This window comes from Ranitomeya imitator, chromosome 2 (assembly GCF_032444005.1).
Source record: "Ranitomeya imitator isolate aRanImi1 chromosome 2, aRanImi1.pri, whole genome shotgun sequence".
In the NCBI taxonomy this organism is placed as follows: domain Eukaryota; kingdom Metazoa; phylum Chordata; class Amphibia; order Anura; family Dendrobatidae; genus Ranitomeya; species Ranitomeya imitator.
In genome coordinates this window covers 345089204-345233382 of record NC_091283.1, presented here as the reverse complement: position 1 = coordinate 345233382, position 144179 = coordinate 345089204, and the positions used below count along the sequence as shown (strand labels likewise).

Below are 144179 nucleotides of genomic sequence, written 5' to 3'. Positions count from 1 at the left end.
TCCGGCCAGACACAGAGGCCAGACACAGACGCAGACAGATACCGGCCAGACATGGACGCCGGCCAGACACAGACACCGGCCAGACACAGACACCGGCCAGACATGGACACCGGCCAGACACGGACACCGGCCAGACACGGACAGGGGCCAGACACAGACAAGGATGCCAGCCAGACACGGACAGGTGCCAGACACGGACACCGGCCAGACACGGACAGGGGCCAGACACAGACAAGGATGCCAGCCAGACATGGAGGCTAAGCCAGACACAGGCCAGACACAGACACCGGCCAGACACAAACACTGGCCAGACACGGACAGGGGCCAGATACGGACAGCGTATGTAATTGTCTGAATGCATTCGGTAAACAGTATTTTAATCTGGAGTCCAAATCGCCATTTGTATATTCGCCATTTGTACATTTGATGCAACCCAAGTTATGGCTCTCAAGGGGAGGAACTAATATAGTGGACAAACAAATATTTTGGATAAACTACTGAGCCAAACTAACAGCATTGCTTTATCAAATTTATATGAAGTGTATTGTGTCCAATGTGAGCAACCAGGCAAAGTAAAAAGGAGCTTTTCAAGTGAGCTCTTTAAGGTACACAAATGTTATGAAGTCTTTGCCACCAATGGGAGGTACCTTTTTTAAAAATGTAGTATTGACATCACAGCCCCCCTTGCCCAAAATTCTGTGGCCTATAACAGTACAGAATATGTTCACCCAGGTCATGTAGTCGGAGATAAGGATGAGACATTGCAGGAAACAGAGTTAAGAAGTAGCCCAATGTAGGGGTGTGGGTCTCTGTGACTTGTAATGGAGTGCATGAGCTGACAAACAATTGGCCAATGGGCGGTCCTTTTTTAATAAATAAAATAGTGCCATCACAGCCCCCTTGCCCAAAATTCACTGGCCTATAACAGTACAGAACACGTTCACCCTGGTCATCTAGTGGCAGGTAAAGAAGAGACACTTCAGGAGACAGATGTAGGTCCAATGTAGGGGTGTGGGTCTCTGAGACTTGTAATGGAGTGCCTCACCTGACAAGCATTTGCTCATGGGGGGTAAATTTTTAAAAAATATTTCATGTGTATCATAGACACCCTTTCCAAAAAATTGACTGTAGCAGCGCGGAACAGATGAACTCTGGTGATCTAGTGGTGGAAAATGATGAGAGGTGGAGGAAGGCCTCATTAAAATATAATCCCAATTTAAAGTTGTGTTTCTCCTACAATTGTAATGCCCATACAATAAGTGCCTATGGGCTGACAAACATTTCCCCAAAGGGGACACATTTATTAAAAACATACTATGGGCATCCTATACACCCTTGCCAAAAAATTGATTGTCTGTAGCAGCACGGAACACATGAACCCTAGTGACCCAGTGGTGGAAAATGATGAGAGGTGGAGGAAAGCCTCATTAAACCTAGGTCCAATGTAAAGGATTGTGTCTCCTACACTTGTAATGCCCATACACAAAGTGTATAGGCTGAGAAACATTTCCCCAAGGGGGATACAACATGTATTAAAAACATACTATTGGCATTATAGACACCCTTGCCAAAAAATTGACTGTCTGTAGCAGCGCGGAACACATGAACCCTAGTAATCTAGTGGTGAAAAATGATGAGAGGTGGAGGAAGGCCTCATTAAAACCTAGGCCCAATGTAAAGGATTGTGTCTCCTACACTTGTAATGCCCATGCACTAAGTGTATAGACTGACAAACATTTCCTCAAGGGGGACAAACATTTCCCCAAGGGGGATACAGTTACTAAAAACATACTATTGGCATCATAGACACCCTTGCCAAAAATTTGACTGTCTGTAGCAGCGCGGAACACATGAACCCTGGTGATCTAGTGGTGGAAAATGATGAGAGATGGAGGAAGGCCTCATTAAAAAGTAGGCCCAATGTAAAGGAGCAGGTCTCCTAGACTTGTAATGCCCATACACTAAGTGCATGGGCTGTCAAACATTTCCCCATGGGGGGGTTATTATTTTTTTTTTTAAATTATTTATGGGCATCATAAGCACCTTGCAAAACTGCAAAGTGGTTTCCTACACAGTTGCTGCTGGGAAGGCACTTTAAAAAAAAAATAAATAAATGACGGACGAATCGTTGGATGAAGTGATCAGGAAAAGGGGCATGGTGATGACAGGAATGGGAACATACATGATTAATAACAGCGGTGGTTATGGGAAGTATGAGATCCAGGATACAGCCTACAATGATTAGTCGTTTAGCCACCAGCAATTACCAGAATGTGTTTCATGCCCATCAGAAGATCGGTATAACAGATGCGCGTGTTATACTCGGCCTAAAAAAATGCCTGTCAAAAATATGTTGCCAACGACGCACATGCCTGTCTAAAGGGCAAAGTGCAACATGTTCGTGAGATGCTGAATTAGAGAAAGCAGATCAGTGTTGGAGGAAAACCAAACAAATTGATGGATGCTTGTGAAAAAATAAGTTTAAAGAAGAGTGCACCGTCCGAGTCTATAAACACACCCGTGGCACAAGCTTGTTCATCTTCTCCCATACATATTTACCAATAATATCCAAATGTCACATTCGAAAATTACTACAAAGTTGGAGGACCATAGGGCCCTTCTTGCTGAATTATTGAAAAAATTCCCATCTGAAAACGCTGGCAGAATAGGTCACAGTTCATTGGCAAAGCAAGGAGTACAGGTGAGAGAGACAACTCCAATCCAACAGAGGCAGTGGAACACTGACAAAGTAAGCGGATTTTTCTCACAACCTCCTGTCGCCCTGGCCCTGAGGCGTGGGGGACTCTCACAAGGAGGGCCTTGTTTGGGAAAATGCTGAGCGAGTACCATGCTGACCGTACCAACGTCCTCTGTCATTCCTGTGCCCTGTAATTATTGTTTTGCAAAGCTGAACACGGAGCATGAACTGTCTCTCTCTACTGAGTACAGCGCACGTTCGCACGTTCATGGAGCGCACAGTGCCAGGCTCTCTGGCGCTAACTGTGAACATGGCTCCTTGCTATCTGGCATTACCGCTTTTATTGGCGGGAGCAAACGCCTTTGTAATACAGAGACAGAGTACAACACCGCCCACGCGTTCACACTGTGATCTTCAGACTTTCTATGTGTGCAGTGACTGCCTCCAGGCAGAAGATGATGATGGTGGTGTAGTAGTTGGAGCATTTAACACAGTCATGAAGCAGCCATAACAACTTGAAAGAGAAGTGTTTTTAACGAGATACCACACTGTTCGATATGTGGCCTGTATTTTGTAATTTTTTGAACTAAAATAGTGTAACGAACTAGGGTAACAGACATCAAATAAAGCTGAATGTAGGCCTGAATTTCCACAATTTGTAGGCCACAAATACATCAGATGTCTAACAGCGATAACACACTGCCAGATATGTGGCCTGTATTTTTTTTATGCAAAACAGTGCTGTGTATAAGTAGAGTAACAGACAGGAAAAAAAGTGGTAAACCGGCCTACAATGCCCAAACTTTGAGCACGCAGATATATGAGGCCTGTCACGGAAATATCACACTGCCAAATATGTGGCCTGTATTTTTTTAAACGCAAAATAGTGCTGTGTATAAGTAGAGTAACAGGCAGGAAAAAAGTGGTAAACCGGCCTACAATGCCCAAACTTTGAGCACACAAATATATGAGGCCTGTCAAGGAAATACCACACTGCCAAATATGTGGCCAGTATTTTTTGTCATGCAAAATAGTGCTGTATATAAGTAGATAAACCTGAGGCAAATACTGCAAATAGTGACAAAAAATTTAGTTTTATTTAGACAAATCATACAGAGTCGACGTTTCGGCCATATGGCCTTTGTCAAGGTATTTATCTATAAACAAAAGTAACATGGGAAAATCAATAACAGAAAAAATACAATTCCATCAAAAAAGTTCACATAGACAGTAATTGTATAGCTGGGATTGAAAACTCATAGGTGGTTTTATCAACATGAGTCTTTACCTTAGTGAATTCTTCTTGCGAGAGGGTGCTATGAAGTGGTTGTTCAATGCTGTCAAACTCAGCTTCAATGGTGGGAATTTCTTTATGTAAAAATTCAACTGTCAATAGGATAAGATCCATTGAACATTTGTTAAGAATAGCTTCAAATTTGTTACAGAAGTCACTTCTATCAGAAAACAATGTGGGTCTAAGGGAGTCCCGTAATCCATGGGGTATTCGCTGGGCCCGATGATATTCGGCCAAAGTTACATAGTGAAGTTGTAGTGCGATCTTCTTCTTCACATGCTTTTTTCATAATCGCGAGTCTTGAGCTGTTCAGTTGGGGTATGTAAGAATTGGCCCGGTATGTTAACTTGGGCTATAATAGACTCAGCTTCAGCTTAATTATAAGAAAAGGTACTCAGGGACATAATGTCAGACTGGCAACAGCCCCCAAAAAGTAATATACTATAGATCAAGGGGGTAGCCGTCAAGTAAAAAGTACCTCCAGGAAAAAAGTATATAATACGTAGATAAACCTGAGGCAAATACTGCAAATAGAGACAAAAAATTCAGTTTTATTTAGACCAATCATACAGAGTCGACGTTTTGGCCGTATGGCCTTTTTCTAGGTATTTATCTATAAACAAAAGTAACATGGGAAAATCAATAACATAAAAAATACAATTCCATCAAAAAAGTTCACATTTAATTGGTCATATAGAAGACAGGGCATAGTGACACTAGCAAAATGTATAACAAACCATATTCATATAATATGCCAAGATTACATAATCAAAACAGAGTCTTCATTATCTGCCAAAATGAAGTCATGAGTAAACCATAAAAGGAATGAAAGATCTGTGGGCTGAAAAGGAGGAATAAGAATCATAACGATAATAATAATAACAATAATAATAATAGTACTATATGATCCATGAACAGAGATTGCACAAACTAATAAAGCATACATGATAAAATATAGGATCTAGGCTGGGGGGTCCTAAAGTACAAAAAAGAGACCAGATACATAGAATAACCACCGCCAAAAATGCACTCTAAGACGGAGAGACCGAAAAGATCTATTAAGTTCTTGATCCAATAAAAACTCATTAAATGGTGGGGTAGGCAAAAAGAAAGGCCCTTTTGTAACACCTGAAACTCAGTAGGAGCTAAATTATGAGATGAGATATTATATACCAGTTGATTATTCAATACCTGGGAACGTGTCTGCATCCGTGTGGTAACTGAAGCGCCGTTTTAAGTTGGCGGACCGGAAATGTACGAATGCATAGGGACATGTAAGATAAAACTGCGCTTGCGTCTAGGCTAAAAGCGGAGCATGCGCACATCGTCCGAACGGCGCTTCCGTTACCACGTTACACCACTTTCCGTCAGCGGTATTATCCCTGCCTCGTGATACTACTTTGCCAGGTACGATTTTTGCGCTCTCTATATCCTTTGGGGCAGCTTCTTTTCTCATCTTGATGGCTATGTTGTTTCTTGTTCAGTTAGTGAATACAGCTCATCATACAGGTATCAATCTTAGCCTTTCCACATTTCGGTCATCCATGTCACTTCTTTGGTTGGGCGGTGGTTATTCTATGTATCTGGTCTCTTTTTTGTACTTTAGGACCCCCCAGCCTAGATCCAATATTTTATCGTGTATGCTTTATTAGTTTGTGTGCAATCTATCTGTCCATGGATCATATAGTACTACTACTATTATTATTATTATTATCGTTATGATTCTTATTTTTCCTTTTCAGCCCACAGATCTTTCTTTCCTTTTATGGTTTACTCATGACTTCATTTTGGCTGATAATGAAGACTCTGCTTTGATTATGTAATCTTGGCATATTATATGGATATGGTTTGTTATACATTTTGCTAGTGTCACTATGCCCTGTCTTCTATATGACCAATTACTGTCTATGTGAACTTATTTGCCTATGCAGCATCAATAGTAAAAAGATGTAATGTTAAAAATAATAAAAAAAACATAAAACCTGCTATACTCACACTCCGTACTCCGCCGAGCCGCTCGCGCCATCTTCCGTTCCCAGAGATGCATTGCGAACTTACCCAGAAGACTTAGCGGTCTTGCGAGACCGCTAAGTCATCTGGGTAATTTCGCAATGCATCTTGATGGAATATAGGCTGAACTGGATGGACAAATGTCTTTTTTCGGCCTAACTATGTTACTATGTTACTATGTTATCTTGGGAACGGAAGATGGCGGCTGCATCACACAGCTTCGCTGGATCCCAGGAGTGAGTATATAACTATTTTTTATTTTAATTACTTTTTTTTTAACATGGATATGGTGCACACACTGCTAAATACTGCGTGGGCATTGTTATATACCTATGTGACTGGGCAATATACTACGTGACTGGGCAATATACTACGTGACTGGGCAATATACTACGTGGCTGGGCAATATACTACGTGACTGGGCAATATACTACGTGACTGGGCAATATACTACGTGGTTCTGTGCTGAATACTATGTCGCTGGGCAATATACTACATCACTGGGCAATATACTACGTGACTGAGCAATATACTACGTGGCTCTGTGCTGAATACTACGTCGCTGGGCAATATACTACGTCGCTGGGCAATATACTACGTGACTGGGCAATATACTACGTGACTGGCCAATATACTACGTGACTGGCCAATATACTACGTGACTGGCCAATATACTACGTGACTGAGCAATATACTACGTGGCTCTGTGCTGAATACTACGTCGCTGGGCAATATACTACGTCGCTGGGCAATATACTACGTTACTGGGCAATATACTATGTGACTGGGCAATATACTATGTGACTGGGCAATATACTATGTAGCTGGGCAATATACTACGCGACTGGGCAATATACTACATGGCTGGACAATATACTACGTGACTGGGCAATATACTATGTGACTGGGCAATATACTACGTGGCTGGGCAATATACTACGTAGCTGGGCAATATACTACGTGGGCTGGGCAATATACTACGTGGCTGCGCAATATACTACGTGGCTGGGCAATATACTACGTGGCTCTGTGCTGAATACTACGTTGCTAGGCAATATACTATGTCACTGGGCAATATTCTACGTGACTGGGCAATATACTACGTGACTGGCCAATATACTACGTGACTGGGCAATATACTACGTGACTGGTCAATATACTACGTGACTGAGCAATATACTACGTGGCTCTGTGCTGAATACTACGCCACTGGGCAATATACTCCAATATACTACATGACTGGGCAATATACTATGTGACTGGGCAATATACTACGTAGCTGGGCAATATACTACTTGACTGGGCAATATACTACGTGGCTGGACAATATACTACGTGACTGGGCAATATACTATGTGACTGGGCAATATACTACGTGGCTGGGCAATATACTACGTGGCTGGGCAATATACTACGTGACTGGGCAATATACTACGTGGCTGGGCAATATACTACGTGGCTGCGCAATATACTATGTGGCTGGGCAATAAACTACGTAGCTGGGCAATATACTACGTGGGCTGTGCAATATACTACGTGGCTGGGCAATATACTACGTGGCTGCGCAATATACTACGTGGCTGGGCAATATACTACGTGGCTCTGTGCTGAATACTACGTTGCTAGGCAATATACTACGTCACTGGGCAATATTCTACGTGACTGGGCAATATACTACGTGACTGGGCAATATACTACGTGGCTCTGTGCTGAATACTACGTCGCTGGGCAATATACTATGTCGCTGGGCAATATACTACGTGACTGGGCAATATACTACGTGGCTGGGCAATATACTACGTAGCTGGGCAATATACTACGTGGGCTGTGCAATATACTAAGTGGCTGGGCAATATACTATGTGACTGGGCAATATACTACGTGGCTGAGCAATATACTACGTGACTGGGCAATATACTACATGGCTCTGTGCTCAATACTATGTCGCTGGGCAATATACTACGTCTCTGGGCAATATACTATGTGACTGGGCAATATACTACGTGACTGGGCAATATACTAAATGGCTCTGTGCTGAATACTACGTCGCTGGGCAATATACTACGTCGCTGGCCAATATACTACGTGACTGGGCAATATACTACGTGGCTCTGTGCTGAATACTATGTCACTGGGCAATATACTACGTCGCTGGGCAATAATACTACGTGGCTGGGCAATATACTACGTGACTGGGCAATATACTACATGGCTCTGTGCTGAATACTACGTCGCTGGGCAATATACTACGTCGCTGGCCAATATACTATGTGACTGGGCAATATACTACGTGGCTCTGTGCTGAATACTATGTCACTGGGCAATATACTACGTCGCTGGGCAATATGCTACGTGACTGGGTAATATACTACGTGACTGGGCAATATACTACGTGACTGGCCAATATACTATGTGACTGGGCAATATACTACGTGACTGGGCAATATACTATGTGGCTCTGTGCTGAATACTACATCGCTGGGCAATATACTACATCGCTGGGCAATATGCTACGTGACTGGGCAATATACTACGTGACTGGGCAATATACTATGTGACTGGGCAATATACTATGTGACTGGGCAATATACTAGGTAGCTGGGCAATATACTACGTGACTGGGCAATATACTAGGTAGCTGGGCAATATACTACGTGACTGGGCAATATACTACGTGGCTGGGCAATATACTACGTGACTGGGTAATATACTACTTGACTGGGCAATATACTACGTGGCTGGGCAATATACTACGTGGCTGGGCAATATACTACGTGACTGGGCAATATACTACGTGACTGGGCAATATACTACGTGACTGGGCAATATACTACGTGGCTGGGCAATATACTACGTGACTGGGCAATATACTACGTGACTGGGCAATATACTAGATGACTGGGCAATATACTACTTGGCTGGGCAATATACTATGTGACTGGGCAATATACTACGTGGCTGGGCAATATACTACGTGGCTGCGCAATATACTACGTGGCTGCGCAATATACTACGTGGCTGGGCAATATACTACGTAGCTGGGCAATATACTACGTGGGCTGTGCAATATACTACGTGGCTGGGCAATATACTATGTGACTGGGCAATATACTACGTGGCTGCGCAATATACTACGTGGCTGGGCATTATACTACGTGGCTGGGCAATATACTACGTGGGCTGTGCAATATACTACGTGGACATGCATATTCTAGAATACCCGATGCGTTAGAATCGGGCCACCATCTAGTATGTATATAAGTAGAGTAACAGACAGTAAAAAAAGTGGGAAATCGGCCTACAATGCCCAATGTTGGAGCACGCAGATATATGAGGCCTGTCACGGAAATACTACACTGCCAAATATGTGGCCTGTATTTTTTAAGGTGGTATGCAAAATAGAGCTGTATATAAGTAGCGTCACAGACAACAAAACAAGTGTAAAACCAGCCTAAAATGCCCAAACTTGGAGCACGACGACATATGAGGCCTTTTTTGTTTTTGGGTGAATTTAAAATCAAAATAAAATAAAAAAAAGAGTGGCACAAGGCTACCACACAGAACTATGCTACTGCGGAAATACGACTTAAAAAACCCCCCAAAAAATACAACAGGACTCAGCCTGACATAACAGACTGTATTAATTATTTTTTGGGGGGCATTTGGGTGAATTTATAAAAAAATATATATATAGTAGAACAAGGCTAGCACACACAACTATGCTGCGTATGCCTGACAAACTATGATTTTTCTACAGATGCACCAGGACTCAGTCTAAAATAACAGACTGTATTTTTTTTTTTTTTTGGGGGGGGGTGAATTTTTGGAAAAAGGAAAAAAAAATGAAAACTGCAACTAGGTATATAGTGAATAAGCTGCAGCAGCAGTTATGGAGCTTTGGGAGGGATGCAGTGGGAGCAATGTACGCACATACAGTGCCTGCAGGCCTTGCACTGATGTGGATATGCTGTGCCCTGCCTACCTAGCGCTGCAATCTCGGGACCCACGAATTAGCCCTATAAAGGACTGTTGGTTTCTCAGGAGTTGTGGATTTAACAGTTGCAGACCTACACTAACTATTAAAAGCACGATTCTGACCCTGTCTCAGCAGCAGCTCTCACTACTCTCGCTGAATCCGGAGCTGAATGCGGCGAGCAGAGCGGCGTCAGGTCTCTTATACTCGTGATGATGCTGTACGGCCAGCCAATCACTGCACGACCACAACAAAGATGGCTGCGGCATTTCATGGCATGGCAGACAATCCCTTCAGCGTGATTGGGTCTCTAAAGTCTGCCAAAAATGCTGGGTGGAGACACCAGTTACCGCCGAATAATCCCGGAAATGCTCGGTGCTCGACGAGTACACCAAGTACACTGATACTCGGGCGAGTAACAAGTAGTAGTGAGCACGTTCGCTCATCACTAGGAGCAAGGTGCCCCTCTTAGTCATGGTTAAGTCCCGATCGACATACCGGCTTCATTGGTCCGGGTACACTTGACAGGGTCCACATCTTTACAAAAATTATAGAGGAACAATGAGCAAGTGTCACTGTTCTGCAGATTGTGTGGAAGATGAGTGAGAGCCTATGCGGCTACGTCCGCCCTGTTGCGGCAGTGGTTGCTGGGAAGGTCTGCGATGGTTGTTGTAAGGCGCCACAGGTCTTGGCATGTTTGTTGGCCAATTATCTGAACCTGTGGCAGGTCCAGCCTTTCCAGAAATCCCTGCAAGCCCTGAGGATCCCTCAGAAATGCCACTACCCTCTGGTCTCATACCTGCAATTGGAAAGGGAATCCTCATGAATAGGGCATGTTCCGATCTCTCAATGCCTCCAAGACAGGATGTAAAGCCCTGTGTTTGGCCAGGGTTCTCCAAGAAAAGTCTGCCAAGAACTGCAGATGGACTCCGTCGAACTCAAAGGGGCCCTTGATCCTGGCTTCCGCCATTATGTCCTCTTTGACCACGTAAAAATGAACCCAGCAGATAATGTCCATTGGCCTGCTGGTGTCATTACTCCGAGGCCTGATGGCCCGATGCACTCTATCCAGGATGATTTCCTCCATTGGACTCCTTTTCAAAAGCGTGTTAAATATTCCTTTCAAGGTCTGCATCAGGTCCTGGTATGTTGTGGTCTCAGGCAGAGCCCAGACGCGGATATTATTGCGTTGATTTTAGTTCTCAGAGTTCTCCATCATGTCAAACAGGGCGTTTATCTGCTGAGTATGTTGGTCAAGGAGAGTCTTTTGGGTAGCTTGTTCAGATGTCAGCACAGTGGAGGCTGATTCCAGCTGTGACACTCTATCAGTGACTTGGGACACAGTGGCATTAATAGAGTGAATCTCCACTTTATATAGGTTCTCCAACTGTATATATCCTTCCATATCAGTTTTTGTGGGTAACTCTGACATTTATCCCCGCAGGTCTTTTATTTAATCCATCATGTTCAAGGGGCTGGAGGCTGTGCAGTCAACCCTTCTCTGCTGAGTTCTATACTGCCCTCTGTCTGGTTCATTCTGGGAGGGGGAGGGGACACATACTGAGAAGACTAAAAAGAAGAATCCCCTGCAGCCATTTTGAGTCTTCTTGGTTTAGCAGAGCCTCTTGGGTCAGTGAAGAATTTTTGGATATTTCCTGTCTTTGCTGCCCCTGAAGCCATGGGTGTCTCTGCAGTGGAGGGGGAAGAGGACGGTGAGGGCTTTCAGCCATTTTGAGTCCTCTTGGTTTAGCAGAGCCTGTTGGGTCAGTGAAGAATTTTTGGATATTTCCTGTCTTTGCTTCCCCTGAAGCCATGGGTGTCTCTGCAGTGGAGGGGGAAGAGGACGGTGAGGGCTTTCTGCTCTTCCTGTCCATAATGCTGCGTTCCCCTGATAAGTATTGCTCATTTAGTAATACATGTGGCTGTAGACACACACTCCCTAGAGTCCCAGGTCCACAGGAGCTAATCTCCGCAGCCTCCTAGTATCTCTCAAGGTTATCTCTTGTCATGTATCTTCAGCGACTCACTGGACCAAGGGATTAGCTGCACCCGTCCTCCACTTCACCCAGCTTTCTAGATGTGGTGCCCATGCTCCAGAGCTCTCCCCAGGTGCTGTTAGTTCATCAGATGCAGGTTTTCTCCATGTGAGCAGCAGGACCTCTCACACCATGCTTCTGTCCCATGCCATTGCTAGGCCATGCTCCCCCAGAATTATTAAACTCTGATGTAAGTTAATAATGGAGACATCTGTAGGTACGAGCTCTTAAGTCATTCTGGACTCATGGATGTACGGCCATATGTATTGCAGATTAGTCTTATTACCCTTCTTACATTTTATCATAGGAATTGCAAAAGGTTCTTAGGTGTTTATGGGCAAATAAAATCAAAGTAGCAATGATTTCTGTGACCCCGCTATACAATGGGGGATATAGTGGGGCTACCTCTTGCTCCACAGTGTGATCTCAATGTGATGTCAGCCCCGTCCTCCATGTACAAGGGAGAAACTGGTGAAACTATAAATTCTTCATTTCCGTAATGTCTGCCTTATTCTGTATTTTCAGGTCACCTGACGAATACGACGAGATACATTATTATACTAACATTATACAAAAGACGTCCATTCCATTATACAGCATTGTTTTTGCTCTCGGGATTATCGGTAATGGATTAGTCATCTGGATTGCCGGATTCAGGATGAAGAACACAATCAGTGCCGTGTGGTTCCTCCACCTGGCCATCGCGGACTTCCTGTGCTGCTCATCTCTCCCCCTGAGAATTGCTGAGTTAGCAGATTCCTCATACATCCCACATATTGCAAATTGCATAGTGAACATTTTTCTGTTTAATGTGAACATGAGCGCCAGTGTTCTCCTACTGACGGCCATGAGTACTGACCGTTGGGTGTCCGTCATGTGGCCATTCTGGGCCAAAGTCCATAGATCTTGTAACCTGGTGAGAATCATTGCAGCGATCATCTGGGGACTGAGCTTCACTGTGGCCGGCGCACTGTATTACATATATAGATACCATGTACGTTCTCTAGATGAATGGTGTGTATATGGTTATTACATTTATGATTATAACCGAGAGTTACACCTGGCCATTCAGTGGATCAGATTGGTTATAATGTGTGTGATCCCGTTTCTCATCATCGTCACCTCTTATGCCACCATTTTCTACAAACTATTAAAAAGTAAGAGATCCCAGAGATCTCAGAGATCCTCCAGGATCATCACCGCTGTTATATCATGTTTCTTCATCTGCTGGTTTCCATATTACATCTTGCCATTAATACCCTTGTATGGATATTACATAACATACCATATATTACGCACTATCAGTATCAGCCTGGCTTGTGTGAACAGTTGCCTGAATCCAATCATTTATGTGTTTATGGGCCCGAATTTCCAACAAGGTTTCCTCAGATCCATCCTCTCCAGGTTAGAAAGAGCCTTAGGTGACCATCCTAATGACCTGAGCAGAGAGCGAGGAGATGCAGGAAACGCTCGCACTACTGCTGTGTAATGTATATTCTTGGGTTCTTCTGAATATGACACCTCTTAATCCCCTCCTTGGAGACTGGGATATTTTTCATTTTTCCATTTGGATTCCTTTTTTTCTCTCATTCCAAGAATCATAAAATGTTACTTTCCCATCAGCAGAACGAGGTGTTGAATTTTGCATGATGAAATTTAATTATGAAAGCCTCCCTTCATGTTACCAAATAGGTGAAAAAATAATCCCAAGTGAAGTTAAATGGTGAAAAAAAATGCAATTTCACCAAACTAAAGTGACAGTGAAATTTCTGTAGTTTAAACGCATGAATAATATGTATAAATTAGGAGATCGGTCCACTCATCTCTGAGGATTTCGAGTTCAATTTCCTCAAATTCATGAAAGTATTTTTTATTCAATAAGCAGTTCACAAAAAAATTAAACTTGTCCAACACCATTTCCCGCACTGCTGAAGCAAAAGAGAGAGGGATAATGTATTTCAGTTTGTCCATGTGGACCTTCTGAAAATGACCCACAGCTATGACATCTGGCAATTATCATACTTGGTATAGTGGTGTCAGTAACTCGGCCATCACAGATCACCAGAGCACAGTTTATAAAGGAGAGTCCTTTTCCACATCCAGAGTCAATGGGTATCTCTCAGCTCTTATTGTTAGTGGAGTCCTCTCTCTCTAAGCTCTCATGGTTAGCTGAGTCCTCTCTCTCTCTCCAAGCTCTTATGGTTAGCAGAGTCCTCTCTCTCTAAGCTCTTATGGTTAGCTGAGTCCTCCCTCTCTCTCTTCAAGCTCTTATGGTTAGCAGAGTCCTCTCTCACTAAGCTCTTATGGTTAGCTGTGTCCTCCCTCTCTCTCTCTTCAAGCTCTTATGGTTAGCAGAGTCCTCTCTCTCTAAGCTCTTATGGTTAGTTGAGTCCTCTCTCTCTCCAAGCTCTTATGGTTAGCAGAGTCCTCTCTCTCTAAGCTCTTATGGTTAGCTGAGTCCTCCCTCTCTCTCTCCAAGCTCTTACGGTTAGCAGAGTCCTCTCTCTCTAAGCTCTTATGGTTAGCAGAGTCCTCTCTAAGCTCTTATGGTAAGCGTAGTCCTCCCACTCTCTCCAAGCTCTTATGGTTAGCAGAGTCCTCTCTCTCTAAGCTCTTATGGTTAGCTGAGTCCTCCCTCTCTCTCTCTCTCCAAGCTCTTATGGCTAGCAGAGTCCTCTCTCTCTAAGCTCTTATGGTTAGTTGAGTCCTCTCTCTCTCCAAGCTCTTATGGTTAGCAGAGTCCTCTCTCTAAGCTCTTATGGTTAGTTGAGTCCTCTCTCTCTCCAAGCTCTTATGGTTAGCAGAGTCCTCTCTCTCTAAGCTCTTTTGGTTAGCGTAGTCCTCCCACTCTCTCCAAGCTCTTTTGTTTAGCGGAGTCCTTTCTCTCTCTCTCCAAGCTCTTATGGTTAGCAGTTCCTCTTACTATTTTCCCAGGAGATGGCAGTAGTGGTCGTGTTACTCTCTCCAATGCAATTGCACTTTTTCTAAATAAAAGATGTTTCAGCACAGTTCCTGAGCGCCGGAATTTCCACTTTTTCTCTATCTTTAATATGTTTAGTTATTTTAATGTTTTAGTAGCTTAAAACTATTCCGAATTTGGTGTAAGTAAATTTTGGATTGTGTTCTGATTTCTCAAAACCCAGAACTTGTTTGTTTTTTTCCCCGCGGTAAGAGGAATTTATTTTTCTATTTTGGGGTAGATATGATGTTTTGATCACATTATTTGTGGGTGACCAAAAAATAATATTGCCATTTTGCATTTTTGTTCATTTTGATATTTATAATTCGGACTTTAACCCCTTTTCCAACATTGGACATACAGTGGTGTGCAGATAGATTGTTATGACAGCCATGTGCCACTTGAAGGCACCCATTGCCTAATATGATGGTTCTCTATGAAGCCACAGGCGACGTTGTCATATAAAGAACAATAGATCAGACGATCACAGGTTCAAGGCACCAAAGGAGCTAAAAGAGGAATGATTCAAAAAATTGTGGAAGGAGAACTAGAGGTTCAATTGAAGGCTCACATCAGACAATTATGCTGCCGGTAAAACACCAAAAAGTCATGATTCCATATTTAGCAGCTTCTGGTGCCAAATCTCAGAACAGGAGCCCTTTCCAGGGGACAGCAATGGGAAGAAAGGAGGAGCAGTTCCAGGAGGAACTGTACAGACCCTCAAAGTTAACATCTGGGGGCAGGGCCGCCATCAGTGCATCACTGCCCTGACTGGCGTAAGGGGCCCGATGATCAGAGGGGGGCTGCATCGGGCCCCATCTCTTCTGGTCATCGTGCCCCAGCGGCAGAATTCTGCCAGTGCAGAAACTGAACCTGCGTCTGAGACGCAGGTCCTGTTAAACTCTATTGCCGTGCAGGCTCGGGCCCGCATGGCAATAGTTAAAAGCTGCCAGGCAATCGGAGGTTGACAGCTGACATCAGCGTGCACGTCGCTTGTTATGAAAGGTAAATCAGTACCACAATGGACATAGAGGTCAGCGCACATACAGTGACCTGGCAATAACCCAAAAAACAAGAACGAGCTCTGAGACGTGGGAACTCTGTTGACCGCAATCCCTAATCCTCTCCAACCACACTAAAGGCAGCCGTGGATTGCGCCTAACGCACCCTATGCAACTCGGCACGGCCTGAGAAACTAGCTAGCCTGAAGATAGAAAATAAGCCTACCTTGCCTCAGACAAATACCCCAAAGGAAAAGGCAGCCCCCACATATAATGACTGTGAGTTAAGATGAAAAGACAAACGTAGAGATGAAATAGATTTAGCAAAGTGAGGCCCAACTTTCTGAACAGAGCGAGGATAGGAAAGGTAACTTTGCGGTCAACACAAAACCCTACAAAAACCACGCAAAGGGGGCAAAAAGACCCTCCGTACCGAACTAACGGCACGGAGGTACACCCTCTGCGTCCCAGAGCTTCCAGCAAGCAGAAAAAAACAAATTGACAAGCTGGACAGAAAAAAACAGCAAACAAATAGCAAAGAGGAACTTAGCTATGCAGAGCAGCAGGCCACAGGAACGATCCAGGAGGAAACAGGTCCAAAACTAGAACATTGACTGGAGGCCAGGATCAAAGCACCAGGTGGAGTTAAATAGAGCAGCACCTAACGACTTCACCACATCACCTGAGGAAGGAAACTCAGAAGCCGCAGTACCACTTTCCTCCACCAACGGAAGCTCACAGAGAGAATCAGCCGAAGTACCACTTGTGACCACAGGAGGGAGCTCTGCCACAGAATTCACAACATTCCCCCCCCCTTGAGGAGGGGTCACCGAACCCTCACCAGAGCTCCCAGGACGACCAGGATGAGCCATATGAAAGGCACGAACAAGATCGGGAGCATGGACATCAGAGGCAAAGACCCAGGAATTATCTTCCTGAGCATAACCCTTCCACTTAACCAGATACTGGAGTTTCCGCCTTGAAACACGAGAATCCAAAATCTTCTCCACAATATACTCCAACTCCCCCTCCACCAAAACCGGGGCAGGAGGATCAACAGATGGAACCATAGGTGCCACGTATCTCCGCAACAATGACCTATGGAATACGTTATGTATGGAAAAAGAATCTGGAAGGGTCAGACGAAAAGACACAGGATTAAGAACCTCAGAAATCCTATACGGACCAATAAAACGAGGTTTAAACTTAGGAGAGGAAACCTTCATAGGAATATGACGAGAAGATAACCAAACCAAGTCCCCAACCCGAAGTCGGGGACCCACACAGCGTCTGCGATTAGCGAAACGTTGAGCCTTCTCCTGGGACAAAGTCAAATTGTCCACTACATGAGTCCAAATCTGCTGCAACCTGTCCACCACAGTATCCACACCAGGACAGTCCGAAGACTCAACCTGCCCTGAAGAGAAACGAGGATGGAACCCAGAGTTGCAGAAAAACGGTGAAACCAAGGTAGCCGAGCTGGCCCGATTATTAAGGGCGAACTCAGCCAAAGGCAAAAAGGACACCCAGTCATCCTGATCAGCAGAAACAAAGCATCTCAGATATGTTTCCAAGGTCTGATTGGTTCGTTCGGTCTGGCCATTAGTCTGAGGATGGAAAGCCGAGGAAAAAGACAAGTCAATGCCCATCCTACCACAAAAGGCTCGCCAAAACCTCGAAACAAACTGGGAACCTCTGTCAGAAACGATATTCTCTGGAATGCCATGTAAACGAACCACATGCTGGAAAAACAATGGCACCAAATCAGAGGAGGAAGGCAATTTAGACAAGGGTACCAAATGGACCATATTAGAGAAGCGATCACAGACCACCCAAATGACTGACATCTTTTGAGAGACGGGAAGATCTGAAATAAAATCCATAGAGATATGTGTCCAAGGCCTCTTCGGGACTGGCAAGGGCAAAAGCAACCCACTGGCACGAGAACAGCAGGGCTTAGCCCGAGCACAAATCCCACAGGACTGCACAAAAGTACGCACATCCCGCGACAGAGATGGCCACCAAAAGGATCTAGCCACTAACTCTCTGGTACCAAAGATTCCAGGATGACCAGCCAACACCGAACAATGAACCTCAGAGATAACTTTATTCGTCCACCTATCAGGGACAAACAGTTTCTCCGCTGGGCAACGATCAGGTTTATTAGCCTGAAATTTTTGCAGCACCCGCCGCAAATCAGGGGAGATGGCAGACACAATTACTCCCTCTTTGAGGATACCCACCAGCTCAGATACACCCGGAGAGTCGGGCACAAAACTCCTAGACAGAGCATCCGCCTTCACATTTTTAGAGCCCGGAAGGTATGAAATCACAAAGTCAAAACGGGCAAAAAACAACGACCAACGAGCTTGTCTAGGATTCAACCGCTTGGCGGACTCGAGATAAGTCAAGTTCTTATGATCAGTCAAGACCACCACGTGATGCTTAGCTCCTTCAAGCCAATGACGCCACTCCTCGAATGCCCACTTCATGGCCAGCAACTCTCGATTGCCCACATCATAATTTCGCTCAGCAGGCGAAAACTTCCTGGAAAAGAAGGCGCATGGTTTCATCACCGAGCAATCAGAACTTCTCTGCGACAAAACAGCCCCTGCTCCAATCTCAGAAGCATCAACCTCGACCTGGAACGGAAGCGAAACATCTGGTTGACACAACACAGGGGCAGAAGAAAAACGACGCTTCAACTCTTGAAAAGCTTCCACAGCAGCAGAAGACCAATTGACCACATCAGCACCTTTCTTAGTCAAATCGGTCAATGGTTTAGCAATACTAGAAAAATTGCAGATGAAGCGACGATAAAAATTAGCAAAGCCCAGGAACTTTTGCAGACTTTTCAGAGATGTCGGCTGAGTCCAATTATGGATGGCTTGGACCTTAACAGGGTCCATCTCGATAGTAGAAGGGGAAAAGATGAACCCCAAAAATGAAACCTTCTGAACACCAAAGAGACACTTTGATCCCTTCACAAACAAAGAATTAGCACGCAGGACCTGAAACACCGTTCTGACCTGCTTCACATGAGACTCCCAATCATCCGAGAAGATCAAAATGTCATCTAAGTACACAATCAGGAATTTATCCAGGTACTCTCGGAAGATGGCATGCATAAAGGACTGAAACACTGATGGAGCATTGGCAAGTCCGAATGGCATTACTAGATACTCAAAATGGCCCTCGGGCATATTAAATGCAGTTTTCCACTCATCGCCTCGCTTAATACGCACAAGATTATACGCACCACGAAGATCTATCTTGGTGAACCAACTAGCCCCCTTAATCCGAGCAAACAAATCAGATAACAATGGCAAGGGGTACTGAAATTTAACCGTGATCTTATTTAGAAGGCGGTAATCTATACAAGGTCTCAGCGAACCATCCTTCTTGGCTACAAAAAAGAACCCGGCTTCTAATGGCGACGATGACGGGCGAATATGCCCCTTCTCCAAAGACTCCTTCACATAACTCCGCATAGCGGCGTGCTCAGGCACAGACAAATTAAACAGTCGACCTTTTGGGAATTTACTACCAGGAATCAAATCGATAGCACAATCACAGTCCCTATGCGGAGGTAGGGTATCGGACTTGGGCTCATCAAATAAATCCCGGTAATCAGACAAGAACTCAGGAACCTCAGAAGGGGTGGATGACGAAATAGTCAGAAATGGGACATCACCATGTACCCCCTGACAACCCCAGCTGGACACAGACCTGGATTTCCAATCTAATACTGGATTATGGACTTGTAGCCATGGCAACCCCAACACGACCACATCATGCAGATTATGCAACACCAGAAAGCGAATAACCTCCTGATGTGCAGGAGCCATGCACATGGTCAGCTGGGTCCAGTACTGAGGCTTATTCTTGGCCAAAGGCGTAGCATCAATTCCTCTCATTGGAATAGGACACTGCAAGGGCTCCAAAAAAAACCCACAACGCCTAGCATACTCCAAGTCCATCAAATTCAGAGCAGCGCCTGAGTCCACAAATGCCATGACAGAATACGATGACAAAGAGCAGATCAAGGTAACGGACAGAAGAAATTTTGACTGTACCGTACCAATGGTGGCAGACCTAGCAAACCGCTTAGTGCGCTTAGGACAATCAGAGATAGCATGAGTGGAATCACCACAGTAGAAACACAGCCCATTCAGACGTCTGTGTTCTTGCCGTTCAACTCTGGTCAAAGTCCTATCGCACTGCATAGGCTCAGGTTTAAGCTCAGGTAATACCGCCAAATGGTGCACAGATTTACGCTCGCGCAAGCGTCGACCGATCTGAATGGCCAAAGACATAGACTCATTCAGACCAGCAGGCATAGGAAATCCCACCATGACATCCTTAAGGGCTTCAGAGAGACCTTTTCTGAAAATAGCTGCGAGCGCACCTTCATTCCACTGAGTGAGTACGGACCACTTTCTAAATTTCTGACAATATACCTCTATTTCATCCTGACCCTGACACAGAGCCAGCAAATTCTTCTCTGCCTGATCCACAGAATTAGGCTCATCGTACAGCAATCCGAGCGCCAGGAAAAACGCATCGATATTACTTAATGCAGGTTCTCCTGACGCAAGAGAAAATGCCCAGTCCTGAGGGTCGCCACGCAAAAAAGAAATAACGATCCTAACTTGTTGAACTGGGTCACCAGAGGAGCGAGGTTTCAAAGCCAGAAATAGTTTACAATTATTTTTGAAACTCAGAAATTTAGTTCTATCTCCAAAAAACAAATCAGGAATAGGAATTCTCGGTTCTAACATAGAATTCTGAACCACAAAGTCTTGAATACTTTGTACTCTTGCCGTGAGCTGATCCACACATGAAGACAGACCTTTAATGTCCATTGCTACACCTGTGTCCTGAACCACCCAAATGTCTAGGGGAAAAAAAAGGCAAAACACAGTGCAAAGTAAAAAAAAATGGTCTCAGAACTTCTTTTTTCCCTCTATTGAGAATCATTAGTACTTTTGGCCTCCAGTACTGTTATGAAAGGTAATTCAGTACCACAATGGACATAGAGGTCAGCGCACATACAGTGACCTGGCAATAACCCAAAAAACAAGAACGAGCTCTGAGACGTGGGAACTCTGTTGACCGCAATCCCTAATCCTCTCCAACCACACTAAAGGCAGCCGTGGATTGCGCCTAACGCTCCCTATGCAACTCGGCACGGCCTGAGAAACTAGCTAGCCTGAAGATAGAAAATAAGCCTACCTTGCCTCAGAGAAATACCCCAAAGGAAAAGGCAGCCCCCACATATAATGACTGTGATTTAAGATGAAAAGACAAACGTAGAGATGAAATAGATTTAGCAAAGTGAGGCCCAACTTTCTGAACAGAGCGAGGATAGGAAAGGTAACTTTGCGGTCAACACAAAACCCTACAAAAACCACGCAAAGGGGGCAAAAAGACCCTCCGTACCGAACTAACGGCACGGAGGTACACCCTCTGCGTCCCAGAGCTTCCAGCAAGCAGAAAAAAACAAATTGACAAGCTGGACAGAAAAAAAACAGCAAACAAATAGCAAAGAGGAACTTAGCTATGCAGAGCAGCAGGCCACAGGAACGATCCAGGAGGAAACAGGTCCAAAACTAGAACATTGACTGGAGGCCAGGATCAAAGCACCAGGTGGAGTTAAATAGAGCAGCACCTAACGACTTCACCACATCACCTGAGGAAGGAAACTCAGAAGCCGCAGTACCACTTTCCTCCACCAACGGAAGCTCACAGAGAGAATCAGCTGAAGTACCACTTGTGACCACAGGAGGGAGCTCTGCCACAGAATTCACAACAGTCGCTGGCGTATGACGCCATTGTCATTCGACGGCGAGTGTGCGCTTGAACTGCATGGAGGGCACTTCGCCGCAGGAGCGCGGTCAGGCAAGAAGACAGTTTTTTTTATTTTTATTGAAAGCAGAAGGGGGGCAGGATGGGAGACATTGGGGCAGGATGGGAGACACAGGGGGCAAGAATGGAGACACAGGGGGCAAGATTGGAGACATGGGGAAGAATGGAGATGGGACAAGAATGGAGACACCGGAGCAAGAATGGAGACATAGGGGGCAAGAATAGAGACAGAGGGGAAGAATGGCGACACAGGGGAAGAATGGAGACAGGGGGAAGAATGGAGACACGAGGGCAAGAATGGAGAAACGGGCAAGAATGGAGACACAGGGGGCAAGAATAGAGAAACGGGCAGGATGGAGACAGATGGGGAAGGATGGAGACAGATGGGGCAGGATCATAGGGCAGGATGGAGACAGATGGGGCAGGATCATGGGGCAGTATGGAGACATGGGGCAGGATGGAGACACATGTGCAGGATGGATACAATGGAGACAGATGGGGCAGGATCATGGGGCAGGATGGATACAATGGAGACAGATGGGGCAGGATCATGGTTACTGCTTATAGTCATAAAAACATTTAAAAAGCAAGTAAACATAAGAAGCATATCCAGACAAACACTCTCTGTATAAGGATGTGCAAAGGCAGGCTAAATAGGGAAAAATAACCCCAAAAAACTAGACTTACTCCAATGTGTGTAAATTATCTACCACTTCCAATACAAGGCTCACATTACGAATCATAAGTGCACATAATAAGGGTTCTCACAATGAAATAGAAATGGAAGCCCAAACACTAGAAAGTCCTATGCAGACCAAATATAAAAATGCATCAGTGTCCCATATTGAACCCATGGTATGCACTGTAGAAAAGAATATATTAAATATATACGGTACTTGCCACTCACTGGAGTAAGAAAGCGTGCATGATCCCAGCTCCTCTCTGGAGTCTCAGATCAGATACTATTGGGGATATTCTCAGGCTCTGTAGATATTATTTATGCACCAATGAAAAACCCAAAAGTTTGCGAAACCGACAACAATCATCTCATTATAAAAGCCAGTTTCATAAACCACAACTTGTTCCGATATTTGGTAGATACATAAAATGATTAATGAGACATGAATCCTACTGGATTGTTAGGTGACAGAGTTTACACCCGGACGGTATAATGAGGCCATGGAGATTACGTGATGAAGGAGACCTGTAACACTGGAAGATGATGGAGACTGTGAAGGAAACGGAGAAGGAAACAAACGTTATTTCACCATTTCATTTGCACAGAGCGGTGACTGAGACCCTAACACTGCCGGGGGAATAAAATAACGTCCAATTCCTCCTGGCAGCGGGGCTCTCAGTACGGCGGCTGCACGGTGTCAGAGCGCTATTAGCCTGCAGAGTAGCCCCATATCTGCACGTTATTAGCCTTATATTACATGGTAGATTCCCTTACACCTACATACCCACAGTGATCTGCAGGCTGATAAGCGCCATCTTTATAGGTATTTCACATTCCCAATAAAGTTGTGTTTCTTACAGAGGTAATAAAATATCAGACATGTATCCATCAATCACAGGATGGCGCCCCCCAGCTCCAACACTGAGATGTGTGCAATTGGTGGGATGTGTCCTGTGCCCTGAGAATATTACTGGACATGGATTTGTTGTATCTTTATAGCACTGATATTACAGGTTATTACTAATTACTGATAATCTTATATATCTGTGACCTGAGAAGTATTTGTAATGTAAAAGTGACATGAGTAATATGTGACGGATTTCACTCTGCTCCAATAATAAAATGTTATAACACAAGAATCAAAAGACAAAAAATAAAATAAATCTACGATCACGTTATGTTGGCTTTGTAATCAGAGGGTTAAAGTTTTGCTTTTACTGTTTTGTATCTTTATAACATAATTATCCCATTATCTATTACAATTCGTAACAGAAGTAGCGTGAAATGGGAGACCCCTGTCCCCCCAAACTCGCTGCTCATCTGAAGCCTCATTGTTATATTTTATAAGATTACCATTGTTCTATGTCTCATATGTTTCTTTACAAATAAACACATTTTCCCATAATATTCGGCCCTTGAGATCGTCCCTCATATTTTACATATGAATCCTTCAGATTTTGCCTCTCTACAAAATTTGGCACCTCCTATCTCCAATATGGTCGGCTACCAGTACCCTGGGGAAGGAAGAGGCATTGGCTGCCCCCCATCTGCCGACACTGGTGGTATTTACACCCCACCAACACCGCATATTACCCACAGCCTATGGGGACTTTCTATAAAGTTTTCTAAATACCTTTTGGATTGTAAAAGACTTAAACACCCTATGTGTTGCTATTTTCTATGTTAAACTTTTCTTCATTGTCTACGTTGATACAGGTGTCAGTTATCAGAGTCATAGAATCGTGTAACCTTGTTTCCCCAAAAATAAGACAGGATCTTTATTAATTTTTGCTCCAAAAAATGTGTTTGGGCTTATTTTCAGGGGATGTCTTATTTTTCCATGAACAACAATCTACATTTATTCTTGAACAAAAAAAAAATCAGCATTTATTCAAATAAAATAATGTCCAAGGCCTTTGCTCTCCTGCTAGCAACCCATTCAAAGACCAGGCCTTCTAATTAATAGTTGTCGTCCCGATCCACACTTGTGTTTCTTAGTATCTCCCTTGTACCCCAGTTGACTGAGGTTATCATACTCTGTTCGCGACTTGTAGAACCGTTTGTTTAGGCGTTTCCATCCTATGTAAGAGACACTTCAGATTTGTTAATAAAATTGAAAGGGATTGCTACAGGGGAAAAGATTATATTGGCTTCCATAGGCTTGGAAACTTTATATAGTAGCATACCATATGGTATGTTATTATATTATTTTTTATTTATACAGCACCATTAATTCAATGGTGCTGTACATGAGAAAGGGGTTATACACAGAGTTATAGATAATGTTTTCAGTAAACAAATTTACAATGACAGACTGGACCCGTGGGCAGAGGACCCTGTCCTTGGGACTTACATTCCATGGGATAATGGGGAAGAGACAAAAGGTAGGGGCGAGGCAGCTCGAGTGGTGGTGAGGCGGCAGCTCGGGTGGTGGTGAGGTGGCAGATCGGGTGGTGGTGAGGAGCAGAATGGTTATTGCAGGATGTAGGCTTTCCTAAAGAGATGAGTTTTCAGGTTCCGTCTGAAGGATCCAAGGGTGGTAGATAATCGGACGTGTTGAGGCGTGGAATTCCAGAGGATGGGGGATATTCAGGAGAAATCTTGGAGGCGGTTGTGTGAGGAACGGATAAGTGTGGAGGAGAGTAGGAGGTCTTGGGAGGATCGGAGATTATGTGAAGGAAGATATTGGGAGATTAGTTCAGACATATAGGGAGGGGACAGGCTGTCGGTGGCTTTGCTGATCAGTGTTAGTAGTTTCAACTGGATTTGTTGGGGAATTGGGAGCCAGTGGAGGGATTTTCAGAAGGAGAAGCAGGGAAGTAGTGAGGAGAGAGGTGGATTAGCCAGGCAGCAGAGTTTAAGACAGACTGGAATGGTGCAAGAGAGTAAGCGGGGAGGCCACAGAGGAGGGTGTTGCAGTAAGCGAGGCGGGAGATGAAGAGGGCATGCACAAGAGTTTTGGTAGATTGCGGGCTGAGGAAGGGATGGATTCTGACAATATTTTTGAGTTGGAGGCGACAGGAGGTGGCAAGAGTTTGGACGTGCGGTTTGAAGGACAGGGCAGAGTCGAGAGTTACCCCATGGCAGTGGATTTGAGGTGCGGGAGAGAGCGTGATGCCGTTTACCATAATAGATAGATCAGGTAGGGTGGATAAATGAGATGGGGGAAAGATGATGTGTTCGGTTTTGTCTACATTGAGTTTTAGGAAGCAAGAGGTGAAGAAGGAGGATATGGCTATATCAAGGTAGTCAAACATTTTTTGAGAAGTAGAGCTGTGGAATGTCATAGAAATAACTTGTTCATTTAGGAATTTCTTCATTTTATTTTGACCCACAATTATTTTATCTTTTGTAAATATTTTTACCAGCTCAGTGGCACTGCAATGGGAAGTTTCTGTGCCCCCTCGTATGCCAAATTGTTCTTGGGCTAGTGAGAGGAATTGTTCATTTTTGGAGAAGATCAATGGTGGTACCCACACAACAGCCTCTGGGCCAGATACATTGATGACTTCTTCATCCTTTGGTTTGGCTCAGAAGCTGATTTTTTCAGCTTTGAGGAGGGTCTAAATGTAAATCAACTTGGTCTCAGATTCCTATCTTAATCAAGTATCAATGAGTTTGAATTTCTGGACATAAGCATAAGAAAAGATAAAGACGGCTATCTCAGGACTAGAACCTACCGCAAACCCACGGTTAGCAATAGCCTTTTAAAATGGGGTAGTCACTATCCATTACCCCCCAGAAAAGGAAGAGTTTCAAAGACTAAGAAGGAACTGTTCCACCATGGAGGATTTTAAGGCTAAAGCACGATATTTAAATATCAGATTTGTGAAAAGGCTCTATCCATCCAATGTTTTTAATTCATCCTTGTAGAAGCTAGAGAAAAGTGAAGGTAAATCCGCACTGCCAACGATATCAAGTGCAGAAAGAGACCATAAAAATTCAAATGCTGTTTTTATTTAACCCGTTTCGAAGCACACCTGCTTCTTCCTCAGTACAAACCACAGAGAATCAGGCAGACCCAGTCTTCTATACCATTAAAGAACCCTGTGGAGTCCGGATGGCGGTTTGTGACCTGAAAGGGGAGATATAATCTTACCAGAGCATTACATTTAGAAGCCGAAGATCAATTAAGGATAGATTAGTACACAGTCTGTACGAGAAATCACCTTAAGGGTACATGGCGTGATAGGAAGACCTTTGTTTTTTTCAGATGTGCATGCTGCAGCATTTGCAGTTGGACAACCCCATGCACAACATTTGTCAGTGCCTTGTTTGGAAAAACTTTTTATACTAGGGAATTCTTCAACTGAAAACCATTGGGAGTAATTGTGTTCCGAAGGATCCATTTTACTTTTCTGTCTGTGAGTACGCTGTAAATCAAACGAGACTTTATTTTGAACTTTTGCCGGGTCACTGCCTTCTCACTGCAAAGCAAGGACCCCGGGGCTCTAGACATCTCACAACTGTATACTTAGCCTTTACTGGCTATTAAAATGGAGCACCATAAAAAAAAAAAAAAAAGACGTAGGGTCCCCCTATAATTAATAACCAGCAAAGGCTATGCAGACAGCTGCGGGCTGATATTAATTGCCTAGGAAGAGGCCATGGATACTGCCCCCAGGCTTTTTAGGGTCCCCCATTTTAAAAGCCAGTAAAGGCTAAGTATACAGTTGTGAGCTGATATTAATAGCCTGAGAAGCTCCATGGGTATTACCCCTTTCCCAGGCTATAAACATCAGCCCCAAGCCATTGGCTTTCCCTCTGCTGGTTACTAGGTTACTACGATTACGCAGGAGCCCACATTTTTTTCAGAAAAATAATTTTTTATTAATTAAATACATGTACAGAAACTTGCACACACACTGCACTAATTGTATTTGTCACTAACAGCTATCTATTGTATTTGTAGTTACTGTATGTAATCCATCTCTTCTATCCTGTCAGCTCCTGCAGTGATATTACAGTAAACAGCAGATGAATTGCCAGCTTTTCTTCTATGTAATATATATACTGTATATATATGTGTGTGTGTGTGTGCATGCGTGCGTGTCACTGACACCTATATATCTATGCATTTTAGGTGTATATATCTATTCAATCTATTCTATTCTATCCTATCACTGTGACGCTAGTCACTTCTCACGGTCAAGCCGTGAGTCAGAGTGGTCAATGAGTCCAAGGTCAGAAGCCAGGAGGGTACGTCATAAACAGAAAGAAAAGACAAAAGCGTAGTCAGGTAATGATCTGACGTCAGAGTACTGCGAGGATAACGGATCACAGCAGAAAGGGTTAAACAGGCGGATGGTCAGAACAAAATCCAAGGTCAAGCAACAGATCAAGCATACAGAACTCAAGGCACAGAGAGCACAAATCTCACTTGTTGAATGTACATCTGTCAGTGGTCTGGGAGAAGCTGCTCAGTTAAGTAGGCATGGCAATCACCCAGGATAGTGAACACTTGAAGACAGCTGACGCCTCTCAGTCACAGATTGTCTAGTCGAGCTGTCAATAAACACACTGACAGCTATTATGGACCCTCTGAGAATCCACAACCCTCTGAACCTCATATACTCCAGGACACCGTCTACTGAAATCGGAGGAGGCAGGGATCAGGGGGGCAATGCAGAAGGGGCATACTCCTTTAATAGGGATTTATGGAATACGTTAGGGATGCGAAGGGATGGAGGAACTTTAATGTAAATGCCACAGAATTGACCACTTCTAGGAGCTCATATGGACCAATAAATTTTGGTCCCAACTTCGCTGACGACACTTTAAGTTTAATGTTCCTAGACAACAACAATACTTTATCCCCAATCTTAAAAACAGGACCCACCGACAGTCTATAAGCCTTTCGTTTTTGGAGAATCTGGGCAGTCCCAATATTCTTTTGAACCTCCCTCCAGACATCCCCAAGTTTCTGCACAGTGACCTCCACCCCAGGGCATTCAGATCTAATTCTAAAAAATTTGCCAAAATGGGGATGAAAACCATAATTACACCATTAAACCACCATAATTACAGAAGAATGGGGAGGTTTCGGTAGATTGATTTACTCGACTTTTGAAAGCAAACTCAGCGAGAGGTAAAACTAAAGACCAGTCCTCCTGTTGCGTTGCCACAAAGCACCTTAAAGGGACTCTGTCACCTGAATTTGGAGGGAACAATCTTCAGCCATAGGGGCAAGATTGCCTTGCGCAGGCGTGTACTACGGAGGACAGAGAATGAACTTGAATCCAATATTGCAGCCAGCATGCAGCCAGCGGGTAAGTAAAGGGTGAATCAAACACCCGAAAACCCTGCCCCTATGGCTGAAGATTGTTCCCTCCAAATCCAGGTGACAGAGTCCCTTTAAAATTTGTTCCAAAGATTGATTTGTCCTCTCAGTCTGACCATTGGTTTCAGGGTGGTAAGCAGATGAAAATGACAAGTCAATCCCTAGTTTATTGTAAAAAGCTCTCCAAAATTTAGAGACAAATTGTACACCCCTCTCAGACACTATGTTCAGAGAAATCTCATGTTATCTTACAGTATGAGAAATAAACAACCTGGAGAGTGTCTCTGCATTAGGTAATCCTGACAAAGGAACAAAATGAGCTTGTATGCTGAATTGATCAACTACCACCCAAATAGAAGTCTTCCCATCAGACAGAGGCAAATCTGTAATGAAATCCATGGACAAATGATTCCATGGTCTTTCTAGAATAGGCAACAAAGCCAATTCCCCTGCTGGCTGGCTATGACTGACTTTGGCGCATGCACAGATTTCACAGGCAGATACAAAATCTATAATATACTTATGCATGGATGGCCACCAAAAAAGTCTAGCAATGGCTTTCCTTGTGGCAGTAACCCCAGGATGACCACTTAAAATGGAATCATGAGATTCCTGTAACACCCGCAATCTTAGGTTCACAGGCACAAATAATTTGGACCCTGGGGAAGTGGAAGGAGCCAACGACTGGGCTTTACGAATCTTCTCTTCCAGCTCTGAGGTTACCATAGACACCACAATACCCTGAGAAAAAATGGAAGATGGAGGTTCTGGAGGAGAAATGGAAACTAGACAACCAGATAAAGCATCAGCTTTCACATTTTTAGACCCTGGCGTGAATGTAATGCAAAACTTTAATCGAGAGAAAAACAAGGACCATCTGGTTTGTCTAGGAATTAACCTTTTAGCCAATTCAATGTAAGCTAAATTCTTGTGATCCGTGATCACCATAACTGGATGAACCGCCCCCTCCAAAAAATGCCTCCATTCCTCAAAGGCCAATTTGTCAGCAAGTAACTACCGATTGCAAACATCATAATTTCTCTCCGCTTGTGAAATTTTTTTCAGAAAGAAGAGCACATGGATGCAGGTTAGTCAGAGTTTTGGGCCCCTGCGATAAGACTGCTCCCACTCCGATCTCCGAAGAATCCACCTCCACAATGAACGGTTCATGGAGATCAGGTTGGATCAGAATGGGTGCAGACATAAAACACTTTTTTAATCTTTCAAAAGCCCTGAGAGCACCCGGCGACCAAACCTTGAGCTTCGCCCCCTGACATGTAAGTTCGGTAAGTGGTTTAGCAATCTGTGAAAACCCCCTTAATAAATTTCCTATAATAGTTGGCGAATCCCAGATGCTGCAAAGCCTTAAGATCAACCAATCAATTATGGCATGCTCCTTCCCAGGGTCCAACTTAAACACCTCTGCCGACAAGATAAATCCCAAGAAAGAGATCTGCTGCACCGAAAAAACACATTTCTCTAATTTAACTAACAGAGAGTTTTCCATCAATCTCTGTATCACAACACGGACATATTCCTGGTGAGTGTGCAAGTCTGTCGAGAAAATTAGAAGGTCAAGGAGGTATATTACAACAAATCTTCCAATGCAATCAGAGAAAATATCATTCATAAAATTTTGAAACAAATCAGGTGTATTAGACAATCTGAAAGGCATGACAAGGGTTTCAAACAGACCATCAGATGTTAAAAACGCAGTTTTCCACTCATCACCCTTAAGGTTGCGTATTAAATTGCAAGGCCCCTCTACGATCAAGTTTAGAAAACACCATGGCCCTCAGAAGCTGATTATATAGGTTGGGGATTAGTGGAAGTGAGTATTTTTAACCGTAATCTTATTTAGTTCTCGGAAATCAAGGCAAGGACTTTCTTTTTAACAAAAAAAATTCCAGCAGCTATAGGGGAGGAGGAAGGACGGATATGACCCTTTTGTATACTTTCGTTAACATATTATTTCATCTTTTAGGCATGCACAGAACGGTCGTCGTCCACACTTGCATGCTAAAAAGATGTCTAAAATGATGGACCACCGCTGGAACAGAGACCAGACATGGGCCAAAATGACCCAATCTGCCTTGTAAGCGAGTAGTTCCGTTAAAGCTTTCATCTGATTTGCTTTTAAAAAAAGAAACAAAAAAACCCCAGATGAAAGTCGTCAGCAGAGAGCACAGGATAAATGTGATCTGAGCCTTATTCTGATTTTTGAGAGGCAGAATGAACAAACAGACAGCAGTACAAGAATAGCTTTTATTTTTGCACGGTTCACAAGTGATGAAACAGATTTATTCTTCAGGTCGGTGTCATTACAGCGATACCAGATTTATATCATGTTTTTTATATTTTGTTGCCATCACACAGTAAAAATGCTTTTTGTTATAATTTTTTTGCGCAAACAGAGCTGTATGAGGGCTTATTTTTTGCACAACGAGTTGGAGATCATTTTAGGACACAACGTTTTTTGATCGCTTTTTATTTTTATTTCTTTAGACGCAGAATGAACAAAAACAAGCAATTCAATTATTGTTTTTATGTTTTTGGCACACTTAAGTGTGCGGTAAAAGTAATACGATAAATGTATTCTTCAGGTGAGTACGATTACAGCGATACCAGATTTATCTTGATTGTTCTATGCTTTGCTACTTTCACACACTAAAAATAATATTTAGCAAATTTTGATTTGATTTTTGCACCGCCATATTCTGAGATGTGTAATTTTTTTTTCCAGGATTAGTCATATTAGGTGATTTTCAACGCTAGAATGTTTTTATTCTACTTGGCTGCCTATATAAGGGTCACGCTTAGATATAAAGGACTCAAATGTCACGATTGTGACCATAGGAGTATTGTATATTGTTGGTGGGAGGACATTCTCACATTTACTTTTGGACCCTTTTATGTCCTCTGCTCTTGAAGTACATTCTGGAGATTTGGAGAATTTCCCCAAACATTTGGTCCAGGTCTAAGAGAAAGCTCCACTTTCTACAATTGAAACATGGATCACCAGAAAGCCATAGACCACAGCTGGCAACCTTAGGCGTTCCGCTTACAGGAACGAGGGATGATGCACAGGACGTCAGCGGGCATCAAGAGGACATCACTGCACCTCCACCTGCATCAGGGCACTGACCTCAAAGGCAAGATGAGGTTTCAGATGATGTGCTCGTCATAGGAATGGTGGGTGGAGTGGATACTTTTATCATTTCCTTTAAAAAAAAGGGGGCACCATTATCTTTAGGGGCACAATGAGGGTTGTCATTATTGTTTTGGGCTAAAAAGAGGGGTAACATTACACTCTTAAATATTTACATTGTAGAAACAAAATGGAAAAGTCATGGAGCTATCAAAATCACAAGACATGTTACTGATCTGCAAATGCTTTAAATATGGGAACAAAACGCTCAAAATACCTTAATGTCTTCGGTCTGAGCCTAGTGCGGAAATCCCGGCACTTCCGGTCTCATCGCTATTCCTGAGGTTAATTAGGGCTATAATAATAATAATGGTCGTCTGAGGAAGGTTCTGCTGCTGAAGGCTCTTGGGCAAATCATCAGAAACTGGTGCCGGCAGCTCCTGTGTAATCACCGACCAATGATGTCCAGATCTACTCTACGGAGACAAGTCTGGAGGCGCTGCAGCCACGGGATCACGTTATGTGCAGCATGATGGCTCAGTGGATAGCATTGCAGTCTTGCAGCGGGGATCTTGGTTTCAAATGCAACCAAGACCAACATCTGCAAGGAGTTTATACGTGTTTCCTCCCACATTCCAAAGCCATACTGATAGGGAATTTAGATTGTGAGCCCCATCGGGGACAGCGATGATAATGTCTGGAAAGTGCTGTGGAATTAATGGTTCTATATAAAATAAATAAATAATACGAGCGACGTGTGGCCACTTGCCAGTGTGTCTTTGTGCTGACAACTGGCTCTTTGGATTCTTTCATGAACAAACCTAGAGAGATTTAACATTGTACATTATGTACTCCACCCTGTAATCTCTACATAATGTAAACATGCCGCTCCACCCTGCACATGCGCCGCTCCGTACACCTCGTACACATGTGGCACCACCACCTACAAACACGGCTCCGTACACACGCAGCTCCGCACACCTCGTACACACCTGGCTCCGCTCCGTACACCTCGTACACACACGGCTCTGCTCTGTACACCTCGTACACACACGGCTCCGCTCCATACACCTCGTACACACACAGCTCCGCTCCGTACACCTCGTACACACGCGGCTCTGCTCCGTACACACGCGGCTCCACTCCGTACACCTCGTACACACGCGGCTCCACTCCGTACACCTCGTACACACGCGGCTCCACTCCGTACACCTCGTACACACGCGGCTTCACTCTGTACACCTCGTACACACACGCTCCGTACACCTCGTACACACACGGCTCTGCTACATCCACCCTGTAAACCCCTCCTGACCCCACACATAAACTTCCCCTCATCCAGCACCATGACAACCAGCACAGCAGAGTCCTGCATACACTGAGGCCCCTGATCATGTGACCCCTGACTCCTCCCCTCCTGTGACCTCATCACAGGTCCTGTGCGCACAGAGCAGCCATATATGTGGAGTGCAGCTCTGCAGGTGGAGGTAGGTGCTGGAGCCCTAAGGCCGGGGACACACACAACGTATAAAAATATGGTCCGTTTTACACGGACGAGAATCGCACAAATGTTACCAAAACAGTGATCCGTGTGCAGTGCGAGGGTGCGATTTCCTCGCATCAAATTATCCGTGTGACATCCGTATGGCATCCTTACGGCGAGATTTTCTCGCCGGCTTGCAAAACGGACATAGAATGGATCCATGGCCTCAAATTTTAGTAAAAACATATATACAGTCTAAATATATATATATATATATCTCATTGAGACACATATATATACACTAGATGGTAGCCCGATTCTAACGCATCGGGTATTCTAGAATATGTATGTAGTTTATTTATGAAGATTTTAGAATAATACATTGCATACACAGGATTCGGCCGGCTACGACCAATTAGCGAAGCGTGGTTGAAATCCCGCGCCAATTCGCGGCTGGACTGCGCCTGTCGCTGATTGTTTGCGGCCGGCCACGTAGTATATAGCACAGCCCACGTAGTATATAGCACAACCCACGTAGTATATAGCACAGCCCACGTAGTATATTGCACAGCCCGCGCAGTACCACGCACGCAGTGTATAACACAGCCCACGTAGTATATAGCACAGCCACGTAGTATATTGCACAGCCTGCGTAGTACATTGCACAGCCACATAGTATATTGCAAAGCCCGCGCAGTATATTGCACAGCCCACGTAGTATATTGCAAAGCCCGCGCAGTATATTGCACAGCCCGCGTAGTATATTGCCCAGCCTGCGTAGTATATTGCAAAGCCCGCGCAGTATATTGCACAGCCCGCGTAGTATATTGCCCAGCCCACGTAGTATATAGCACAGCCCACGTAGTATATTGCACAGCCCGCGTAGTATATTGCACAGCCCACGTAGTATACAGCAATGTGGGCATCATATCCCTGTTAAAAAAAAAGAATTAAAATAAAAAATAGTTCTATACTCACCCTCCGTTGTCCCCCGGATCCAAGCGAAGCAGTTACCGATGCTCCTCGCGCGCTCCGGTCCCAAGAGTGCATTGCGGTCTCGCGAAATGATGACGTAGCGGTCTCGCGAGACCAATATGTCATCATCTCGCGAGATCGCAATGCATGGAGCAGTCGCCGGGGCATCGTGAGGAGAGGGAAAGGCCTGTTCCTGATCCGGGGGCCGACGGACGGTGAGTATATAACGATTTTTTTATTTTATTTATTATTTTTAACATTAGATCTTTTTACTATTGATGCTGCACAGGCCGCATCAATAGTAAAAAGTTGGTCACACAGGGTTAATAGCAGTGTTAATGGAGTGCGTTGCACCGCGGCATAACACGGTCCATAAACGCTGCCATTAACCCTGTGTGAGGGCTGATGGGAGGGGAATACGGATCGGGCACTGACTGCGGGGAGGAAGGAGCGGCCATATTGCTGCCGGACTGTGTCGGTCGCTGATTGGTCGTGGCTGTTTTGCCGCGACCAATCAGCGACTTGGATTTTCATGACAGACAAAGGCCGCGACCAATGAATATCTGTGACAGACAGAAAGACAGACAGAAGTGACCCTTAGACAATTATATAGTAGATATATTTATATTTCATCCAGCGCTAGATAGCTTTAAAGCCGGTAATTCAATTGCCGGCTTTTGCGATCTCCTTCCCAAACCCGACAGGATATGAGACATGGTTTACATACAGTAAACCATTTCATATCCCTTATTTTTTTACATATCCCTCACTAGTAATGTTAGAAGTGTCTGTGTGCAAAATTTGGGGGCGCTAGCTGTTAAAATAAAGGGTTAAATCGCGGAAAAAACTGGCGTGGGCTCCCGCGCAATTTTCTCCGCCAGAGTGGTAAATCCAGTGACTGAGGGCAGATATTAATAGCCTAGAGAGGGACCATGGTTATAGGCCCCCCCCCTTGGCTAAAAACATCTGCCCCCAGCCACCCCAGAAAAGGCACATCTGTAAGATGCGCCTATTCTGGAACTTGGCCACTCTCTTCCCATTCCCCTGTATCAGAAAAATTCCCATGCTAGAGTTCATATGAGTTTATGCCAGCAGGGGACGCAGCACCGCAAGTCTAGGTAGCAACCTTCCCCTGCATCCATTCATTCCCCACTTTTTACAGGCAGGGGCGGCTGCATTAGCAGGCTCCTGCTTGTAAAATTATTTAACCCCTTCTGATGGATTTACAGCGTGGGACATGACTGAACGACGGAAGGTATGGGATATTGTTGGTTTTTTATTTTAACTTTGTTTCAGGTGACAAGGGTCTTCAATTGGATTGAGCGTTAAATATACTATTACAACACCCTGTGTCTTTATTTCATTAAAATACTTTTTTCATAATGTGTGTGTGTTTTATTAACCATTTATTACTATAGGATTAATAATGGATAGGTGTCTTATTGATGCCTCTCCATTATTAACCTGGTTTAATGTCACCTTACAATAGCAAGGTGACATTAACCCTTTTTTACCCCATATCCCACCGCTACAGGGAAGTGGGAAGAGAGAGGCCAAGTGCCAGAATAGGCGCATCTTACAGATGTGCCTTTTCTGGGGTGGCTGGGGGCAGATGTTTTTAGCCAGGGGGGGTCCTATAACCATGGCCCTCTCCAGGCTATTAATATCTGCCCTCAGTCACTGGCTTTACCACTCTGGCGGAGAAAATTGCGTGGGAGCCCACGCCAGTTTTTTCGTGATTTAACCCTTTATTTTAACAGCTAGAGCCCCCAAATTTTGCACACAGACATTACTAACATTAGTAGTGAGGAATATGTAATAAAATAAGGGATATGAGATGGTTTACTGTATTTAAACCATGTCTCATATCCTGTCGGGTTTGGGAAGGAGATAGCAAAAGCCGGCAAATGAATTACCGGCTTTTCGGCTATCTAGCGCTATATGAAATATAAATATATGTATATATATATATGTCTCACTGACACACACACATATATATATATATATATATATATATATATATATATATACCTATACTATGTGTAGACATTAATTTTATTTCTTCTATTCAAACATGTCAGTGTGATTTTACTGTACACTGCGCTGAATTGCCGGGTTTTCTATAGAACACCGGTGCGTATTTCTCGCAAGTCACACTGATGGTCCGTGTGTAATCTGATTTTTTCTCACCCCCATAGACTTGCATTGGCGATTCTCGGCCGAGATACGCTGACAATCGCAGCATGCTGCGATTTCACTCGGATCCTTAATACGGCCGAGAAAACAACAGATAATAGGAGCTGCCCCATAGATTAACATTGGGCCGAGTGCTATGCAATTTTTTATCGCATTGCACTCGGCAGTATTACGGTCTATTGTGACCCCGGCCTAACCAGGTAATCCTGACTACAGCTATGTGGCGCACCCTAATTGTGAGCATTGGGGAACATCACCAGATGACCGCACTGTGACTGAAAATACATCTATATACAAAACCGAACACTGATAGTGTAACAAGGGGCGATGGGGTTGGTAGTCCTGACTGAGCGCACCCACAAAACACAGACACCCCGGCCTCTTGTACATCAAACACGGGATGGACACAGCTTTCCCACAGATTACCTTGTCTCTCTCCAGCCACGACTGTCCAGATATTTACAGGGAACCGGTCACCCCCCCCCCCCCTCAGGCGTTTGTAACTAAAAGAGCTCCCTTGTGCTGCACTAATGCTGCATTCTGACAAGGTGACTCTTTTAGTTCGGGTCCCTGGCACTGCTGCAATAATCGCTTTTGAAGTTTGTCCCTCATACCGTGAAATTGCCATGGGGCAGGTCTTTCCCCTTTAATATAGACACACCACAGCCGTCATTCATGGCGTCTCCTTCATTAGCATCCCCGGCGCCTACGCTGTAAGTTCGAAGGGCAGCGCAGACTGCGCATGCCCGAGAAAAAAAATAACAGCGCAGGCGCCGGGGACGATAATGAAGGAAGAGGAGGCAGCGCGCAGAGGCCCTGAGTGACGGCTGTTAGGCGTCTGGATTAGGGGGAAAGACCTGCCCCCGGGACGATTTCACAGGTATGAGGGACACACTTCAAAAGCGATTATTGCAGCAGTGCCAGGGACCCGAACTAAAAGAGCCACCTTGTCAGAATGCAGCATTAGTGCTGCACAAGATGGCTCTTTTAGTTACAAACGCCTGAGGGGGGGGGGGGTGACAGGTTCCCTTTAAGTCCCGGCTGACGACTGTGGTCCAAAAGGGAAAGCAAACTATAATGAGAAGAGAGATGAATAGAATAATATAACACCGGCTTCCTGCTCTTGTCCACAGCTGTATCCACAATGGCCATGGTAGCCGAGATCAAGCAAGCAGTTCACACTCTGGAATCTGGATTCTTAAAGACCCTTCAGTGAAGGGCCCTTCCAGAGTCCTGGGGCCCGTGTCACAGTCCTTAATCTTTGGTCCGGGGCAGCAGATCCTCTCCCTCCTATGAGTCTGGCAATGTCCTTTTTTTGCCCAGGGCAGCAGATCCTCTCCCTCCTGGGAGTCTGGCAATGACCCTTTTTTGCCCAGGGCAGCAGATCCTCTCCCTCCTGGGAGTCTGGCAATGACCCTTTTTTGCCCAGGGCAGCAGATCCTCTCCCTCCTGGGAGTCTGGCAATGTCCCTTTTTTGCCCAGGGCAGCAGATCCTCTCCCTCCTGGGAGTCTGGCAATGTCCCTTTTTTGCCCAGGGCAGCAGATCCTCTCCCTCCTGGGAGTCTGGCAATGACCCTTTTTTGCCCAGGGCAACAGATCCTCTCCCTCCTGGGAGTCTGGCAATGTCCCTTTTTTGCCCAGGGCAGCATATACTCTCCCTCCTGGGAGTCTGGCAATGTCCCTTTTTTGCCCAGGGCAGCATATACTCTCCCTCCTGGGAGTCTGGCAATGTCCCTTTTTTGCCCAGGACAGCAGATACTCTCCCTCCTGGGAGTCTGGCAATGTCCCTTTTTTGCCCTGGGCAGCAGATCCTCTCCCTCCTGGGAGTCTGGCAATGACCCTTTTTTGCCCAGGGCAGCAGATTCTGCATCTTCTCACAGCCAACGTGGCTGGTCTGCTGACCAGGAGCAGCAGCTTCCTGCCACCTTTTTTGCTGCTGGCCCAGCCCCTATCATTAACTATTGACTGTCCCTAACGACTAATAATAATAATAATAATAATAAAAAAAAGGTTATTCTCACCCTCCCATGTGGCGCGCTGTCCTCGGCAGTGCAAGCGGCAGGTTCCGGTGCTAAGGATGCTATGCGAGAAGGACCTGCCATGATGTCACGGTCATGTAACCACGACGTCATCACAGGTCCTGCGCTCATACCAACCCTCGGACCGGAAGCTGCCGTGTGCACCGCACACAGGCACCAGGACTTCAAGGGGCCTTCGGAAGGTGAGTATATGTTTTTTTTTATTTGAAGTCTTTTTTAACCACGCATATAGTGCCCACATTGCTATATACTACGTGGGCTGTGTTACATACTGCGTGGGCTCTGTTATGCTGTGCAATATACTACATGACTGTGTTATATACTACGTGCCTGTGCAATATACTACGTGCCTGTGCAATATACTACGTGGCTATGTTATATACTACATGGCTCTGCTATATACTACGTGGCTGGCCAATATACTACATACCTGTGCAATACACTAGGTGGCTATGTTATATACTACGTGGCTGTGTTATATACTACGTAGCTCTGCTATATACTACGTAGCTATGTTATATACTACGTCGGTTGTGTTATATACTACGTCACTGTGCAATATAGTACGTAGCCATATACTACCTACATATTCTAGAATACCCTATACGTTAGAATCGGGGGACCATCTAGTATATAGCATAACACAGTTAATTCAACAAAGTGCATGGGGTCAGCACATAGAGGGCAGAGAGAGAGGTTCCTGCTACCTCCTGACCATATTACTATATGGAGACCATATAGTGGAAGATACCAGTCCTGCAGACCATATAAGAAATCACAATACAGTTATAGATGGTGACTTACAGCTGTCGTTCTTTCTGATGGAATCGTTCACTTTTCCCGTCTTTTCCATCTGGCCCAGACCGACATGACAACTTCTTCCAGCCAGGACTCGGCTGCAGAGAATACAACAAAGACACTTTTGACTTCTTACATTTCCTGTACCGTCCATATCTATGCCCAACCTGTGCAAACTACTCATTCTGCTGATACCCCAATACTGAGCCACTTCTGTCGTGTGTGTCCTACAGCACCTGATTCCCCAAAACTAAGCCGCTGCTGCCGTATGTGACCCTATTACTGCACCTGATACCCCAATACTGAGCCGCTGCTGCCGTATGTGTCCCTATTACTGCACATGATACCCCAATACTAAGCCGCTGCTGCCGTATGTGGCCCTATTACTGCACCTGATGCCCCAATACTGAGCTGCTGCTGCCGTATGTGACCCTATTACTGCAACTGATACCCCAATATTGAGCCGCTGCTGCCGTATGTGTCCTACAGCACCTGATACCCCAATACTGAGCCACTGCTGCCGTATGGTTCCTGCAGCACCTGATACCCCAATACTGAGCCGCTGCTGCCATGTTTCCTACAGCACCTGATACCCCAATACTGAGCCGCTGCTGCCGTATGTGTCCTTCAGCACCTGATACCTCAATACTGAGCCGCTGCTGCCATATGTGTCCTACAGCACCTGATACCCCAATACTGAGTCGCTGCTGCCAGATGTGTCCCTATTACTGCACCTAATACCCCAATACTGAGCCACTGCTGCCATATGTGTCCCTATTACTGCACCTGATACCCCAATACTGAGCCACTGCTGCCATATGTGTCCTACAGCACCTGATACCCCAATACTGAGCCGCCGCTGCTGCCATATGTGTTCTACAGCACCTGATACCCCAATACTGAGCCGCTGCTGCCATATGTGTCCTACAGCACCTGATACCCCAATACTGAGCCGCTGCTGCCATATGTGTCCTACAGCACCTGATACCCCAATACTGAGCCGCTGCTGCCATATGTGTCCTACAGCACCTGATACCCCAATACTGAGCCGCTGCTGCCATATGTGTCCTACAGCACCTGATACCCCAATACTGAGCCGCTGCTGCCATATGTGTTCTACAGCACCTGATACCCCAATACTGAGCCACTGCTGCAATATGTGTTCTACAGCACCTGATACCCCAATACTGAGCCACTGCTGTCGTATGTGTCCTACAGCATCTGATACCCCAATACTGATCCGCTGCTGCCATATGTGTTCTACAGCACCTGATACCCCAATACTGAGCCACTGCTGTCGTATGTGTCCTACAGCACCTGATACCCCAATATTGAGCCGCTGCTGCCATATGTGTCCTACAGCACCTGATACCCCAATACTGAGCTGCTGCTGCCATATGTGTCCTACAGCACCTGATACCCCAATACTGAGCCACTGCTGCCATATGTGTTCTACAGCACTTGATACCCCAATACTGAGCCACTGCTGTCGTATGTGTCCTACAGCACCTGATACCCCAATACTGATCCGCTGCTGCCATATGTGTTCTACAGCACCTGATAGCCCATTACTGAGCCACTGCTGCCATATGCGTCCTACAGCACCTGATACCCCAATACTGAGCCACTGCTGTCGTATGCGTCCTACAGAAGCTTCTGTGTAGTACAATAACGTCTTCTCTTACCGCCCCACATAATACTGCCACCACTGTGCCCCTTACATAGTAATAATCCCTCCTTTGTGCTCGGCACAGTATTATCATATATAGGGCTTGCAGAGTACACACAGCGGCTTTCGGCATAGTACGATCATATATAGGTCTTGCAGAGTACACACTGCGTATATCCAATCTCTAATACCTATAGAAAGTGGAAGGAGAGAAGCAGAGTTGCTGTCTTACAAATCTCTTCTTTCGAGACGTTCAATATCTTCGCCTAGGAAGTCGTCATGGCCCAAGTGAAATGAGCCTTTAAACCTTGCCACTTGATGAGTGGGTTAAAGAGATGGCTCCCTAATCCACTTGGCAATTGTGGGTTTATAGGCCATAAACTCCTTTCTAGAACCCTGGAAGGACACAAATAACGCTCTATCCTTTCTCCAGTTTGCCATAGCGGATAGGTATCTGATTATAAATCTTCTAACATCCAAAATATAAAGTCATTCCTTCTTCTGGTTCCTTGGATTAGTAAAAAAAAGCAGGGAAGGACGACTTCTTGTAGTCCATGGAACATAGATTCTACTTTAAGAAGGTGGGCTGTATCTGGCTTAAAGATTACCCTGTCATCAAGTATTTGGGTAAACAATGGAGCTGTAGAAAGAGCCTCAATATCACTGACTCTTCTGGCTGAAGTTAATGCTATCTATAGGGTGCTTTGCAGACTCTATGGGCTCAAATGGTACAGTGGGTATGGAAAGTATTCAGACCCCTTTACATTTTTCACTCTTTGCTTCATTGCAGCCATTTAGTAAATCCAAAAAAGTTCATTTTTTCTCATTAATGTACACTCTGCACCCCATCTTGACTGAAAAAAACAGAAATAGTAATTTTTGCAAATTTATTTAAAAAGAAAATATGAAATATCACATGGTCATAAGTATTCAGACCCTTTGCTCAGTGTTGAGTAGAAGCACCCTTTTGAGCTAGTACAGCCATGAGTCTTCTTGGGAATGATGCAACAAGGTTTTCACACCTGGATTTGGGGACCCTCTGCCGTTCTTCCTTGCAGATCCTCTCCAGTTCTGTCAGGTTGGATGGTGAACGTTGGTGGACAGCCATTTTCAGTTCTCTCCAGAGATGCTCAATTGGGTTTAGGTCAGGGCTCTAGCTGGGCCGGTCAAGAATGGTCACAGAGGTGTTCTGAAGCCACTCCTTTGTTATTTTAGCTGTGTGCTTAGGGTCCTTGTCTTATTGGAAGGTGAATCTTTGGCCAAGTCTGAGGTCCAGAGCACTCTGGAATAGATTTTCATCCAGGCTGTCTCTGTACTTGGCCGCGTTCATGTCTCCTTCAATGGCAACCAGTCATCTTATCCCTGCAGCTGAAAAACACCCCCATAGCATGATGCTGCCACCACCATGTTTCACTGTTGGGATTGTACAGGTGATGAGCAGTGCCTGGGTTTCTCCACACATACCGCTTAGAATTATCACCAAAAATGTCTATTTTCCTCTCATCAGACCAGAGAATCTTATTTCTCATAGTCTGGGAGTCCTTCATGTGTTTTTCAGCAAACGGGTCATTCCATGTCAAGTGAACCAATGATTTTTACCACTATATTTTTAATTCTTTTGAGATTTTGTTATTTCGTAATAGTGTGTCAGAGAATGCAAAATGTGAAGAAGAAAAAATTCTAGATATTTTTTTTTATTTTTTATTGATTTTCAAAGTTCGGAAAAAGTGCGAATTTCGGTGTTGCCTGCCTTTACATTTCTCCCCATAACTCAGGCTAGAAAAGAGATAGAGAAACAAAATAAACACCATTCTACTCAGAACTGTACAGGATTTCACCAGATATGTCATAAGAGTATCTTTGATAATATTTTACCTATGCGAACGCAAGCGCAAAACTTTAAAACGCATTTCCGAAAAAAATGTTTAATTTAAAAATTTCAAAAACTGCACATGTGCCTGCTATGCTCCTATCCACATCTGTACCAAAATACAAGATGGGATCGTGATGGGATCATATTTTAAAAAATAAAACTATTAGTGTCCGTTCAAAAATCTTGATTTCAGATCTGTTCAGCCTGTGGTCTAACAGTGTGGGGTCTAGATTTACCAAATAATCCATGATTGTTAGATATTACTGTATTATTTTATCATGTTACCACTTAGAAGCAGGAGAGGACAGAGGAGAAGCTTTGTTAGGGCTGAGAATGACCGGGGTAGACGGTGACTGCAGAGCAGATGACCGGCCGCCAGCTCGGGCCTCCACAGACCATATTCACACCAAATCTTATCACCCAGGCAACTTCTCAAATGGAGGGAGAAAAACATTCTTAACATCCAGTTCATGTATTGTACAAACCAGGACTACAAAGAGGACGAGAGTTTGTTATAACATCGGTTACAGGAAGCAGAACCCATCACAGGGACTCAGCAATACCGCACTGTCATCCCACGTAGTGGAAATAAAGAGAGTGACGTCCATGACGTGGTAGAAGGCGGCACAAGATCGGCAATGGATGACACAACTGGTGATGTGACCTGTGAATATGATCGGCGCTGGTGGCTACTGGACTCTCCAAAGATTGTGAAAATGAAGACGTAGAAGTGACTTTTCTGCACCTTCTGGTCCAGCGCCGTCCTTTGTGTATCCAAGAAAATCAGACATTGTAAAAGTTACAAAAATCAGATATAACTCAGGTGGAGCCGAGCACCATGACCGGCCGTGCATACTCTGACACAGAAGGAAACGGCCATTGCTACTGAGCCCTTATGGACAAGATGACATTTCACCCACTAGAAGGGGCACATTGATGATAACAGGTCAGTGTAAAAACCTACTATTAATGGTTTGATTAGTTCAGATTTTATAAAACAAGGATTTAGCTACTGGACTATTCTTCTTAAACACTTCAGAAATAAACTGTTTACGTTTAGTGATCTACTATATAAAGCTGAATGTGTGTATGTGTGTATGTCCGGGATTGGCATCTGCACCGTCGCAGCTACAGCCACAAAATTTTGCACAGTCACACGTCTGGACCCCGAGAGCGTCATAGGCTATGTTGTGAGGCGAAATTTTAACCCCGCGCGTTCCAATTCACCAAACAATTTTGCCCCTATCTACATAATGGGGAAAAAAGTGAAAGGAAAAGTGTTGGAAGCGTCGCAGCTACAGCAACAAAATTTTGCACAGTCACACGTCTGGACCCTAAGAGCGTCATAGGCTATGTTGTGAGGTGAAATTTTAACTCTGCGCTTTCCAATTCACCAAACTATTTTTCCCCTATCTACATAATGGGGAAAAGTGAAAGGAAAAGTGTTGGAGGCAAATTGACAGCTGCCAGATGTGAACAAGGGGGACTTAAAGAATGAGAGCGATGGCGCAAAAGAGTATATACCGATCAGTTGCTAAGGTGGGGCCCCGACATGGGATACTCGCCACACACGGGGATATGAACACACACACAAAATGTGCCACACACTACCACGTGCTTGAACACATATACCACCCTCAGCACACATTTCACCACACATACACCAACCTTGCCACATAAAAGTCGAAACACAAAAGTCGCCGCTCAAAACTCGCCACGCGCAAAACTCGCCACATGCAAAAACTAGGCTCACGCAAAACTCGCCACAAGTGCAAAACTCACCTCATGGAAAACTCGCCACACGCAAAACTTGCACACGCGGAAAAATTGCCACATGCACAAAATTTGCAACACATGCAAAAGTTGCCTCACACAAAACTTGCACATACTCAAAAGGCACCACACATAAAACTCGCCATGCGCAAAACTTGCTGCACACAACTTGCTACACTAACCTGTCACATGCAACTCGACACACAAAAAGTTGCTACACGCATGTTGCCACACAAAACTCATCTCACAAAAGTCGCTACATGCATGTCGCCACACACAACTCAACACACACAACTTGACAAACGAAACTCGCCCTAAAACACACACAAGGCTGGTATTAGCCTTCAAAAATAAAAATCTGATTAATAAGCAGACAAACTACAAGAGCAACAAATGTACCATATAGGAAATACAGCAGCTGTCAGTCACATGACCTGTCTATTATGTGTATGTGTGAGCTAATATATACTGCCAGGGGGAGGGCTTCCTGTTGGCTGGGGATTTATCAGGCTGCCAATTTATCTTACAAATACTGAGGTAAAAATACTGAGCAAATAACGTGTTAACGAGGTCTAATACAGGAGATCACACAGGTATATACTATATACAGGGGAGATGACACACAGATATATACTATATACAGGAGAGATGACAAACAGGTATATACTATATAGAGGAGGAGATGACATACAGGTACATACTATATACAGGAGGAGATGACATACAGGTATATACTATATACAGGAGGAGATGACACACAGGTATATACTATATACAGGAGCAGATTACCTACAGGTATATACTATATACAGGAGGAGATGACATACAGGTATATGCTATATATAGAAGATGACATACAGGTATATACTATATACAGGAGGAGATGACACACAGATATATACTATATACAGGGGAGATGACACACAGGTATATACTATATACAGGAGGAGATGACATACAGGTATATACTATATATAGAAGGAGATGACATACAGGTATATACTATATATAGGAGGAGATGACATACACGTATATACTATATATAGGAGGAGATGACAAACAGGTATATACTATATATAGGAGGAGATGACATACAGGTATATACTATATACAGGGGAGATGACACACAGCAGGTATATACTATATACAGGGGAGATGACATACAGGTATATACTATATACAGGAGATGACATACAGGTGTATACTATATATAAGGGAGATGACAAACATGTATATACTGAGGTGAAAATGAGAGGTGTGAGGTGAAAATGAAAAGGAGTGAGGGAAAATAGTGTAGTGATAGGAAAATGACAGATGTGATGTCGAAATGACAAGTGTTAGGGGGGAATGAGAGGAGTGAGGGGGAAAATGAGAGATGTGAGGGGGAAAATTAAAGATGTGATTGGGAAAATGAGAGGCGTGATGGGAAAATAAGAGAAGTGACGTGCTATAACTAACCACAGATATTTACTATGCCCAGGCAACGCCGGGCTCTTCAGCTAGTATAGTATAAAAAACATTGTTCCATGTATAAATAGGTGGTAGAAATATTGGTTCTTTTAATCTGTTTTTAACATATAATTAGGATGAGACTGTACTTAGAAAACCACACTTGAGGATGTGACCACCTTTTATCTTTTGGCTTGTTCAAAGAATTCAGGTTGAAAATGCTGAGCAAGTTGTTATGATGATTAAGATGTATTTATTCTGGCACTTCGGGATTTGTTTTTTGTGTCTCTTTATTTGTTACATATAAATGTTGAATGCAATAAGTTGTAATTTGAAAAGAAAAAGGAAGAAACTCACAAACATAAAATCAGATGATTCAAGGCTTAAAAAAAAAAATACAAATTTGATAGATCCCAAGCTGAGTCCCTGTACAAATATAAACAAGGACACGAGTAACAAACATGCATGTTTTCACAATTTTAAAACATACGTTTTTTTCAGAATTGCACATCAAAATTTTTAATTTGATTTCTCCAAAACAAAATATAAAGACACATAGTCTTGTGACATATCAAATGAAAGCTGGTACCGTTCTGAGAAAAATAGTAACATAGTAACATAGTAACATAGTTAGTAAGGCCGAAAAAAGACATTTGTCCATCCAGTTCAGCCTATATTCCATCATAATAAATACCCAGATCTACGTCCTTCTACAGAACCTAATAATTGTATGATACAATATTGTTCTGCTCCAGGAAGACATCCAGGCCTCTCTTGAACCCCTCGACTGAGTTCGCCATCACCACCTCCTCAGGCAAGCAATTCCAGATTCTCACTGCCCTAACAGTAAAGAATCCTCTTCTATGTTGGTGGAAAAACCTTCTCTCCTCCAGACGCAAAGAATGCCCCCTTGTGCCCGTCACCTTCCTTGGTATAAACAGATCCTCAGCGAGATATTTGTATTGTCCCCTTATATACTTATACATGGTTATTAGATCGCCCCTCAGTCGTCTTTTTTCTAGACTAAATAATCCTAATTTCGCTAATCTATCTGGGTATTGTAGTTCTCCCATCCCCTTTATTAATTTTGTTGCCCTCCTTTGTACTCTCTCTAGTTCCATTATATCCTTCCTGAGCACCGGTGCCCAAAACTGGACACAGTACTCCATGTGCGGTCTAACTAGGGATTTGTACAGAGGCAGTATAATGCTCTCATCATGTGTATCCAGACCTCTTTTAATGCACCCCATGATCCTGTTTGCCTTGGCAGCTGCTGCCTGGCACTGGCTGCTCCAGGTAAGTTTATCATTAACTAGGATCCCCAAGTCCTTCTCCCTGTCAGATTTACCCAGTGGTTTCCCGTTCAGTGTGTAATGGTGATATTGATTCCCTCTTCCCATGTGTATAACCTTACATTTATCATTGTTAAACCTCATCTGCCACCTTTCAGCCCAAGTTTCCAACTTATCCAGATCCATCTGTAGCAGAATACTATCTTCTCTTGTATTAACTGCTTTACATAGTTTTGTATCATCTGCAAATATCGATATTTTACTGTGTAAACCTTCTACAATGATGCCTCTCCCACCTCTATATCTTAATTCTAGCCCGAGATATGATAAAAAATGTAAAGCCATACCAGGCCAAAATCCGCGCTTTTTCAAAACTTTAAAAATCTGTAAAAAATTAACTGATGAAGAAAAAAATTCTAAACTTTTAATTTGTAATTAACTAAAGTTGTACTTCATAAAAACAAAAATAAAAAAAATCTAAAGACGTAAGGTAAAAAAAATATTCATATTTGGATCACTTGATATGGAATGACCCAAACACTATGCAGGCTTTCATATGTCTTTCCTTTAGGAGAGGCTTCCATCCGGCCACTCTGTCATAAAGGCCCGACTGGTGGAGGGCTGCAGTAAAAGTTAACTTTGTGGAACTTTCTCCCATCTCCCCACTGTGTCTCTGGAGTTCAGCCACAGTGATCTTGGGGTTCTTCTTTACCTCTATCACTAAGGCTCTTCTCCCACGATTTCTCAGTTTGGCTGGATGGCCAGGTCTAGGAAGATTTCTGGTAGTCCCAAATTCTTCCATTTAAGGATTATGGAGGCCACTGTGCTCTTAGTAACCTTGAGTACTGCAGAAATTCTTTTGTAACCTTGGCCAGATCTGTGCCTTGCCACAATCCTGTCTCTGAGCTCTGTGGCTCAATTTTTCTTTCCATTTAGGTTTCTGTAATTTTCCTGACCCATCAAGGATGGATAGGGACAGGAACAAGATGGCGGAGAAGATGTTACACCTCACACTAGAGATCCTCTTCCGGCTTACTGGAGAGGTGAGAGATTCTGATGACGTCACATTACTTCATATCTATGATAATAACAGATGGACAGAACTGGAGAGGTGAGGACTTTGGAAATGTCTGTAGTGACATTTAACAATGTGTCTCTCCATAACCAGGATTACACAGTAGTGAAGAAGACCTCTAGTGAGCGCTGTCAGGCTCCTGTGTCTGAGGGATGGGAAAGACCCCTGAGCCCTATCACGGGGCCTCCACCTCACCCCCTGATACATGAGGACATCAATGACCAGAAGATCCTAGAACTCGCCTACAAGATGATTGTGCTGCTGACTGGAGAGGTGACACTGCTGGGAATGCTGGGATATTATACAGTAACGCTATGAAGGGATCGGGGATGACGGTATCATTGTATTTGTCAGGTTCCTATAAGGTGTCAGGATGTCGCTGTCTATTTCTCCATGGAGGAGTGTGAGTATTTAGAAGGACATAAAGATGTGTGCAAGGATTTCATGATGGAAGTTCCCCAGTCCCTCACATCACCAGGTAATATTCAGGACTAAATATATACGGAATATAATTATCTGTATGTAAAGAATGAATTCAGTCTTTGTATGTGTTTTCCTCCAGATCTATCCAGTAAGAGGACAACACCAGAGAGATGTCCTCATCCTCTTCTTCCACAGGACTGTAAACAAGAAGATCTCAATGTTCCTCAGGATCATCAGGTAGATGGAGAGAAGATGTCATGAGATCTCCCCTATGATGTGTAGATGGCTGTGAAGTTCTTATGTTCAGTCTTGTTTTATCCACCAATATTATATGTTTTATTCTTGTGTAATGAGAACGGTGGAGATGGCAGGATCAGAGCTGATCATAGATGTGACTTCTCCATCTGTCTCTGACTTTTACAATATTTCTTTCAGGGTGAAGATCTGACCCATATTAATACTACAGAGACATATGTGAGGGGTGATGAGCGGTGTAAAGTGGAGATTCCTACATATGACTACCAAGGTGAGTAGTAACCACTAAATGCAGAGAAGTCACAGGCCCTGCTTATTCGCTTTGTGGAATAGAATTCATTAACTACAGTGGTTTTAGGCTGTAAACCACCATTTTATTTTTTTTCTGTGAGGGCTAAGAAGATTGTGCCTTTATGGGACACACCGGATAGAGAAGCAGATACCACAACAGAATAGTGAAGATCTTTTCTGTGTATTTTGGCCATTTAAGTTTGGTTTCTGTCAGGAAATGAGGTTAGCGTAAAATCCTAGGGGAGCTTTCAGTCTTTTGACCTCTGAAATGAGTTTGGCATACCTGGGTTTTCAATCTATATTTGACGGCATTGCATATGTGGATATTTCTAATCAACAGAGGGTCAAGTTAAAGCTAATTTGGACCTTGCTAAAGATTGGAATTTTTTTTTTACTGTTATTGACACTAGAAATGGTTTCTATGAGATTCAGATCTTGACGTTAAGCCTCATTTGAGCATAATTATGTTCATCACTTGATAATCTGGCTGATTTTATACCAAGTACAGGTGTCGGGCCTGATGTCCCTCTTTGTAACCTTAATTTGGTTCTTGTTATGTTAATCCCTTCATGACCAGTCGAGATTCCGTTTTTTTTGTGCTTTTGTCCTTTCCTAACCAAACATACACAGTTTTTGTTTTATATAGATGGTAAATAAAAAAAAGTGATTTTGTAAAAAAAATAAATACATTTTTGGTTGTCACGAATTTTCCATAAGTTGTAACGTTTTCAATTTTCGAGATATGGAGCTATATGTGGCCTTGTTTTTTGTGACCTGAGACAATGTTGTTATTGATACTCCACGTAAAAGAAGAAAACGAGGGCACTCACCAGTCTTCTTATTGTGCAAAGATCACTTTATTAATCCAACATATAAAAGTCCAAGGTCGGGCAACGACGGAGCCGAAGCTCAAGTGAGCAGGAGGGTCTCCGCTCCCCCCTGCTCACTTGAGCTTCGGCTCCGTCGTTGCCCGACCTTGGACTTTTATATGTTGGATTAATAAAGTGATCTTTGCACAATAAGAAGACTGGTGAGTGCCCTCGTTTTCTTCTTTTACGTGGACTATGCAGTTGGATCTGTTTTCTTCGAGGAGCACCCGAAGTGTGTGATGTGGCAGCGTTGGTTAACCCATGAAGCACTGAAGTGTTAATACATCACTTGGCTTTGTGTCCTTGTTTTGAAGGCTGTGCCGCCCCATTTACTTTTTTATCTACAGATAAGACTATGTTGATATTGATACCATTTTGGTGTAGGCAGGATGTTTTGATTGCCTCTTTGTACTGTTGTGGCGATCGTAATAATTGTTGTTTTTTGTTTTGATTTTTTTGCCATTTACTGATCAGATTACCGTATATACTCAAGTATAAGCTGAGATTTTCAGCCCATTTTTTTTAGGCTAAAAGTGCCCCTCTCGGCTTATACGCAAATCATTGTCCCAGGGGGCCGGCAGGGGAGGGGGAGCGGCGGCTGTCACAACATACCAACGTGCTCCCGGAGCGGTCCCTGCTTCTCCGATGCAATGGTCTCTGGCGCCGGCAACTTGTTGCTGTGTTCAGCAGTCACGTGGTACCGTTCATTAAAGTAATGAATATGGATGCAACCCCACTCCCACAGGGGTGGAGCTCATATTCATTACCTTAATGAGCGGTACCAGTGACCGCTGAACACAGGAACAAGCTGCCGGCGCCCGGAGACCATCGCCACGGAGAAGCAGGGTCTGCGCAAGGAGGGTGAGTATGACTGGGGAGGGTGAGCCATGCGATATTCACCTGTCCCCGTTCCACCGCCGGGCTCAGTCTTCTGCTCTGGCTGTGACATTCAGGTCAGAAGGCGTGATGACGTGGTTAGTGCGCACCCTCTGCCTGAACAGTCACTGCAGAGACTCGGGAGACACAGCAGCGGTGGAACGGGGACAGGTGAATATCACAATTGCTGGGGGCCTGAGCCAGCGGCGACTCCGGCACCTGACCCCCATAGCGCTCTGGTGTGCCTGCCTGCTCAGGACCCCGGCACCTCTCCCCCAGCAACGATAGGTGAGTATGTCATTTTTTTTTTAATCGCAGCAGCATATGGGGCATAATATTCTATGGAGCATCTTATGGGGCCATCAACCTTTGTGCAGAATTATTTGGGGCATAATATTCTAAGGAGCATCTTATGGGGCCATCATTAACCTTTTATGCAAAATTATATGGGGCATCTACTATATAATTGTCTAAGGGTCACTTCCATATGTCTGTCTGTCTTTCTGTTGGTCTTTCTGTCTGTCTGTCACCGATATTCATTGGCGCAGCCTCTGTCTGTCATGGAAATCCAAGTCGCTGATTGGTCGCGGCAAAATGGCGACGACTAATCAAGGACGAGCACAGTGTGGAAGAAAATGGCCGCTCCTTCCTCCCCGCAGTCAGTGCCCGGCGCCCGCATACTCCCTTCCGGTCAGCGCTCACACAGGGTTAATGGCAGCGTTGACAGCGTTGTAACGCACTCCATTAACGCTGCTATTAACCCTGTGTGACCAACTTTTTACTATTCATGCGGCCTATGCAGCATGAATAGTAAAAAGATCTAATGTTAAAAATAATTTAAAAAAATAAAAAATCGTTATATACAACAGGCCTTTCTCGCTCGCGATGCTCCGGTAACCGGTCCATGCTGCGATCTCGCGAGATAATGACGTAGCGGTCTCGCGAGACCGCTATGTCATCATCTCGTGAGACCGCAATACAGTCTTCAGACCGGAGCGCGCGAGGACCATCGGTAACCGGCCGCTTCCATCCGGAGGCTCCGGAAGGTGAGTATGTAACAATTTTTTATTTTAATTCTTTTTTTTTTAACAGGGATATGGTGCATACTACATGACTGCCCAATATACTACGTGACTGTGCTGTATACTACGTGGCTCTGTGCTGTATACTACGTGGCTCTGTGCTGTATATTATGTGACTGGGCAATATACTATGTGGCTAGGCAATATACTATGTGGCTGGGCAATATACTATGTGGCTGGGCAATATATTATGTGGCTGGGCAATATACTATGTGGCTGGGCAATATACTATGTGGCTGGGCAATATACTACGTGGCTGGGCAATATACTGTGCGGCTGGGCAATATACTGTGTGGCTAGGCAATATACTGTGTGGCTGGCCAATATACTATGTGGCTGGCCAATATACTATGTGGCTGGGCAATATACTATGTGGCTGGGCAATATACTATGTGGCTGGGCAATATACTGTGTGGCTGGGCAATATACTGTGTGGCTGGACAATATACTGTGTGGCTGGGCAATATACTACGTTTCTGGGCAATATACTACGTGGCTGGGCAATATACTGTGTGGCTGGGCAATATACTGTTCGGCTGGGCAATATACTGTGTGGCTGGGCAATATACTGTGTGGCTGGGCAATATACTGTGTGGCTGGGCAATATACTGTGTGGCTGGGCAATATACTGTGGCTGGGCAATATACTGTGCGGCTGGGCAATATACTACGTGGCTGGGCAATATACTGTGGCTGGGCAATATACTGTGTGGCTGGGCAATATACTGTTCGGCTGGGCAATATACTGTGTGGCTGGGCAATATACTGTGTGGCTGGGCAATATACTGTGTGGCTGGGCAATATACTATGTGGCTGGGCAATATACTGTGGCTGGGCAATATACTGTGTGGCTGGGCAATATACTATGTGGCTGGGCAATATACTGTGGCTGGGCAATATACTGTGCGGCTGGGCAATATACTGTGTGGCTGGGCAATATACTGTGTGGCTGGGGCAATATACTGTGTGGCTGGGCAATATACTGTGTGGCTGGGCAATATACTACGTGGCTATGTGCTGTATCCTACGTCACTGGGCAATATACTATGTGGCTGGGCAATATACTATGTGGCTGGGCAATATACTATGTGGCTGGGCAATATACTATGTGGCTGGGCAATATACTATGTGGCTGGGCAATATACTACGTGGCTGGGCAATATACTACGTGGCTGGGCAATATACTACGTGGCTATGTGCTGTATACTACGTCACTGGGCAATATACTATGTGGCTAGGCAATATACTACGTGGCTGGGCAATATACTACATGGCTGGGCAATATACTACGTGGCTGGGCAATATACTACTTGGTTGGGCATTATACTACGTGGCTGGGCAATATACTACGTGGTTAGGCAATATACTACGTGGACATCCATATTTTAGAATACCCGATGCGTTAGAATCGGGCCACCATCTAGTATTTTAATATGGAGCATCTTATGGGGCCCTTCATGAACTGTATGGAGCATTATATGGGGCTCCTGATGCAAAAACACGTAACCTACTGATGTCTCAATCAGTTTTACTTCTATTGGTATCTATTTTTATTTTTGAAATTTACCAGTAGCTGCTGCATTTCCCACCCTAGGCTTATACTCGAGTCATCAAGTTTTCCCAGTTTTTTGTGGCAAAATTAGGGGTCTCGGCATATACTCGGGTCGGCTTATACTCGAGTATATACTGTAATTTATTTTATATTTTGACAAATCGGACATTTACAAAAGTAGTGATAACAAATTTGTATTTTTTCATTTCTTTTTCTTTACTTTAAGTGGGGAACAAGTGGGATGATTTGAATTTTTAATTATTTATTTTATTCATTTTTTTAAACTTTTTTGTTTTATTGTACTTGTAAGTCTTCTTAGGGTACTTGTGCCTGCTATCATATGATTACTTGTTCTATATAGAACAATACTGCAGTACAGCAAAATTGTTTCCTATGAACGCCAGCCATGTGCTCTCTCGGCAACTCGTTAACATCCTACAATCGCATCATGGCAGTGCCGATAGGCAGTTAGAATAGAGTGCCCCATTTACAGGAGCTCTGTATGAGACACTGTTACAGATTGACTGCTGCAATTAACAGGTTAAAAGCTGCGAGCAGAGATATGCTCCACATTTGGCTGTTACGAGTCAGATGATGGCTGTATATCAAAACCATCATCTGCGGCAGAGATGCAGGCTCGGCTTGCAAGTCTTCATCAAAGTCATGGAGCTGACATATGCAGTATGTCATGTTGGTAAAGGGTTAAACTTGCCAGGTTCATTTGCTTTGTTAATTTCTGGGTCTTGTAAGATAGCGCTCCCTGAGTATGTTGGGGGACACTCACATGGCAACGGGATTAACGCACACAGGAACGGTTTCTCACTTAATCATACCATCCGATTTATTTAAATGCAGCATAAACCGGATAGAATACAGTCCGTACCGTTACATCCACAAAACAAAATAAGACACCAGTCTGTTTATGTAGCAGATATACCTCTCTGCCTTCTTGCAACCCCCTTGTCTGAGGTTACCTTCCAGGATCTCCACTCCCCACGCTGACTCCTTGTCAGTCCTGGCTTCCAAGGAAGCTGCCTTACTAGGATCACTGTCCCGTATGATGACTTGCTCCGCAACATCCCACCCGACAGTTGCAGAGCCTTAGAAGGACGGTAGCTTCCCCAACATAGTTAGCCGTCACAGACTCTGCAGGTACATGGTCTCGTCACATGCTATTCAGGAAGTCTCCACTCGCAGGACCTTTCAACACAGATCATCCAGGATTCCAGGTACATGGCCTCACCAGGTGCTCTTCAGGAAGTCTCTACTAGCAGGACCTTCCAACACAGAGACCATGTGATCACACCACAGTCTCATTATATTGCATTTGACACACCCCTTGATGGGAGGAAGGTGGATGGCCAGACCCACCCAGCTCTCTGGCCAAGCCTGTAAGCCCAGCCCCTGCAAGCTAAACAAGCTCATGGAACTACAGGTCTCAGAGCAACATTTGAGGCTTACAGTGCAGAGGTCCTATTCCAATTTGCAAGATTAAAATGGGATTTAGATGTGAGGCTGAAGTCACTTTTACAATGTAAGTCCATGGAGTGTCATCATGAAGCTCCACTAGAAAAACTAGTACCGGCGTTATTACGGTTGCTTGTCCTTGTGAAACGCTTGTGGTACATGTGCATCATCTGTGTGACACGTACCGGAATAAATTACAGAATTGAAATTACGGATGTTTAGGTGTTTAGATTTGAAAAGATAGAGGTAGAAATATAGATATGCCCCCACCCCCCTTATTTTTGATTTTTGATAACCAGCAAAGGTTATCACCTGGAGGCTGATATTACCAGGCTGGTAAGGTCCATGGTTATTGGGCCCTTTCCAGCCTACAAATACCAGTCCACAGCCTCCCCAGAAGTGGTAGATCATATGAGATATGCCAGTTTTTATGCTTTGCCAATGCACCAGGGTAATTAGTAAGAATGAAGCAATCGGGTACTGGTTGTTGGGGTTGATGTGAGCTTGGTAGTTGGGGTTGATGTGAGCTGTGATTTGTCAAAAATCACAGATGGCATCAATCCCTGGCATTAGTAATGGACAGGTGTCTATCAGACACCCCATTACTAACCCAATAATAAAAAATAAGAAAAAACACCACAAAAAATAATTTATGTGAATAAAGACTCCCCAACACTTTCCCTGAGTCACCAATTTATTAAAAAAAAACAATTTATTAAAAAAAAAACATGCATGTCCAGCGAGTCTGACGTAGTCCACAAATGGAACCATGAAAATTTTAAAAACTGAAAAATAAAAACAAGAGGCTGTCCAGTGTTCACCAATAGGAAAAATGTTCCTACACAAGTTCAAAGTAGTCCAGTAAAATTGCTGCTCTTCACAGTACCCGGATACTTGCGTCACCAGCTCACGCTGCCTAAAACCACATCCATACTGTGTGTGGTCTCCTATTGTTTACTGGATCCTCGGAAGCCCGGGTTTTATATCCACTTTCATCTCCAAGTTTGCAAGCTTTTTATTGTCAAGTGACATTAAGCCCAGGGGTTAGTAATGGGGAGGCATCTAAAAGACAGCCCCATATATTCTGCCTCCATGGCTAAACTGCAAATGTTGGGCGCTTAGACTGCCTTTCTATAGCGTGTGTTTACCATTACTCACATTTAATGATGTCCACAGATAGGTTACTCGACTGAGAGAGCACGTTTGAAGAGTCCAGTTGAGGGTTTATTTCCAGCTGAATTCTTGTATAATGCACAGTTACAGTAGGTTAAAGAGACTATCTTGTACAGAGCTGTATGAAACAAGATGGCGATAGACTCAAACATGGGGAAGAAACGAGGGGTTACAGAATCAGAGTCACATGCAGGGGGGAGGAGAACAACCTCTAAAAGGGACAGATCTATACACAGCAATGACAGCAACAATATAATAAAATGCAGTACTGTCTGTATGATTCCAAATCATGGGACATGACACTCCCCGTCTGAAATCTTTAGATTTAACAATGATCCAACTTGACACCATGTGTTACGATGATGTTCAATTATGTCCTTGGAACCTGAAAGACAAAAAAGAAAACACAACATGCGAAAATAACTGTAACAGTTATAAGTCAAATTCTTGGTTGATGACATGAAGTCCTAAGCGGTTGGATAATCCCAGGTCCATAGGAGAACCTATTTTCAGATTGGAGAAGCCGCAACATGCAAACACTTCCACCAACCCAAACAATCAAAAGATGAAAGTTCAAGTTCTTTACATGTAAGGGTGTATGACGGTATGCTGTCCGTCGCGAGCTGTGTCCAGTAGAAGTATCTTTATGTCCTCCTTCGGTAGAAGCAGTACAAATTCGATGACTGGGCAAAGGAAAACTCGTGATGAACCACCTTTAGTTACCTTGATTTCCACCTTCCAAGTCTTTCCATCATTAATGGACATAGCCTTGGTAATAAGACCCATTGGCCATTCATTGTGATGAGCTTCTTTGTCTTTTAAGAGGATGAGGTCTCCTTCTTGGAGGTTAGGTTTTGCCGTCTGCCATTTGTGACAACCTTGGAGCAGATGCAGGTATCTGTCTTCCAACGGTGCCAAAAGGCATTAGACAGGTGTTGTACCTGCTTCCACTGACGTCTGTCCATGTCATTATGGTTGAAATTTTCTGGAGGAATTGCGGCGGCTCCGATTTTCTGTGTATGAAGAGTTGCTGTTGTAAGGATCATTGGAGCATCAGGGTCCGACGATACTGGTACCAGCGGTCTGGCATTTATTATAACAGACACTTCTGCGAGGAAGGTGACCAAGACTTCATGGGTGAGTGGCAGGATGTTGTGCGGGAGAAGTGCTACTGGGCCATGAAGAGGAGAATGTGGGTGGATTTGTGCAGGGACTGGAGGTTGAGGTTCTCCTTGAGACCCAGCAAGGGGCTGTATTGCTGGATGTGGAGAAGAAAGCCTTTGAGGATGTAAAACTGGTGCCTGAGTAGTGATAGGGGCTGGGATGGAGGTAGTGATGGAGATGGTGATACTTGAGCAGGAGTTACGCTGTGAGGTGGAGGAGCAACAGGTGGAATAGGTGCTGGCGACCCAGAAGGTGAGACCATTGCTGCAGTGCCATTTGTTGGCTGTAACATCTGCTGCTGGGCAGAAGAGTCGGTCACTCTCATTATCTTGAGGGCTTGGAATGCTGGGAGATGTGCTTTGATTATCCTGGTCAATGTCTTTAGGATTACTGCTGCCCTCATCATTCACACTTTGGCTGTCCGAGTTCTCGCCTTCTTCCGATGGCGAGTTTGGTCAACTAATCTGTTGTGTTTTAGATATCTTCACTGTGGCTCTGTCAGTCTCTTCAGTGTCGGATGCCGACTTCTCTCTCGGACATTTGGCACTCTTTGTTAGAGAGATGGGCTCTTCTTTAATCTTCTTTGATGGCTTCTTCAGGGACTCCGCTTTGCTGTCATTACTGGATGTGCTGATGGCACTTGGAGAATTTCGGCCACTAGAACGGATGTCTTCATTTATGGGGAAGACTTTGCCATCTGGACTGGCAATCTGTTTCTTGTGCCGCTACGTAATGTACACATCGAGCTCCTGGTCCTCCGTGTTCTCATGCTATGCTTCCATTAAGAGCATCATCTTCCTCTTTAACAAGCTTAAACATAAATGGCGGCGGGTCTACAGGCTTTTCAATAGGTGGAAGCTCCCCGTTGATGGTGCTTCCGTATCGGGATTTCTTATTTTTTTGGCAGCCTCCTTGGCCGTCGTGCCACTGTTCTCATTATCCTCATCTTCACTGTGGTCACACTCTACATCGTTTTTGGCACCGCCCTCCAGTGTGCAGCTGTGCCGTGGTCGAGAGTTTTCTCCATCGCAGGTTTTATCTGTTTTTTTTTTTTTAAAGTAGGTTTAACCCCTTTGTGACCTCGGACGGGATAATACGTCCGAGGTCAGATCCCCTGCTTTGATGCAGGGCTCCGCGGTGAGCCCGCATCAAAGCCGGGACATGTCAGCTATTTTGAACAGCTGACATGTGCCCGTAATAGGCGCGGGCAGAATCGCGATCTGCCCGCACCTATTAACTAGTTAAATGCCGCTGTCAAACGCAGACAGCGGCATTTAACTACCGCTTCCGGCCGGGCGGCCGGAAATGACATCATCGCCGACCCCCGTCACATGATCAGGGGTCGGCGATGCGTCTCCATTGTAACCATAGAGGTCCTAGAGAACTCTATGGTTACTGATCACCGGTGGCTGTGAGCGCCACCCTGTGGTCGGCGCTCACAGCACACCTCCATTTCTGCTACATAGCAGCGATCAGCAGATCTTGTAAGTGATTGGTTGCTGTGATCGTCCAGAATGGCATACACCTTTGTGCTCTTTTCAGGCTGACCCTTGGGATATACGTTCACCAGGCATATCTTCGCACATGACTTGTCCCAGCGGCCTTCTCCGCAAACTTCTGTGCATGAAGATGATACCTTGGTAGGACTTTCTTGTTCTGTTCCCTCCCCGCCATAGCTTGTGGTGGGTACGGAAGGTGAGCTGTGCTTGCACGTGGTCCTCACTGTCACTCTCCAAACACTTAATAGGAATTTTACTCTCCTCCGCAAGGTGTTCAGTAGAAGCACAACATTTGTAACATACCCCAAACATCTTTAGAAGTTCCTTGCGCTTCTGGGGCGTTTTTTTTCTGAAGCCAATGCACTTCTTTAGGGATGTGGCTTCTTATGAATGCGACACATACGATTAGAATTTTCAACCTTTTCACCTGTGTTGCTCTTGTCTAGAGCTGATGTTGGTGTGGGAAGAATGTCGGTCTTTTTCACTAACACTGGACCTCTTCGGCTTTGCAGGTTAGAACATGGGCTCTCATACCGGGTCCGCTGGGTTCTTCATAGGAAAATCGTGGGTCAGTCTTATACTCTGCAATATCCTTGATAAACGCACAGAAGTAGGAAAATGGAAGAAAGGAAAACTATTGGGTTAACACCCCGAGCGGTATCCAGGTAGCTGAGGCCAGGTAGGTGCGTGCCTGCCTTGGCTAACTGGAGCTCTTAGAGCAGGTCGCTGAGCTCTAGGAATTTTGAACTCTCCTTGCCGGATATTTTAGGGAAATCCTGTAGTCGCTTGAACAATGCATTCTCTATGGCTTCAGGACTGCCAAAGCTACGTTCTAGTCTTTCCCATGCAGCCATGAGACCTGCTGCTGGATTACTGATGTTGACGGATCTGAGCCTCCTGACTCGCTCTGTGGATTGAGGTCTGAGCCACCTGATTAGCAGATCCAGCTCTTCAGCAGCAGTGAGGCCAAGGTCAATAATTGTGGCTTAAAGGGCACATTTCCAACCTCTATAGTTCTCTAGTTGATCATCGAACCTTGTGAGACCAGTCTTAGTAAGTTCACGGCGAACCATGTACCTTGCAAAGTCAGACATGTCAGTTTTCTCTGACTTTGGGAAGACAATTGCTGGCTGAGTAGCGCTGTTCATATGGTCTGTAGCGTCTTGACTTAGAAACGTAGGATAGTGTGGTGCGGCATAAGCATTTAGTGCTGTTACCGGTTTACTGACAATAGTTTCTGCCATAGATGTGACTGGAGCTGTATGGTTGTCTGGAGTATAACGACTTGGCAGCATATTGGCTTGTTCTCGAGCATCTGTGTATAAGATTGGCTGTGGCGCAGGTACCTGGTATGTCCTGATGGATGGTTAGGTTCAGGACAAGGGATTGGCAGCGTATTGTACTGACCTTGAAAGCAGGGTGTAGGAGCAAGATCTGCATCCTGTTGCCTTGGAGAGGTGTCTGTGCTGTCGGGAACAATTGTTGGAGGTGGTGGTGTGCTATTTTGATTTAATACATAGTCTCTCGTGCGCTTACAGGGGTCTTCCGTATCAAACTCACTTAAACCGATGCGGTCGCTATGACTCCCATTAATAGCTTGTTCCAGGACCCTTAACCTCGTCATGGCCGTGGCATGCTCACATTCCTTCACGAGAGCGTCTATTGCGGCTCTCTTGCGTGCGATGGTCGCTTCTACTTCTGCTTTCTCACGCGCAACCTTCTCTTCCATTTCGGTTTTCCTTTGTGTGGATTCTGCTTCTCGTGGCCGAAAATGCAGGTACGGATTTGATGCGTTTTTTTTCTGGATTTTGTGCGGATTTACTGCGGATTTCATGCGTTTGTACCCCTGCGGATTTCTATAATGGAATGGGTACAAAAACGCTGCAGATCCGCACAAAAGAAGTGACATGCTGCTTCTTTTAATCCGCAGCTTTTCTGTGCGGAATTTTCTGCACCATTAGCGCAGCATTTTTTTTTTTCATTGATTTACATTGTACTGTAAGTCACTTGTGGATCCGCAGCATTTCTGCACGGCAAAAAACGCAGTGGATCCGCAGTAAATCCGCAACGTGTGCACACAGCCAGTTTCTCCAACATGGCAACGTAGTCATACACTCTTCTGGAATAAGTCTGGTGTATTTCACATAGTTGCTTTAGTGCTCCCTCTAGTGGTGGCTCATGAAAGGCAGACCTGGAGATGCTGTTAATGTGACTGCAGTTTTTGCCATAAGTCAAATACAGGTCCTTCTCAAAAAATTAGCATATAGTGTTAAATTTCATTATTTACCATAATGTAATAATTACAATTAAACTTTCATATATTATAGATTCATTATCCACCAACTGAAATTTGTCAGGTCTTTTATTGTTTTAATACTGATGATTTTGGCATACAACTCCTGATAACCCAAAAAACCTGTCTCAATAAATTAGCATATTTCACCCATCCAATCAAATAAAAGTGTTTTTTAATAACAAACAAAAAAAACAACAAATAATAATGTTCAGTTATGCACTCAATACTTGGTCGGGAATCCTTTGGCAGAAATGACTGCTTCAATGCAGCGTGGCATGGAGGCAATCAGCCTGTGACACTGCTGAGATGTTATGGAGGCCCAGGATGCTTCAATAGCGGCCTTAAGCTCATCCAGAGTGTTGGGTCTTGCGTCTCTCAACTTTCTCTTCACAATATCCCACAGATTCTCTATGGGGTTCAGGTCAGGAGAGTTGGCAGGCCAATTGAGCACAGTAATACCATGGTCAGTAAACCATTTACCAGTGGTTTTGGCACTGTGAGCAGGTGCCAGGTCGTGCTGAAAAATGAAATCTTCATCTCCATAAAGCATTTCAGCCGATGGAAGCATGAAGTGCTCCAAAATCTCCTGATAGCTAGCTGCATTGACCCTGCCCTTGATGAAACACAGTGGACCAACACCAGCAGCTGACATGGCACCCCACACCATCACTGACTGTGGGTACTTGACACTGGACTTCAGGCATTTTGGCATTTCCTTCTCCCCAGTCTTCCTCCAGACTCTGGCACCTTGATTTCCGAATGACATGCAAAATTTGCTTTCATCAGAAAAAAGTACTTGGGACCACTTAGCAACAGTCCAGTGCTGCTTCTCTGTAGCCCAGGTCAGGCGCCTCTGCCGCTGTTTATGGTTCAAAAGTGGCTTTACCTGGGGAATGCGGCACCTGTAGCCCATTTCCTGCACACGCCTGTGCACGGTGGCTCTGGATGTTTCCACACCAGACTCAGTCCACTGCTTCCTCAGGTTCCCCAAGGTCTGGAATCGGTCCTTCTCCACAATCTTCCTCAGGGTCCAGTCTCCTCTTCTCGTTGTACAGCGTTTTCTGCCACATTGTTTCCTTCCAACAGACTTACCATTGAGGTGCCTTGATACAGCACTCTGGGAACAGCCTATTTGTTGAGAAATTTCTTTCTGGGTCTTACCCTCTTGCTTGAGGGTGTCAATGATGGCCTTCTTGACATCTGTCAGGTCGCTAGTCTTACCCATGATGGGGGTTTTGAGTAATGAACCAGGCAGGGAGTTTATAAAAGCCTCAGGTATCTTTTGCATGTGTTTAGAGTTAATTAGTTGATTCAGAAGATTAGGGTAATAGGTCGTTTAGAGAACCTTTTCTTGATATGCTAATTTATTGAGACAGGTTTTTTGGGTTATCAGGAGTTGTATGCCAAAATCATCAGTATTAAAACAATAAAAGACCTGACAAATTTCAGTTGGTGGATAATGAATCTATAATATATGAAAGTTTAATTGTAATCATTACATTATGGTAAATAATGAAATTTAACACTATATGCTAATTTTTTGAGAAGGACCTGTATAGGCAAATACAATTAAACATGAGCAAAAAACAAGGCACACAGGTACATAAGGAGGGAGGACCCGCCGGGGATGGGTGAGGCTACACTAGGAGACGGTAGAGCTGGTCATGCAGCGGTTCAGTAGGTTGAGGATAACTGCAGGTTATAGGCTTGTCAGAAGAGGTGTCTTCAGGTTCTTTTTGAAGGTTTCTATGGTAGGCGAGAGTCTGATGTGTTGGTGTAGAGAGTTCCAGAGTATGGGGGAAGCACGGGAGAAGTCTTGGATGCGGTTGTGGGGAAAAAGAGATGAGAGGGGAGTAGACAAGGAGATCTTAAGAGGATCAGAGGTTGTGTGTAGGTAAGTACCGGGAGACCATGTCACAGATGTATGGAGGAGACAGGTTGTGGATGGCTTTGTATGTCATTGTAAGGGTTATGAACTGGAGTCTCTGGGCAATCGGAAGCCAGTAAAGGGCTTGGCATAGGGGAGAGGCTGGGGAATAACCGGGAGACAGGTAGATTAATCGGCAGCAGAGTGTAGCATGGATTGGAGTGGTGCCAGAGTGCTAGAGGGGAGGCCAGAGAGTAGGAGGCTGCAGTAGTCAAGGTGGAAGATGATAAGGGCATGCACTAGTGTTTTTGTGGTGTCGCGGTCAAGCAATGCGCGGATCTGGGAGAAATTTATGAGTTTGAGACGGCAGGAGGAGGCAAAGGCTTGGATATGTGGCTTGAAAGAGAGGGCAGAGTTGAGGATCACCCCGAGGCACCGGGCATGTGGGACTGGGGAAAGTGAGCAGCCATTGACATTGATAGATAGGTCTGGTGGAAGGTTAGAGTGAGATGGGGGAAAGATGATGAATTCTGTTTTGTTCATGTTTAATTTTAGAAAGCAAGCAGAAAAGAAGGCCGAGATAGCAGACAGACAGTGTGGGATTTTGGTAAAGAAGTGAGGTCGGGTCCAGATAGGTAGATCTGCGTGTCATCGGCATAGTGATGATACTGCATACCGTGGGATTCTATGAGCTGTCCCAGGCAGAAGGTGTAGATGGAGAAGAGTTGGGGTCCTAGAACAGAGCCTTGAGGAACACCGACAGACAAGGAGCAGAGTGAGGAGGTGGTGTGGGGAGGGAGACACTGAATGTTCGGTCTGTCAGATATGACGAGATCCAGGATAGGGCCAAGTCTGTGATACCAAGAGATGAGAAGATCTGTAGCAGAAGGGAGTGGTCCACAGTGTCAAAGGCAGAAGACAGGTCCAGGAGAAGGACAGATTAGTGTCGCTTGCTCTTGGCAGTTAGTAGGTCATTGGTGACTTTAGTTAGGGCAGTTTCAGTTGAGTGATGGGATCAGAAGCCAGATTGTAACCGGTCAAAGAGGGAGCAGGAGGAGAGGTGGGAGGACAGTTCAAGATTGACTTGCTGTTCCAGTAGTTTTGAGGCATAAGGGAGAAGAGATATCGGGCGATAGCTAAACACATAGGATGGGTCGAGGGAGGGCTTTTTGAGGATGGGTGTGATCTTGGCATGTTTGAAGGATGAGGGAAAGATACCTGTTGTGAGTGAGAGGTTGAAGAGGTGTTTTAGGGTTGGGATGAGGTGGGACGGGAGCGGGTCAAGCGTGCAAGTGGTGAGGTGTGATCTTGACAGGAGGGTAGAGAGCTGATCTTCTGCCATAGTGGAGAAGCTGGTTTTGGAGGAGCAGGGTTGAGCAGCTAAGAGGGGCATTGGGAGCTGTGGGCCAAAGCTTTCTCTGTATCGATCTTCTGTTTAAAGAAAGAGGCAAAGTCTTCAGCAGAAATGAGAGGGGAGAAAGGGGGTGCGGTGGGACGGAGTAGAGAATTGAAAGTGTTGAAAAGCTGTTTAGGGTTGTGAGACAGGGAGGATATGAGAAATGAGAAGTTTGTTTTGCAGCAGTGAGCGTGGACTTGAAGCTGGTGAGGGACTGCTTGTATGCAGTGAAGTGGTCGGCAGAGCAGGATCGCTTCCATCTCCGCTCAGCGATCCTGGAAGATCACAAAAAAGTTCGTGTTTAATGGTTTCAAGGTTCTCTTTAGCTTTCCTTGAAGGCTTAGCAGAGCGCTTTGGTCTGTAAGGGTGTGTTTCCACGGTCAGGAAACGCTGCGTGTTTGACGCTGTGTAGAGCCGAAGCGTCAAACACGCAGCGTCCAGATGTTACAGCATAGTGGAGGGGATTTCATGAAATGCCGTCTCCGTTATGCGTTGAAATACGCATGCGGCAGCCCCGCATAAATGGACATGCGGCGCGTCTTTTCAGAATGCAGCATGTCTGTTTACAATGCGGCGACGCTCCGTCGCTGCACCGTAAATTTATCATGGATAATTATTAGATGCGGTAAAATAGCATCTAATGATTATTCACATGCGTAGTAACTGCGTAAAGGCAGCTTACTACGCATGTGTCCTAATTTAAATAAGCTCTTACCTGTCTCGCCGCCGGAAGTCCCGTGTCCACTGCAGTTCTCGCGGTAAGCTAAGTTCTCGCGATAACTTATCTTACCGCGAGAACTGCCATGCACGTGACTGGGGGTTATCTCCGGTCACTAGTCTGGTTCTCACGATCAGGTGATTGTTAGAATGCTGCAGTGTAGGTGATCGCTGGAGAGTTATCTCCAGCGGTCATCTACAGGCTCTGCTATGTCTGGATGTCAAGCATCCAGATGTAGCAGAGCGGGACTCGTCGTGGGACACTCGTTATTAAATGGACTACGTCGGACTCAGGGAGTATACTGTTGGTTTATTATTTTTCTTTTTTTCCAGGAGACGAGGGCATCGCATGGATTGAGTGTACAATAAAAATATGGTCAAAACTGTGTGGTGTTTTATTTCATTAAAATACTTTATTCTGCATGTGTGTGTGTTTTATTAACCCTTTCACAAGTATAGGATTAGTACTGGTAGGTATCTTATTGACGCCTCTCCATAACTAAGCCGACTTAATGTCACATTACAAAGGTGACATTAACCCATTATTACCCCATATCCCACCACTACAGGGGAGTGGAAAGAGAGAGGCTAAGCGCCGGAATTGGCGCATCTTACAGATGCGCCATTTCTGGGGCGGCTGGGGGCTGGTATTTGTAGCGGGGGGGCCAATATCCATGGCCCCTCTCTAGGCTATGAATATCAGCCCGCAGCTGTCTGCTTAGCCTTTCTGGCTATAAATTATAGGGGGACCCCCTATTTTTTATAGCCAGTAAAGGCTAAATATACAGCTGCGGGCTGATATTCATAGCCTGGGAAGATCCATGGGTATTAACCCCTTCCCAAGCTACAAACATCAGCCCCCAGTCGTTGGCTTTTCCTCTGTGGTGCAGAAAATTGCGCGGGAGCCCACGCTATTTTTTTCACTTTTTTTTTTTTTAATTAAACAGATATTGCTTTTAAGGCCTGGGTCACACTTGCGAGAAACTCACACGAGTCTCTCGCTTCAATACCCGGCACTGCCAGTGGCACTCGGACTGTAGTGTTCATCTGCATAGAAATACATGCAGCCGCACACTCTGGTCCCGAGTGCCAGCGGCAGTGCCAGCTATTGAGGCGAGGCTCGTCGGAGTTTCTCGCAAGTGTGATCCCGGCCTAACTCTTTATTAACATTTTATTATGTTTATTACTAAACATCGGGCTTGGTATTATCTATCTATCTATTATCTATCTATCTACCTACCTATTATCTACCGATATATCTATCTATCTATAAATAGATATATCTATAGATAGATAGATAGATACAATAGATAGATACAAGAGTATGTAGATGAAGAGGTTGGACAAGAAATGACATCACAAATCTTTTTTTTTTGTATAACTTTATAGCTTACAAAAACACACAAATCCGCATTAAAAAAAATGCATGTAAAAACACAGGTGACCTGCCAGTGACCTCAGGTCCAGATTTGGTGCAGAGTTTGCGTCAAATCCTGAGCAAATCCTGATGCAATCCTGACCATGGAAACATACCCTTAGTGGATTGTGACAAGTTTTCTGTGTGCTCCTGCTCCCCTTTTAAAGGTACCGTCACACTGAACGATATCACTAGCGATCCGTGACGTTGCAGCGTCCTGGCTAGCGATATCGTTGAGTTTGACAGGCAGCTGCGATCAGGATCCTGCTGTGCCATCGTTGGTCGGAGCAGAAAGTCCAGCACTTTATTTCGTCGCTGGACCTCCTGCAGACATCGCTGAATCGGCGTGTGTGACGCCGATTCAGCGATGTCTTCACTGGTAACCAGGGTAAACAGAAAAACACTACATACTTACCTTCCGCTGTCTGTTCTCCGGCGCTGTGCTTCTCTGCACTGTGAGCACCGGCCAGCCGGAAAGCAGAGCACAGCGATGACGTCACCGCTGTGCTTTCCGGCTGGCGCTCACAGTCAGTGCAGAGAAGCACAGCGCCGGGGGACAGACACCGGAATGTAAGTATGTAGTGTTTGTTTTTTTTTACGTTTACGCTGGTAACCAGGGTAAACATCAGGTTACTAAGTGCGGCCCTGCGCTTAGTAACCCGATGTTTACCCTGGTTACCAGGGGACCGGCATCGTTGGTCGCTGGAGAGCTGTCTGTGTGACAGCTCTCCAGCGACCAAACAGCGACGCTGCAGCGATCGGGATCGTTGTCTGGATCGCTGCAGCGTCGCTAAATGTGACGGTACCTTTAGGATACTGCAGACTTTCCTTCAGCCATTGTAGCTCCCAGGCAGATAGGATCTGTGTAATATGAGCTGCTGCAGTCTCTGCAGGGTGAAGGCTGGGGAAGGGGCTATGCTGCTCACACAGTGATACAAGCTGACGATATCTATATGATGTAAGCAGATCTTCTGATGTCTGTTCTGTAGCTTATAGAAGTCACATGCATGGGAGAGGAGAACAACCTCTAAAAGGGACAGATCTATACACAGCAATGACATCAACAATATAATAAAATCCAATACTGTCTGTATGATTCCAAATCATGGGACATGACACCATATCATAAATGTAATAAAAACATGCAGAGTAAATTACTTTAATTGAAATAAAGACTATTCCTTTATTTGAAATAAACACCCCTCACCCTCTTTTACCCATTTATTCAAGTAAAATAAAAAATAATTAACCACCATATTCCTCACCTGTCTGACGACAATCCAATTGTCCCAGGAAGACATCCAGCACTACTACATCTGGATGGCTTGTTTAGCAGTGGCATGATGGGCCACTCAGCAAGCCAGCCGGAACACACTGAGGCAGGAGCATGAGAGCGGTTTTGTAGTGTATAGCGCTGATGTGAGGAAGGTCACCTGAGTTCATAGCTGATGAACCCCGGTCACCTCACTGACGTCACCACTCGCAGTGTGAGAGGTTTCATCAGCTTTGAACTCCGGTGACCTTTCTTGCGTCAGCGTTATACACTGCAGGAGCGTAATCACGTTCCTGTCTGTGTGTTCTGGCTCTCTTGCTGAGCGATCATATCATGCCACTGCTCAACAAACCACCTAGATGTGACAGAGCTGTAGTTCTTTATGCAACAGCATCACATAGGGATTCTCGGCAGACAGGTGAGGAATATGGTGATTTATTATTTTTGGTTTTACAGTAGGAAATGGGAAAAAAGGGATGGGTAGTATTTATTTAAAATAAGAGAGTGCCTTTCTTTCAATTAACCTTCGTCAGGCTGCATAATTTTACAACGTTAACAGGCTGCAGAGGTACAATTGTACCTTCATGTATATTTTATTGAAATTTGGCCAATATATTCTGGACCAAAACTGCAGAGATGTCACAAATTTCAGCCCTCTACGGCTTTTCGAAAAAAAAGTTATTGCAATTTTAAAACGGAATAGTTACAATTGTACCTACTCAGCCGGACGAAGGTTAAAGGTCTTTATTGTGTCTGTATTTTTTACAATATGTCTATGGGGTTAGTAATGGGGGTGTCTTATAGTCGCCTTTCCAGTACTAATCCGTGGCTTGATGTCAGCGGCCATAAAACAGCTTACAGCAACCCCAACCCAATTACCCCACTTGCCACCACACCAGGTCAAGTGAGAAGAGCAAGGCTAAGCGCCAGACTTGGCGCATCTTATGGATGCGCCATTTCTGGGGCGGCTGAGGGCTGATGTTCTTAGTCTGGCCAATATCCATGGCCCCTTCCAAGCCTATTAATGTCAGCCCACAGCTGTCTGCCCGTCTTTTGCTGGTTATTAATTATAGCAGTGGGCACCATGTCATTTGTTTGGGGTCCCCCATTTTAATAACCAGTAAAGGCTAAGTAGACAGTTGTGAACTGATATTAATAGTCTGGAAAGCTCCATGTTGTGTATCCCCTTCCAAGGCTATAAACATCAGCCCCCAGCTGTCAGCTTTCCCTCAGCTGGTTATTAAAGATTTGGAGGATTTTTCTTTTCTTTATTCTATATATCTCTTCTATTCTGAGAATAAGGGTTGTGAATTTATTGTACTCGGATGATGAAATGTCCGGTTTCCTGTGAGATGGGTGCTTGAGAAAAATTTTTCTCACACCCCTTGACTTTCATTGGCGAGTCTCATCCAATATACACCACTTGCAGCATGCTGCCATTCTCTTCTCAGTCCAATCTGAGCGGAGGAAAACATTACAGATGAGCACTGAATCATTGAATAACATTAGTCAGAGTGCAATTCGATTTTTATTTTTTTTTATTTTGTCGGATTGCACTCATTCGTTTTAGAGAAGCAGCCAAATGGCCCATGGTCACTCTGGAGGAGCTACAAAGATCACAGCTCAGGTGGGAGAATTGAAACTTTTTAGGATGCTGAACTAAATACAAAGGTCAAAAACTTCTGCGTCTATTAAATTGTACTCTGTCACATCTACCTTAATCAGTCAATAAATAGGCACTTGACTCCATGACATGCAATTCTTGTAAAAATTTTATATAGAAATTGTTTAAAAAAAATAAATATAATTTCAAAGTGATTTAATTTAAAAAAAAATAGTAAATCTGAGTTTATTCTTAGCAGATGAATATTCTCGGAGACAAGAAGAACATCAAATGTATTCAGATTTTAAAGCAAGTGATGAAGTAATCACACATGATACATGTGACAAGCACGCAATTATCCCGTATGAAAACTCAAGACTTCACAACCAAAATCTATCACCTGATCCTTTTCAGTTGGTCCTATCTTCATCGCAAATTGTGAAGCAAAATCAAAGAGTTAATACAGGAATTAAGTCCTACTCATGTTCAGAATGTGGAAAATGCTTCAACCATAAATCCGATCTTGTGACACATCGACAAATTCACACAGCGGAGAAGCCATATTCATGTACAGAATGTGGGAAATGTTTTAAATGGAAATCAAGTTTTGTTGAGCATCAAAGAACTCACACAGGGGAGAAGCCTTTTTCATGTTCAGTATGTGGGAAATGTTTTAGCCAGAAATCAGTTCTTTTTAGACATCACAGACTTCACACAAGTGAGAAACCATTTCAATGTTCAGAATGTGGTAAGTCTTTTAAACAAAAGGCAGTTTTAGTGGCACATCAAAGAAGTCACACAGGGGAGAAACCCTTTTCATGCTCAGAATGTGGGAAATATTTTACCCAGAAATCACATGTTGCTATACATCAGAGAGTTCACACAGGAGAGAAGCCATTTTCATGTTCTGAATGTGGGAAATTTTTTGGCCAGAAATCTTCTGTGATTACACATCAGAAAAGTCACACAGGAGAGCGTCCTTATTCATGCTCAGAATGTGGGAAATGTTTTAGGTGGAAATCAAATCTTGTTGAACATCAAAGAACTCACACAGGGGAGAAGCCTTTTTCATGTTCAGAATGTGGAAAATGTTTTAGCCAGAAATCACTTATTTTACGACATCAGAAAATTCACACAGGTGTGAGGGGTTGACGCGTTTAGCTGCTTCTTCAGGTAAACACAGAAAACTTTGGCGGTGAAGCACCTGCTGGTTTATTGGAGTCCACATACACCAAGACAGGGATCACAAAACAAAATAGAGCCTTTCTGGCTTAAGGGAAAAAAAACACAAAAACAAGTCAAGGGTAACAGCGTCCTTTCCTCTGCAGGTCTCAACTTGCAGGCACCAGGCCGTGTCCTCCGCTCTTCCTTGGAGCTATGTGGGAGTACCTCCTCTCCCAAGACACTGCACAGACTGTCTCACATATCCAGGTATTTAACCAGGACCATGTGATGATCACATGAATGTGACATCACCGCAGGTCCTGCTAGTACACCTGCCGGTGTCGGCTGCAGGAATAGATATGGTGAGCACTCCCCCGCCCACTCTGAGTGCTCACATAAAACCAGCCCATGTATGCAGCTTACTTTAACCATCCCAACACTTAGTGTGCTGGAGGAAAAATATCCTGGTTTCATACCACTGACACCAACATGCGCAGTGACACATATCTCCCCTCGTACACTGTGCCACAGGAAAGAAACTATTTTCAAGTTCAGAATATGGTAAATCTGTTAAATGGAAAGGACATATAGTTGCACATCAAAGAAGTCACACAGGATAGAAGACATTTTTATGCTCAGAATGTTTAAAATATTTTACCAAGAAATCACATATTGCTACACATCAGAGAGTTCACACAGGAGAGAAGCCATATTCATGTTTTGAATGTGGGAATTCTTGTCCTCAAAAACCAGATCTTAATTTACAACAAAGGAGTAACAGCGGGAAAAAGCTTTTCTATATGTAGTGCATGTAGAAAGTGCTTCAGCTACAACGCTGATAAAACTGCGCATCAAGGATCTCAGTGTACAAAACAGTCATGTGGATAATATGAGAAATGTTTTGTCCACAAATGTTTTATTCACTTCATAGACATCAAGAACTGTATCTAGTGGTCTGTCTAAGGCTACAGACCCAAAAAGGCTGCTTTGGACAGACTTGGCATAAGCCACTTTGACTAGCAGATTCCAGAGAAACCCCAACACCCTTTAACCCCTATATAGGGATCTGGACTTACAATGGGGTTCACTGGCTTACTACCTATGGCAGAGCTGCCATCCTGAGGTGCGAAGCAGAGGCAGGAATGGTTTCCAAAAGGGTCAAAGCCGAGAAGTCACGTAAAGAACTGTGGAGACATGAGGGTAGTTGGTGCTGTGGTCCATTGGTCTGGCTGTCTTTGGAAAGACGGCATAGGCCAGGGCACATCCCACTGAACACCTGTACTCCTTTCCCGTGGACAGAATACTACTAAGACAGCACAGAGTGAGGGTACAACAATGTAGCAATACTTTATTGAATCATCAACAGACAGTAACATATAGTACAGTCCCAGCAAGTACAAGATGGTGTCAAATACAGACTCTTACCCTTTCGCTGGCTTTCCAGGATTATAGCAGCTTCAACTTGGAGGCTTCCAGAGCCGACTACCCCCACCAGTGGCACCCTGTTTTTGGTGGGCACCAACAGAGAGGAAGTAATGACAAGCTTAGGAAGCTGACAGTCCATTGAGGTACATGGCCATGTAACCTGATTGTCCCAACCTGGCTTCTCTGAACATCTCCATGGGGCTAGGTGACTGGATGGTCCCACCCTGGCTTCTCCGAACATCTCCATGGGTTGAATGATGGTCACTGCATCAGATCTGTATTCCTCCAGCTCGTAAGCTGACTTCCTGTAGTATTTTAAATCTGTATCCCTCCGGTTGGAGCCATGGTGTCCTGGCTGCTCTTCTGTAGAGTCTCTCTGCAGATGGTTTAAGATCCCTTTTATACCCACATCTGTCCTTCAGGCCATCTTTCACAGGTCAGATGGGAGGTGGGATGAGGTTAACTTTCTGCATAGTTTGTCCTTCACTATTTGCAGGTCAACAAGCTACGTGGACTTATACTTTGGGTAGTCAACATCGATTGTTCATTGACCACTGCATCCCTGTCCTCTAAGTATAGCAGCACAATAAACTGTACGAGCTGATATGAGCAGTAAAAAGAAGCCATTGAATAATTCACGAATATCAATTCAATCTACAGTAAGTCAACATTCATACTCATATGAACAATACTCTGTCTCTTGACCTACCGAAATACATCTGGCCTAATTAAGAATGAATGCTGTGTCGTCACAAGCACAAATCAAGGTCTGTAAGAATAGTTAGAATGCATAAGCCAAGTTCAAAAAAAGAAGCAATGAAACAACAAGGAAATAACAAACAGGACTGAACCAGAGAAGCACAAGACTGTATAATGCCAGCTTATAGCAATAAACGGAAAGCTAAAGTAGGATGTGGTGCTGTCCAATTAGCTGGGGCAGTGAGCTGATAACTCCATATGATTACTGGACAGCACACACACCCAGCCACCCAAATCTAAGTGGCTGGACAGAGCCTGTGCCATCCAGAGCTTCTGTCTTCAACATCTGTTCTAACAACAGCGTTGGCCGTAGAATGAATACAGCGGCGCCTGGCGACAATAGCAGATGTCACAGTAGCAAGTCCTGGTGAAGCTGTGACAAGAACTTGGATATATTCACTATAGATAGAAACTCCGGCACACAATGAAAAGCAAGATTGTTCAATTGTTCATAAACTTTATTCCAAAGAAAATATATACGTTGGTGGGATTCCACATGCAAACACTCTGTCGACTTTAAACAGCTTCTATATAATTCTCAACGTTTCGGCATTTTTTAGCCTTTTTCAAGAGACCGCTGTTTATCAGTATATGGAACAGGGGTGGAACTCCCACTTAGCAGAAAGACGCCGCTTAAGTGTCCGGTGAGGAGGTCCGGGAGGAGTCTGTGACCGCTCAAGTGTGAAGGTAGGTCACTTGAGCAGTCACAGACTCCTCCCGGAGTCTGTTTCGGCTAAAAAATGCCGAAACGTTGAGAATTATATATAAGCTGTTTAAAGTCGACAGAGTGTTTGCATGTGGAATCACCAACGTATATATTTTCTTTGGAATAAAGGTTATGAACAATTGAACAATCTTACTTTTTCATTGTGTGCCGGAGTTTCTATCTATAGTGAATATTGGACAATTTTTCTTCTGGCACCTTTATAGAACAGTTGAGCACCCTCTTAACCTTAAAGAACTTGGATATAACTATGGTATACATAATAACCATATTTTAAAGTGGTTGTCCTGCCTTTCTTTTGGCCAGTCTCACATTTTTTAATGCCCTCGAATGACATTGGCAAAAAGTTGACATAATAGTTTTAGTCTTTATCTGACATCTAGTGCATTCATTACGTGGATTGGTTGTATGGCCAACTGAATGTAATTACCAAATGTGAGCCATCTAAGGTTTCTCTTTGATTATTGAATTTGGTGGCAAAATTGTCCCTATTTAAGCCTTTTCGAATTCACATCCCATCCTAAAGCTAATAAAATAATTAACATCTTCATTTTGAATTTCTCTATATATTTTAAGTGTTTGTGTCATTTATTACAAGAAGATACGAACATCATAATTGGTTTATTTTTCTCTTCATTTTTTTAGTAATTGTTATCACTTTATAAAGCTTTTTGAGCTGGGTTTTAACTTTCTGTAGGGTTCTTTTCAACTTATGTTCTGGATATTTCCCATCTCTCATTCCTCCGCAGAGTCTGTTTATTTTAAATTTAATCCCTTAAGGACCGTTAGGTTTTTATCTTTGCATCTTCCCTTTTTTTTTCTTCTTCCAAGAACAATATATTTGTTATTTTTCTGCAGGCATAGCCACTGAAATCTTGTTTTCCCCCCTCCACAACAGCACAATATGAGGTTTCCTCCCCTCCTTAATAGAGACAGGAAACGCAAAAAGGTTAAATAGCCCCTCCCCACCTCCAATCCTAAGTGTTTTTCCTGTCCTTAGGGGCATGAAGAGGTCATCCTGGTGTTCTGCGGTCAGCAGATGCTGGGACTGAGAGCTGTGAGATTGATCATGCTGCCTTACTTCTCTCCATCTGCTCCTGTGTGCCAAGGATTGGGACCACTCCGTTCTTCTGTGTCTCAGGGAATTTTTGATTAGAGGAGGGCCGGGGTCCTTCCATAGTTCCCCAGCCTCTCTCCTTCCCTTCCATTCTGGCGTGCAGTGAGCGTGCGCCGGGAGTGATGCGGGACACAGAGCCCCGGCTATTGACGTCACTTTCGGTTGCATTCAGCTGTGGAATGTTTAAGGTTTTCAAGCTCTCCTGGTAGGAAAACAATGAATTGATGGAAGGAAGATGCCAATGGCCTTCAGGGAGTCCTCGCCCAGATTGGATTCACAGGAAGATTCTTTAAGAAGAGGAGGTATCGCATCCGAGGGATGCCCACCATGCTGGGTCATAGTCACTTCGCTATAAGTGACTCTGATAAGAAGATACCTGTCACGAATCCACCCCTCAGTGTGTTTGGGATGCAGTTACTGATGGCTCAGCCATCTAATCTGGTACAGGGGCGTGCTGAAGCTGTTGGTACTTTGATAGCTCAGTGTCCAGTCTAGTTCAGGGGCGTGCTGAACGTCCGGTGTTTTGATTGGACAGCCGAGCTGTATATCTGAGACTGAGAGTTGCTTGCTATCGCCAGGCTTTCATTGTCTTAGGTCAGGGGTGAGGAACTTCAGGCCCCAGTGGCATTTACGCCCTCGATTACTTTTTATCAGGCCCCCGAGTAGATTCTCAGGGACCACATTCTTGGGCAGGGAGGTGTATTTTAATTACAACCAGCTCATTAATTTCTTCTTGCTCTGTTAGCACACACATGCAGTGTTCACTACTGAACACTGAAGGGCGTGCAATGAAAGATTACATCCTGAAACCAGTGCTAGAGTCAGCATGTACTTTGTGGGCGGAGTTTGTACAGCCCCCAAAGGATGTTATAAATATCCAAATGGCCCTTCGCTGAAAAAAGATTCCCCACCCCTGTCCTAGGTGATTGCCCAGCTACTTAACTGGGCTGTTAGTGCCAGATCTCTGGCAGACGTTGCTTCAGCTAAGTGTGGTTGGTTTTCTCTGTGCCTAGTGTTTTGCTTGATGATCTTTAGTTCCCTGACCTTCGACCTCGTTCTGACCATCTGTTTAATCCCTTTGTTCTGCTCTGCTGTTATTTTGACCTCGGACCGTTACCTGACTACGACTTTGTGACTCAGCATCACAACACGCTAATGTAGGACCAAGCCTTTATTTCCATGGAGGGTGCGTCTTCTTTTCGCTCTGCATCGGGTTCTGTAGCACCTCATGTGACCAAAAAGAGGAAGATTAGTTTAGATTAGAGTTCAGACTTAGAAGAACCTCATGCATCCATTCTTGAAGATTGGCTGGAGGAAGAAAAACTAAAGACGACTCAAATCTTTGACCAAGGGGCCAAAAAATAATATATATATCTACTGAGGACATGGACGAACTCCTAACAGCAGTACAAAAAACAATAGAAGTTGAGGAACAAGATGAAATGTTTAAGGGACTGAAATAAAAAAAAAATGGTGTTCCTGGTCCATGACAATATTCAGAGTTAGATTCTAGATGAATGAGAGTTTTCTTTTAGAACGCTGTTCCCCAACTCCGGTCCTCAAGAGCCACCAACAGGTCATGTTTTCAGGATTTCCTTAGTATTGCACAGGTGATGAAATTCTTGCCTGTCCAGGTGATGCAGTTATCACCTGTGCAATACTAAGGAAATCCTGAAAAAATGACCTGTTGGTGGCTCTTGAGGACCGGAGTTGGGGAACACTGTGTTAGAAGAATAGATGGCTAAGGCTTGGTCTGAAATTCGCTAAGGTGACTAAAAAAACAACACCTTTTCCATTTGAGGATTCTTCACAACTTAACCCCTTCCCGACCCATGACGCCACGTAGGCGTCATGAAAGTCGGTGCCAATCCGACCCATGACGCCTATGCGGCGTCATGGAAAGATCGCGTCCCTGCAGATCGGGTGAAAGGGTTAACTCCCATTTCACCCGATCTGCAGGGACAGGGGGAGTGGTAGTTTAGCCCAGGGGGGGTGGCTTCACCCCCTCGTGGCTACGATCGCTCTGATTGGCTGTTGAAAGTGAAACTGCCAATCAGAGCGATTTGTAATATTTCACCTATTATAACTGGTGAAATATTACAATCCAGCCATGGCCGATGCTGAAATATCATCGGCCATGGCTGGAAATACTAATGTGCCCCCACCCCACCCCACCGATCGCCGCCCCAGCCCCCCGATCTGGCCGGTACACTGCTCCGGCTCCCCTCCGTCCAGTGCTCCGCTCCCCCCCCGTGCTCTTGTCCGCTCCCCCCATGCTCCAATCACCCCCCCGTGCTCCAATCACCCCCCCTGCACTCCGATCCACCCCCCCCCGGTGCTCCGTTCCGCCCCCCCGTGCTCCATTCCAGCCCCCCCGTGCTCCGTTCCACGCCCCCCGTGCTCCGTTCCACCCCTCCCGCGCTCCGATTCCCCCCCCCCCGTGCTCCGATCCCCCCCCCCCGTGGTCCCCCCCCACCCCATCATACTTACCGATCCAGCCGGGGTCCCGTCCGTCTTCTCCCTGGGCGCCGCCATCTTCCAAAATGGCGGGCGCATGCGCAGTGCGCCCGCCGAATCTGCCGGCCGGCAGATTCGTTCCAAAGTGCATTTTGATCACTGAGATAGATTATATCTCAGTGATCAAAATAAAAAAAATAATAAATGACCCCCCCCCCTTTGTCACCCCCATAGGTAGGGACAATAAAAAAATAAAGAAATTTTTTTTTTTCCACTAATGTTAGAATAGGGTTAGGGTTAGGGGTAGGGTTAGGGTTAGGGGTAGGGTTAGGGGTAGGGGTAGGGTTAGGGGTAGGGTTAGGGTTAGGGCTAGGGTTAGGGTTTCGGTATGTGCACACATATTCTGGTTCTCTGCGGATTTTTCCGCTGCGGATTTGATAAATCCGCAGTGCTAAACCGCTGCGGATTTATGGCGGATTTACCGCGTTTTTTTCTGTGCATTTCACTGCGGTTTTACAGCTGCGATTTTCTATTGGAGCAGTTGTAAAACCGCTGCGGAATCCGCACAAAGAAGTGACATGCTGCGGAATGTAAACCGCTGCGTTTCCGTGCAGTTTTTCCGCAGCATGTGTACAGCGATTTTTGTTTCCCGTAGGTTTACATTGAACTGTAAACTCATGGGAAACTGCTGCGGATCCGCAGCGTTTTCCGCAGCGTGTGCACATGCCTTTAGAATTAGGCTACGTGCACATGGTGCGGATTTGGCTGCGGATTCGCAGCAGTGTTCCATCAGGTTTACAGTACCATGTAAACATATGAAAAACCAAATCCGCTGTGCCCATGGTGCGGAAAATACCGCGCGGAAACGCTGCGTTGTATTTTCCGCATCATGTCAATTCTTTGTGCGGATTCCACAGCGTTTTACACCTGTTCCTCAATAGGAATCCGCAGGTGAAATCCGCACAAAAAACACTGGAAATCCGCGGAAAATCCGCAGGTAAAACGCAGTGCCTTTTACCCGCGGATTTTTCAAAAATGGTGCGGAAATATCTCACACGAATCCGTACCGTGGGCACATAGCCTTAGGGTTAGGGTTGGAATTAGGGTTGTGGTTAGGGTTGTGATTAGGGTTATGGCTACAGTTGGGATTAGGGTTAGGGGTGTGGGGGGGTTAGTGTTGGAGTTAGAATTGAGGGGTTACCACTGTTTAGGCACATCAGGGGTCTCCAAACGCAACATGGCGCCACCATTGATTCCAGCCAATCTCGTATTCAAAAAGTCAAATGGTGCTCCCTCACTTCCGAGCCCTGACGTGTGCCCAAACAGTGGTTTACCCCCACATATGGGGTACCAGCATACTCAGGACAAACTGCGCAAGAATTACTGGGGTCCAATTTCTCCTGTTACCCTTGTGAATCGAAAAAAAATGCTTGCTAAAACATAATTTTTGAGGAAAGAAAAATGATTTTTTATTTTCACGGCTCTGCGTTGTAAACGTCTGTGAAGCACTTGGGGGTTCAAAGTGCTCACCACATATCTAGATAAGTTCCTTGGGGGGTCTAGTTTCTAAAATGGGGTCACTTGTGGGGGTTTCTACTGTTTAGGCACATCAGGGGCTCTGCAAACGCAACGTGACGCCCACAGAGCATTCCATCAAAGTCTGCATTTCAAAACGTCACTACTTCACTTCCGAGCCTCGGCATGTGCCCAAACAGTGGTTTACCTCCACACATGGGGTATCAGCGTACTCAGGAGAAACTGGACAACAACTTTTGGGGTCCAATTTCTTCTGTAACCCTTGGGAAAATAAAAAATTCTGGGCTAAATAATTATTTTTGAGGAAAGAAAACGTATTTATTATTTTCACGGCTCTGCATTATAAACTTCTATGAAGCACTTGGGGGTTCAAAGTGCTCACCACACATCTAGATAAGTTCCTTTGGGGGTCTAGTTTCCAAAATGGGGTCACTTGTGGGGGGTTTCTACTGTAAAGCCACATCAGGGGCTCTGCAAACGCAACGTGACGCCCACAGAGCATTCCATCAAAGTCTGCATTTCAAAACGTCACTACTTCACTTCCGAGCCCCGGCATGTGCCCAAACAGTGATTTACCCCCACATATGGGGTATCAGCGTACTCGGGAGAAACTGGACAACAACTTTTGGGGTCAAATTTCTCCTGTTACCCTTGGGAAAATAAAAAATTGCAGGCTAAAAGATCATTTTTGAGAAAATAATTTTTTTTTTTTATTTTCATGGCTCTGCGTTATAAACTTCTGTGAAGCACTTGGGGGTTCAAAGTCCTCACCACACATCTAGATTAGTTCCTTTGGGGGTCTAGTTTCCAAAATGGTGTCATTTCTGGGGGATCTCCAATGTTTAGGCACACAGGGGCTCTCCAAACGTGACATGGTGTCCGCTAATGATTGGAGCTAATTTTCCATTTAAAAAGCCAAATGGCGTGCCATCCCTTCCGAGCCCTGCCGTGCGCCCAAACAGTGGTTTACCCCCACATATGGGGTATCAGCGTACTCAGTACAAACTGGACAACAATATTTGGGGTCCAATTTCTCCTATTATCCTTGGCAAAATAGGAAATTCCAGGCTAAAAAATCATTTTTGAGGAAAGAAAAATTATTTTTTATTTTCATGGCTCTGCGTTATAAACTTCTGTGAAGCACCTGGGGGTTTAAAGTGCTCAATATGCATCTAGATAAGTTCCTTGGGGGGTCTAGTTTCCAAAATGGGGTCACTTGTGGGGGAGCTCCAATGTTTAGGCACACAGGGGCTCTCCAAACGCGACATGGTGTCCGCTAACAATTGGAGCTAATTTTCCATTCAAAAAGTCAAATGGCGCGCCTTCCCTTCCGAGCCCTGCCGAGTGCCCAAACAGTGGTTTACCCCCACATATGAGGTATCGACGTACTCGGGAGAAATTGCCCAACAAATTTTATGATCCATTTTATCCTACTGCCCATGTGAAAATGAAAAAATTGAGGCGAAAATAATTTTTTTGTTAAAAAAAAGTACTTTTTCATTTTTACAGATCAATTTGTGAAGCACCTGAGGGTTTAAAGTGCTCACTAGGCATCTAAATAAGTTCCTTGGGGGGTCTAGTTTCCAAAATGGGGTCACTTGTGGGGGAGCGCCAATGTTTAGGCACACAGGAGCTATCCAAACGCGACATGGTGTCCGCTAAAGATGGAAATAATTTTTCATTCAAAAAGTCAAATGGCGCTCCTTCCCTTCCGAGCCTTACCATGTGCCCAAACAGTGGTTTACCCCCACATGTGAGGTATTGGTGTACTCAGGAGAAATTGCCCAACACATTTTAGGATCCATTTTATCCTGATGCCCATGTGAAAATGAAAAAATTGAGGCTAAAAGAATTTTTTTGTGAAAAAAAAGTACTTTTTCATTTTTACGGATCAATTTGTGAAGCACCTGGGGGTTCAAAGTGCTCACTATGCATCTAGATAAGTTCCTTGGGGCGTCTAGTTTCCAAAATGGGGTCACTTGTCGGGGAGCTCCAATTTTTAGGCACACGGGGGCTCTCCAAACGGGACATGGTGTCCACTAAAGAGTGGAGCCAATTTTTGATTCAAAAAGTCAAATGGCGCTCCTTCCCTTCCAAGCCCTGCCGTGCGCCCAAACAGTGGTTTACCCCCACATATGAGGTATCAGCGTACTCAGGACAAATTGGACAACAACTTTCGTGGTTCAGTTTCTCCTTTTACCATTGGGAAAATAAAAAAAATTGTTGCTAAAAGATAATTTTTGTGACTAAAAAGTTAAATGTTCATTTTTTCCTTCCATGTTGCTTCTGCTGCTGTGAAGCACCTGAAGGGTTAATAAACTTCTTGAATGTGGTTTTGAGTACCTTGAGGGGTGCAGTTTTTAGAATGGTGTCACTTTTGGGTATTTTCAGCCATATAGACCCCTCAAACTGACTTCAAATGTGAGGTGGTCCCTAAAAAAAATGGTTTTGTAAATTTCGTTGTAAAAATGACAAATCGCTGGTCAAATTTTAACCCTTATAACTTCCTAACAAAAAAAAATTTTGTTTCCAAAATTGTGCTGATGTAAAGTAAACATGTGGGAAATGTTATTTATTAACTATTTTGTGTCACATATCTCTCTGGTTTAACAGAATAAAAATTAAAAATGTGAAAATTGCGAAATTTTCAAAATTTTCGCCAAATTTCCGTTTTTATCACAAATAAACGCAGAATTTATTGACCTAAATTTACCACTAACATGAAGCCCAATATGTCACGAAAAAACAATCTCAGAACCGCTAGGATCCGTTGAAGCGTTCCTGAGTTATTACCTCATAAAGGGACACTGGTCAGAATTGCAAAAAACGGCAAGGTCTTTAAGGTCAAAATAGGCTGGGTCATGAAGGGGTTAACGATCCAATGGATCAGAAGTTGGATAGAAAAATTGGGAAGCACCGGAGATCTCAATAACAACAAATGTAGCATCCAGCTGTGTGGCAAGATCTGTCTTCCGATGATTGAATCAATTTGAGAGTCATCTAACAATGGACCCTCCCATAGATTTATTATCAATTTTACTTCTCCTTCAGAGGGCTATGGGTTCATAGCAGGAGTGTGTATTTACATTCTCCCTTCTGTTCTACCTATACCTTGGTAGCCAAACTTTTGAGTGATGAAGACAAGATCTTTGCAGCAAGGTTACAACTCACACTAGTGGTCAGCTGATATTAATCAGTATTTTTTCTCTCTCTGCTAGCATTGTTGTAAGGCTAATTAACCCCGCTATCTGCTCTTAATAATAAATATATTTGACAAGTTTTTGATTGAAACAAATGACCTTTTAATATAGAGGCAGTTATTTGGTTGGATTTTTTTTATATTCATTACCCCCATTGATACCTGTTTCTGTGCTTACCGGCCAAAATTTTTTTTGTCTTTGGGAAACTGTGTCATTGTATCACCTCCTTCTTTTATGTATGTGATCTTGCTTCATTATGATGTTGCTTGTTCCACATTGTGTCTTTTTGTATTTAAATAAAAATTAGATTTTTTGTAACTTTGACTCATCTTCTGCTTTTTATACTTAGTTTTTTGAGTCCACTCTATTCCATTCTTTTTTGGGTCCTATTTGCATACAAATGCATTACTTTGAGTCATGTTTAGTTAGAGACTTTTTTCAGAAAATACTGACAGGTTCACTCTGATAAAAATGAACAAAGCCTGAAAAAGCCCCAACTTTTCGACACCACCAGATGACATCAGCACATAAAGTGTTTTTAAACTTCAATATTTGAATCAGGCCCACCAGTTGTTGGCGGGTCTATGGATGACCCTCCTTATAATTTTTTCCTTGCTTTGCACTTTCTGCAAAGCCTTTATGAGTGTAGGAGTACATCAACTATACTTTGTTAATTTTTTGTAAGGCATTCCACTTGGTGCCCTCAACGGTGTTTGGATGATGCTGCTTGTAATTTTTGACAGGGTGTATCTCTGTCCCTCTTCCATCTAATTTAACAGTTCTTGCTTCCTTCATAAGTTACATTGAAAATTCAAAATGAGTAATAAATGTATTAAAAATTCATTGAAAAATGAATTTTCGTTTACTTAAAAAAATGTATATACTTTTTAATTTTTGCCTTATATAAAAGTCATTACACAGGAGAGAATGTTTCTTAACATTTTTTTCCTGTAAACTCCAAATTTTGTTTTTGAATGTTTTATTGTCTGTCCTTAAAGTGGAGTAAAAGTGTGACAGCATTGTTCTCAGCAGCGATCTGGGAGTCAGAGATGCTTCCAGTGGTCTTCCTCATGCTGTTCTCCTTCTATTCAGCACTTTTTCCATCTATTTCAACATTTTCACTGCCCCCCCCCCCCCCCGGACCTCCTTGTAGGGTCTGTCGGAATTTCCCATTGACTCCCATTATACTCATTACTCAGAACAAGCATCCAAGCAGTACGAATTGCTCAGTACGAGTAACGAGTATCCGAGCATTTTAGTGCTCGCTCATCCCTAGTCACAACTATTACCTATAAAGAGGTTGTTACCGTTTTGAGCAAGAAAGGGGCTTGTGATTACACTCTTCAATATTGAATCTGGATTTATTCAGTCTGGAGTCTGAGCCACGTACATAAATCCCGGGTCTTCCAGCGTCAGCCGCTATCGGTGATGTTATAATATTCTTCCTCCGAGGAAGGTTCTGCTGCTGAATGAGCTTGAGCAAATCATCAAGATCCGCTGCTGGCAGCTCCTGCGTAATCACCGACCAGTGATGTCCCCGATGTGCTTGATGGAGACAAGTCTGGAGGCTCTACAGCCATGGGAACACGTTATGCAGGCTAATCATGGTACCACGAGCAACTTGCGTTTTCGTGATGAAAAAATACGTAGATAAAGCTAGAAAAAAAGCCTACCTAATAGAAGCACGAAATGTCGGCTGCTGCAAACCCAAGAGGGATATAGATGTAAGGAGCAGGAAAAACGAGTTTTCGCTCTGTTGCTAATGAATAGTCATAGTCCTGATGAAGAAGTCAGCTGACTTTGAGACGCGCTTAACAAATAAACTGCATTGTTATAATCTCCAGTCTCCTGCATCCTTCTACTATTCATCGGCAGCGCAGTTAACCCACGTTTTTCCTGCTCCTTTGTACTTGCTGACAAACGGCTTCTGGAACTCTTCGGAGAAATGGCCGCACCGCTGGTTACACTACCAAATAATAAATTATGGTGGAAATCAAGTCAGGAGGGGACTGACTACCAAACATTATGCCATATTCTGTAAACATCGTGCACACAACGTCGTTCAGTACACACAGGACTTTGTTCCGCACACCTCAGACACCACAAGGCTCAGCTCCGTACACCTCGTACACAGGCGGCTCTGCTCCATAAACTTCGTACTCACACAGCTCTGCTCTGTACACCTCTTACACACCCGGCTCTGCTCCATAAACTTCATACTCACACGGCTCTGTTACATACACCTCGTACACACGCGACTCTGCTCTGTACTCCTCGTACACGCGCGGCTCTGCTACATACACCTCGTACACATGCGGCTCCGCTCCATATACCTCGTACACGCGGCTCTGCTACATACACCTCGTACACATGCGGCTCCGCTCCGTATACCTCGTACACACGCGGCTCTGTTACATACACCTCGTACACGCGCGGCCCTGCTACATACACCTCGTACACATGCGGCTCTGCTCTGTATACCTCGTACACACGCGGCTCTGCTCCGTACACCTCGTACACACGCGGCTCTGCTACGTACACCTCGTACACGCGGCTCTGCTACGTACACCTCGTACACATGGCTCTGCTACATACACCTTGTACACATGCGGCTCCGCTCCGTATACCTCGTACACACGTGGCTCTGCTACGTACACCTCGCACACACGCGGCTCTGCTACGTACACCTCGTACACACGCGGCTCTGCTACGTACACCTTGTACACACGCGGCTCTGCTACGTACACCTCGTACACACGCGGCTCTGCTACGTACACCTCATACACAAGCGGCTCTGCTACGTACACCTCGTACACACGCGGCTCTGTAACGTACACCTCGTGCACACGTGGCTCTGCACTGTACATCTCGTACACTCGCGGCTCTGCTCTGTACACCTCGTACACTCGCGGCTCCGCTCCGTATACCTCGTACACACGCGGCTCTGCTACATACACCTCATACACACGCGGCTCTGCTATGTACACCTTGTACACACGCGGCTCTGCTACATACACCTCGTACACACGCGGCTCTGCTCCGAACACCTCGTACACACGCCGCTCTGCTACGTACACCTCATACACACGCGGCTCTGCTACGTACACACGCAGCTCTGCTACGTACACCTCGTACACGTGGCTCTGCTACGTACACCTCGTACATACGTAGCTCTGCTACATGCACCTCGTACACACGCGGCTCCGCTCCGTACACCTCGTACACATGCGACTTCTCTCCATATACTTTCATTCTCACACGGCTCTGCTACATAAACCTCATACATACACGGCTCTGCTACATACACCTCGTACACATGCGACTTCTCTCCATATACTTCGTTCCCACACGGCTCTGCTACATAAACATTGTACACCCACGGCTCTGCTACATACACCTCGTACACACGCAGCTCCTCTCCGTACACCCGTGACTCTGCTCCGTACACCTCGTACACACGGCTCCACCACATACACCCCATATACGTGGCTCCGCTCCGTACACCTTGTACACACGTATGTTGTGAATTCTGTGGCAGAGCTCCCTCCTGTGGTCACAAGTGGTACTTCGGCTGATTCTCTCTGTGAGCTTCCGTTGGTGGAGGAGAGTGGTACTGCGGCTTCTGAGTTTCCTTCCTCAGGTGATGTGGTGAAGTCGTTAGGTGCTGCTCTATTTAACTCCACCTAGTGCTTTGATCCTGGCCTCCAGTCAATGTTCTAGTATTGGACCTGTTTCCTCCTGGATCGTTCCTGTGGCCTGCTGCTCTGCATAGCTAAGTTCCGCTTTTGCTATTTGTTTGCTGTTTTTTTCTGTCCAGCTTGCGTTTTGTTTTTTTCTTGCTTGCTGGAAGCTCTGGGACGCAGAGGGTGTACCTCTGTGCCGTTAGTTCGGTACGGAGGGTCTTTTTGCCCCCTTTGCGTGGTTGTTTGTAGGGTTTTGTGTTGACCGCAAAGTTACCTTTCCTATCCTCGCTCTGTTCAGAAAGTCGGGCCTCACTTTGCTAAATCTATTTCATCTCTACGTTTGTCTTTTCATCTTAACTCACAGTCATTATATGTGGGGGCTGCCTTTTCCTTTGGGGTATTTCTCTGAGGCAAGGTAGGCTTATTTTCTATCTTCAGGCTAGCTAGTTTCTCAGGCCGTGCCGAGTTGCATAGGGAGCGTTAGGCGCAATCCACGGCTGCCTCTAGTGTGGTTGGAGAGGATTAGGGATTGCGGTCAGCAGAGTTCCCACGTCTCAGAGCTCGTTCTATGTTTTTGGGTTATTGTCAGGTCACTGTATGTGCTCTGACTTCTATGTCCATTGTGGTACTGAATTACCAGATCATAACACACGTGGCTCTGCTACGTACACCTCATACACACTGCTTTGCTCCGTACACCCGCAGCTCCTCTCTGTACACCTCGTACCCATGCAAATCCGCTCCATACACACATGGCTCCGCTCCGTACACCTCGCACACACGGCTCTGCTCCGTACACCTCGTACACACACCTTCTCTGCTCCCTACACCCGCAGGTCCTCTCCATACACCGTGTACACACGCGGCTCTCCATATACAACCCCTGGCAAAAATTATGTAATCACCGGCTTTGGAGGATGTTCATTCAGTTGTTTAATTTTGTAGAAAAAAAGCAGATCACAGACATGGCACAAAACTAACGTCATTTCAGATGGCAACTTTCTGGCTTTAAGAAACACTAAAAGAAATCAAGAACAAAAAATGTGGTAGTCAGTAATGGTTACTTTTTTTAACCAAAAATAGGGAAAAAAATTATGGAATCACTCAATTCTGAAGAAAAAATTATGGAATCATGAAAAACAAACAAAGAAAGAAACACTCCAACACATCACTAGTATTTTGTTGCACCACCTCTTGCTTTTATAACAGCTTGCAGTCTCTGAGGCATGGACTTAATGAGTGTCAAACAGTACTCTTCATCAATCTGGCTCCAACTTTCTTTGATTGCTGTTGCCAGATCAGCTTTGCAGGTTGGAGCCTTGTCATGGACCATTTTCTTCAACTTCCACCAAAGATTTTCAATTAGATTGAGATCCGGACTATTTGCAGACCATGACATTGACCTTATGGGTCTTTTTTCAAGGAATGTTTGCAGTTTTTGCTCTATGGCAGGATGCATTATCATCTTGAAAAATGATTTCATCATCCCCAAACATCCTTTCAATTGATGGGATAAGAAAAGTGTCCAAAATATCAACATAAACTTGTGCATTTATTGAAGATGTAATGACAGCCATCTCCCCAGTGCCTTTACCTGACATGCAGCCCCATATCATCAAAGACTGTGGAAATTTGCATGTTCTCTTCAGGCAGTCATCTTTATAAATCTCATTGGAACGGCACCAAACAAAAGCTCCAGCATCATCACCTTGCCCAATGCAGATTCGCGATTCATCACTGAATATGACTTTCATCCAGTCATCCACAGTCCACGATTGCTTTTCCTTAGCCCATTGTAACCTTGTTTTTTTCTGTTTAGGTGTTAATGATGGCTTTCGTTTAGCTTTTCTGTATGTAAATCCCATTTCCTTTAGGTGGTTTCTTACAGTTCGGTCACAGACGTTGACTCCAGTTTCTACCCATTCGTTCCTCATTTGTTTTGTTGTGCATTTCCTGTTTTGGAGACATATTGCTTTAAATTTCCGGTCTTGATGCTTTGATATCTTCCTTGGTCTGCCAGTATGTTTGCCTTTAACAACCTTCCCATGTTGTTTGTATGTGATCCAGATTTTAGACACAGCTGACTGTGAACAAACAACATCTATTGCAACATTGCATGATGATTTACCCTCTTTTAAGAGTTTGATAATCCTCACCTTTGCTTCAATTGACATCTCTCGTGTTAGAGCCATGATTCATGTCAGTCCACTTGGTGCAACAGCTCTCCAAGGTGTGATCACTCATGTTTAAATGCAGACTAACGAGCAGATCTAATTTGATGCAGGTGTTATTTTTGAGTATGAAAATTTACAGGGTGATTCCATAATTTTTTGGTCAGAATTGAGTGAGTCCATAATTTTTCCCCTATGCTTGGCTAAAAAAAGTTACCATTACTGACTACCACATTTTTTGTTCTTGATTTCTTTTAGTGTTTCTTAAAGCCAGAAAGTTGCCATTTGAAATGACGTTAGTTTTGTGCCATGTCTGTGATCTGCATTTTTTCTACAAAATTAAACAACTGAATGGACATTCTCCGAGGCCGGTGATTACATAATTTTTGCCAGGGGTTGTACTTCATTCTCACACTGTTCGGCTACATAAACCTCATATACACATGGCTTCGCTCCGCACACCTCGTACACCCGCAGGTCTTCTCCTTACACCCGCGACTCCGTTCCGTACACCTCATACTCACGGCTCCACCCCGTACACGCAGCTCCGCTCCGTACACCCCATATACGTGGCTCCGCTCTGTACACCCCATAAACGTGGCTCTGCTACATACACCTCATACACACACGGCTTTGCTCCATACACCCGCAGCTCCTCTCTGTACACCTCGTACACACGCGGATCCGCTCCATACAGACATGGCTCCGCTCCGTACACACATGGCTCTGCTCCGTACACCTCGTACACACATGGCTCTGCTCCGTACACCTTGTACACACACCTGCTCTGCTCTGTACACCCACAGGTCCTCTCCGTACACGTCGTACACACACGGCTCCGACACGTACACCTTGTACACATGCAGCTTTGCTCCATACACCTCGTACACCCACGGCTCCGCTCCATACACCTCGTACACACTGTTCTGCTACATCCACATTGTAAACCCCTCCTGACCACACACATAAACTTCCCCTCATCCAGCACCATGACAACCAGCACAGCAGAGTCCTGGATACACTGAGGTCCCTGATCATGTGACCCCTGACTCCTCCCCTCCTGTGACCTCATCACAGGTCCTGTGTGCACAGAGCAGCCATATATGTGGAGTGCGGCTCTGCAGGTGGAGGTAGGTGCTGAAGCCCCATTATTCTCTATCAGGATTAGCCGCTGGTCACACTCAGCCATTATACGTTTACATTGATTGAATCATTTAATGGTAGAGTTGGAAGGGACCTCCTGGGTCATCATATCTAACCCCCTGCTCAATGCAGAATTCACTAAACCCTCTCAGACAGATGTCTGCCCAGCCTCTATTTCAAGACTTCTATTGAAGGAAATGTTTTGCTGAAGTCGAGATATACTATATCTACCACATTTCCCTGATCCTCCCAGCTAGTGATTCCATCATAGTGGGAAATTACATTAGTCTGGCATGACTTGTTTGCTACAGACCCATGCTGGCTCTGGTTAATTACTGTATACATAGAATCATAGAATGGTAGATTTGGAAGGGACCTCCTGGGTCATCTGGTCCAACCCCCTGCTCAAAGCAGAATTCACTAAATCATAACAGACAGATATCTGTCCAGCCTCTGTTTGAAGACTTAGTAACATAGTAACATAGTAACATAGTTAGTAAGGCCGAAAAAAGACATTTGTCCATCCAGTTCAGCCTATATTCCATCATAATAAATCCCCAGATCTACGTCCTTCTACAGAACCTAATAATTGTATGATACAATATTGTTCTGCTCCAGGAAGACATCCAGGCCTCTCTTGAACCCCTCGACTGAGTTCGCCATCACCACCTCCTCAGGCAAGCAATTCCAGATTCTCACTGCCCTAACAGTAAAGAATCCTCTTCTATGTTGGTGGAAAAACCTTCTCTCCTCCAGACGCAAAGAATGCCCCCTTGTGCCCGTCACCTTCCTTGGTATAAACAGATCCTCAGCGAGATATTTGTATTGTCCCCTTATATACTTATACATGGTTATTAGATCGCCCCTCAGTCGTCTTTTTTCTAGACTAAATAATCCTAATTTCGCTAATCTATCTGGGTATTGTAGTTCTCCCATCCCCTTTATTAATTTTGTTGCCCTCCTTTGTACTCTCTCTAGTTCCATTATATCCTTCCTGAGCACCGGTGCCCAAAACTGGACACAGTACTCCATGTGCGGTCTAACTAGGGATTTGTACAGAGGCAGTATAATGCTCTCATCATGTGTATCCAGACCTCTTTTAATGCACCCCATGATCCTGTTTGCCTTGGCAGCTGTTGCCTGGCACTGGCTGCTCCAGGTAAGTTTATCATTAACTAGGATCCCCAAGTCCTTCTCCCTGTCAGATTTACCCAGTGGTTTCCCGTTCAGTGTGTAATGGTGATATTGATTCCCTCTTCCCATGTGTATAACCTTACATTTATCATTGTTAAACCTCATCTGCCACCTTTCAGCCCAAGTTTCCAACTTATCCAGATCCATCTGTAGCAGAATACTATCTTCTCTTGTATTAACTGCTTTACATAGTTTTGTATCATCTGCAAATATCGATATTTTACTGTGTAAACCTTCTACCAGATCATTAATGAATATGTTGAAGAGAACAGGTCCCAATACTGACCCCTGCGGTACCCCACTGGTCACAGCGACCCAGTTAGAGACTATACCATTTATAACCACCCTCTGCTTTCTATCACTAAGCCAGTTACTAACCCATTTACACACATTTTCCCCCAGACCAAGCATTCTCATTTTGTGTACCAACCTCTTGTGCGGCACGGTATCAAACGCTTTGGAAAAATCGAGATATACCACGTCCAATGACTCACCGTGGTCCAGTCTATAGCTTACCTCTTCATAAAAACTGATTAGATTGGTTTGACAGGAGCGATTTCTCATAAACCCATGCTGATATGGAGTTAAACAGTTATTCTCATTGAGATAATCCAGAATAACATCCCTCAGAAACCCTTCAAATATTTTACCAACAATAGAGGTTAAACGTACTGGCCTATAATTTCCAGGTTCACTTTTAGAGCCCTTTTTGAATATTGGCACCACATTTGCTATGCGCCAATCCTGCGGAACAGACCCTGTCTCTATAGAGTCCCTAAAAATAAGAAATAATGGTTTATCTATTACATTACTTAGTTCTCTTAGTACTCGTGGGTGTATGCCATCCGGACCCGGAGATTTATCTATTTTAATCTTATTTAGCCGGTTTCGCACCTCTTCTTGGGTTAGATTGGTGAGCCTTAATATAGGGTTTTCATTGTTTCTTGGGATTTCACCTAGCATTTCATTTTCCACCGTGAATACCGTGGAGAAGAAGGTGTTTAATATGTTAGCTTTTTCCTCGTCATCTACAACCATTCTTTCCTCACTATTTTTTAAGGGGCCTACATTTTCAGTTTTTATTCTTTTACTATTGATATAGTTGAAGAACAGTTTGGGATTAGTTTTACTCTCCTTAGCAATGTGCTTCTCTGTTTCCTTTTTGGCAGCTTTAATTAGTTTTTTAGATAAAGTATTTTTCTCCCTATAGTTTTTTAGAGCTTCAATGGTGCCATCCTGCTTTAGTAGTGCAAATGCTTTCTTTTTACTGTTAATTGCCTGTCTTACTTCTTTGTTTAGCCACATTGGGTTTTTCCTATTTCTAGTCCTTTTATTCCCACAAGGTATAAACCTTCCATTGAAGGATACCTCACCACCTCTCGTGGCAGCCTGTTCCACCAAGTTCTTATTCAAGTACTTACATACATGCTGTTTAATTTGTTTAAATATCTTTCCCGGTATAGAAGTAAGACTCACTGGCCTGTAATTTCTTAGTTCTTTCCTTTTTTGAGGATAGGGACATTTGCCCTTCTCCAATCTTCTGTGACTTCCCCTGTTCTCCATGCTTTTTCAAAGATTCTGGCTAGTGGTTCTGCAATTTCCTCTGCTAACTCAGTACCCTAGGGTGTAATTTATCTAGACCAGGAGATTTAAATTAATTTAAATTAGCTAAGTGGTCCTTCACCATTTCTCTGATTATGGATAGTGTGGATTATTTTATTCCTTTGATGGCACCGTGAAGATCACTTCATGTTACAATTGCTTTTTTAGAGAACACAGATGCAAAATAGAAATTTAAAAATTCGGACTCTTGAACATCATTTTTGACCACTTCACCCTTTTCATCCTGTAAAAATCCTATAGCATCTTTGACTTTTCTTTTGCTTTTGACATATCCCCAAAATCCTTTTGTTATTGCCTTTGGTCTCCCTTGCAAGCCATACTTCATTACTGACTTTAGCTCTTCTAACTCTTGCTCTGCATCCCCTGCAGACAGCATTCTTCTTTAGATATGCCCCTCTTTCCATTTAGTATACATTTCTTTTTTCCTTTTTAACAAGTGTTTTATATTTGCTGGTATCAATAAATTCAGGAAAAAAAATTCTGTCTCAAAATGGTGCCATCCGTGCATGTGCAGTAGCATGTGTCAGTGAGCCAATAGATGCTGCTGCACAGGAGCCATCTTAGTGAAGACAATTTTTTTTCCTCTAGCAGATGGCGATGCCAGCGCAGTTGCATCTATCGGATTGCTGATAGATACTACTGCGCAGGTGCGGATGGCACCATTTGGAAACAGATTTTTTTTTTCTGAATTTAATTATATCAGCAAATAAAATAATTAATGGCACATTATACATGTGATCATGCGGCAGCGCAGGCGCAGACGGCACCATTTGGAAACAGATTTTTTTTTCTGAATTTATTTATACCAGCAATTAAAATAATTAAAGACACATTATACATATGATCATGCTGCAGCGCAGGTGCCGCGACCGGCACCTGCCTGCTGAAGATTAATTTTTTTTATCAATACATATATTCAGTATGTAAAATAGGTGGCAGGTCAGTGAGGGATCAGTGACCTGTCAGAAGCCATCAGTATGAATAGCTAAGCAGAGCATCATATAAAGCCTCTCACAGGCCGCCCCGCATCACGAGCATATCATTAATTTGAAACTGAAAATAAAGATTAAACATCAGCCACAAGACGGATTTCATCAACCAAGGTACCACTGTAATCAGTATAACGGCGCCCACCTGACTTTATCTGTAGGTTACTCAGCACAATCCTGCTGACAGGTTCCCTTTAAATGCTTCCAATTCATTCTCTTTCGATTTTACTGATTGTGCAGTAAAAATTTCATTTACCCAAATTTCCCATTCTTTTGGGATATTTCTGTCCTTTAGAACAGGGGTCCCCAACTCCAGTCCTCAAGGCCCACCAACATGTCATGGTTTCAGGATTTCCTTAATCTTGCCCAGGTAATAATTGCATCACCTGTGCAATGCAAAGGAAATCCTGAAAACATGACCTGTTGGTGGGCCTTGAGGACTGGAGTTGGGGACCCCTGCTTTAGAACATCCAACCATTGGACCTTTCCTACCCTCTTTCTGAGTCCAATAAAATCTATTGTTTTTTTTTTAATCCAAACTTAAAGTGTGAGTCTTCGCTCTTCTTCCTTTTCTTGTAATCCAAAATTCGAGGATAACATGATCGCTGCTTCCTAAATTCTCAGCCACCTTTACTCCCTAAACCATTTCCTCCCTGATGGTAAGAATTAGGTCCAAGATTAAAGATCCTCTTGTTCTTTCTTCTACGTTTTGAAAGATAAAGTTGTCAGCAAGAGAAGATAAGAATTTTCTGGACCCAGTACTTTTGCCTGAGAAAGAGTCTTAGCAAATATTTTGATAGTTAAAATCTCCCATGATCGCTTTGTTGTACTTTTTTGAGAACAGAGACATCTGATGTAAAAAGAGTTCATCCATATCTTCAGTCTGTCCAGGTGCCCTATAGTAAACACCTACAATAGAGTTTTTTCTGTTCTCTCCTTGTATTCTTACCCAAACAGATTCTGCAGAGCTACCAGTCTCTGAAGGTTGGATCTTTGTGGCGATATACATTTATGTTGTGAATTCTGTGGCAGAGCTCCCTCCTGTGGTCACAAGTGGTACTTCGGCTGATTCTCTCTGTGAGCTTCTGTTGGTGGAGGGAAGTGGTACTGCGGCTTCTGAGTTTCCTCCCTCAGGTGATCTGGTGAGGTCGTTAGGTGCTTCTCTACTTAACTCCACCTAATGCTTTGATCCTGGCTTCCTGTCAATGTTCCAGTGTTGGACTTGCTTTTCCCTGGATCATTCCTGTGGCCTGCTGCTCTGCATAGCTAAGTTCTTCTTTGCTATTTGTTTGCTATTTTTTCTGTCCAGCTTGTCTAATTTGTTGCTGGAAGCTCTGGGACGCAAAGGGTGTACCTCCGTGCCGTTAGTTCGGTACGGAGGGTCTTGTTGCCCCCTTTGCGTGGTGTTCTTTAGGGTTTTGTGTAGACCGCAAAGTTACCTTTTCTATCCTCCATCTGTTAAGAAAGTCGGGCCTCACTTTGCTGTATCTATTTCATCTCTACGTTTGTCTTTTCATCTTAACTCACAGTCATTATATGTGGGGGGCTGCCTTTTCCTTTGGGGTATTTCTCTGAGGCAAGGTAGGCTTATTTTCTATCTTCAGGCTAGTTAGTTTCTCAGGCTGTGCCGAGTTGCATAGGCAGAGTTAGGCGCAATCCACGGCTGCCTCTAGTGTTGTTTGGAGAGGATTAGGGATTGCGGTCTGCAGAGTTCCCACGTCTCAGAGCTCGTTCTATGATTTTGGGTTATTGTCAGATCACTGTATGTGCTCTGACCGCTATGTCCATTGTAGTACTGAATTGCCTTTCATAACACATTTAACTAACACACAATGCAACACCTTCTCCCCTCTTGTTAATCCTGTTTCTAATACATAAGTTGTAGCCTTCAAGGTTTGTATTTCAATCGTGTGCATCTTCTCACCAAGTTTCAGTGATGCCTATGACATCAAATATTTCTTCCTGTGTTAGCTTCTTGTTTGTTTCTCATGCCCTGTGCATTTGTATAGACACATTTTAGTTTGTAGTCTGTTTCTCTTGCTCCTCTATTTTCATTCGGAATTTGTTGTTTTTTTTTTCACTTCTTCTAATAGCAGGGCTCTCCAAAATAATTCATTAGGTGCATATTTCTTCCTGGCCATATATTACATATCATATATTGCTCTAATTTAAAGCTCTTCTGATGAGTGTAGCAAGGCGTCTACCAAATAAGTGTTTTTCTCAGATGCAACCCATCTCTAGCAAGGAGTCCATCATACCGGTAATTCACTTCATGGTCAAGAAACCCCAAACTTCTTACTTTTCCTCTTGGGGTTGGTGCAATGACTGATACATTCTTTAGTATATCCTATGTTGTACAGTGATAATTCCTTTTGGACACAGTAGAGCGGTTCTTGTAGCTGTCTCCCCGGAGCTTTGTTACGGTTCTATCAGTTTTCCTCACACTTCTCCATTTTCACCCATCATTTCTCCTACCTGATAACCACTCCGTGTCCCGATTTGATAAATTCAAAAGACGTTGGTTTTCTGCTCTTTCTGTGAACTATGAAGGCCACAGTTTAGGACAAACTTTCTTTAGTCCTCAGAATGGAGATTGGTTCAGCTCTTGATTTTCATAATAATAAGATGGCTGTATTGCAGAGCAAAGAATTTCAGAACAAGAAAGCAGATGTGGGTGGATTCCAGCTTAAAGACACTTCATGGCTTTTATTTTCAAATCTTACGATTTAGTGACTTTTATTGGACTTTAACCCCTTTACCCCCAAGGGTGGTTTGCACGTTAATGACCGGGCCAATTTTTACAATTCTGACCACTGTCCCTTTATGAGGTTATAACTCTGGAACGCTTCAACGAATCTTGGCGATTCTGAGAATGTTTTCTTGTAACATATTGTACTTCATGATAGTGGTAAAATTTTTTCGATATAACTTGCGTTTATTTGTGAAAAAAACGGAAATTTGGCGAAAATTTTGAAAATTTCGCAATTTTCCAACTTTGAATTTTTATTCTGTTAAACCAGAGAGTTAAGTGACACAATATAGTTAATAAATAACATTACCCACATGTCTACTTTACATCAGCACAATTTTGGAAACAAAATTTTTTTTTTCTAGGAAGTTACAAGGGTTAAAATTTGACCAGCAATTTCTCATTTTTACAACAAAATTTACAAAACCATTTTTTTTAGGGACCACCTCACATTTGAAGTCATTTTGAGGGGTCTATATGGCAGAAAATACCCAAAAGTGACACCATTCTAAAAACTGCACCCCTCAAGCTGCTCAAAACCACATTCAAGAAGTTTATCAACCCTTCAGGTGTTTCACAGCAGCAGAAGCAACATGGAAAGAAAAAATTAACATTTTACTTTTTAGTCACAAAAATGTTCTTTCAGCAATAATTTTTTTAATTTCCCAAGGGTAAAAAGAGAAAATGGACCTCAAGAGTTGTTGTACAATTTGTCCTGAATACGCTGATACCCCACATGTGAGGGGGAACCACTTTTTGGGCGCATGGCAGGGCTTAGAAGGAAAGGAGCGCCGTTTGACATTTTCAAGCTAAAATTGGCTGGAATTGAGATCGGACGCCATGTCGCGTTTGGAGAGCCCCTGATGTGCCTAAACAGTGGAAACCCCCCACAAGTGACCCCATTTTGGAAACTAGACCCCCTAAGGAACTTATCTAGGTGTGTGGTGAGCACTTTTATCCCCCAAGTGCTTCACGAAAGTTTATAACGCCCGGGCGTGAAAATAAAAAATCCTATTTTTTCCACAAACATGATGGTTTAGTCCCCAATTTTTTATTTTCTCAAAGGTAAAAGGAGAAATTGGACCCCAAAAGTTGTTGTCCAATTTGTCCTGAGTACGCTGATACCCCATATGTGGGGGGAACCACTGTTTGGGCGCATGGCAGGGCTCAGAAGGAAAGGAGCGCCGTTTGACATTTTCAAGCTAAAATTGGCTGGAATTGAGATCGGACGCCATGTCGCGTTTGGACAGCCCCTGATGTGCCTAAACAGTGGAAACCCCCCACAAGTGACCCCATTTTGGAAACTAGACCCCCTATGGAACTTATCTAGGTGTGTGGTGAGCACTTTTATCCCCCAAGTGCTTCACGAAAGTTTATAACGCCCGGGCGTGAAAATAAAAAATCCTATTTTTTCCACAAACATGATGGTTTAGTCCCCAATTTTTTATTTTCTCAAAGGTAAAAGGAGAAATTGGACCCCAAAAGTTGTTGTCCAATTTGTCCTGAGTACGCTGATACCCCATATGTGGGGGGGAACCACTGTTTGGGCGCATGGCAGGGCTCAGAAGGAAAGGAGCGCCGTTTGACATTTTCAAGCTAAAATTGGCTGGAATTGAGATCGGACGCCATGTCGCGTTTGGACAGCCCCTGATGTGCCTAAACAGTGGAAACCCCCCACAAGTGACCCCATTTTGGAAACTAGACACCCTAAGGAACTTATCTAGTTGTGTCGTGAGCACTTTTATCCCCCAAGTGCTTCACGAAAGTTTATAACGCCCGGGCGTGAAAATAAAAAATCCTATTTTTTCCACAAACATGATGGTTTAGCCCCCAATTTTTTATTTTCTCAAAGGTAAAAGGAGAAATTGGACCCCAAAAGTTGTTGTCCAATTTGTCCTGAGTACGCTGATACCCCATATGTGGGGGGGAACTACTGTTTGGGCGCATGGCAGGGCTCAGAAGGAAAGGAGCGCCGTTTGACATTTTCAAGCTAAAATTGGCTGGAATTGAGATCGGACGCCATGTCGCGTTTGGACAGCCCCTGATGTGCCTAAACAGTGAAAAAACCCCACAAGTGACCCCATTTTGGAAACTAGACCCCCTATGGAACTTATCTAGGTGTGTGGTGAGCACTTTTATCCCCCAAGTGCTTCACAAAAGTTTATAACGCCCGGGCGTGAAAATAAAAAAATCCTATTTTTTCCACAAACATGATGGTTTAGTCCCCAATTTTTTATTTTCTCAAAGGTAAAAGGAGAAATTGGACCCCAAAAGTTGTTGTCCAATTTGTCCTGAGTACGCTGATACCCCATATGTGGGGGGGAACCACTGTTTGGGCGCATGGCAGGGCTCAGAAGGAAAGGAGCGCCGTTTGACATTTTCAAGCTAAAATTGGCTGGAATTGAGATCGGACGCCATGTCGCGTTTGGACAGCCCCTGATGTGCCTAAACAGTGGAAACCCCCCACAAGTGACCCCATTTTGGAAACTAGACCCCCTAAGGAACTTATCTAGTTGTGTCGTGAGCACTTTTATCCCCCAAGTGCTTCACGAAAGTTTATGACGCCGGGGCGTGAAAATAAAAAATCCTATTTTTTCCACAAACATGATGGTTTAGTCCCCAATTTTTTATTTTCTCAAAGGTAAAAGGAGAAATTGGACCCCAAAAGTTGTTGTCCAGTTTGTCCTGAGTACGCTGATACCCCATATGTGGGGGGAACCACTGTTTGGGCGAATGGTAGGGCTCAGAAGGAAAGGAGCGCCGTTTGACATTTTCAAGCTAAAATTGGCTGGAATTGAGATCGGACGCCATGTCGCGTTTGGACAGCCCCTGATGTGCCTAAACAGTGGAAACCCCCCACAAGTGACCCCATTTTGGAAACTAGACCCCCTAAGGAACTTATCTAGGTGTGTGGTGAGCACTTTTATCCCCCAAGTGCTTCAATAAAGTCTATGATGCCCGGTGTGAAAATAAAAAATTCTATTTTTCCCCCCACAAAAATGATCTTTCTGCCCCCAATTTTTTATTTTCCCAAGGGTAACAGGAGAAATTGGACCCCAAAAGTTGTTGTCAAATTTGTCCTGAGTACGCTGGTACCCCATATGTGGGAGAAAACTACTGTTTGGGCACACTTAGGGGCTCGGAAGGGAAGTAGTGACGTTTTGGAATGCAGACTTTGATGGAATTGTCTGCAGACATCATGTGCCTTTTGGTGAGCCCCTGATGTGCCTAAACAGTAGAAACTCCCCACAAGTGACCCCATTTTGGAAACTTGACCCCCTAAGGAACTTATCTAGGTGTGTCGTGAGAATTTTGAACCTCCAAGTGCTTCACTAAAGTCTATGATGCCCGGCGTGAAAATAAAAAATTCTATTTTTTCCCCCACAAAAATTATCTTTCAGTCCCCAATTTTTTATTTTCCCAAGGGTAACAGGAGAAATTGGACCCCAAAAGTTGTTGTCCAATTTGTTCTGAGTACGCTGGTACCCCATATGTGGGAAAAAACTGTTTGGGCACTTCGGGACTCAGAAGGGAAGCAGTGACGATTTGGAATGCAGACTTTGATGGACTAGTTCTGAGGGCGTCATGTTACGTTTGCAGAGCCGCTGATGTGCCTAAACAGTAAAAAAAAAACCCACAAGTGACATCATTTTGGAACCTAGACCCCCAAGGAACTTACTTAGATGTGCCCCCTTTTTGGAACTAATCTACTGGTTCCTGTTAAGTAAATTAGTAGTGCATGGAGGTGTGGTACAATTTGAAGCAGTCCTTCATACACAGGCCAGGTTTGTCGGGGCAGGTGTCGCATTGATAGATGGTGTCCTTGCGTACTCCTCTTTTGTAGCACACTCGGCACCTTTTTTGCGGCTTACTTTTTCTATCAGTTGGCGGGACCACCCCCGGAAAATGCTGACCTGGTATGATACGAGCACCCTCAGTTCCGGAAGTACTGGGGCCCGCTCCTTCCCTCGTGCCAAATATCAGGGCCTTAACCACTTCCTCCTGGAACTGAAGGTATGACGTATCAGTGTGTCATGCACATCGTGACAGCAGGAAAGCGTTGAGCATTGCCATTTGTATGATGTACACGGACAGCTTTTTGTACCACACCTTGGCCTTCCTCAAAGCACTGTACGGTTGGAGGAGTTGATCAGAGAGATCAACGCCCCCCATGTTTTTGTTGTACCCCAGTACACAGTCCGGTTTGCAGACCTGTGTTGAGGTACCCCGTACACTGCTGAGGGCACTGCCATCACCGTGTATGGTGGTCAAGAGAAGGACATCCCTCTTGTCCTTGTACTTGACCACCAGCAGGTGGTCGCTACATTGGGCTTTGCTCTCACCTTTTCTGAGTATCTGCCCAAGTAGCGTCTTCGGGAGGCCTCTCTGATTTTTGCGGACAGTACCGCAGGCTGCGGTACCTCGCGTAGAGAGGGATTTGTAGAGTGGGATGCTGGAATAAAAGTTATCGGTGTAGAGGTGATAACCTTTATCCAGCAGTGGGTGCACCAAATCCCACACAATTTTCCCACTCACTCCCAGGATGGAAGGACACTCAGGCGGTTCAATCCTGCTGTCCTTCCCTTCGTACACTCTAAAGCTGTAGGTGTACCCTGAGGTACTCTCACACAGCTTGTAGAGTTTGATTCTGTACCTGGCCCTTTTGCTGGGCAGGTATTGACGGAATCTGAGCCGCCCCTTAAAATGAACCAAGGACTCATCCACACAGATGTCCCTTTTGGGCACGTACACTTCACTTCACTTCACGGGAAGAAAAACATTAGACTTGAACAAAGAAGACCCAGGAAAACATACTCAGAAGGGAGGTAAGAACATTTCTAAAACAATCCACAGCGAGGAGATTGGAACAAAACAAAATCCTCTAAACTGCATGCTCGCAAACGCCAGAAGCCTGACAAACAAGATGGAAGAACTAGAAGCAGAAATATCTACAGGAAACTTTGACATAGTGGGAATAACCGAGACATGGTTAGATGAAAGCTATGACTGGGCAGTTAACTTACAGGGTTACAGTCTGTTTAGAAAGGATCGTAAAAATCGGAGAGGAGGAGGGGTTTGTCTCTATGTAAAGTCTTGTCTAAAGTCCACTTTAAGGGAGGATATTAGCGAAGGAAATGAGGATGTCGAGTCCATATGGGTCGAAATTCATGGAGGGAAAAATGGTAACAAAATTCTCATTGGGGTCTGTTACAAACCCCCAAATATAACAGAAACCATGGAAAGTCTACTTCTAAAGCAGATAGATGAAGCTGCAACCCATAATGAGGTCCTGGTTATGGGGGACTTTAACTACCCGGATATTAACTGGGAAACAGAAACCTGTGAAACCCATAAAGGCAACAGGTTTCTGCTAATAACCAAGAAAAATTATCTTTCACAATTGGTGCAGAATCCAACCAGAGGAGCAGCACTTTTAGACCTAATACTATCTAATAGACCTGACAGAATAACAAATCTGCAGGTGGTTGGGCATCTAGGAAATAGCGACCACAATATTGTACAGTTTCACCTGTCTTTCACTAGGGGGACTTGTCAGGGAGTCACAAAAACACTGAACTTTAGGAAGGCAAAGTTTGACCAGCTTAGAGATGCCCTTAATCTGGTAGACTGGGACAATATCCTCAGAAATAAGAATACAGATAATAAATGGGAAATGTTTAAGAACATCCTAAATAGGCAGTGTAAGCGGTTTATACCTTGTGGGAATAAAAGGACTAGAAATAGGAAAAACCCAATGTGGCTAAACAAAGACGTAAGACAGGCAATTAACAGTAAAAAGAAAGCATTTGCACTACTAAAGCAGGATGGCACCATTGAAGCTCTAAAAAACTATAGGGAGAAAAATACTTTATCTAAAAAACTAATTAAAGCTGCCAAAAAGGAAACAGAGAAGCACATTGCTAAGGAGAGTAAAACTAATCCCACACTGTTCTTCAACTATATCAATAGTAAAAGAATAAAAACTGAAAATGTAGGCCCCTTAAAAAATAGTGAGGAAAGAATGGTTGTAGATGACGAAGAAAAAGCTAACATATTAAACACCTTCTTCTCCACGGTATTCACGGTGGAAAATGAAATGCTAGGTGAAATCCCAAGAAACAATGAAAACCCTATATTAAGGATCACCAATCTAACCCAAGAAGAGGTGCGAAACCGGCTAAATAAGATTAAAATAGATAAATCTCTGGGTCCGGATGGCATACATCCACGAGTACTAAGAGAACTAAGTAATGTAATAGATAAACCATTATTTCTTATTTTTAGGGACTCTATAGCGACAGGGTCTGTTCCCTAGGACTGGCGCATAGCAAATGTGGTGCCAATATTCAAAAAGGGCTCTAAAAGTGAACCTGGAAATTATAGGCCAGTACGTTTAACCTCTATTGTTGGTAAAATATTTGAAGGGTTTCTGAGGGATGTTATTCTGGATTATCTCAATGAGAATAACTGTTTAACTCCATATCAGCATGGGTTTATGAGAAATCGCTCCTGTCAAACCAATCTAATCAGTTTTTATGAAGAGGTAAGCTATAGGCTGGACAACGGTGAGTCATTGAACGTGGTATATCTCGATTTTTCCAAAGCGTTTGATACCGTGTCGCACAAGAGGTTGGTACACAAAATGAGAATGCTTGGTCTGGGGGAAAATGTGTGTAAATGGGTTAGTAACTGGCTTAGTGATAGAAAGCAGAGGGTGGTTATAAATGGTATAGTCTCTAACTGGGTCGCTGTGACCAGTGGGGTACCGCAGGGGTCAGTATTGGGACCTGTTCTCTTCAACATATTCATTAATGATCTGGTAGAAGGTTTACACAGTAAAATATCGATATTTGCAGATGATACAAAACTATGTAAAGCAGTTAATACAAGAGAAGATAGTATACTGCTACAGATGGATCTGGATAAGTTGGAAACTTGGGCTGAAAGGTGGCAGATGAGATTTAACAATGATAAATGTAAGGTTATACACATGGGAAGAAGGAATCAATATCACCATTACACACTGAATGGGAAACCACTGGGAAAATCTGACAGGGAGAAGGACTTGGGGATCCTAGTTAATGATAAACTTACCTGGAGCAGCCAGTGCCAGGCAGCAGCTGCCAAGGCAAACAGGATCATGGGGTGCATTAAAAGAGGTCTGGATACACATGATGAGAGCATTATACTGCCTCTGTACAAATCCCTAGTTAGACCGCACATGGAGTACTGTGTCCAGTTTTGGGCACCGGTGCTCAGGAAGGATATAATGGAACTAGAGAGAGTACAAAGGAGGGCAACAAAATTAATAAAGGGGATGGGAGAACTACAATACCCAGATAGATTAGCGAAATTAGGATTATTTAGTCTAGAAAAAAGACGACTGAGGGGCGATCTAATAACCGTGTATAAGTATATAAGGGGACAATACAAATATCTCGCTGAGGATCTGTTTATACCAAGGAAGGTGACGGGCACAAGGGGGCATTCTTTGCGTCTGGAGGAGAGAAGGTTTTTCCACCAACATAGAAGAGGATTCTTTACTCTTAGGGCAGTGAGAATCTGGAATTGCTTGCCTGAGGAGGTGGTGATGGCGAACTCAGTCGAGGGGTTCAAGAGAGGCCTGGTTGTCTTCCTGGAGCAGAACAATATTGTATCATACAATTAGGTTCTGTAGAAGGACGTAGATCTGGGGATTTATTATGATGGAATATAGGCTGAACTGGATGGACAAATGTCTTTTTTCGGCCTTACTAACTATGTTACTATGTTACTTCAGCAAACTTTTTTCTGAAGTGTTCGATGACCGGCCTAACTTTGAACAGACGGTCAAAATTGGGGTCATCTCGTGCGGGACACCGTGCATTATCGTTGTAATGCAAAAACTTATGGATGGCCTCAAAACGCGTCCGAACCATGACCATTCGGAACACTGGAGTGTTATATAAAATATCTACACTCCAATATTGCCGAATTTCTGGCTTCTTCACGATCCCCATATGGAGGACCAGGCCCCAAAACTGCATCATTTCAACTGCGTCCACAGGAGACCAGTTAGAAAATGATGAACGGGGGTTTTGCTCCAAAAATTGCCGAGCGTACAAATTAGTTTGCTCCACCATGAGGTTAACGAAAGCCTCAGAGAAAAAGACTTTGAAAAAGTCTATTTCTGTGAGGCCGGTGGTGTCAAACTTGATTCCTGATTCTGCCACAAAATCAGGAATCAGTGGCTCGTAATTTTCGGGGGGCGAGGTCCATATGGGGTCCGAAGAGGGTCGCGCTGGTTCATTTTCAGGAGTGGGCGCTGCCTGATCTTCTCTCCTGGGGCGTCTGCGTGGCGGTTCCGCAGGACCCGAGGAGGAAGATGAGGAGGAGGAAGAGGATGAAGAATCTGAAGAGTAAAGGAATGTGGGATCCTCTCCCTCGCTATCAGTGTCGGAGGCAAGGAAAGCATATGTCTCCTCCAATGAATAGCGCTGCTGGGACGAACGGGACATTTTTTGTGTGATTATGGTGCTTGGGTGTAATATTTATTGGTAACTGTGTACGTGTGGGGGGGGATAGTGTTTGGTGCAAACTATTCTGAAAGGAAAAAGCTAAAGGGAAAAAAAATACCTGTAAAAGGAAAAGTCTAAAACAGCAGGCCCTAGCTCTGATAAGTGAACTGCGTCACTTATCAAAGTTCGGCGGCTGCTGGGTGTGTGAACGGGGATGTATAAAAAAAAAAAAGAAATGAAAGGCACGGGTTCAGACGCAGCGGCGGGGTGCGTGGACGGGGATGTGAGAAAAAAAAAAAAGAAATGAAAGGCACGGGTTCAGACGCAGCGGCGGGGTGCGTGGACGGGGATGTGAGAAAAAAAAAAAAGAAATGAAAGGCACGGGTTCAGACGCAGCGGCGGGGTGCGTGGACGGGGATGTGGAAAAAAAAAAAAGAAATGAAAGGCACGGGTTCAGACGCAGCGGCGGGGTGCGTGGACGGGGATGTGGAAAAAAAAAAAAAGAAATGAAAGGCACGGGTTCAGACGCAGCGGCGGGGTGCGTGGACGGGGATGTGGAAAAAAAAAAAAAGAAATGAAAGGCACGGGTTCAGACGCAGCGGCGGGGTGCGTGGACGGGGATGTGGGAAAAAAAAAAGAAATGAAAGGCACGGGTTCAGACGCAGCGGCGGGGTGCGTGGACGGGGATGTGGGAAAAAAAAAAGAAATGAAAGGCACGGGTTCAGATGCAGCGGCGGGGTGCGTGGACGGGGATGTGGGAAAAAAAAAAGAAATGAAAGGCACGGGTTCAGACGCAGCGGCGGGGTGCGTGGATGGGGATGTGGGAAAGAAAAGCGAGCACGAGTGTTGATCGGTGAACTGCGTCACCAATCAATGCTCGGCGGCGCTAAGGGGGGTGAAAAAGAAAAGCGAGCACGAGTGTTGATCGGTGAACTGCGTCACCAATCAACGCTCGGTGGCTGCTAAATTTTGGCACGGACGGATGCGGCGCAAAGTGGGGGTGGAGGGGGAGGGGTAAGGGGGGGTTGAAGTAAGATTGGGCCGGGATCGGGGATGAACACTTACGGTTGTAGTCTCTCTTCTTTCTTCTTTCTTCTGTCTTCTTTCTTTAGCAAGAATTGTGGTGTCACAGGCTACTGTGGCACCACAAGTCTCAGCACAGGAGGGGATCTGTCAGCTTGACCGCTCTTCAGGAATCCTCACCAAGTGTGAGGATTCCTGAAGAGCAGTCAGACAGTTCAGGGACAGGTGAGACAGGTCACAGAGCGGTCACACCGCTGCTGTGACCTGTCATTGGTGGGATCGAATGATCACATCGATCCCACCAATCAGAGGTGGCCCTGGTGACACCGGTGTCGCTAGGCACCAGCCTATGATCGGAGCTCACAGCTCCGATCATAGGCAGGTCACCGGCAGGTCACCAACAAGTGACCGGCAGGTGACCGGCAGGTCACCATCAGGGCACAGCGCGGGCACACCGCTGCTGTGCCCTGATTGGCAGAGCTGCAGGAGGTGGTGGGGGAGGTGGCAGGAAGATGAGGCAGGGCCCGGCACATGGATTTCCAAGCAGGGCACAGCGCGGTAACACCGCCGCTGTGCCCTGCAATCGGCGCGATCGATGTGATCGTCGATCGCGCCGATCCGGCGGGTCTGTTCCTGATTGGCGCGATCGACGATCACATCGATCGCGCCAATCACAGCTGCAGGATCCGGAGCCGCAGGGCAGCTGAGGAAGGCTCCGGATCAGGTACTTTCAGGCAGGGCACAGCGCGGTAACACCGCCGCTATGCCCTGCGATTGGCGTGATCGATGTGATCGTCGATCGCGCCAATCCGGGGGGTTTTGGCCGGTGCCTGGGTTGCCAGGCACCGGCCCCAGGATCGAGTACATCGGTACTCGATCCTAGCCTGGAACTTCACTGTTTCAGCCAAGCTGATTGGCTGAAACAATGAGAAAGGCTGTGATTGGCTGTTCAGAATTGAACAGCCAATCACAGCGATCAGGAGGCGGGGGAGGGGACGCCATACCCCAGGATGCCGAGGCCATCTTCCCTGAGGTAAGATGGCGTCGGAATTTTAATGCGATCACCGCGACTTAAGTCGCAGTGTCGCATTAAAGGGCATGACGTACTATCCCGTCCCTGGTCATGGGGGCCCACCCCACCTCGACGGGATAGTACGTCTGATGTCAGAAAGGGGTTAATGATGAAGCTATACATTTTTTTACTATTTTTAAATTTTTGTTATTTTGGGACCTTTTGATCACTTTTTCTTTTTTTTTTGCGAGACAGGATTTTTTTTTCATTTTTACAATGAGGCCTTTATATAGCTGGAAATGTATCTAACTTTATTTATAACTCAAATATAATCCCAAATAATAAGGAGATAAATATTCCCTCTCTGACCTCTAAATGTATGAAGAGCTCTACTTCATTATTGCTTTAAACCGGTATCACAACTCTATTAATTGTATATTTTATGTGATCTGTGTTTTACCCAGACTTATCTTCAATTTTTCTTTCCATTTAGATTTGTACAATTTTCCTGACTCACCAAGGATGGATTTGGACAGAGACAAGATGGAGGAGAGGATATTACACCTCACCCTAGAGATCCTCTTCCGGCTTACTGGAGAGGTGAGAGACTCTGATGACGTCACATTACATCATTCTTATCTATGGGAATAACAGATGGACAGAACTGGAGAGGTGAGGACTCTGGAAATGTCTATAGTGAGATGTATTATTGTGTCTCTCCATAACCAGGATTACACAGTAGTGAAGAAGACCTCTAGTGAGCACTGTCAGGATCTAGTGTCTGAGGGATGGGGAAGACCCCTGAGTCCAATCACAGGGCCTCCACCTCACATCCTGATACAAGAGGACGTCAATGACCAGAAGATCCTAGATCTCGCCTACAAGATGATTGAGCTGCTGACTGGAGAGGTGACCCTGCTCGGAATGCTGGGACATTATATAGTAACGCTATGAAGGGATTGGGGGATGACCGTATCATTGTATTTGTCAGGTTCCTATAAGGTGTCAAGATGTCGCCGTCTATTTCTCCATGGAGGAGAGGGAGTATTTAGAAGGACACAAAGATCTGTACAAGGTCATGATGGAGGTTCCCCAGCCCCTCACATTACCAGGTAATAGACCGGACTAAATACACACTGCCTGTAATTATTTGTATAGTGGGGAAAAGAAAGTATTTAGACAGCCACCAATTGTGCAAGTTCTCTCACTTAAAAAGAAAGAGAGAGGCCTGTAATTGACATCATAGGTAGACCAGAATTATGAGAGTCAAAATGAGAAAACAAATCCAGAAAATCACCTTGTCTGATTTTGCAAGATTTATTTTGCAAATTATGGTGGAAAATAAGTATTTGGTCATTAACAAAAGTTCATCTCAATATTTTGTTATATATCCTTCCTTAACAATATAGTAACATAGTTAGTAAGGCCGAAAAAAGACATTTGTCCATCCAGTTCAGCCTATATTCCATCATAATAAATCCCCAGATCTACGTCCTTCTACAGAACCTAATTGTATGATACAATATTGTTCTGCTCCAGGAAGACATCCAGGCCTCTCTTTAACCCCTCGACTGAGTTCGCCATCACCACCTCCTCAGGCAAGCAATTCCAGATTCTCACTGCCCTAACAGTAAAAAATCCTCTTCTATGTTGGTGGAAAAACCTTCTCTCCTCCAGACGCAAAGAATGCCCCCTTGTGCCCGTCACCTTCCTTGGTATAAACAGATCCTCAGCGAGATATTTGTATTGTCCCCTTATATACTTATACATGGTTATTAGATCGCCCCTCAGTCGTCTTTTTTCTAGACTAAATAATCCTAATTTCGCTAATCTATCTGGGTATTGTAGTTCTCCCATCCCCTTTATTAATTTTGTTGCCCTCCTTTGTACTCTCTCTAGTTCCATTATATCCTTCCTGAGCACCGGTGCCCAAAACTGGACACAGTACTCCATGTGCGGTCTAACTAGGGATTTGTACAATGACAGAGGTCAAACGTTTTCTGTAAGTCTTCACAAGGTTGGCACACACAGTTGGTGGTATGTTGGCCCTTTCCTCCATGCAGATCTCCTCTATACCAGTGATGTTTTGGGCCTGTCGCTGGGCCACATGGACTTTCAACTCCCTCCAAAAAATTTCTCTGGGGTTGAGATCTGGAGACTGGCTAGGCCACTCCAGGACCTTCATATGCTTCTTGTAAAGCCACTCCTGAGAAACAGCTCCAAAGCATGATGTTGCCATGCCCATGCTTCACAGTAGGTATGGTGTTCTTTGGATGCAACTCAGCATTCTGTTTCCTCCAAACACGGCGAGTTTTGTTTCTGCCAACAGTTCTACTTTGGTTTAATCAGATTTTATGACATTCTCCAAATACTCTTCTGGATAATCCAAATGCTCTCTAGCAAACTTCAGACAGGCCCAGACATGTACTGGTTTAAGCAGGGGGATACGCCGGTCCGTGTTGCCCAGCAACAGACACAAAATATCACTGTTCTAGAGGAGATCTGCATGGAGGAATGGGCCAACATACCACCAACAGTGTGTGCCAACCTTGTGAAGACTTACAGAAAACGTTTGACCTCTGTCATTGCCAGGGAAGGATATATAACAAAATATTGAGATGAACTTTTGTTAATGACCAAATACTTATTTTCCACCATAATTTGCAAAATAAATCTTGCCAAATCAGACAAGGTGATTTTCTGGATTAGTTTTCTCATTTTGACTCTCATAGTTGTGGTCTAACGATGATGTCAATTACAGGCCTCTCTCATCATTTTAAGTGGAAAAACTTGCACAGTTAGTGGATGACTAAAAAGTTTTTTCCCCACTGTATGTAAAGAATAAATTCAGTCCCTGTATGTGTTTCCTCCAGTTCTATCCAGTAAGAGGACAACACCAGAGAGATGTCCCTGTCCTCTTCTTCCAAAGGATTGTAAACAAGAAGACCTCAGTGTTCCTCAGGATCATCAGGTAGATGGAGAGAAGGTGTCATGAGATCTCCCCTATGATATGTAGATGGCTGTGAAGGTCATGTGTTCAGTCTTGTTTTATTCACCAGGATTATATATTTTATTCTTGTGTAATGAGAACGGTGGAGATGGCAGGATTAGAGCTGATCAAAGATGTGACTTCTCCATGTGTCTGTGACTTGTACAATATTTGTTTCAGGGTGAAGATCTGACCCATATTAATACTACAGAGACATATGTAAGGGGTGATAAGCAGTGTAAAAAGGAGATTCCTACCCATAAACGGTCAGGTGAGTAGTAACCGCTAAATACAGAGAAATCACAGACTCTTCTCAATCACTTTGTGGTCTGTTTTTTTAATTGTGTATTTTATCTCCTTCAGCCAAAATTCACATTAAATATGATTGAATATGTAATTTTGTTTTACACACGTAAAATACAGCTGGAATATGGACATAAACTTATTTTGCATATGAAAATGTTATTGTTTTCACCATCTGCTGTGGTCTTTGTACAATACTGAATGATGGAACACCCTTAGAGATGTTCTGAATCAGCCTCTAGTAGGGATTGCACTGAGTATATTGGCCCACTTGGGCCTTGAGGTGCTAACATGAACTTGGAACCGTCTAGATATCTTGAATCCAGTACCTCACGCCTGCTATCTGGTGTTCAATTTGCTGCCTTATGTTTTATTGGTGTTCAGCATGCAGCCTCTGTCTCATGCCATGGCTCGGTGTAGGTTTTATGCCTCATGACTGGACTTGGTTTAGCTGCTAGGTATTAGCATTATGTCTTGGCTTTATTTAGTCTTTTTACTTCATGACTTGGTTTAGTCTTTCATGTTTTGGCTTTGCTTAGTCTAGCCTTTTTCTTTAGACTTTGGGTCAGCTTTCAGCTTCTTATGGCATGATATAGCCTTTGGCCATGTGGCTTGATGTAAACCCTCTATCAAGCTGAGGTCTGAACCCTTTCACGGCATGTCACGCTATGTTCCCATGTTTTCTTTTCAGGACTTCCATATCTATAGTGCTCAGGGCACCCAGTCCTAAAGCACCTCTGCCCAATCCCATGGTGATTAAGTCTCTCCTTCCCCATAGTTACTGTGTCGGGATCATCTTTTCTTGTCCCACCTCTACCCTTCCTCTGATCATGTCAATTTGGTTCCTTACAAACTCCTCACATGTGGGATTCCAGTGATCTACTCTGGGAAATTCTCCTGGTGCAAAGGTTGAATTTTGTTTTGGTGATGATTTTCCATGGAGTTTATATTTTGGGACCTATGGGTTCTGCCACTTGATGGGTGGAAATGTTGCAAGAGTCCAGGTGCGGTTTGACTGCTTGGAGACCTTCATCTTTGTATGGGACCCTTACCGCCATCACGCACATACTACTACTCCTGACCTGGTATCCAGGGCTGTGGAGTCAGAGTAGGTATAAAATGGACGGACTCCTAAAATATTTAGTAAACTGGGTACAGTAGTTCAATGCAGGATGTGCTGTAAATGTTTTCCTAAGAATTTGTGAAATTTAGGAAATGTCCTAATAATGTCTGTTCTAATCCTGATGTAAAGCTCTCGTCTTTTAGTTGAGATCAATCTGTGCATGCTCAGTAGTTTGGCAGTACTGTGGAGTCGGTAGTTTGGCTTATCGACTCCACAGCTCTCCTGGTACCAATGATCACTATATCTAGCCTGTAATTCTAGGTACCTGATAGAAAGGACGCAACAGATCATGTATGTACAAGGTTAGATACTATGCACATTATAATATCTTGGGATGGCATTTCCGTCCTAAAGGGCTGAATGGCAGACCATTCGCATTAATAGTATAAACCAAATGAAGAACTTGGAACATGGATTAGGAAGGTATGTGACCCCGGCATCTTCACCATTATAAGTAATTTGGGGAAAAAAGGTGATACTAGGTCTAATAAAGTATCAAACTGTAACAACTTTATTATTAAAATCATTAGACAAAAGGTGAACGGAGATGACAATACAGAGCTATATCTAAAAGGAAGGTTGTTTCCCGAAACGCGCGTTGGGGCGGAGGCGCGTCCCAGGAGATCTTATCTGCATTGCGGTGGGTAAATAGAGGTTTATATTGCACCATTCATTTACTAATTGTTTTGCTACTGGCACTATGATGGCGATGTGTGGCATTTGCTGGCTATAGGTATTTTGTTAGCACCAATAGTGTTGCGATGTCTGTCATCGGCAAATTGCAGTAATAGTTATGATTACTATGTCTCTATAGTTAGTTGCATAATTTGGATAGTCATTGGAGATCATTATATGCATTTGAAATAAGATCTATATATTAATATAATAGGTACACCGGCGCTCCAAGCGATATTGAGCATGGAAGTGGGGGAAGCTGCTGGTGCCTAGACGGCTACTGTGCCAAGCCTGTCATGTATGTAAAAAAACTAATAAAATGGAAGTTAGGTCACCGCGCTACCTAACTCCTAAGTGGTGGATTAAGTAAACTAAAAGGTTCCCACAGAAGGAATAAAATAAGCACTTGCTTGGTAGCTGAAGTGCCGCTGCTATGTCTGTGGGGACTTTGTGGAGCGCTGAGTAGATAAAAACAGCCGCTCCTCCGTAGGTCCGAGATGAAAGGTCCGGACGGCGGCGTGAAGCGGCAGGCCTGAGGGGGGCGTCCTCCCTATTGGCGCCTAGCCACCACGCGCGCCAGAAGAATAGACAAGCGGCGTCCTGGCCAAGGGCGCCGCTACACTGCAGCGAGGAATAGGGGGGCGTGGTCTGGGTGACGTCACCCAGAGCTGCGAAAAATGAGCAGGAGACGGATGCCGAGCGGGGCCTCTATTGCCTACCCGTTTCGAAGGTCACCGGACCTTCTTCGTCAGGGCTAGAGGTCCCTGGCTGTCTGCTGCTCTATATAGGGAGAGAGAGAAAAAAAGCACCACCCACTATTCAAAGAAAAAACTGCATATGTGTGTGTGTGTGAGAGTGTCACATAAAGGAAAGCTACAAACCTATATACCTGTAAGCCTAATAAAGTGCCTTGGGAAAATAAGTTATCCGCACTACTTTAGAAAAATATGGGCATGATACTAACCTTAAAAATTGTTTTTAATAAATACAATTAAAAATACATTTAAAAGAGAAAATAAATTTTTATTATTTATTAAAAAAGGGGGAAGGAGGAAAAGAAAAAAAGAAGAAGAAAAAAGTACCTGTAAAATGTCGTACATAAATAAATAGCTATTTAAAAGCATAAAGCTCCAATTCATGGTTCAGACCCTTAGGGGCCAAACTGCCAGCATAAAAATCCACCTTGATTCGGTGCGTGACATTAATTTGATATAGTCACCTCCCCTCCAGTTCTTATGTACTACCTGGATACCGCAAAATATTAATCCCTTAGTGGACCTATCATGATACTCCCTGAAATGCCTAGAAAGGGGGTGGCCAATAAAGCCTTTTTCTATATTATTAAAATGTTCTTTCAAGCGGTCCCTCAGTTTGCGCTTAGTGCGGCCCACATAAATTTTACCGCAGGGGCATTTAATCAAGTAGATGACTCCTGACGACCAGCATGATATATGTTCTTTAATAGTAAATTCCTGAGTGGCGGTAGAATTAAAAAATTTAAGTCATGCACCGAATCAAGGTGGATTTTTATGCTGGACAGTTTGGCCCCTTTTAAATGTATTTTTAATTGTATTTATTAAAAACAATTTTTAAGGTTAGTATCATGCCCATATTTTTCTAAAGTAGTGCGGATAACTTATTTTCCCAAGGCACTTTATTAGGCTTACAGGTTTATAGGTTTGTAGCTTTCCTTTATGTGACACTCTCACACACACACACACATATGCAGTTTTTTCTTTGAATAGTGGGTGGTGCTTTTTTTCTCTCTCTCCCTATATAGAGCAGCAGACAGCCAGGGACCTCTAGCCCTGACGAAGAAGGTCCGGTGACCTTCGAAACGCGAAGGCAATAGAGGCCCCGCTCGGCATCCGTCTCCTGCTCATTTTTCGCAGCTCTGGGTGACGTCACCCAGACCACGCCCCCCTATTCCTCGCTGCAGTGTAGCGGCGCCCTTGGCCAGGACGCCGCTTGTCTATTCTTCCGGCGCGCGTGGTGGCTAGGCGCCAATAGGGAGGACGCTCCCCTCAGGCCTGCCGCTTCACGCCGCCGTCCGGACCTTTCATCTCGGACCTACGGAGGAGCGGCTGTTTTTATCTACTCAGCGCTCCACAAAGTCCCCACAGACATAGCAGCGGCACTTCAGCTACCAAGTAAGTGCTTATTTTATTCCTTCTGTGGGAACCTTTTAGTTTACTTAATCCACCACTTAGGAGCTAGGTAGCGCGGTGACCTAAGATCTATATATTGAAATATTTCTGAGAGACTAGTGATGTAAGTCATTTGTTACTTGATCCCCTGGGTACAAGCCTCCTGCTGTTTGCACAATATCCTTTTAGATATAGCTCGGTATTGTCATCTCCGTTCACCTTTTGTCTAATGATTTTAATAATAAAGTTGTTACAGTTTGATACTTTATTAGACCTAGTGTCATCTTTTTTTCTTGTGGTGGTGTTACAAATATGATGGTAGGTCAAAAGGTCCTTCGATATACAGGTACAAATTATTAAATAAGTATATGTACCATGCAGAAACGCCATATAAGTTGTTAAGTAATTTGGGGAGCAGCGATCACTAAGACGCCCCTAGCATTAGGGATAGGGAAGGAGCCGCTAGCCCCATGTAATCCAACAACAGAGTTGTGAAAGTTACTTTCTTTGCCTCTGGGATCTTTCCATTCGGAAGTCACGTATCTGTACCGGTATTCCTCAGTCAGTACCATCCATCCATAGATCCACCCCGTTTAGGATGTCCACCCCGTTAAATACTAAGTCCCATCTCCAGGGATTAGTATCTAAGGTCATCGACTGTGTATCCAGTTCCCAGTGAGCATAGGTAAGTAAATAGTATTCTGTCACCTCCTGTACACAGTTGTCTCTCATGATCGTGATCATGAAAGACCGAATGGATGGGGACCCCTCTACCCAAGTATACCTCAGATCATTGGCATCGGTCTGTACCTTTTAAAACTTGCTCTATACAAGCCCTCCAGTTTCCCTTGACCACTCTGATCATTCCATATGGCCTGACCAGAGTTGCTGCTGATAAAGGTGGTCCTCTTGAACACAACTGACTACATTAAAGAAGTACACAGACAGCTGACGGACATACAATATTACACAAAACTGGATGCTGGCCCAACTCCAAAATATATGAGGGAGTTGAAAAAAGTCACCATAGGTCTATGTACAGATTTCACAATTATTCTGGACTTCATACCTGAGAATCCTAGGATAGGAATCTTTCAATATGCTTCCCGAGGTTCATAAGCCAGGTAACTCAGGGAGGCCTATCATCTCAGGGGCGGGAACACCCACTGAAAAAATTTCAGGGTGGGTAAAAAATGTCCTTAAGCTGTTGGTAAGGAAGAGAAACAGCTATTTACAGGCCACCACAGACCTTTTAAAAAAAGCTCTCTACAATAGATCCTCTCCCCAAGAGTGCCATGTTAGCCACCACGGACATGGAATCCCTATATTATAAAGGTGAGTAGACAACCACAAATTGAATAACACCATATGATATTCAGGTGCCACAGAATATTTATTGCAATGATCCTCAACTGTATCACACAAAGTAAATGGATCTACATTGGGATAGTGTTTCGGGATATCCTTGCAGATTCGTAACAGGAAATGTATCCTTTCCATACTTCTATGGTTAGGATAAAATTCCTCTGGCCTCTCCGGATGATTTGGCAGATTGGAAGTAGTGTGATCCGTTTCCCACATACTTCCATATCCTCAGTTGTCATCCTGACCATGGAAGCTGCCGCCACGTCTGCACTACATCATTGTTGGAGTGAACTGTAGCGACCTTTCCACCTGTCTCCTGACGTCTGTACCTCCAGATCTACAGTATGATCCATGGGAGATATGGACGCTGTAACCTTCATCTCCTTCTCTGCCGTTACCAAAACACGAACCGATTTAGTGGGCAAGGGTAACAAACTATTCATACCAGGCCGTGACAGATTAGAGATGACCTGTTGAAAATCCACAATGGCTTGCTTCCTAGTAGCCAGATCCTCTCCGAGTGTTGTAACCAGTGCACGTGACTCTGTTCTTAAACTGATTGACCTCACTGTCCATGTCAGAATAATAGGTCTCTTTCTCCGAGTCTAGATTCCAACAGATTTCCCTGCCCCTCTTGGTTGTTCACTGTTCCCTTTCTTCTGTTTCAAGTTTTGGTTAATGTTCTCCACAAAACAATGGCAGTAGAAACATCTTCTGCCTTTCTTGTGCTAGCAAGTGTTTCTACGTGCTCTATACACCAATTTTGCCAGCATTTGGAGGCGTTTGTTTTTTTGTAAAATGCTTCCACTGTTACACAATTTGCATGCGCGAATGCCTGGTCCAGCAAAGGAAACAAGAGCTGTGGATTTGTGTGTGGTGGGAAGCAGAGGTGTTTCAGTGTGGAAAAGTTCATACTCGTTCGGTGGCCATCTCACTCAGTATCGTCTGTTCCTCCATCCTTCTCACGCTGCTTGGAAAAGGTACTTTTCTCAGGAATGCCTTCTTCCCGATCAGGCATACTTATTAGATGAACCCGAACGTTGATGGACTTTAACCCCTTAAGCCCCTGAGGTATTTTTGGTTTTGCGTTTTTTTGCTCCACTCCTTCCCAGAGCCATACATTTTTTTATTTTTCCATCAATATGGCCACGTGAGGGCTTGTTTTTTGCGGGACGAGTTGTACTTTTGACCGGCACCATTGTTTTACCATGTCGTGTACTAGAAAACAGGAAAAGAATTCCAAATGCGGTGAAATTGCAAAAAAACTGCAATCCCACACTTTTTTTTTGTTTGGCTTTTTTACTAGATTCACTAAATGCTAAATGTGACCTATCATTAGGATTCTCCAGGTCATTACGAGTTCATAAACACTAAATATGTCTAGGTTCATTTACCTAAGTAATGAAAAAAAAAAAATTACCAGCTTTGTTTAAAAAAAAAAAATTGCGCCATTTTCCGATTCCCGTAGCGTCTCCATTGATCTCTGGTTTGTTGAGGGCTTAATTTTTCGTTCCGAGCTGACATTTTTAATTATACCATTTTGGTGCAGATACGATCTTTTGATTGCCCGTGTTTGCATTTTAATGCAATGTCACGGTGATAAAAAAAAAAACGTAATTATGGCTTTTTGACTTTTATTCTTGCTACGTTGTTTAACAATCAGGTTAATCCTTTTTTTTTAATTGATATTAATTGATAGATTGGGCAATTGTGAAAGCGGCCATACCAGATATGTGTATGTTTGATTTATTTTTTTTCATTGTTTTATTTTGAATGGGGCGAAAGGGGGTGATTTGAACTTCTAAATATTTTATGTTTATACTAGATGGTGGCCCGATTCTAACGCATCGGGTATTCTAGAATATGTATGTAGTTTATTTATGAAGATTTCAGAATAATGCAATGAATACACAGGATTCGGCCGGCCGGGCGCGAACAATCAGCGAAGCGTGGTTCAAATCCCGTGCCAATTCGCGACCGGACTGTGTCTGTCGCTGCTTGTTCGTGGCCGGCTGGGCAGGACTAATCAGTGAAGCCAGGGCCAGCTCCATGTTTTTGAGGGCCCTGGGCGAAAGAGTCTCACAGCCCATGTAGTATATAGCACAGCCACGTAGTATATAGCACAGCTAAGTAGTATATAGCACAGGCTAAGTAGTATATAGCACAGCGACGTAGTATATAACACAGCCCACACAGTATATAACACAGCCCACGTAGTATATAACACAGCCCACGTAGTATATTGCACAGCCTTATAGTATATAGCACAGCGACGTAGTATATAACACAGCCAAGCAGTATATAACACAGCCCACGCAGTATGTAGCACAGCCCACATAGTATATAGCACAGCCCACGTAGTATATAACACAGCCCACACAGTATATAACAGCCCACGTAGTATATAACACAGCCACGTAGTATATTGCCCAGCCATGTAATATATAACACAGCTCACGTAGTATATTGCACAGCCACATAGTATATAGCACAGTGACGTAGTATATAACAAAGCCCACGCAGTATATTACACAGCCCACATAGTATATAGCACAGCCTATGCAGTATATAACACAGCCCACGCAGTATATAACACAGCCCACGTAGTATATAACACATCCCACACAGTATATAACACAGCCTACGTAGTATATAATACAGCCCACAAAGTATGTAACACAGCCCACGTATAGTATATAACAGCCACGTAGTATATTCGCAGCCACGTAGTATATAGCACAGCGATGTAGTATATAACACAGCCCATGCAGTATTTAACACAGCCCACATAGTATATAGCACAGCCCACGCAGTATATAACACACCCCACGTAGTATATAACACAGCTGATGCAGTGTATAACACAGCCCGTGTAGTATATAACACAGCCCACCCAGTATATAACACAGCCCACGTAGTATATAACACAGCCATGTAGTATATTGCCCAGCTACATAGTATATAACACAGCCCACGTAGTATATTGCACAGCCACGTAGTATATCGCACAGCGACGTAGTATATAACACCCCACGCAGTATATAACACAGCCCACGCAGTATATAACAGCCCACGTAGTATATAACACAGCCCACGCAGTATATAATACAGCCCATGCAGTATATAACACAGCCCACGTAGTATATTGCACAGCCACGCAGGATATAACACAGCCCGCGTAGTATAAAGCACAGCGACGTATATAACACAGGCCACGCAGTATATAACACAGCCCTTGTAGTATATAACAGCCCACGCAGTATATAACACAGCCACGTAGTGTAGAGCACAGCGACATAGTATATAACACAGCCCACGCAGTATATAACACAGCCCACGCAGTATATAACACAGCCCACGTAGTATATAACACAGCCCACGTAGTATATAGCAATGTGGGCACCATATCCCTGTTAAAAAACAATTATAATAAAAAATAGTTATATACTCGCCTTTCCGGTGGCCTCCGGATCCAGCCCAGGCCTTTAGCAATGCTACTCGTGACTCTCCGTTCCCAGTAATGCCTTTGTGGCAATAACCCGTGATGATGTAGCGGTCTCGCGAGACCGCCACGTGATCTCGGCTCATTGCCGCAATGCATTCTTGGGACCGGAGCGTCGCGAGGAGCGGGAAAGGCTGCCGCGGACGCCGGAAGGTGAGAATATAATGTTTTTGTGTTTTTTTTAATTATTTTTAACATTATATGTTTTTACTATTGATGCTGCATAGGCAGCATCAATAGTTAAAAGTGAAGCGGTGTTTAAATCCCGCCCCAATATCGCTGATTGGTCGCGGCCCGGGATTTCCGTTACAGACAAACAGACTGAAGTACCCCTTAGACAATTATATAGTTACTAGATGGTGGCCCGATTCTATCGCATCGGGTATTCTAGAATATGCATGTCCACGTAGTATATTTCACAGCCCACGTAGTATATTGCCCAGCCACGTAGTATATTGCCCAGCCACGTAGTATATTGCCCAGTCACGTAGTATATTGCCCAGCCACATAGTATATTGCCCAGTGACGTAGTATATTGCCCAGTGATGTAGTATATTGCCCAGTGACGTAGTATATTGCCCAGCCACGTAGTATATTGCCCAGCCACGTAGTATATTGCCCAGTCACGTAGTATATTGCCCAGCCCACGTAGTATATTGCCAAGCCACGTAGTATATTGCCAAGCCACGTAGTATATTGCCCAGTCACGTAGTATATTGCCCAGTCACGTAATATATTGGCCAGTCACGTAGTATATTGGCCAGTCACGTAGTATATTGCCCAGGCACGTAGTATATTGCCCAGTCACGTAGTATATTGCCCAGCCACGTAGTATATTGCCCAGTGATGTAGTATATTGCCCAGTGACGTAGTATATTGCCCAGCCATGTAGTATATTGCCCAGCCACGTAGTATATTGCCCAGTCACATAGTATATTGCCCAGCCCACGTAGTATATTGCCCAGCCCACGTAGTATATTGCCCAGCCCACGTAGTATATTGCCCAGGCCACGTAGTATATTGCCCAGGCCACGTAGTATATTGCCCAGTCACGTAGTATATTGCCCAGTCACGTAGTATATTGGCCAGTCACGTAGTATATTGCCCAGGCACGTAGTATATTGCTCAGCCACGTAGTATATTGGCCAGTCACATAGTATATTGCACAGCAACGGAGTATAGAGCACAGAGCCACGTAGTATAGAGACTTAAAAAAAAAAAAACATATACCTGCCATCCGAAGGCCCGTTGAAGTCCTGCTATACTCACCATCCGCCGCCTTTCGCACTCCTCTCGACGTTCCTGGGACCGCTCCATTGCAAGCGTCAGCCTCCGGTCCCAGGGCTGGTGTGAGCAGGACCTATGATGACGTCGCAGTCACATGACCGTGACGTGACGGCAGGTCCTTGTCGCACACCAGCCATGGGACCGTAAGCTGCCGCTTGCAAAGGAGCGGTCCCGGGATCGTGGCGAGGAGCGCGAAAGGTGGCGGATGGTGAGTATAGCAGGTTTTTTTAATTATTTTTAACATTACATATTTTTACTATTGATGCTGCATAGGCAGCATCAATAGTAAATAGTTGGGGACACACAGGGTTAATAGCAGCGGTAACGAAGTGCGTTACACCGCGGCCGTTACCGCTGCCATTAACCCTGTGTGAGCGGTGAGTGGAGGGGATTACGGAGCGGGCGTCGGGCAGTGACTGCAGGGGAGTAGGGGAGGGACTAATCGGACTGTGCCCGTTGCTGATTGGTCGCGGCAGCCATGACAGGCAGCTGCTGAGACCAATCAGCGAATGAATAACCGTGACAGAAGGACAGACAGACAGACGGAAGTGACCCTTAGACAATTATGTATATAGATAGATATATTTTTAGAGAAAAAAAAATAGAGAAAAAAAATATAGATATATTTTTAAAAACTTTTTTTTTACTTTTGGCATACTTCAATAGTCTTCATTTGAGGTTAGAAGCTGCCATAGCCCAATCAGCTCTGCTACATAGAGGCGATGAACAGATTGCCTCTATGTAATAGAATTACTCACTTGCTATGAGCGCCGACCACTGGGTGGCATTGACAGCAAGCCGGCACAGATAACCATAGACGTCTCCAGGAAACCTCCGGTTGTCATGCCAACTCACCGGTGACCCGCAATCACATGACGGATGTCACCGGTGGGCGGATTTCCGGCACATGTTAAATGCCACTGTCAGCGATTGGCAGCGGGACTTAACGGGTTAATAGCTGTGGGTGGATCGCATGCAAAACAGCTGACGTGTCAGGAAAGATGTGTGCTCACCGCCGGAGCCCACATTAAAAAGGGAGTCCGACATTGGTGTAGTATTACACCTGATGTCGGAAAGGGATTAAACAGTAGTCAAGGCCCGACTTTCCTCGCCGTTATCCATGCACGTTGTAAACAGTATGCAAAGAAATTAGAAAAATCTAATAAAACATCGGGTACTTTTATTGTAGATTTTGCCCCGCTTATAGCTCGGGTTGAAAAGCTGCTAACACAACACTGACCCGTGTATCAATGTTTTCTGTCCATGTCTTTCCAGCTTGATAAGTTCGCATAGAATGACCATAGATCTTCACCGAGCGAAACATGAAGACAAATTCGCAACAGTGGGGTTGATTCGCCAAAGTGCTACAAGGCTAAATCCCACCACAAAGTATTATCTCCTTTAACTCCAACCATTTTTCACCTTCATGACCAAGCCACATTTTACAAATCTGACCAGTGTCACTTCTGAGATTCTGAGATTTTTTTTTCTAGTTACATATAGTACTTCATGATCGTGGTAAAATTTGTTTTATAAGACTAAAATATTGCGACTTTCAAACTTTACATTTTTAGGCCCTTATACCAAAGAATTATGTCACACAAGATAGTTAATAAATAACATTTCCCACATGCCTATACATCAGCACAATTTTTGAAACCTTTTTTTTTTGTTACGAAAGTAGAAAGTTGACCAGCGATTTCCAATTTTTCCAACTAAATTTACAAAACCATTTTTTTATGGACCGCATCTCATTTGGAGTGACTTTGAGGGGCCTATATGACAGAAAATACCCAAAATTAACATGTTTTTTAAAAAAAAAACGCACCCCTCAAGGTGCTCAGAACCCTATTCAAGAAGTTTATTAACCCTTCAGGTGCTTCACAGGATTTTTTTCAATGTGGAAGTAAAAAAATGAACATTTAACTGGTTTCACAAAATTTTTTAGTTTAGACTCAATTTTTTTTTATTTTCACAAGGGTTTCAGGAGAAAATGGACCTCAAAATTTGTTGTGCAGTTTCTCCTGAGCGCGCCGATTCCCCTTATGTGCGGTAAACTACTCTTTGGGCGCACACACTGAGAGAGCCCCTAAGTGCTAGAAAAGTACAATCCCCTCTTCAAGTGACCCCAGTTTGGAAATTGTACCCCTTTTGGTATTTATCTACAGGTGTTTTTGACTCCACTGGTGTTTTCGAGAAACAAGCAAGTGGATGTTGCTGAGTGAAAATTGCAAACTACTGTTGTATTTATTTATTATGCTTTGCTTATATAACACTATCATATTCCATAGCGCTTTACATACATTATCATCGCTGTCTCACAATGGGGCTCACAATCTAGATTCCCTATCAGTATGTCTTTGGAGTGTAGGAATAAATCGGAGCACCCAGAGGAAACCCACGCAAACACAAGGAGAACATACAAACTCCTTGCAGATGTTGGTCTTGGTGTAATTTGAACCCAGGACCCCAGCACTGCAAAGCTAAAGTGCTAACCACTGATCCACAATACTGCCATGTAGTGCCCAGTACCTTGTAGTGCCCAGCTCATGCTTCTGGAAACACTTAACTGTAAATTAGGTGGGCTCTCATCGCTACAGAAATGCCAATCCTGTGGATTCTAAATGTGGTATAGGCACACTGTGGGGCTCAGAAGGGAGGGGGCATTTACATTTTGGCATGCAGAACTTGCTAAATTTCTTTTGGAGGGCAAGATGCCAAAGCAATTTTACAGAGCCTTTGTGTTACCAGTCACGTGGAAGTCCCCTATATTTCCATTAACAGATGATGGACCTGACTGGGGACTTGATTTTTTGGTGGATTGAGTAGATGCTTTGATTGGGAACATTTTACATAACATTTTGGATCATATTTATCCTGTGCTCTATGCTGAGCTTCTATATCGGGGTTTCCATCTAAATCTCCAAGTGACATGATTCAGATGAAACCCCGAAACTATAATGTGGCAGCAGAGTTACTCTGGACTCTGTCTGGCCTCTGTTCAGCCGTGTCCTTTATTTCAGAGGTGCACAAAACTGTGACCGACACCACTTTTTTTGCACGCCTAAAAAGACGGACAATGCCGGATCACAGGTCAGTGCCTTATTTTGCCTCATTATAGGGTATCTTATAGGGAATCTTCCGCCGGGGGTTCCGTCTGAATAATGTATTTTCAGAGATTTATACAGTAACCCCGGTTTAAGTGCTCAGCGTAGCGCGCAGGATAAATGTGAGCCGTACCTTACTGTGATCTTTGAGAGGCTGAATGAACAAATAACAGTGGGTGAAAATTGGTTTTATTTATTTTTTACGCTGTTCCTCGTGCAGTATAAGTGATTAGACTTTTTGATTTTGTTTTATTCCACTTTTTGTTCGGTATGATGGTAAAGCATCATTTTTTATCTTGTATTTTTTTCTTACGGTGTTCACTGTGTGCATCAATACTACATTTCTAGTTGTTTTTTTAATATTTTGGCGATTTTACCCAAAAACTTTTATAGAAAAAAAAAATATATTTTTGCACTACTTTATTCTAAGGGTGTGTTTCCACGGTCAGGAAACACTGCGTGTTAGACGCTGCTTAGAGCCTCAGCGTCAAACACGCAGCGTCCAGATGTTACAGCATAGTGGAGGGGATTTCATGAAATCCCGTCTCCACTATGCGTTAAAACACGCATGCGGCAGACCCGCGTAAGCAGACATGCAGCGCGTCTTGTCAGAACCCAGCATGTCTGTTTACAATGCGGCGACGCTCCATCGCCGCACCGTAAATTTCCCATAGATAATCGTTAGATGCGGTAAAACCGCATTTAATGATTAGTCACATGCGTAGTAACTGCGTAAAGGCAGCTTACTACGCATGTCTCCTAATTTACATGCGATCTTACCTGTCCCGCCGCCGGAAGTCCCGCGTCCACTGGAGTTCTCGCGGTAAGCTAAGTTCTCGCGATAACCCCCAGTCATGTGCATGGCAGTTCTCGTTGTAAACCAAGTTATCTCCGGTCACACTAGGCTGGTTCTCACAGTCAGCAGACCGTGAGTGCTAGAATATAGGTGATCGCAGGAGAGTTATCTCCGGTGGTCATCTACAAGCTCTGCTATGTCTGGATGTCAGGCATCCACATGTAGCAGAGCTGGACTCATCATGGGACACTTGTTATTAAGGCCTACGTCGGACTCAGGGAGTATACAGTACTGATGGTTTATTATTTTTCTTTTTTTTTTAATGGAGTTGAGGGCATCCCATGGATTGAGTTTACAATAAAAATATGGTCGAAACTGTGTGGTGTTTTATTTCATTAAACTACTTTATTCTGCATGTGTGTGTGTTTTATTAACCATTTAACATCTATATGATTAGTACTGGAAGGTATGTTATTGACACCTCTACATTACTAAGCCGGCTTAGTAATTAACATTGACATTAACCCCTTATTACCCCATATCCCACCGCTACAGGGGAGTGGGAAGAGAGAGGCTAAGCGCCGGAATTGGCGCATCTTACAGATGCACCATTTCTAGGGCAGCTGGGGGCTGGTATTTGTAGCCAGGGGGGCCAATATCCATGGCCCCTCTCTAGGCTATTAATATCAGCCCGCAGCTGTCTGCTTAGCCTTTCTGGCTATAAGTTATAGGGGGACCCCACATCATTTTATTTTTTTTTTTTTGGGGGGGGGGGTCCCCCTATTTTTATAGCCAGTAAACGCTAAATATACAGCTGCAGGCTGATATTCATAGCCTGGGAAGCTCCATGGGTATTAGCCTCTTCTCAGGCTACAAACATCGGTCCCCCCAGTCGCTGGCTTTCCCTCTCTGGCGCTGAAAATTGCGCGGGAGCCCCATTTTTTCAATTTTTTTCTAAATTAAACATATTGCTTTTAAGGCCTGGGTCACACTTGTGAGAAACTCACATGAGTCTCTCGCCTCAATACCCGTCACTGTTGCAGGCACTCGGGACCGGAGCGTTCAGCTACATATAAATTCATGCAGCCGCACACTCCGGTCCCGCGTGCCGATGGCAGTGCTGGGTATTGAGGCGAGACTCGTCTGAGTATCTCTCATGTGTGATCCCGGCCTAACTCTTTATGTACCATTTTATTATATTTATTACTAAACATTGGGCTTGGTATTATCTATGTATTATCTATCATATCTATCTATTATCTATATCAATATATCTATCTACTTATCGATAGATATTTATAGATAGATAATAGATAGATATATATGATTCATCTATCTATTATCTATCTATCTTATCTATCATCTATCTATCTCTGTGTGCAAACATTATTCTTCAATGGAGTATGTAAATGAAGAGGTTGGACAAGAAATGACATCACAATTCTTTTTTTTCTTGTAAATCTTTATTTAGCTTACAAAAACACACACAAATCCGCATGAAAAACGCATGTAAAAACTCAGGTGACCTGCCAGTGACCTCAGGTGCAGATTGGATACATTTGGGAAAGCCAGGATTGTAAGCCTACGATCACCTGGCTCCATGGAGACGTTTTGGAAAGCCGGGTTGGTACCCTCCAGTCATCTGACCCCCATGGATACATGCCAGGTCTGGACCATCCGGTCACCTGACTCCATAGAGACGTTCGGAGAAGCCAGATTGGGACCATCTGGTCACCTGGCCATGGACTGTTAGCTTCCTAAGCTTGTTATTCCCTCATCTCTGTGGGTGCCCGCCCAAAGTAGGGTGCCACTAGTGTGGGTATTTGGCACTAGAAGCCCCTAAGTCGCAGCTGCTCTAATCCCAGCGAGCCAGCGGATGGGTGAGACTCTGTAATTTTGCACCATCTTGAGTATTTTACTGGGACTGTTCTGCGTGTTTTTGTGTCTTTTGAGGTTCAAAAAAGTATTGACACACTGTTGTACTATCAGCCTGTGTTGTCTGAGTAGTATTATGCCCATGGGAAAGGAGAGCGGGCTTTCAGTGGAATGAGCTCTGGTCCATGCGGTTTCGGGCCAGCAGACAATAGGACCCACTGACCCCCTGTGTCTCCACAGAACACAATACTAATACTGATCTACCACCCACGTTACATAAAGGCACACACTCAATATGAGCCCACCCAACTAACACTGCTAACTGTCTTTATATAAAAATCAAGGGGTATAGGATATGTACATAATGGGTTACTGGCTGGGGTGTAAGGCAGGGGAGCCCAGTCTGCAGGGAGTTAAGTATGTAAAGGGTTATTGCATGGGTACTTAGCCCAGTATACTTTGTTGTTCATTGTCTTGATGGTGAGGCTGAAGATCCTGGGCTGTTCCTTGTCAGTGGAAGGGAGGTAAGCTGCTTGAGAGGGTGCACAGAAGTTGAAGATGTGGCTGGGAGGAAGAAAAGAGGAGAGGACAGAGGAGTCGTGCAGGAAGGGAGTAGTCAGACAGGAACACTCTGTAAAGGAGAGGTGGAAGAGCGATTCTTGTCAGGACAGAGGGGATGCTGAGAAAGAGACTGGGCGCTGCCACCACTGGATATTTAAACCCACTGGGGCCCACTCTTGTGTATTCCCGCCCCTCTGCATGTGTGCTTGCAGGGCACATGCACCGTAATTGTGATATGAGATCACCACTCCAGCATGCGCTTACCTGCTCACACCTAGGCATGGTGGCAGGGTGCTTAGAAATGCCGCATGTCCATAGTAATGTGATCTGATGTGGGGCAACATGTGGAGGCATCATTATGTGTGGGGAACTATATATCGATATATACATTTTGCATTCATTCATACGATATATATATCACATTTTTAATGTGCTTCCCTTTAGAATCGTGAAGGGAATAATGATTAAGCAATTTTTATTTTTTAAAACTCTTTTATTTTTGCTCTTGTGTTGTAACAGCTGAAAATTATCTGAAATGTATTTACAACTCACATATAATCCCAAATCATAGGGCGTAAATATTCTGCGTAAACTCCTAGATGTATGAAGAGCTCAACCAGATTGTTGTTTTATACCAATATCATAGCTGAAGTGATGGTATATTTTATGTCATACGTGTTTTACAGCAACTCATTTTCAAATTTTCTTATCATTTAGGCTTGGAAAATGTTCCTGACGCGTCAAGGATGGATCGAGACAGGAACAAGACGGCAGAGAGGATATTACACCTCACCCAAGAGATCCTCTTCCGGCTTACTGGAGAGGTGAGAGATTCTGATGACGTCACATTACATTATTCTTATCTATGGGAATAACAGATGGACAGAACTGGAGAGGTGAGGACTCTGGAAATGTCTGTAGTGAGATTTATTAATGTGTCTCTCCATAACCAGGATTACACAGTAGTGAAGAAGACCTCTAGTGAGCGCTGTCAGGACCCTGTGTCTGAGGGATGGGGAAGACCCCTGAGCCCAATCTCTGAGCCTCCACCTCACATCCTGATACATGAGCACATCGGTGAGCAGAAGATCCTAGAACTCACCTACAAGATGATCAAGCTACTAACTGGAGAGGTGACACTGCTGGGAATTCTAGGCCATTATACGGTAACAGGATGAAGGGATCGGGGGGATGACAGTATCATTGTATGTGTCAGGTTCCTATAAGGTGTCAGGATGTTTCCATCTATTTCTTAATGGAGGAGTGGGAGTATTTTGAAGGGCACAAATATCTGTATAAGGACGTCATGATGGAGGTTCCCCAGCCCTTCACATCTCCAGGTAATAGACAGGACTAATAATAACACAGCCTATAATTATCTGTTTGTAAAGAATGAATTCAGTCCCTGTGTTTCCTGCAGTTCCATCCAGTAAGAGGACAACACCAGAGAGATGTCCCCGTCCTCTTCTTCCACAGGACTGTAAACAAGAAGATCCCAATGTTCCTCAGGATCATCAGGTAGATGGAGAGAAGGTGTCATGAGATCTCCCCTATGATGTGTAGACGGCTGTGAAGGTCTTGTGCTCAGTCTTGTTTTATCCACCAGTATTATATGTTTTATACTTGTGTAATGAGAACGGTGGAGATGACAGGATTAGAGCTGATCATAGATGTGACTTCTCCATCTGTTTGTGACTTTTACATTATTTGTTTCAGGGTGAAGATCTGACAAATATTAATACTACAGAGACTTATGTGAGGTGTGATGAGCGGTGTAAAAAGGAGATTCCTACAGATATCAGACCAGGTGAGTAGTAACCATTAAATGCAAAGAAGTCGCAAATTCTTCTCATTCGCTTTGTGGTCAGTTGGTTATTTTTTTATTGTATATTTTCTCTCCTTCAGCAAAAATACACATTAAATATCATTTGAATATGTGATTTTGTTATAGGTGGTAACACACGTAAAATCCACTTTCAATATGGACACAGCTTTTTTATATGTGGAAAAAGTTAATTTTTTCACCATCTGCCAAGGTCTTTGTACAATAGTGAATAATGCAACACACATAGAGATGTTCTGATTTATCCCCTAGTAGGGATTGCACTGAGTATTTTGGTTCAATTGGGAACTGAGGTGCTAACATCAACTTGGAACAGTCTAGATAACTTGAATCCAGTACCTCACACCTGCTGTCTGGTGTTCGATTTGCTGCCTTATGTTTGGTTGGTGTTCAACCTGAAGCCTCTGCCTTATGCCATGGCTTGGTGGAGCATTTTTTGCTTCATTGCTTGAATTGGTTTAGCCTTTAGCATTGTGACTTGGCTTGATTTAGTTTTTTTTACCTCATGGTTTGGTTTAGTCTTTGATGCTTTGGCTTTGCTTAGTTTAGCCTATTTTGGGGGCCTTAGGTCAACTTCTGGCTTCTTAGCTTGAATTAGCTTTTACTCTAATGGCATGATTTAGCCTTTGGCCATTTGGCTAAATTTGGAATAACCTGCTGCCTAGTGGCTTAGTGTAAACTACTGTTTCTTTATACGGTTGTGGACTGCTGCCTCATTATATGACCACCCAATGTCGTATGACCTGGTTGTGGCCTGTTTCGTTGTGTCTCATGTGGTGAAACACTACATGAGTTGGTTGGGGGACACTCGCTTGGCACGGGATTTAAGCACTCAGGCACGGTTTCTCCACGTAATCAGTCTTATTCGGTTTATTAGACATCATAAACCGCATCAGAAACAGTTCATTATACACTGTGTACAGAATTATTAGGCAAGTTGTATTTTAGAAGATTATTTTTATTATTGATGAACAACTATGTTCTCAATCAGCCCAAAAGACTCATAAATATCAAAGCTTAATACTTTTGGAAGTTGGAGTGTTTTTTTTTAGATTTGGCTATCTTAGGAGGATATCTGTTTGTGCAGGTAACTATTACTGTGCAGAATTATTAGGCAACTTAATAAAAACCAAATATATTCCCATCTCACTTGTTTATTTTCACCAGGTAAACCAATATTACTGCACAAAATTTAGAAATAAACATTTCTGACATGCAAAAACAAAACCTAAAAAAATTAGTGACCAATATAGCCACCTTTCTTTAGGATGACACTCAACATCCTTCCATCCATAGAGTTTGTCAGTTGCTTGACCTGTTTACGATCAACATTGCGTGCAGCAACCACCACAGCCTCCCAGACACTGTTCCAAGAGGTGTACTGTTTTCCCTCCCTATAGATCTCACATTTTATGAGGGACCACAGGTTCTCTATGAGGTTCAGATCAGGTGAACAAGGGGGCCATGTCATTATTTTTTCTTCTTTGAGACCTTTACTGGCCAGCCACGCTGTGGAGTAGTTGGAAGGCATGTGATGGAGTATTGTCCTGCATGAAAATCATGTTTTTCTTGAACGATACCGACATCTTCCTGTACCACTGCTTGAAGAAGTTGTCTTCCAGAAACTGACAGTAGGTCTGGGAGTTGAGCTTCACTCCATCCTCAACCCGAAAAGGTCCCACAAGTTCATCTTTGATGATACCAGTACCCCACCACCACATTGCTGACGTCTGAGTCGGAGTGGAACTCTCTGCCCTTTACTGATCCAGCCTCTGGCCCATCCATCTGGCCCATCAAGAGTCACTCTCATTTCATCAGTCCATAAAACCTTTGAAAAGTCGGTCTTAAGATATTTCTTGGCCCAGTCTTGACGTTTTATTTTATGTTTCTTGTTCAAAGGTGGCCGTTTTTCAGCCTTCTTTAACTCCTTCCCGACCTTTGACGCCACGTAGGCGTCATGAAAGTCGGTGCCAATGCGACCCATGACGCCTATGTGGCGTCATGGAAAGATCGCGTCCCTGCAGATCGGGTGAAAGGGTTAACTCCCATTTCACCCAATCTGCATGGACAGGGGGAGTGGTAGTACAGCCCAGGGGGGGTGGCTTCACCCCCCCATGGCTACGATCGCTCTGATTGGCTGTTGAAAGTGAAACTGCCAATCAGAGTGATTTGTAATATTTCACCTAAAAAACTGGTGAAATATTACAATCCAGCCATGGCCGATGCTGCAATATCATCGGCCATGGCTGGAAACACTGATGTGCCCCCACCCCACCGATCGCCCCCCCAGCCCTCCGATCTGTGGTCCGCTCCCCTCCGTCCTGTGCTCCGCTCCCCCGTCCTCCTGTTCGCTCCCCCTGTGCTCCAATCCCACCCCCCATGCTCCAATCCCACCCCGTGATCCAATCCAACCCCCCTGCACTCCAATCCACCCCCCCGCACTCCGATCCACCCCCCCGCGCTCCAATCCACCCCCCCACGCTCCGATCCACCCCCCCCCCCCCCGTGCTCCCCCCCCACGCCATCATACTTACCGAGCCTCCCGGGGTCCGTCCGTCTTCTTTCCTGGGCGCCGCCATCGCAGATTCGTTCCATAGTCAATTTTGATCACTGTGATAAAACCAATCACAGTGGTCAAAATAAAAAAACACTAAATGACCCCCCTTCCTTTGTCACCCCCATAGGTAGGGAAAATAATAAAATAAATAATTTTTTTTTTTCACTAAGGTTGGAGTTAGAACTAGGGTTAGGGTTAGGGTACGGTATGTGCACACGTATTCTGGTCCTCTGCAGATTTTTCCGCAGCGGATTTGATAAATCTGCAGTGCTAAACCGCTGTGGATTTATCGCGGTTTTTCTGCGCATTTCACTGCGGTTTTACAACTGCGATTTTCTATTGGAGCAGTTGTAAAACCGCTGCGGAATCCGCAGAAAGAAGTGACATGCTGCGGAATGTAAACCGCTGCGTTTCCGTGCAGTTTTTCTGCAGCATGTGTACAGCGATTTTTGTTTCCCATAGGTTTACATTAAACTCATGGGAAACTGCTGCGGATCTGCAGCGTTTTCCGCAGCGTGTGCACATACCTTTAGAATTAGGCTATGTGCACACGGTGCGGATTTGGCTGCGGATCCGCAGCAGTGTTCCATCAGGTTTACAGTACCATGTAAACATATGGAAAACCAAATCCGCTGTGCCCATGCCAATTCTTTGTGCGGATTCCGCAGCGTTTTTCACCTGTACCTCAATAGGAATCCGCAGGTGAAATCCGCACAAAAAACACTGGAAATCCGCAGTAAATCCGCAGGTAAAACGCAGTGCCTTTTACCCAAGGATTTTTCAAAAATGGTGCTGAAAAATCTCACACGAATCCGCAACGAGGGCACATAGCCTTAGGATTGGGTTGGAATTAGGGTTGTGGTTAGGGTTAGGGGTGTGTTGGGGTTAGGGGTGTGTTGAGGTTAGGGTTGTGGTTAGGGGTGTGTTGGGGTTAGGGTTGTGATTAGGGTTATGGCTACAGTTGGGATAATGGTTAGGGGTGTGTTGGGGTTAGTGTTGGAGGTAGAATTCAGGGGTTTCCACTGTTTAGGCACATCAGGGGGTCTCCAAATGCAACATGTCGCCACCATTGATTCCAGCCAATCTTGTATTCAAAAAGTCAAATGGTGCTCCCTCACTTCCGAGCCCCGACGTGCACCCAAACAGTGGTTTAACCCCACATATGGGGTACCAGCATACTCAGGACAAACTGCGCAACAATTACTGGGGTCCAATTTCTCCTGCTACCCTTGAGAAAATAAAAAATTGCTTGCTAAAACATCATTTTTGAGGAAAGAAAAATGATTTTTTATTTTCACGGCTCTGCGTTGTAAACGTCTGTGAAGCACTTGGGGGTTCAAAGTGCTCACCACATATCTAGATAAGTTCCTTGGGGGGTCTAGTTTACAAAATGGGGTCACTTGTGGGGAGTTTCTACTGTTTAGGCACACGAGGGGCTCTGCAAACGCAACGTGACGTCCGCACTCCATTCCATCAAAGTCTGCATTTCAAAACGTCACTACTTCACTTCCGAGCCCCGGCATGTGCCCAAACAGTGGTTTACCCCCACATATGGGGTATCAGCGTACTCAGGAGAAACTGGACAACAACTTTTGGGGTCAAATTTCTCCTGTTAAACTTCTGTGAAGCACTTGAGGGTTCAAAGTGCTCACCACACATCTAGATTACTTCTTTTGGGGGTCTAGTTTCCAAAATGGGGTCATTTGTGGGGGTCTCCAATGTTTAGGCACACAGGGGCTCTCCAAACGCGACATGATGTCCGCTAATGATTGGAGCTAATTTTCCATTTAAAAAGCCAAATGGCGTGCCTTCCCTTCCAAGCCCTGCCGTGCGCCCAAACAGTGGTTTACCTGTTGTGAATTCAGCTTTTGGGCTCCCTCCGGTGGTTGTAGAGGGTAATGCAGTTGCGCCTGGATTGCAGGCGTGGACATGTGTATCTACTAATTGCAGGACTGACTGGGGTATATAGGTTTGCAGGATCCTTTAGTCAGTGCCAGTTGTCCATTGTTCTTGAAGGATTCACTTCCCTGCTGGTCTCTCCAGTTTGCTGTGTTTTTCTACAAAGATAAGTCCTGGCTTTGTTTTTGCTGTCCACCTGCAGTGGACCTTATAGTTCTGTGCATTTTCATGTTTTTGTCTTGTCCAGCTTGGTCTGTGAAGGATTTTTTGCAGCCTATCTATTTCTCTGGAGATGCAGATATACCCCCCATGTCTTTAGTCAGATGTGGTGATCCGTATTTTCTGCGGTGGATATTTTCTAGTGTTTTTATACTGACCGCATAGTACTCTGTTCTATTCTTTCTTTTTAGCTAGTATGGCCTTCTATGCTAAAATCTGATTTCATATCTACGTATGTTATTTCCCTCTCCTCTCACAGTCAATATTTGTGGGGGGGCTATCTATCCTTTGGGGATTTTCTCTGAGGCAAGATAGGTTTCCTGTTTCTGTCTTTAGGGGTAGTTAGATCTTAGGCTGTGCCAAGGGGTCTAGGGAGTGTTAGGTACCCCCCACGGCTACTTTTAGTTGCGCTGCTAGGTTCAGGGTTTGCGGTCAGTACAGGGACCACCTTCTCCAGAGTACGTCTCATGCTGCTCCAAGGCCACCAAATCATAACAGTACAACTGGCCAACAATGAGTTAATTGCATCTCAGAAGAAGGGTGGAAAGATTTTGAGCCATTTTTTTTTCCTTAGCCTGTTTGGTCTGTTCCTCCCTCTTTACCTCTGGGTGGCTACGGAGTCTAGTATTAACATGAATGTTCAGGAGTTAGTTTCTCGGGTGGATCAGCTTGCTGCTAGGGTACAGGGGATTTCAGATTTCATTGTTCAGACTCCTGCCTTAGAACCTAAGATTCCCACTCCTGATTTATTCTTTGGTGACAGATCCAAATTTTTGAGTTTCAAAAATAACGGTAAACTGTTTTTTTGCATTAAGACCCCGGTCTTCTGGTGATCCTATTCAGCAGGTTAAAATCATCATATCTCTGCTGCGTGGTGACCCACAGGATTGGGCATTTTCCCTGGAATCTGGCAATCCTGCTTTGCTTAATGTTGATTCGTTCTTTCAGGCATTGGGGTTGTTGTATGATGAGCCTAATTCTGTGGATCAGGCTGAGAAAATCTTGTTAGCCCTGTGTCAAGGTGAAGAAGCGGCAGAATTGTATTGCCAGAAATTTAGAAAATGGTCTGTACTGACTAAATGGAATGAGGATGCCTTGGCGGCAATTTTCAGAAAGGGTCTTTCTGAATCCGTTAAAGATGTTATGGTGGGGTTCCCCACGCCTGCTGGTCTGAGTGATTCAATGTTTCTGGCCATTCAGATTGATCGGCGCTTGCGCGAGCGCAGAATTGTGCACACTGTGGCGTTGTCCTCTGAGCGGAGCCCTGAGCCTATGCAGTGTGATAGGATTTTGTCTAGAGCTGAACGTCAAACATTCAGGCGTCAGAATAGGTTGTGTTTTTACTGCGGCGATTCTGCTCATGTTATTTCTGATTGCCCTAAGCGCACTAAGAGAATCGCTAGTTCTGTTGCCATCAGTACTATACAACCTAAATTTCTGTTATCTGTGACCTTGATCTGCTCATTAACATCATTTTCTGTCATGGCATTTGTGAATTCAGGCACCGCTCTGAACTTAATGGACTTAGAATTTGCCAGACGTTGTGGTTTTCCCTTGCAGCCTTTGCAGAACCCTATTCCTTTGAGGGGCATTGATGCTACACCGTCGGCTAAAAATAAACCAGTTTTGGACACAGCTGACCATGCGCATGGCGCCAGCCCATCAGGAAGATTGTCGTTTTCTGGTGTTGCATAATTTGCATGATGATATTGTGCTGGGTTTTACATGGTTGCAGCTACATAATCCGGTGTTAGATTGGAAATCCATGTCTGTGACTAGTTGGGGTTGTCAGGGGGTTCATAATCAGGTTCCTTTGATGTCAATCTCCTCTTCCCCCTCTTCTGAAGTTGCTGAGTTTTTGTCTGACTTCCAGGATGTATTCGATGAGCCCAAATCCAGTTCCCTTCCACCGCTTAGGGATTGTGATTGTGCTATTGATTTGATTCCAGGTTGTAAGTTCCCTTAGGGCCGACTTTTCAACCTGTCTGTGCCTGAACATACCGCCATGCTGAGCTATATCAAGGAATGTTTGGAGATAGGGCATATTCGGCCATCCTCTTCACCGTTGGGAGCGGGGTTCTTTTTTTGTTGCCAAGAAGGATGGCTCCTTGAGACCCTGTATTGATTATCGCCTCTTGAATAAGATCACGGTCAAATTTCAATACCCCTTGCCTTTGCTTACTGATTTGTTTGCTAGGATTAAGGGGGCTAGCTGGTTTACTAAGATTGACCTTCGAGGGGCATATAATCTTATTCGTATCAAGCAGGGTGACAAATGGAAAACTGCATTTAATACACCCGAAGGCCATTTTGAATACCTTGTAATGCCATTCGGACTCTCTAATGCCCCATCTGTGTTCCAATCCTTCATGCATGATATCTTTCGGAGTTATCTTGATAAATTCATGGTTGTATATTTGGATGATATTTTGATTTTTTCCAATGATTGGGAGTCTCATGTGAAACAGGTCAGGATGGTATTTCAGATCCTCCGTAATAATGCTTTATTTGTGAAGGGGTCAAAGTGCCTCTTTGGAGTGCAGAAGGTTTCTTTTTTGGGTTTCATTTTTTCTCCCTCATCTATAGAAATGGATCCGGTTAAGGTTCAGGCCATTCATGATTGGATTCAGCCCACATCTGTGAAGAGCCTTCAGAAATTCTTGGGCTTTGCTAATTTTTATCGTCGTTTCATTGCCAACTTCTCCAGTGTGGTTAAACCTCTGACCGATTTGACCAAGAAAGGCGCTGATGTGACGAATTGGTCCTCCGCGGCTGTTTCTGCCTTTCAGGAGCTTAAACGCCGATTTACTTCTGCCCCTGTGTTGCGTCAGCCAGATGTTTCTCTTCCATTTCAGGTTGAGGTTGACGCGTCTGAGATTGGGGCAGGGGCCGTTTTGTCTCAGAGGAATTCTGATGGTTCCTTGATGAAACCGTGTGCCTTCTTTTCTCGGAAGTTTTCGCCTGCGGAACGCAATTATGATGTTGGCAATCGGGAGTTGTTGGCTATGAAGTGGGCATTTGAGGAGTGGCGACATTGGTTTGAGGGGGCCAAGCACCGTATTGTGGTCCTGACCGATCATAAGAATCTGATTTACCTCGAGTCTGCCAAACGGCTGAATCCTAGACAGGCTCGATGGTCCCTGTTTTTCTCCCGTTTTGATTTTGTGGTCTCGTACATTCCTGGTACTAAGAATGTTAAGGCGGATGCCCTCTCTAGGAGTTTTTTTCCTGATTCCCCTGGGGTTCTTGAGCCGGTCGGCATTTTGAAGGAAGGGGTGATTCTTTCTGCCATCTCCCCTGATTTGCGACGGGTTCTTCAGGAATTTCAGGCTGATAAGCCTGACCGTTGTCCTGTGGGGAAACTGTTTGTTCCTGATAGATGGACTACTAAAGTGATTTCTGAGGTTCACTGTTCTGTGTTGGCTGGCCATCCTGGGATTTTTGGTACCAGAGATTTGGTTAGTAGGTCTTTTTGGTGGCCTTCTTTGTCGCGGGATGTGCGTTCTTTTGTGCAGTCCTGTGGGATTTGTGCGCGTGCTAAGCTTTGCTGTTCCCGCGCTAGTGGGTTGCTTTTGCCATTACCGGTCCCCGAGAGGCCCTGGACACATATTTCTATGGATTTTATTTCCGATCTTCCTGTTTCCCAAAGAATGTCGGTTATCTGGGTTGTCTGTGACCGATTTTCTAAGATGGTTCATTTGGTGACTTTGCCTAAATTGCCTTCTTCTTCTGATTTGGTTCCGTTGTTTTTTCAGCATGTGGTGCGTTTGCATGGTATTCCGGAGAATATTGTGTCCGACAGAGGTTCCCAATTTGTTTCTAGGTTTTGGCGGGCCTTTTGTGCCAAGCTGGGCATTGATTTGTCTTTTTCTTCTGCATTTCATCCTCAGACAAATGGCCAGACTGAGCGAACTAATCAGACCTTGGAGACCTATTTGAGATGCTTTGTGTCTGCTGATCAGGATGATTGGGTGGCTTTTTTGCCATTGGCCGAGTTTGCCCTTAATAATCGGGCTAGTTCGGCTACTTTGGTTTCGCATTTTTTTTGTAATTTTGGTTTTCATTCTCGTTTTTCTTCTGGGCAGGTTGAGCCTTCTGACCTTCCTCGTGTGGATTCTGTGGTCGACAGGTTGCAGCAGATGTATGAGGTATCGGCGTACTCGGAAGAAATTGCCCAACAAATTTTAGGATCTATTTTATCCTATTGCCCATGTGAAAATGAAAAAATTGAGGCGAAAAGAAATTTTTGTGCGAAAAAAAAGTACTTTTTCATTTTTAAGGATCAATTTGTGAAGCACCTGAGGGTTTAAAGTGCTCACTAGGCATCTAGATAAGTTCCTTGGGGGGTCCAGTTTCCAAAATGAGGTCACTTGTGGGGGAGCTCCAATGTTTAGGCACACATCGTCTCTCCAAACGCGACATGGTGTCCGCTAACGATGGAGATAATTTTTCATTCAAAAAGTCAAATGGCGCTCCTTCCCTTCCGAGCCTTACCATGTGCCCAAACAGTGGTTTACCCCCACATGTGAGGTATCGGTGTACTCAGGAGAAATTGCCCAACGAATTTTAGGATCCATTTTATCCTGTTGCCCATGTAAAAATGAAAAAATTGAGGCTAAAAGAATTTTTTTGTGAAAAAAAAGTACTTTTTCATTTTTACGGATCAATTTGTGAAGCACCTGGGGGTTTAAAGTGCTCACTATGCATCTAGATAAGTTCCTTGGGGCGTCTAGTTTCCAAAATGGGGTCACTTGTGGGGGAGCTCCAATTTTTAGGCACACGGGGCTCTCCAAACGTGACATGGTGTCCACTAAAGACTGCAGCCAATTTTTCATTCAAAAAGTCAAATGGCGCTCCTTCCCTTCCAAGCCCTGCCGTGCGCCCAAACAGTGGTTTACCCCCACATATGAGGTATCATCGTACTCAGGACAAATTGGACAACAACTTTCGTCGTTCATTTTCTCCTTTTACCATTGGGAAAATAAAAAAATTGTTGCTAAAAGATCATTTTTGTGACTAAAAAGTTAAATTTTTTTTTCCTTCCATGTTGCTTCTGCTGCTGTGAAGCACCTGAAGGGTTAATAGACTTCTTGAATGTGGTTTTGTGCACCTTGAGGGGTGCAGTTTTTAGAATGGTGTCACTTTTGGGTATTTTCAGCCATATAGACCCCTCAAACTGACTTCAAATGTGAGGTGGTCCCTAAAAAAAATGGTTTTGTAAATTTCGTTGTAAAAATGAGAAATCGCTGGTCAAATTTTAACCCTTATAACTTCCTAGCAAAAAAAATGTTGTTTCCAAAATTGTGCTGATGTAAAGTAGACGTGTGGGAAATGTTATTTATTAACTATTTTGTGTCACATAACTCTCTGGTTTAACAGAATAAAAATTCAAAATGTGAAAATTGCGAAATTTTCAAAATTTTCGCCAAATTTCTGTTTTTATCACAAATAAACACAGAATTTATTGACCTAAATTTACCACTAACATGAAGCCCAATATGTCACGAAAAAACTATCTCAGAACCGCTAGGATCCATTGAAGCGTTCCTGAGTTATTACCTCATAAAGGGACACTGGTCAGAATTGCAAAAAACGGCCAGGTCATTAAGGTCAAAATAGGCTGGGTCATGAAGGGGTTAACTTGGCCATGTCCCTGAGTATCGCACACCTTGTGTTTTTTGTTACTCCAGTAACGTTGCAGCTCTGAAATATGGCAAAACTGGTGACAAATGGCATCTTGGCAGCTTCAAGCTTGATTTTCCTCAATTCATGGGCAGTTATTTTGCTCCTTTTTTGCCCAACACGCTTCTTGCGACCCTGTTGGCTATTTGCCATGAAACGCTTGATTGTTCGGTGATCACGCTTCAAAAGTTTGGCAATATCAAGACTGCTGCATCCCTCTGCAAGACATCTCACAATTTTGGACTTTTTAGAGCCCGTCAAATCTTTCTTCTGACCCATTTTGCCAAAGGAAAGGAAGTTGCCTAATAATTAAGCTCACCATATATAGGGTTTTGATGTCATTAGACAACACCCCTCCTCATTACAGAGATGCACATCACCTGATTTACTTAATTGGCAGTTGGCTCTGAAGCCTGAACAGCTTGGAGTAGGACAACATGTATAAAAAGTATCATGTGATCAAAATACAACTTGCCTAATAATTCTGCACATGGTGTACACATCAACGGAACACATTAACCATCGACAGTCTGTTCCAATGGCAGATCCGTGTCTGCCCGAAACCCCTTGTTATCTGGAGTTACCTTACTGGAGCTCCGGCTCCACAAACTGACTCCTGCCAGTGCTGGTTCACAGGGGAAAGCTGCCTCACTGGGATCACCGTCCTTGTGACCAGGGCACCTCGGATAGTCCAGACCCACAGTAGGAACTGTAGCTTCCCCAGCACAGAAGCCGTCTCAGGCTCTGTAGATGCAGCCTCTCCATGCACTTCCAGGAAGTCCAATCACAGGCACTTCCAACACACAGGCCATCAGTCCATGGTCTCACCAGGTGCTTCCAGGACTCCAGTCCATCCCAGGACAATCCAACACCCTGAGCATTCAGGTCCACAGTGCTTCCAGGACGTCTCCACTCCCAGGAGACTCCAACACAAACCACCAGGTCCACGATCTCTCAGGTGCTTTCAGGAAGACTCCACTCACAGGATCTTCCAACACCGACCGTCCAGGACCTTGCACATGGACCAAACAGATCCATACACTGTGACCAGACCTCAGTCACATTATATGGTTGTAACCACTCCCCTAGATGGGAGTGTGTGTGGTTAGCCAGTCCCGCCCAGCTCACCAGCTAACCCTATAAGCCTGCCCTTCTAAGTAAACACAACAAACTCTTGTGGAACTATAAGTCCCAGCATAAGCTTATCATTTTGGGCTTACAGCGCAGAGCACCTCTGCGACACATACCGGCCATTTACAAACCTGCCGACTTTGTCTCATCACCATGATTATGCCTCCAAGCGCATCCTGAAGCACACACACAGCGCCCCCTGGCTGTAACATGGGTTACTGCACCACAATCAATATATCATGACTATAGGACAACTGATCTTGTGCCTGATAGTCCAACCGAGCTGTAGTCACTAATTAGCAGCTTTCTCTCACTATACATTGTACAAATGTCTGGGTGCGGTTATACACAGCTCAACAACTGAGCTCTGGTGGATCAGAAGCAGAGAAAACGGACTATCATAACTGCTGCACCTAATAATAAATGCTGAAAGCACCTCATGCTAATGCACCTGTCAGATTACATAGCAAAAACCTGACGACAGATTACCTTTACAGCCATGGCTTCTTTGTACCTGATCAAACTATCCTTCACTGCGTTGTGCTAAAGTGCAGCTGTCAGTGAAGGTGTGAAACAGACACACACCATGTAATAGAATTGACCTACAGGTAACTTTATGATTTTCGATTTTCTACTGAGTAACTTACTAGAAAAGGATGGTGATCTGCAAATTGAATTTTTTTATGATCATGAGTAAAATACATAAGTTAAAAACTTCTGTTCTGTCACAGTTGCCTTCATCAGTTAATTAGTAGACACTTGACTACATGACTTATGATAACCTTTTACATAGAAACTGTTAAAAAAATCAATCTAACGTCAAAGTACGGTAATATAATTTAAACATAATAACTAGTGATGAGCGAATATACGCGTTACTCGAGATTTCTCGAGCATGCTCGGGGGTCCTTCGAGTATTTTTTAGTGCTCAGAGATTTAGTTTTTCTTGCCGCAGTTGAATGATTTACATCTGTTAGCCAGTAGAAGTACATGGGGGGTTTCCTGGTTGCTAGGACACCTGAGCATGCTCGAGAAATCTCGAGTACCGAGTATATTCGCTCATCACTAATAATAACAATGAGTTTATTCTTTACAGATGACTATGCTTGGAGCCAAGAAGGACATCAAATATCTTCAGATTGTAAAGCAAGTGATCATGGAATCACACATGATACATATGGAGAGCACGCCATTATCCCATATGAAAACTCAACACTTCACACTAAAGAGCTATCTGCATCGCAGATTGTGAAACAAAATCAAAGAGTTCGTACAGGAATTAGACCATATTCATGTTCAGAATGTGGGAAATGCTTCAAACACAAATACATACTTGTGATACATCAGCAAATTCACACAGGGGATAAACCATATTCATGCTCAGAATGTGGGAAATGTTTTAGGCAGAAAAAAAATGTTGTTAATCATCAAAGAATTCACACAGGAGAGAAGCCTTATTTATGCTCTGAATGTGGGAAATGTTTTAGGCAGAAATCAGATCTAAATAGACATCACAGACTTCACACAGGTGAGAAACCATTTGCATGTTCACAGTGTGGTAAATCTTTTAAATTGAAGGTAGGTTTAATGACACACCAAAAAAGTCACACAGGGGAGAAGCCATTTGCATGCTCAGAATGTGATAAATGTTTTACCCAGAAATCAAGTCTTGCTATACACCAGAGAGTTCACACTGGAGAGAAGCCATACTCCTGTTCTGAATGTGGGAAGTGTTTTGGCCAGAAATCCTGTTTGATTAGGCATCAGAAAAGTCACACAGGGGAGAGGCTGTATTCTTGCTCAGAATGTGGTAAATGTTACAAGTTGAAACCAAATCTTGTTGAGCATCAAAGAGTTCACACAGGGGAGAATCCTTATTCATGTTCAGAATGTGGGAAATATTTTTCCCAGAAATCAAATTTTGTTGCACACCAGAGAACTCACACAGGGGAGAAGCCTTTTTCCTGTTCAGAATGTGGGAAATATTTTAGCCAGAAATGGAGTCTAGTTATACACCAAAGGACTCACATAGGGAAGAAGCCTTTTTCATGTTCAGAATGTGGAACACGTTTTGGAGATAAATCACAGCTTATCGCACATCAGAGACGTCACACAGGGGAGAGGCCTTTTTCCTGTTTAGAATGTGGGAAATGCTTTATCCAGCAATCAGTTCTGTTAAGACATAAGAGAATTCACACAAGAAAGAAACTATTTTGATGTTCGTGATGTGGTAAATCTTTAAAACAGCAGGAAAATTTTGATCCACATCCAAAAAGTCACACAGGGTAGAATACATTTTCGTGCTCAGAATGTAGAAAATATTTTACCAAAAAATTACATGTTACTACAGATCAGAGAGGAGCCATAAACTTGTTCTGAATGTATGAACTTTTGTTCTCAAAAATAACATCTGAATAAACATCAGACAAATTACTTCTTAGACATCATTATAACTAGTGTATACATAATAACCATATGTTAAAAGGGTTGTGCCACTTTTCTTTTTACCCAATCTCGCATTTATGCTCTTCCACCCAAATTTATGATTTTTTTACTTTTTGGGGGCTTTTGTAATGATCTAGATTGACATCAGAGAGACGGCTTTATAGTTTGTCTTTACCTGACCTCCAGTGCAGACATTCTGTGGATTTGTTGTATGACCAGCACATTGTAATTATCAAATACTAAAGCTAATAAAGTAAATAACATTTTAATGTTATACTTCATTATCTGTTTTATCAGATTAAAACAGAGGGCATTCAAAATCCTGAAGGCCGAGAATACAGAAGTAGCATTTCAGGAGTATAAATATGTAAGTAAGAAATGCAAAAAAGAAACCAAGCTGCCAAAGTTACCTACAGAGAAACAAATTGCCAGTGACATTAAAATGAATTCCCCCAAAAATTATAAATACGTCAAATGCCAAAAAGGAAAAAAAAGATGGTATAGGCCCCTTAAAAGACGATAATAACAAGATAATAGTAGAGGACAAAGAAAAGGCTGAGATATTAAACAGGCACTTTTCACCCATTTTCACCAATGAACTAACTGTTCCAGGGATCTTTCAACAAGGCAAAAATATAATTTCACCATCTGATATAGTTTAACACAAGAAGAAGTAAAGCTGCGTTGGAGCAAACTAAACATTGACAAATCCCCCAGCCCAGATGGCAGTCATCCACAGATACTGAGGGAACCTAGCTGAGTAATTTAAAGAGTGTTGTATCATATATTCTTAGACTCTCTTGTGGCTGATGTGGTACCAATACAACTACAAAGATAAGTCCTGGCTTTGTTTTTGCTGTCCACCTGCAGTGGACCTTATAGTTCTGTGCATTTTCATGTTTTTGTCTTGTCCAGCTTGGTCTGTGAAGGATTTTTTGCAGCCTATCTATTTCTCTGGAGATGCAGATATACCCCCCATGTCTTTAGTCAGATGTGGTGATCCGTATTTTCTGCGGTGGATATTTTCTAGTGTTTTTATACTGACCGCATAGTACTCTGTTCTATTCTTTCTTTTTAGCTAGTATGGCCTTCTATGCTAAAATCTGATTTCATATCTACGTATGTTATTTCCCTCTCCTCTCACAGTCAATATTTGTGGGGGGGCTATCTATCCTTTGGGGATTTTCTCTGAGGCAAGATAGGTTTCCTGTTTCTGTCTTTAGGGGTAGTTAGATCTTAGGCTGTGCCAAGGGGTCTAGGGAGTGTTAGGTACCCCCCACGGCTACTTTTAGTTGCGCTGCTAGGTTCAGGGTTTGCGGTCAGTACAGGGACCACCTTCTCCAGAGTACGTCTCATGCTGCTCCAAGGCCACCAAATCATAACAGTACAACTGGCCAACAATGAGTTAATTGCATCTCAGAAGAAGGGTGGAAAGATTTTGAGCCATTTTTTTTTCCTTAGCCTGTTTGGTCTGTTCCTCCCTCTTTACCTCTGGGTGGCTACTGAGTCTAGTATTAACATGAATGTTCAGGAGTTAGTTTCTCGGGTGGATCAGCTTGCTGCTAGGGTACAGGGGATTTCAGATTTCATTGTTCAGACTCCTGCCTTAGAACCTAAGATTCCCACTCCTGATTTATTCTTTGGTGACAGATCCAAATTTTTGAGTTTCAAAAATAACGGTAAACTGTTTTTTTGCATTAAGACCCCGGTCTTCTGGTGATCCTATTCAGCAGGTTAAAATCATCATATCTCTGCTGCGTGGTGACCCACAGGATTGGGCATTTTCCCTGGAATCTGGCAATCCTGCTTTGCTTAATGTTGATTCGTTCTTTCAGGCATTGGGGTTGTTGTATGATGAGCCTAATTCTGTGGATCAGGCTGAGAAAATCTTGTTAGCCCTGTGTCAAGGTGAAGAAGCGGCAGAATTGTATTGCCAGAAATTTAGAAAATGGTCTGTACTGACTAAATGGAATGAGGATGCCTTGGCGGCAATTTTCAGAAAGGGTCTTTCTGAATCCGTTAAAGATGTTATGGTGGGGTTCCCCACGCCTGCTGGTCTGAGTGATTCAATGTTTCTGGCCATTCAGATTGATCGGCGCTTGCGCGAGCGCAGAATTGTGCACACTGTGGCGTTGTCCTCTGAGCGGAGCCCTGAGCCTATGCAGTGTGATAGGATTTTGTCTAGAGCTGAACGTCAAACATTCAGGCGTCAGAATAGGTTGTGTTTTTACTGCGGCGATTCTGCTCATGTTATTTCTGATTGCCCTAAGCGCACTAAGAGAATCGCTAGTTCTGTTGCCATCAGTACTATACAACCTAAATTTCTGTTATCTGTGACCTTGATCTGCTCATTAACATCATTTTCTGTCATGGCATTTGTGAATTCAGGCACCGCTCTGAACTTAATGGACTTAGAATT

General features: G+C 44.1%; 2 protein-coding genes across 2 annotated transcripts; both read left to right on the top strand.

Annotated features, from left to right (window-relative positions):
• Positions 1-3974: 3974 nt before the first annotated feature.
• LOC138666527 (C3a anaphylatoxin chemotactic receptor-like) lies at positions 3975-14677 on the top strand. Its single transcript, XM_069754741.1, has 2 exons — positions 3975-4072; positions 12537-14677. The coding sequence occupies exons 1-2, from the start codon at positions 3975-3977 to the stop codon at positions 13498-13500; spliced, it is 1062 nt and encodes a 353-aa protein (XP_069610842.1). The 3' UTR covers positions 13501-14677.
• Positions 14678-33386: 18709 nt separating this feature from the next.
• Positions 33387-141666, top strand: LOC138666526 (zinc finger protein 420-like). The gene is made up of 20 exons (XM_069754740.1): positions 33387-33433; positions 48430-48536; positions 48662-48841; positions 48923-49046; positions 49131-49228; positions 49427-49517; positions 70044-70936; positions 71614-71753; positions 89101-89153; positions 106748-106854; positions 106984-107163; positions 107246-107366; positions 109128-109225; positions 109424-109514; positions 126702-126808; positions 126938-127117; positions 127201-127324; positions 127405-127502; positions 127701-127791; positions 140412-141666. The coding sequence occupies exons 2-20, from the start codon at positions 48459-48461 to the stop codon at positions 141530-141532; spliced, it is 3975 nt and encodes a 1324-aa protein (XP_069610841.1). The 5' UTR covers positions 33387-33433; positions 48430-48458; the 3' UTR covers positions 141533-141666.
• Positions 141667-144179: the final 2513 nt, after the last annotated feature.

Bases quoted from the DNA above. Each gene is read 5' to 3' on its own strand.
- LOC138666526 (XM_069754740.1), top strand. From the start codon at position 48,459: ATGGATAGGGACAGGAACAAGATGGCGGAGAAGATGTTACACCTCACA. The intron at 127,503-127,700 runs GTAGATGGAGAG...TATTTGTTTCAG, and splicing joins ATGTTCCTCAGGATCATCAG to GGTGAAGATCTGACAAATAT. The intron at 127,792-140,411 runs GTGAGTAGTAAC...TATTCTTTACAG, and splicing joins TCCTACAGATATCAGACCAG to ATGACTATGCTTGGAGCCAA.
- LOC138666527 (XM_069754741.1), top strand. From the start codon at position 3,975: ATGAGTCTTTACCTTAGTGAATTCTTCTTGCGAGAGGGTGCTATGAAG. The intron at 4,073-12,536 runs GTAAAAATTCAA...CTGTATTTTCAG, and splicing joins AATGGTGGGAATTTCTTTAT to GTCACCTGACGAATACGACG.